The 144,179-nt window shown below is 45.2% G+C and overlaps 1 protein-coding gene and 1 long non-coding RNA gene across 3 annotated transcripts; one reads left to right on the top strand and one right to left on the bottom strand.

Annotated features, from left to right (window-relative positions):
- Positions 1–64,190: 64,190 nt before the first annotated feature.
- On the bottom strand, positions 64,191–87,192 carry SPTSSB (serine palmitoyltransferase small subunit B). Of its 2 annotated transcripts, none has more exons than XM_073578951.1 (3): positions 87,058–87,192; positions 85,748–85,821; positions 64,191–67,340 (listed from the first exon to the last, which is right to left on the bottom strand). In XM_073578951.1, exons 2-3 carry the CDS (start codon positions 85,762–85,764, stop codon positions 67,070–67,072), a joined length of 288 nt encoding a protein of 95 aa, XP_073435052.1. In that variant the 5' UTR covers positions 85,765–85,821; positions 87,058–87,192; the 3' UTR covers positions 64,191–67,069. The 2 variants fall into 2 exon arrangements, with proteins under 2 accessions (XP_073435052.1, XP_073435053.1); XM_073578952.1 differs by having other exon boundaries at positions 87,007–87,140.
- LOC141092621 (uncharacterized) lies at positions 87,128–139,261 on the top strand. The gene is made up of 3 exons (XR_012232857.1): positions 87,128–87,236; positions 112,798–113,185; positions 138,932–139,261. It is a non-coding gene; the product is annotated as an uncharacterized lncRNA (long non-coding RNA).
- Positions 139,262–144,179: the final 4,918 nt, after the last annotated feature.

Here is a 144,179-nt window from a genome sequence, read left to right as displayed (position 1 = left end):
TGAGGGTTGAGACTTGCCCCTACTCCCTGGCAGTACCTCTGCTGCCCCACTGGAGAAGAAGGGGACGGATGTAAAAAGATGGCAGAGACAGTAGCCCCCGGAGAGCAGCCCTCACACGACTGATCCCAGCTGACTACTTCCCTGGATCGCCAATCTATGACTGGGTTGTGTCTTTTCAACCATGGGAGGCCTAAAACGATGGGTGATGGCATTTCCCCCAAGACATAGCACGACAGGGACTCCTCATGATGAGTCCATATGCGCAGATGTATATCAACCACAACTTGGGTCAACCTCCCCTGGCTAAGTGGGACAGAGTCAATGGCCTGGATGCTTAGGGGTTTTGCTAGCATCCTACACCTCAGGCCATAGGTCTGGACAAAGTGAGCATCCACCAGATTGAAACCTGCTCCACTGTCCACAAGCACCGGTAAACCCTCAGTTACCCCGCCAACCACCACTTCCGCTGACAAGGTACACTGAGGGGGAAAAATGGAGGAAATATACACTCCCTGGTCGCCTCTCTGCACACGACCAGGGGGACGCGGCTTCTTAGATGGTACAGATATTTTGGCGCGAACTGGGCAGACACCGATGAAATGTCTAGTCTGCAAACAGTAAAAACATGCCCCCACACCATGACAAACCGCAGGCAACACCATTTGGAAACTAACTCCTCCTACCTGCATGGGTTCGTCCGTCAGCACTGGTGTGTCCTCCTCCTTTGCAAGGACCACCGGGAGCACATTTGATGTATGCCTCTCCCTGAGGATGGCAAGGGACATGGTGGCCTCTAATGACTTGGGGGCGGTGTACTGCACCAAAGTATCCTGCAACCTAGGGGACAGACCCTGATGAAAGTGGCTCTTAAGGGAAGGGTCATTCCACTGTGTGTCAGTGGCCCACCTCCGGAACTCTGAGCAGTACTCCTCAGCCGGCCAGCCCCCCTGCTTGATTCTATGGAGCTGGGATTCCGCCAGAGACATGCCATCTGGATACCCATATACCAGCGCCAAAGCCGCAAAAGTTTGTCTACTGACAGTAAAGATGGAGAACCGGATCACTCTTAAGAAGGGAAACGATGATTCCCACCTGTTGTTTCTCACTCCCTGATGAATGAGGGTGTAGCCTGAAGTATAGCTTGCAGGCCTCCTCAAAAAACAAAAATGTATCTCTCCCTCCAGAGAACCGGTCATGGAGAGAGATTTTAGGTTCTGGTAGAGCTTGCAACTGAGCTGAGGCCCATATCCCCATCAATTGCTGCAGCTACTGTACCACCTCACCACGCAACACCTTAAGCTCATTGGTGAGGGTCTGGAGCAGTTGAGCAAAGGCCTGCATCTGGGCCATGGCTCACCAGAAAAAATGGTAAGGTCGGTGTTAATGCCACAGAGTGACTGACCAGTGCGACACAACCCAATGATTGGTCGGTCACCAAACAGCAAAACAAACAAGGGGACACAAATATAACAGTGGGACCTGTGATAGGGAACAAAGAAATAGACACCTCCTGCACTCTCCTAAGGATGTGCCATAATCTCCCTGACATCCCTATACAGGTTTTTTCAACCTGTTGCCGAGCAGGATACCTTAGCCCTTGCTTGCCCTGCACCTATCCCTAAGTAGGGAATTGGCAAGTGAGGACACTGGTCCCACCTCTGCACTAATACAACACAAGGTAACGATAGACAGAGAGCAAAAGGAACAGGGTAATAAAAATACAACACTTAGATTTCTGCTGTAATGCACCACGCAGCAGTATCACAACACCAGATACAGCATGAACAGATGAGACACCACTGCTCCCAGCAAGCTCCTTCCTCCAGCAAGGTCGCTGTAGCATGAAGTCTAACACTGACGGTCAGCTGATGCATCAGGTGACCTTTTAAAGGATGGTGGGAGTGGTCACCACCTGCATCAGCAAACTCCACAGAAATGTAATTACACCAGCGGCCACCGGGGTGAAAACCAGACATTAACCCCCGATGACCTGAAAGGAAAAAATTTTATATGTGAGAATCCAGATCTGCTGCAGATCCAAAAATGGATCGTGACATCTAGAGCCACCTATCCTAGGCTTTTATCCTAAGTCATGTAACAAGGCTCGTTAAAGGGTCAACATTGACTTTTAGGATTGCTACTTTCAATAGGTGGCACTAGAGTTGTAGTCCTCTTCCTCTCTGAAGAGACAATTTGCATATTTCCCAGAGGAGCATTGCGGCTTTAAGTCTCCTCATCTCAGCATGCTTAGCATGTGTCACGGGTAGTGTTGAGCATTCCGATACCGCAAGTATCGGGTATCGGCCGATACTTGCTGTATCGGAATTCCGATACCGACTTCCGATATTTTTTCAATATCGGAAGTCGGCATCGGAATCGGAAGTTCAAAGTTGATTGACAGCCGAAATGACGTCATCATGATGCGCGGTGTGTGCGCATCATGATGCGCCATCATTTCGGGCCTTCCGGGGGTCTCTGCCGGCCTGCCGGGGGGCTGTGTGGACTGCCCGGGGTCTGTACCGGCCTGCCGGGGGGCTGTGCCGGCCTGCCGGTGGTCTGTGCACCCTGTGGGGGTCTGTACCGGCCTGCCGGGGGGCTATGCCGGCCTGCCGGTGGTCTGTGCACCCTGTGGGGGTCTGTACCGGCCTGCCGGGGGGCTGTGCTGATGTCCGGGGGTCTGTGCAAGCATCGTCCGATGGGACTATAAGTCCCATCTGGCGATGCCTGCTACCATGACAGTGATTGACACATTAGCCAATGATGGGACAGTAGTAGTCCCATCATCCGGCTAATGTGTTAAATGTTAAAAAAAAAAAAAAAATACTACATACATACTACATACATACTACATGCATGCTACATACATACTACATGCTACATACATACTACATATATACTACATGCATGCTACATACATACTACATGCTACATACATACTACATACATACTACATGCATGCTACATACATACTGCATGCTACATACATACTACATACATACTACATACATACCACATATATACTACATACATACTACATGCATGCTACATACATACTACATACATACTACATACATACTACATACATACTACATACATACCACATATATACTACATACATACTACATGCATGCTACATACATACTACATACATACTACATACATACTACATGCATGCTACATACATAACACATATATACTACATGCATGCTACATACATACTACATGCTACATACATACTACATATATACTACATACATACTACATACATACTACATGCATGCTACATACATACTACATGCTACATACATACTACATATATACTACATGCATGCTACCTACATACTACATGCTACATACATACTACATATATACTACATACATACTACATACATACTACATGCATGCTACATACATACTACATGCTACATACATACTACATATATACTACATGCATGCTACATACATACTACATGCTACATACATACTACATATATACTACATACATACTACATACATGCTACATACATACTGCATGCTACATACATACTACATACATACTACATACATACTACATACATACCACATACATACTACATACATACTACATGCATGCTACATACATACCACATACATACTACATACATACTACATACATACTACATGCATGCTACATACATAACACATATATACTACATGCATGCTACATACATACTACATGCTACATACATACCACATGCATACTACATACATACTACATACATACTACATGCATGCTACATGCATACTACATGCTACATACATACTACATATATACTACATGCATGCTACATGCATATTACATGCTACATACATACTACATATATACTACATACATACTACATACATACTACATGCATGCTACATACATACTACATGCTACATACATACCACATACATACTACATACATACTACATGCTACATACATACTACATATATACTACATGCATGCTACATACATACTGCATGCTACATGCATGCTACATACATACTACATACATACTACATGCTACATACATACCACATATATACTACATACATACTACATACAATACATTCATACAATACATACATAGACATACAGTACATATAACATAGAGTAACATACTTACCAATACTTGTCACATTGTTCCCCAAAGCCATTGTCTTTTACGGAATAAATATTAACATAACAAACCACAAAAATACTCACCCACGATCCGAAGCAGTCCACGAGTGTGTCCCACGACGATCTTGGGTAGAGAACTACAGCATCAGCTGATGCTGCCATTCTCTACGGGCTGCAGGAATCCAATGACGGAAGGTAGGTATCCTTCCGCACTGTATTCCTCCGCCACTTAAAAAAAAAAAAGTCCCTAGTCTCACTTTATGCCATTGCTGCGTGGGAAATTCCCACACAGCTTTTACCATAAAGTGAGACTAGGGACTTTTTTTTTTTTAAGTGGCGGAGGAATACAGTGTGGAAGGATACCTACCTTCCGTCATTGGATTCCTGCAGCCCGTAGAGAACGGCAGCATCAGCTGATGCTGCAGTTCTCTACCCAAGATCGTCGTGGGACACACTCGTGGACTGCTTCGGATCGTGGGTGAGTATTTTTGTGGTTTGTTATGTTAATATTTATTCCGTAAAAGACAATGGCTTCGGGGAACAATGTGACAAGTATTGGTAAGTATGTTACTCTATGTTATATGTACTGTATGTCTATGTATGTATTGTATGAATGTATTGTATGTAGTATGTATGTAGTATATATGTGGTATGTATGTAGCATGTAGTATGTATGTAGTATATATGTGGTATGTATGTAGCATGTAGTATGTATGTAGTATGTATGTAGCATGCATGTAACATGCAGTATGTATGTAGCATGCATGTAGTATATATGTAGTATGTATGTGGTATGTATGTACCATGTAGTATGTATGTAGCATGCATGTAGTATGTATGTAGTATGTATGTAGCATGCATGTAGTATATATGTAGTATGTATGTAGCATGTAGTATGTATGTAGCATGCATGTAGTATATATGTAGTATGTATGTAGCATGTAGTATGTATGTAGCATGCATGTAGTATGTATGTAGTATGTATGTAGTATGTATGTGGTATGTATGTAGCATGTAGTATGTATGTAGCATGCATGTAGTATATATGTGTTATGTATGTAGCATGTAGCATGCATGTAGCATGCATGTAGTATGTATGTAGTATGTATGTAGTATGCATGTGGTATGTATGTAGCATGTAGCATGCATGTAGTATGTATGTAGTATATGTGTGGTATGTATGTAGCATGTAGTATGTATGTAGCATGCAGTATGTATGTAGCATGCATGTAGTATATATGTAGTATGTATGTAGCATATATGTAGTATGTATGTAGCATGTAGTATGTATGTAGCATGCAGTATGTATGTAGCATGCATGTAGTATATATGTAGTATGTATGTAGCATATATGTAGTATGTATGTAGCATGTAGTATATATGTAGTATGCATGTTGCATGCATGTAGTATATATGTAGTATGTATGTTGCATGTAGTATATATGTAGTATGCATGTTGCATGCATGTAGTATATATGTAGTATGTATGTTGCATGTAGTATATATGTAGTATGAATGTAGCATGTATGTAGTATGCATGTTGTATGTATGTAGCATGTATGTAGCATGTAATTTTTTTTTTTTTTTTTTTTACATTCAACACATTAGCCGGATGATGGGACTACTACTGTCCCATCATTGGCTAATGTGTCAATCACTGTCATGGTAGCAGGCATCGCCCGATGGGACTTGTAGTCCCATCGGACGATGCCTGCACAGACCCCCGAAGCCTGCACAGACCACCGGCAGGCCGGCACAGCCCCCCGGCAGGCCGGCACAGCCCACCGGAGCCTGCACAGACCACCGGCAGGCCGGCACAGCCCCCCGGCAGGCCGGCACAGCCCACCGGAGCCTGCACAGGCCACCGGCAGGCCGGCACAGCCCCCCGGCAGGCCGGCACAGACCACCGGAGCCTGCACAGACCACCGGCAGGCCGGCACAGACCACCGGAGCCTGCACAGACCCCCTGGCAGGCCGGCACAGCCCCCCGAAAGGCCCGTACAGACCCCAGAGAGGCTGTACAAGGCAAAAACAGGGTTTTTCTTATTCCGATACCGGAAGTCCCATAGACTTGAATGGGACTTCCGGTATCGGAATTGGCGATACCGATACTTTTTTTTAAGATCGGCCGATCCATTCCGATCCGATACTTTGAAGTATCGGACGGTATCGCTCAACTCTAGTCACGGGGCGACGATCAGTCTGTCACAAAACCAACAATGACAAACAAGGGGACACTGGGGACACAATTACAACGGTGGGCCCTGCAAATAGGGAATGGGGAAATGGACACCTCCTGCACTCTCCTAAGGAAGTGCCCTGAACTCTCCTCACATTCCCTATACAGGTTCTTTCAACCTGTCGCCGACCAGGATACCTCAGTCCCTCACTTGCCTTGCACCTACCCTTATTAGGGAACTGGCTAGTGCAGACACTAGTCCCACCGCTGTACTAATAAAACACCAAGGAAAATAACAGACAGGGAAAAACAAACAACACTTAGCTTCCTCTGCAGTCATGCACTGGACAGCATAGTAAGGCACCTGAACATAGCTTCCAGCAGGAAAACCACTGCTCCAGATCTGCTGCAAACACCACTGCTCAAGATAGCTTGTCTCTTCAGAACGGTTGTTTCCAAATGACCTGTATTACCAACAGAGAGCTGCAGCACCAGGTGGCCTTATAAAGGGAGGTGGGAGGGGCACCCAACCGCATAGATAATTAATACAATGCAGTAACACCAGCGGCCACTGGGCGAAAAACCCACCAGCATACTAACTAAAGTTGTAGTAACACCAGCGGCCATTGGGGGGAAAAGCCCACGAGCAGACTCACTAAACTTGTAGTAACACCAGCGGTCACCGGGGCAAAAACCAATATTAACCCCCGAGGGCCAGAAAGGAAAAAGGTTTATATAAGAGAGTCCAGACTCTAACACAGTTCCAAAAATGGATCGTGACAGTACCCCTCCTTCAATGAGGGGCTTCTGGACCCTCAACACTGCACCTCACCAGAAAAACACCTAAGGTAAGGATGCCTAGATGCACCAGAGTTCACCTCAGCAACCACCTGACTCTCAGGTTCATGGCAAACGTGGACTGGTGGAGGTGACAACGTATGCTCCGGTGGCACCACAAATCTCCAGAGCGCTGACCTGGGGAATGAGTTGTGTATGGGCATTACTGGGGGTAACTCCAGCTGGTAAGTCCCAGACACACGATACGGCCCAATCACCCGAGAACTCCAGACCCCTGCAGCACACTTCCACCGGATGTTTTTGGCGGACACCCATACATACTCGTTCACACACAGGTCCGGACCTGAACGTTTATTGCCATGCACACGTTTGCCACAAGATGATGAACTCTTCCAGGAAATGACAACAGAGGCGTCCCGCTGTGTCACCACACTCACACCCCCACAATTCTCAAAGGGAACCACCACCCTCCTCTGACCCCTCCTCCTACGAGGACTCCGCCTCTCAGGGTTGGCTAATGGCGAGGGTTGAGCCTTGCCCCTACTCCCTGGCAGCACCTCTGCTGCCCTCACTGGAGAAGAATGGGATGGTTGTAGAAAGATGGCAGAGACAGTAGCCCCCAGGCAGCAGCCCTCACACGACTGATTCCAGCTGACTACTTCCCTAGACCGCCAATCTATGACCGGGTTGTATTTTTCCAACCAAGGGAGAACTAAAATGATAGGTGATGGCTAGAGTTGAGCTAAACGGGTCGGTCAAATTCAAAAGTCGCCGACTTTCGCTAAAGTCGGGTTTTGCCGATCGAAACCCGACCATAGCGTGAGGTCGGCCATGAGGTCGCCGACTCGAGCGCCAAAGTCGCATTTCCCATAATGCTTCCAGTGCCTTTTCTCAGCCAATGATCAAGGATGCACACTGTGGGCAACGCGATGACATAGGCAGCGGCCACCACCATCTTTATAGAAGGGCATTGCAGTGATTGGCAGGCTTTGTGTGGCATCACAGTGACTATAAAAGCCCTGAACGCCGACCGCCATCTTACTTCTGCCGATCTTAGCATAGGGAGAGGTTGCTGCTGATCGTTCTCAATAGGTAGAGTGTTTAGGCAGGAAAAAAAAACCTGCTTCTGCTGATTGCGATTTTCACTGTACAACACAACAGTTAATGTGCAGTGACAGGGGAGAATATTTTTGTGTGCATCAGCTCTGGTGGTTATTAGGCTGCCTTATAAGGTTTAATTGCTGTGTGCACACTGCTGTGCAGACTGCTTTTTTCAAAGCAAAAATACTTTTATTCCTTTTTTCTGCACAGTTAGCAAGCGTTCATTTTTTCACACACCGTATAGAGGTGTACGCTCCTCACACACTACCGTGTACCGGCTGGTATCATGGACAAATACATGCTATTTGTGTGTGACTCTGTAAAAGGATAGACGGAGATTTTCATTTTTCCATGCATACACCGTATAGAGCTGTCTACTTATCAGACAGTATTGTAGATCAGCTGTTTGTATTGCGGTCAACTCTATACAGAGACAGCGTGTGTGTGAGACTCCGTAAATACATATACGGAAATTTCAATTTTTCCATACACCGTATAGAGCTGTCCGCTTGTCAAACAGTATTCTACATCTGCTGTTTGAATACGGTCAAATCTATACCGAGACAGCGTGTGTGTGACTCCGATAAAAAATAGACGGAGAATTAAAATTTTCCATACATACACTGTATAGAGCTGTCCGCTTGTCAAGCAGTATCCTATATCTGCTGTTTGATTACGGTCAAATCTATACAGAGACAGCACGTGTGTGAGTCTGTAAATACATAGACGGACATTTCCATTTTTCCATACACCATATAGAGCTGTCCGCTTGTCAAACAGTATCCTATATCTGCTTTTTAATTACGGTCAAATCTATACCGAGACAGCACGTGTATGTGTGAGTCTGTAAATACATAGACGGACATTTCCATTTTTCCATACACCGTATAGAGCTGTCCGCTTGTCAAACAGTATCCTATATCTGCTGTTTGATAATGGTCAAATCTATACAGAGACAGCGTGTGTGTGACTCCATTAAAAAATAGACAGAGAATTAAAATTTTCCATACACACACCGTATAGAGCTGTCTGCCTGTCAAACAGTATCCTATATCTGCTGTTTGACAACGGTCCAATCTATACAGAGACAGCACGTGTGTGTGAGTCCGTAAATACATAGACGGACATTTCCATTTTTCCATACACCGTATAGAGCTGTCCGCTTGTCAAACAGTATCCTATATCTGCTGTTTAATTACGGTCAAATCTATACCGAGACAGCATGTGTGTGAGTCCGTAAATACATAGACGGATATTTCCATTTTTCCATACACCGTATAGAGCTGTCCGCTTGTCAAACAGTATCCTATATCTGCTGTTTGATTACGGTCCAACCTATACAGACACAGCACGTGTGTGTCTGAGTCCGTTAATACATATACAGACATTTCCATTTCTCCATACACCGTATAGAGCTGTCTGCTTCTCTAACAGTATCCTATATCTGCTGTTCACTTTACGGTCACATCTATACAGATTCAACGTGTGTATGTGAGACTCTGTAAATACATATACGGACATTTCCATTTTTCAATACACCGTATAGAGCTGTCCGCTTCTCATACAGAACCATATCTCTGCTGGTATTTTTGGTAGATTTTCCCAAACATGAGGAAGTATAGTGGAAGAGGCCGCATACACGGGCGGGGGGCAGCTGGTACTGATGCTAGTAGTGGTGCATCTGCTGGCTATGGCAAAAACACAATAGCAGCTAAGGCTGGAGGTGTTGAGCCTGCATCATCGTCTGGCACAAAAAGGCCTTTAAGGTTCCCTTTTCTGGGAGTAGGTAAACCGCTTTCAAAGCCAGAGCATCAGGAACAGGTTTTGGCTTACATTGGCGAAACAGCCTTCAGCTCTATTGCCTCCTCTTCTGAAGTTACAAAAACTGCAAGCACAGAGTCATCAGTGCAGGCTTCTGGTCAGGAACAACACCTTTCCTTGTGTCCTTCACCCACACCAAAAGTGAAGGATGCCGCAGCACACACTTCAGATTACTCCATGGAGCTCTTTTCACATACCATGCCAGGGTTATCAAGTCAAATCCTGAATTCCCCAGTCCAAGATGAATCTGACATGGATTGCACTGATGCACAGCCACTGCTAGATGATTCTGCTGGTACATTGACCAGAGCAATACATTTGCCTCGCAGTCTAGTGAGCCTGAATCAGACCCTGATGAAACTCAGGTGCCCCTTCCCGCATACTATACCACCTTATACGGTGACACAGAGGAAGGTGCAGATGAAATTGAAGAGGAGGAGATGGATGACCCAGTTGTTGACCCGGATTGGCATCCATAGGGGGAAGAGGTTGCCGCTGTCAATAGCTCATAAGAGGAGAAGGATCCGCAGCAGGCATCGACATCGCAGCAGTGGTTATCTGGCAGGCCCGTACCTGTACCAAACCTTGTTAAAAAAACAAAAAGAGTTGCAGGACAGCTTGGCCAGACGGTCAAATTTGCACACCGTGCAAGCCCTGAATATTTATACCATAGGAGGAAGGGTGCAGTGTGGCACTTTTTTGACCAAAATCCTAGTGATGAGGCAAAGGTTATCTGTAAGAAGTGTGAAGGACCTTCAGCTGAGGTAAAAATCTCTGAAATTTAAATACCAGTTGCATGCTTAGACATTTAACCACCATGCACTTGCAAGTGTGGACGGACTACAAAACCTCAGGTAGCACATGTGCACCTGCTCCGACTGAAGGTAGCCAGCAGCGCTCCATCGCTTACCCCACTGTAAGCCCACCGGTAAGCACACCACCAGCAAGAAATGTTGAGGTGTTGTTGCAAGGCCAAAGTAGTCAGGGAATCACAATGTTTTTGCAAAAAAAGACTGAATGTAGGCCATCACCAACACCACCATCACCATCACCAACCCCCTCTCAGTCCTTAATGTCCACCGCTAGTTCCCCCCTATGCAGCTTTCAAGTCCAGCTCACCCTACCATACACTCTGAGTAGGACAAGAAAGTACTCATCATCTCATCCGCGTACACTGGCTTTGAACGGCTACATTGCCAAACTGATCTCATTAGAGATGATGCCCTTCTGTTTGGTTGAAAGCGAAGTTTTCCGAGAGCTCATGGCCTACGCTGTCCCATGCTATGACCTACCCAGTCGGCACTTCTTTTCTCAAAAAGCCATCCCTGCCCTCCACCTGCATGTGAAAGACCGTATTGTCCATGCACTCAAACAATAAGTGAATGGAAAGGTGCACCTCACAACAGATGCATGGGCCAGTAGGCATGGCCAGGGCCGTTACGTGTCCATCACTGCGCACTGGGTTAATGTGGTGGATGCAGGGTCCACAGGGGACAGTGGCGGTGGAACAGTGCTGCCTAGCCCACGGTATAGGAAACAGTTGGCTGTAGGCATTCGACCCTCCTTCTCCTCCAGAAGCGAAAGCTTGTCGACAGAGCGCAGTCGCACGAGCACTCCATCCGCAGCTGCCAGTGTTGCACACGAGGTGTCCCACTATTGAACAGCTAGTGGTAAGCGGCAGCAGGCTTTTTTAAAGATGATGTCTTTGGCCGACAAAAGACACACTGCGGAGGTACTGGCCGACTACTTGCATCGACAAACTGAGTCATGGCTGGGCAGTTTACGTCTTGAGCCAGGCAAGGTAGTCAGTGATAACGGACAGAATTTTGTTGCAGCCATAGCCCTTGCAAAACTCAGACACATACCTTGCCTGACTCACACCTTGAACCTGGTGGTGCAGTGCTTCCTAAATCATTATCTGGAGTTAACAACCCTGCTCCATAAGGTGCGAAGACTGTGCTTGCATATCCGTCGCTCGCCCATACACTCCGGTCATATGCAGAAACTGCAGCGATTGCTCCAACTCCCCAAACACCGCCTAATCATAGACATTGCAACAAGGTGCGAACAGAGGCAGGCTGTAATGCATTTGTGGGAGGATACATGGGCAGGCAGTTTGCGGGAAGACATGGAATTGTCGGGTGTGCAATGGTCAAAGCTGAAAGACCTCTGTAAAGTCCTTCAGTGTTTTGCGGAATGCACACGGGTGGTCAGTGCAGACGACGCCATCATGAGCATGAGCATACCACTTATGCATCTGCTCATGCAAACTTTGACGTACATTAAGGATCAGGCGTCTGCAGCAGAGGAGGAGGAAGAGGAGGGAAGCCTTGATGACAGTCAGCCATTGTCAGTGAGGGCAACTGACCTGGACGAGGTGGAGGAAGAAGAGGAGGAGGAGGATGAGGTGGATGATTATTTTGGGGAGGAGGATGCTTCTCACGGGGCAAGAGATAATATTGGCGTGCCAAGGTCAGGTCCAGGGTTTGTGTGTGACTGGAGGGATGTGGATTTCCAAGAAAGTGCTCCTCCACCCACCACTGGCAGTGCATCATTGACACCTGGAACATTGGCCCACATGTGTGATTATGCCTTGCGGATCCTAAAAAGGGACCCCCGCATTACCAAAATGATGGATGATGGCTACTGGTTGGCCAGCATCCTGGATCCACACTATAAAGGCAAATTACAGAATATCATGCCACAGGAGAACCTAGAGATAATATTGGCGAACAAACAAGCAACTCTGGTAAACCGTTTGTTGAAGGCATTCCCACACACAGCAGCGGTGCTGGTTCTCCCACGAGCTGTAGAGGTCAAGATGGAAGAGGTGTTCGTGGTGCACACAGCCGAAGTGGAGTTGGAGACAGGGGTTTCATGACTATGTTGTGGACTGATTTTTTAAGTACCGCTCACACGACTGCTAATACTCAATCGATTGCAAGTGACAGGAGACAGCAGTTGTCAACTGTGGTTACAAACGACTTCTCCTCCCCATATCGACGTTCTCCCTCACAGGTCATTCCCCTTTGACTATTGGGCCTGTAAACTGGACACCTGGCCTGAATTGGCACAATATGTCTTACAGGAGCTCGCTTGCCCTGCTGCTAGTGTGCTATCTGAAAGAGTCTTCAGTGCTGCTGGATCAATCCTGACAGAAAAAAGGACCCGTCGTTGACCCAAAATGTTGATGATCTAACCTTCATTAAAATGAACCATGCATGGGTTTCAAAGGATTTTGTCCCACCTTCCCCTGATGACACATAGGTGGCTTTAAAAATGGCTCGCTTTTGTCCTCCTCTTCCTCGTACTTCTCTACTTCCTCCATTTGCAGCTGCTGAATGTGCAGCCTACACATCAACATATGCCATTTTTTCAACCTCCCTAACTGGGCTGCCCCCCCATGGCCGGGGTCACCACCTGGCGCACCCGGGCAAGTGCCGTTGCCCTGAACAGGTGGGTGGGCCCACTCTTGGGCGACGGCACTGGCACAGGGCCCCTTGTAGTACAATAAGGTGTCTCTGACGGTGGGGTGGCCCACTCGCCATCATACACACCGGCGTACTATGAGGGTCCCTGTGCCAGTACTGCCGCCCACGAGTGTGCCTCCCCTGCTTGCTCAGGGCCCAAGCACTTTCAAGACTTACCTCTCCCTGCTCCACCGCTGTGTAGTCTGGCCAGATAAATCCTTCACAGGGACGGGCACTACAACTTTGCTGAACTGATCGATGATGGTTAAAATGTAGCTGGGCTCTACCTTCAGATGATCAAAGGCTACCATTTGTAATGGACGTCGACTCACAATCGGATGCAGGGGTGCTTTATGATCAGCTTTCACAGTTTTCCTGGTCACAGACATTTGACATTCCTGCCACCATTTTTCAATGTCTCCTCTCATGGCAATCCAATAGAATCGCCTACGGCCTGTGGCTTCTGTCTTTTGCACTCCAAAGTGAACAGACAGATCGTGATAGGCAGTGAGGACCATGTGTACATCTCTCCCTGTGATCACAATTTGATGGAGACGAGTAACGGTGATGGGATCCACGCTACTACTATACAGCAACCCTTTATTCACAAAGAACCGTTTTCACAGTCTCCACAGACAAATTAATTGAGGGTCAGCATCGCCTCTGCGAATCCACCCGGGAGGTTTTCCCATGATTAGTAATTTCAAAAATTTCTGCAGTCACTCGACTTTCCGTCTGGACTTGTATCCATCTAGTTTCCTGTAGCAGAGAGTCTGGACTGGCTTACTGACACTGAAATATATGCGAATATTTAAAAGTACCCCAACACTGTATACTGTTGTACGCTTTGAATACATTTCCCTTTTTCTAATTTTTATATTCTGGTGTAATCCGTACTGAGCCTGTGAGAGTTTGTGTCTGACTCTGCAAAACTATAAGGAAATTTAAAATGACACCAACACTGTATGCAGCTGTACGATTGTAATGTATTAGCCTTTTTGGACTTTTTATTCTCTTGTCTAATCCATACTGAGCCTGTGAGTGTATTTTTCTGACTACGGATATATAGACGGATATTTCCAATTACCCCTGGACTGGATACACCTTGTATCTGCTGATACAGTACCTTTTTTCAACATGTTTGAGTACGGTTACATCTATACTGACTGAGTGAGTGGGTGTGGTTGACTCATGAAATCTGGTGGTTTGAAAAAATAATGGAAACACATGCAAACATCAACAAAAGTTAGGTTAATATGGTGTAGGTCCACCGTTTGCGGCGATTACAGCCTCGATTATCCGAGGTATGGATTTATACAAGGTGTGAATTTTTTCCAAAGGAATTGTAGCCCATTCTTCAGTTCAAACACCCTCCAGTTCTTTGAGCGACAATGGTGGCGAAAATCGATGTCTAACTTGAATCTATAAAATCTGCCATAAATGATCAATAATGTGGAGGTCTGGGGATTGTGGGGGACAAATGAGATGCTCAACTTCATAACAGCGTTACTCGTGCCATGCTTTAACGATTCGAGCTGTATGAATTGGTGCATTATCATCCTGAAAGATGGCGTTCCCCTCCGGGAACAGTGCTTGATCCATAGGATGCATTTGGTTGCCCAAAATGCCTACATAATCACGGCTGTTACTTCTTCAATGAAGGGATATCAGTGGCCCGGCGTATCTCCACGAAATAGCACCCCAGATCATCACAGAACATCCGCCATGTTTTACGGATGGGAGAAGGCAGTCTGGATGGAATGCTTATTTAGGCTGTCTCCAAACGTACACTCAGCTGGAGGTCGGAAATAGGGTAAACGATGATTCGCCTGAGAATATAAAATGTTTTCACAGCTCGAGAGACCTATTCTGGAGGTTTCTACACCTCTCTAAATGCATGGAAACATTTGCAATTGAGAGAAGCGTTTTTACATTTGCAGCTCTTCCGTGGAATCCAGATTTGTGCAGCTTGCGACAAACTTTTTTCGTGGAAACTGTGTTCTGTAGGTGTTCATTGAGCTCTGCATTGATTTTCCCAGCAGTGGTCTTGTGATCCTCTCTCCCAATTTGCTTTACAGTCCGACAGTAACTCTCTCAGTCAACTTCGACTTTCGAACGGACCTGTGCTTTGCTGTGGACGTTTTTCCATTTCTTTTTAAAATGCAGTCATTACTTTGGAGGCAGTACCGCTTGACACACCAAGCATATGGTCACTTTCTGTTACACTAGCGCCTGCCATACCAGCATCAACAATTTGGGCTCTTTGAAAATCAGAGCGGTCTGCCATTGGTATCAGATTTTCCTCAATGTTCTTAGAATTATGCAAAACAAACAGTTAATTTACATACACATATCACATGACACAAATAATCAACTACAAAACATTAACATATGTCACGGTTTGCATGTTTATAACATGTTTGAAGATTATGATGACAACACGTTAGGTGTTTGGTTGCATTATTTTATCCAACCCCTGTATATACAGAGCGTGTATAAAAGCCCTTACCGCCGACCGCCATTTTTCTTCTGCCCGTCTTTACAGTAGGGAGAGGTTGCTGACGCTGTTTATGATTTGGGAGACACTCAGGCCTGTAGACAGAAGTTGTTATGTGCTTGCGCTGAACGCAATTGTTGTGTTCTGTTAGTGTGCAGTGACAGGGGAGGATTTTCTTGTGTGCAGCAGCGCTAGTTATTAGGCTGCCTGCCAGTGACAGGGACGATTTTCTTGTGTGCAGCAGCGCTGATTATTAGCCTGCCTTATAGCAGTATTGCTGTGTGAACACAGCTGTGCAGACTGCTTTTTACACAGCACTCCTACTTTTATTCTGTTTTCCTGCAGTGAACGAACGTTCATTATTTCACACACCGTATAGAGCTGTACGCTCCTCACACACTACCGTGTACCGGATGGTATCACGGAGAAATACATGCTGACTATCTGTATGAGACTACGGAAATATATAGGGAGATTAACATTTTCGATTACACTATATACACCTGGTATTTGATGAAACAGTACCTTAGTTCTAAATTTTTTCTTACGGTATAATCCATACTCAGTGAGCGTGTGTGGTTTACTCAGTCAATATATACGGAGAAAAACATTTTACTCTATACTCTATACACCTCCTATCTTGTGATACAGTACCTTTGTTAGACATTTTGTCTTACGGTCAAATCCATACTGGGTGATTGTCTGAGGGTGACTACGGAAATATATACGGAGATTTAAATTGTACCCTACAGTACATATACTTGCTATCTTGTTATCCAGTACCTTTTTTAAACATTTTGTATTATGGTCAAATCCTGACTGAGTGAGCATCCGAGGGTGACTTAGGAAATATATACAGAGATTTACATTTAGCTAAACACTGTATCCAGCTGCACGCTTTTGATACAGTACGCTTTTTTGCTATTTACATTCTGTTGTAATCCATACTCAGCCTGTGATTGTCTGTCTATTACTCCGTAAATATATTTGGAGATTTCTGATTAACACAACACTGTATACAGCTGTAAGCTTGGGATACATTACCCATTTACTACTGTTTTATTCCGGTCTAATGCATACAGAGCCAGTAAGAGTCTGTTTATGACTATGGAAATATATACGGAGATTTACAATGACCCCTACACTGTATACAGCTCTACGCTTCTGATCCATTACCCTTTTACTGCTTTTTACATTGTGGTGTAATCCTTATTGAGCCTGAGAGTGTCTGTGTCTGCCTCCTGAAATACACTCACTGGCCACTTTATTAGGTACACCTGTCCAACTGTGTGTTAAGACTTAATTTCTAATCAGCCAATCACATGGCGGCAACTCAGTGCATTTAGGCATGTAGACATGGTCAAGACAATCTCCTGCAGTTCAAACCGAGCATCAGTATGGGGAAGAAAGGTGATTTGAGTGCCTTTGAACGTGGCATGATTGTTGGTGCCAGAAGGGCTGGTCTGAGAATTTCAGAAACTGCTGATCTACTGGGATTTTCACGCACAACCATCTCTAGGGTTTACAGAGAATGGTCCGAAAAAGAAAAAAAATCCAGTGAGCGGCAGTTCTGTGGCCGGAAATGCCATGTTGATGCCAGAGGTCAGAGGAGAATGGGCAGACTGGTTCGAGCTGATAGAAAGGCAACAGTGACTCAAATTGCCACCCGTTACAACCAAGGTAGGCAGAAGAGCATCTCTGAACGCACAGTGCGTCGAACTTTGAGGCAGATGGGCTACAGCAGCAGAAGACCACACTGGGTACCACTCCTCTCAGCTAAGAACAGGAAACTGAGGCTACAATTTGCACAAGCTCATCGAAATTGGACAGTAGAAGATTGGAAAAACGTTGCCTGGTCTGATGAGTCTCGATTTCTGCTGCGACATTCGGATGGTAGGGTCAGAATTTGGCGTAAAGAACATGAAAGCATGGATCCATCCTGCCTTGTATCAACGGTTCAGGCTGGTGGTGGTGGTGTCATGGTGTGGGGAATTTTTTCTGGGCACTCTTTGGGCCCCTTGGTACCAATTGAGCATCGTTGCAACGCCACAGCCTACCTGAGTATTGTTGCTGACCATGTCCATCCCTTTATGACCACAATGTACTCAACATCTGATGGCTACTTTCAGCAGGATAATGCGCCATGTCATAAAGCTCGAATCATCTCAGATTGGTTTCTTGAACATGACAATGAGTTTACTGTACTCAAATGGCCTCCTCAGTCACCAGATCTCAATCCAATAGAGCATCTTTGGGATGTGGTGGAACGGGAGATTCGCATCAGGGATGTGCAGCCGACAAATCTGCGCCAACTGTGTGATGCCATCATGTCAATATGGTCCAAAATCTCTGAGGAATGCTTCCAGCACCTTGTTGAATCTCTGCCACGAAGAATTGAGGCAGTTCTGAAGGCAAAAGGGGGTCCAACCCCTTACTAGCATGGTGTACCTAATAAAGTGGCCAGTGAGTGTATATACGTACATTTAGAATGTTGAAACTATACCATATATATGGACAGAGGAAATTGCCCCAAAGAATCAACACAGAGGACCGTGGACAACAAAACAACCTATTTAAGAAAACAGGCCTTCCAAGAGGTTTTATACTTTAAAAATATTTTTTTATTGAACAATGTCATTACACAAGTTAAAAAAGGGATGATGACATACAGAAAAAATAAATGCAAAACTTTGTGCGGAGAGGAAAAGTTTTTTTTGCCCTATATATGCTGATAGATATCAAAATCCAAAAGAATTTTTTGCCAATAAGTATATAATAATGCAAATACAGACATTTGAGGTCTAAAAATTAGCACAAAACCAATCCAAGAGGACACATGGCCAAGGTTCAATATCTATGCAGATTTGCAAAATAAAGATTGCACCAGTCATTATTCATAATTATAGTACACAGCCTATAAGTCCCTTTTTTTTGCACACCATGGTCTAACATGCTTGGAAAATCCATGCAAATGGAACATATAAATAATGCTAAGTGCTAAACACAAGGTAAAGTAGAGGTGCAAATATTTACCAGATGTCCAGAGGCCGCCACAAAGTACCCCATACTGTTGTATGGCTTCTCATGATTCCAATAATCTATATAGATTTGGGTGGTATAATTTTCTCAGAACTAATAAACACAGTTACAGTTGTCATGTTTGACAATATCGGCTGAGCTTGAATCTGAGGAATTAGATTCATCATAATCCGTGTCAGCAGATAGGTCACTTCCCCCACATTCAGGTGACCCCGTACCCTCCATAAATTCCTCCGAATGTACACTATGCAAATCTTCAAGTGAATTGTAGGACTTATATGAGTTATATGAGTGGTCTGATCGGTGTTATTACGCCCTTTAAGATGTTCAAGATTACAGCCTTCTTCTTTCTCCCCTTCCCATAACCTATTATCTTTCTCCCCGGGACAAACACCGGCGCATTGTACATGAGCCTGCCATCAGCAATCAATTTGGGTAAAAGGGATCTGGCAGGGTTTTGCCATACACTAATTGCGTTACGATCATAATGATTTTCCTCTTTAAGCACTGACAAGTCCAATATGTGAGAATTCTCCCCTAAGCCACCAAATCTTGCCCAATATGGAGGAAGCAGTTTCTCCCTCCTCTGATCCACAGTGTTTCCGCCACCTTGTCTAAGCGCTGCCTTCACTCCCTATCTCCACCGCAAACCTCAATCCTCTCCCTGCAGCTGTCAACGATTATTCATGCACCCCTGATGAATTTAACGCCGCTTCTCCTGGATTCCCAGCCGCTCCTGCAGCCGCTGATGAGTCCACCGCCTCCTTTCCTGGGCTCCTGGCAGCTCCTATATCCTCTGAAGAGTTCACCGCTGTGTCTCCCGTTTTCCAGCCTGCACCCGCTGTCACTGGCTTTGGCTTTGAAGTGGATACCGCTGCCTTCCCCGCGCTCCTGCTTGCTTCCTTCACCGCCGCTGCAGATAACATCGATCCTCCTGACCCGTCTGTCGACCCAAAATGTTGACGATCTAACCTTCATTAAAATGAACCATGCATGGGTTTCAAAGGATTTTGTCCCACCTTCCCCTGATGACACATAGGTTGCCAAAAAAATGGCTTTCTTTTGTCCTCCTCTTCCTTGGACTTGTCCAAATCCTCCATTTGCAGATGCTGAATGTTCAGCCTACACATCAACATATGCCATTTTTTCAACCTCCCTAACTGGGCTGCCCCTCCCAAGGGCCAGGGTCACCACCTGGCGCACCCGAGCAAGTGGCCTGAACAGGTGGGTGGGCCCACTCTTGGGCTACGGCTCTGGCACAGGGCCCCTCAAAGTACAATACAGTGTCTCTGATGGTGGGGGGGCCCACTCGCCATCAGACACATCGGCGTACTATGAGGGGCCCTGTGCCAGTACCGTTGCCCACGAGTGTGCCCCCCCTGCTTGCTCAGGGCCACAGCACTTGCAATACTTACCTCTCCCTGCTCCACCGCCGTGACATCTTCCACATTTCCAGACAGTGACATTCAGGTCAGAGAGTGCAATGACATCACGTCTGTTTGCCCTCTGCCTAAACAGTCCAAATGCAGAGAGCTGGAAGATGTTGATGCTGAGGAGTCCAGAGTAGAGCAGTGCCCAGCGAGGAGAGGTATTTAATTTTTTTTAAGGTTGGGAGCAATTTTTAGGGAGCACTATACACTGGAGAATGAGATATGGGGCCCATCATACACTGGAGCATCATCCATTTGGCCCATCATATACTGGAGCATTCAAAATGGGGGACATCAGACACTGGAGCAGCATTTATGGGGCCCATTACACACTGCAGCATTAGAAATGGGGCCCATTATATATGGAGCATTATTTGGGCCCATAAGTCACTGGAGCATCATCCATGGGGCCCATCATATACTGGAGCATTCTAAATGGGGCAGATTATATATGGAGCATTATTTGGGCCCATCATACACTGGAGCATCATCCATGAAGCCCATCATATACTGGAGCATTCCAAATGGGAGACATCAGACACTGGAGCAGCATTTAGGGGACCCATTATACACTGGAGCATTAGAAATGGGGCCCATTATATATGGAGCATTATTTGGGCCCATAAGACAGTGGAGCATCATCCATGGGGCCCAACATATACTGGAGCATTCTAAATGGGGCAGATTATATATGGAGCATTATTTGGGCCCATCAGACACTGGAGCATCATCCTTGAGGCCCTTCATATTCTGGAACATTCCAAATGGGGGACATCAGACACTGGAGCAGCGTTTACGGGGCCCATTATACACTGGAGCATTAGAAATGGGGCCTATTATATATGGAGAATTATTTGGGCCCATAATACAGTGGAGCATCATCCATGGAGATCATGATATACTGTAGCATTATGTGGAGCTCATCATATACTGTATGGAACATTATATGGGACCAATTATTCTGTATAGAGAAATATATGGGGCTCATTATTCTGTATGGCGCACTATGTGTTGGCCATAATACTGTATTGAGTAATATACTGCCCGTTTTTTGAGCTATTGTAGAATTTAAAATAGATATCAGTCATGTCATGTAAGAAGTGAAGTATTTTTCATTGTACTATATCACTATTTCTCTGCCGTATCGGAGCATCATGAATTGTGTTATGTGTTAAAGGGGCCCACTGACACTCTTTGGCCCGGGGCACACGAAAACCTGGAGCCAGCCCTCCCCCCCACAACTTTAGCCAAATAACCCCCAGTTTTCAATGTGTAACTATTATTATAAAGTTAATTAAGGTTGCCAAGCTTAAGTATCAAGAATTGATGTTGTTGGCATTGAAATGGGCACTGTAGGTGTGTTTACTGTCCTCCACTCCCTGACGACTTTGCTTCCCCATTGACTTGCATTGAGTTTCGTGTTTCAGTCGGACCACGACTTTTCCAGCCGATTTCGTTCGACTCGACCTTTGAGAAAGTCGGGTTTCATGAAACCCGACTCGACCCTAAAAATGGCAAAGTCGCTCATCTCTAGTGATGGCATTCCCCCATAGACGTAGCATGACAGAGACTCTACATGATGAGTCCCTATATGCAGATGTATATTTTCCACGACATGGGTCAACCTCAGTGGGACAGAGTAAATGGCCTGGACGCTTAGGGGTTTGGCCAGCGTCCTACACCTCAGGCCATGGGTCTGGGCAAAGTGAGCGTCCACCAGATTGACTCCCGCTCCACTGTCCACAAACACCGGTATGCCCTCAGGTACCCCACTCAGTACACTGAGAGGGCAAAATGGAGGAAATATACACTCCCTGGTCGCCTCCCTCCACACGACCAGGGGGACGCGGCTTCTTAGGTGGTGCAGAAGTTTTGGCGCGAGCCGGGCAGACACTGAAAAAACGGCCAGTCTGTCCACAGCAAAAACATACCCCCAAATCACGACGAACCGCAGGCAACACCATTGGGGAACCAACTCCTCCCACCTGCCTGGGCTCATCAAACCGCACCAGTGAGTCCTCCTCCCTAGCAAGGTCTACAGGGGGCATATTCGCCAAAGCCACAAAAAACTTGTCCACCGACCGTAGAGATGGTGAATCAGCCGACAGGGAGAAGGCCCAGGATTGGGGATCCCCATTAAGGAGGGATATGATGAATCCCACCCACTTTTCCTCACTCCCTAATGAACGAGAAAACCTGTCTGGGAGAGATAACTTGGGTTCTGGTTGAGCGTGCAACTGAGCTGAGGCCCTGAACCCCACCAACTGCTGCAGCTGCTGCTCCATCACACCACACAGCACCACACGCTCCTCAGTGAGGGTCTGCAGCAATTGGAGAAAGGTCTGCATTTGGGCCATGGCTCACCAGAAAAAAAAATGGGTGGTTGGTAATAATGCCACGGGGCGACTGGTCTGACCTTCCTTTTCCTCAGATTGAATTTCATGCACTGGGCTTTCAGCACTAATTCGCTGTCTTATCCGATACAGATTGTTCTCTGACCGGGGTTCCAGTTTATCCTGAGGGCGTTTTTCCTGCACTAGCACACGGTCACCCGTCTGAAGATCTGTTCCCCATGGCAGGACCTGTTCTGCATGCTGCAACTGCTGGAATTTGGCCTGCACTAGACGATGTAAAGTCTGTAACCGATGGCGTGGGTTGTCCTCTTCTGGGTCCAGCTCCAGTTCGGTGATCCTTTTTCCTGCTCCACCAAACAACAAGGTGTAGGGGGTGTACCCAGTGGTTCAGCACACCCGATTATTGTACACCCACACCAATTCCGCAACATACTCCGGCCACTGGGCTTTTTGGTCTTCCTCCAGAGTTCTTAGCATTTGAATTAATGTCCGGTTAAACCATTCGCATGCTCCATTGCCCTGCGGGTGATATGGCGTGGTACGGGATTTCTCGATTTGGTACATTCTACAAATTTCTTTGATTACTTTTTCCTAGGAAACAGGCTTTCTGGTTTTCCTAGGAAACAGGCTTTCTGGCCCGAACGAATATGCTTTGGGCACCCGTAAATCTGCATGAAATGTTTGTAGATGGCATGTGCAGCAGATTCCGCAGTCTGATCTTGAGTATGGGGTCACGATGGTGAACTTCGTGAAGTGGCCCACCATTACTAAACAATGTTCATGCCCCTGATGGGCCGGTTGAATGGTCAAATAACCTATCATTAACAGTTCTAGCAGGGCAGATGACATGATCGTTTGAATCGGAGCTCTCGGTTCTGGTGGTTTTGCTACTTCACAAGTTCTGCAGAGCCGGCAAAACTCTTCCACCACAGCCTTCAGTTTAGTATGGTAAACAAACCTCTGTAACCACTGAAAGGTCTTCTCCAGACCAAAATGTGCTCCCCTTTCATGCACCTCGGTGGCCACCTCGAGTAGTAGTGTTTCTGGGATTATTACCTGCCAGGTGGCTCACAACTCCTTCTGTAAATGGATTTTACGGTACAACAACCCATTCATCATTCAGAGGTGTTCCCACTGTCAAAGAATCCGTAGGGTCTCTGAAGACAGGGCATTTCTTTCCTCTAGACTGGGAAGTTTCTGGGATGTTACCCATTGCCTCACGAGGGCCAACTCCGTATCCTCCTGTTGTAACCGGACCCAAACATCGCATGTACACCCTAAGATGCCTTCCTGTGCCTGAACTTGTGACTGCTACTGCATCGCTGCTATCATCCTGGCAGGGTCCCAGAACTTGGGGATTTCCTCATCTTCCAACTCCTCATCTCTATCTTGACCTGGTTTCATGTGTTTCACCCTAGATAAGGCGTCGGCATGAATATTTTCAACCCCTCTTTTATAAGCGATTTTGTACCCACACTTTGCCATTCTGGCTACCCATTGTTGTTCCAGAGCCCCCAGTTTTGCATTTTCCAGGTGGGCCAGTGGATTGTTATCAGTACACACTAGCACTTTAGAGCCAAGTACTCCACGAACCTCTCCATCATAGCCAACACCATCGCCAGCAGCTCCAACTTGAAGGAATTGTAGTTGTCCAAATTTCGTTTGGAATTGTCAAGGGACCGACTTGCATAAGCGATTACCCTCTCTCTCCCATCCTGTATCTGTGACAACACAGCCTCAAGTCCCTGCATGCTTCTGTCAGTGTGGAGAATGAACATTTGAGAGAAATCCGCATAAGCCAAGACCGGAGCTTCTGTTAGCGCTCTTTTCAGTTCCTGAAAGGCCTTTTCTTGGTGATCTCCCCAACAGATGGTCCTGCTCTTTGTGCCTGAGGGCACTACTTTCAAAAGTTCTAGTAGTGGATTCGCTATGTGAGTAAAATTCTTCACTAAATGCCGGTAGTACCCAGTCAGTCCCAAGAAGGCCCGGACGTCTTTCACCATCTCCGGTATGGCCAGTCCTGTACCACAGCAATTTTCTCTTGGGATGGTCTTACTCCTTCGGCAGAGACAACATAGCCCAAGTACTCAATCTGGGTGTGGAATAAGTGACATTTTTGAGGTTTCAAATTTAGTCCATGCCTCTGAAGGTGGCTCAACACCTGCTCCAGTCTGGGTAAATGGTCTTCAAAGGAAGCGGCGTATACTATAATGTCGACAAGATGAATAAGCGTGGCCTCAAATTTTAGGTCACTTACGCCCCTCTCCATAAGCCGCTGAAATGTTCCAGGGGCAGTGGCTAATCTAAACGGCATTTGATTAAATTCAAACAGGCCCATCGGGAGTATAAAGGCCGTTTTGGGCTGATCTTGTTCCAAAATTGGTAATTGCCAGTATCCACTGGCGATGTTCAAGGTTGAAAAGAATTTGGCTTTCCCCAATGCCGATAAGGACTCTTCAATTCTGGGTAGCGGGTACGCATCTTTCACAGTACAGGCATTGAGCTTCCGATAGTCCTTGCAAAAACATAGTGTGCCATCCTTCTTCCGCACTAGTACTATAGGGGCAGCCCACGGACTTTTACTCTCCTGTATGACGCCCGTCTGCAGCATTAAGCTAAGCATACTTTTCACCTCTTGGTACAGCTGTGGAGGAATTTGTCGATACCGCTCTCGTATGGGCGCAGTGTTTCACGTTGGTATTTCATGGGTTATGGCAGTAGTGCATCCAAAGTCATCCTCATAACAAGCAAATACTTACAGATATCGCCACAGTAGAGCCTGCTGTACCTGTGACGGGGAAAGTTCGGACAGATCAGCTCCATCGGTTCCAGTATCTGTCGTCCTTCCTGAATATGCTGAGGCTCTGGTGCTGGAGAAACATCCACCGTCATGTGGTCCAAGGGTCTCCCTGAGCTACCGTTAGTTGCACAGCCTGAGGTGGTATCACTTCTTCGGGCATGCACACGATCTGGGCTACTTCACTTCTGGAGTAGATCGCGATGTTTTGTTTTGCAACATACGGGAAACATTCCATCATGGAAAGTGGCTAATGAACAGGCCACCAGGATCCCCTGAGGAGGTCGTTCCGAACCCGACAGTTCAATTTGGACCTCTACTCCTTCAAGCGGTGTGCAAGCCCGAACGGGCAGGGCGAGTACAGTCTGTCCTGGTGTCAAGACAAGCTTGGCTGAGGTTGGCACAATCACTTTCCCCAATGTCCCCCCGGCACTGGAGGACTCTTGGGCATGCGCCCTGCAGATCAGCTGTTGGAACACTCTTCTCTGGAGAGTCTGCGGGCTCCACTGTTTCAGAACCCCTCCCGAGGCTTCATTAATGAGGAGGCTTCCAAACTCCTTGAGGACATTTGTTTCCAGAGTGATGGCATGTCCGCTACTCACTTCTCCATGGGTCAGCACCACACCCTTTCGTCCCAAGTCCTTACCGAAGATGGTTATCTGCATCCATACCACTCCTGCGACCGGAATGGGCAAGTGATTAGAGACTGTCATCTTTAACAACGGGCCCCATTCGGGCCGCATGTGTTCCGGATACTGCCGATGGAAATAGGCTTCCGGCATTATGGTCACCTGCGGGCTTGTGTCTACCAGACAACGCACTGCTCGACCATCCATTTCGGCTAAGACCAAAGGGCACGTTGAGACTAAATTTGAGGGACTATGACTACTCCCTCGTGACTGTTCAGGCTCCGGGCAGCGTCCCCCAGGCTCGGAGCCTTCTAGTTTAATGGATGGTGTTGTTGAGGCCTCCCCCAACATGGACACTCTCTACCCAACTGTCCAATATCCCCACAATTGAAGAAGGAGGGTGGTCTCTTTCGGCAGAACATTCTTGTTTCTCGTCATGGGTCCAGACCATCTCTGCTCTCCGACGGGTTCGTGGGGTTTCCAGACATCTTTACTTCAGTCAACTACCCTCTTATGTCCTGAAGCTCTTTCCACAGTTCTTCCACCCATTGAGGTTCGGTGATCTTATCTAGGGATACCTCTCCACTCTGGACTTTCCCTACTGGGACTGTCACCCCCTGTTCTTGTTCCCGGGTGCGAGCTTCGCTCCCTATCTCAGAAAAGGTCAGGCGGGGGTTCACCCGCAAGCGCTCCTGTAGGGTCTGTTTTGTCAGAACATCCCGCAAGCCTGTCACCAACTGATCCCGCAGCATTACATCAGTGGAGCCTACACCTATGCCGTCCTTTCTAACAATAGCAGTGTGTAACTCCTGGAGAGCATTCATGTACTGAGTCACCGTCTCCCTCTCCCTCTGCATACAGCTAAAGAGGCGCATCCTCAGTTCCCCTACATCAGTGGGGTCACCATGGGTCTTTTCTAAGATTTGCAGCACCTTACTAAAGGTATCCCGCTCTCTGGGGGTTCATAACATGACTGAGTATCTAGCCTCCCCATCTAATGCCATTATGGCCACTTCGGCCTCCAAAGCAGGGGTCATGGGATGCATCCTCATCATCCCCCTAATGCCTTCAGTCCAGCTCCACAACATGGTATTGTTCCCCTTGAACTTAGGGAGATTGTTCAACATCGCTCCCAGGAAAATGCTGGACCTAGGGCTGACCCCAACTGCTTGATCTGCCGCCTCCATGCCAGTAGACTGCATCCTGCCGACTACGCCAAATGTGAGTAACAAGCAGGAACGTGGGATGCAGTGAAAAGCAGGAGGCAAATCAAGGGTTAATGGATATTTAATACAGTTGTTACTCCATGCAGGGAGATAGATAGGTGAAAGAGGGAGTTTGGGATTCAACACAGGGGTAAATATTCAACAAAAAGGTCAACTTAGCAGTCTGTTTTCAGAAGGTGGAGGCTTGAAGATCCCACGGTGGCATCGCAGATGTCACGTGAAGTCTCTTGCCTGGTCCTGGAAAAACGAGAGGCACTGTCTCCTGACAGCCACAATGTGACCTGACTCTCCTGCACGTGGCTTTGCAGTCCCTGAACAAGGTGTCGATGGAGAAGTAGCCTGCGGGGCTTCTTTGGATGGACAAAGTTCAACGGTGGAGATCGGGAGTACACTGTCCGACCCCGTGTGATCCCCCTGGTCGAGCCGGCAGCCCACTCCGTATACAGTCAGCGGTGTGGTATGTGATGTCACCTCGGTCTCGGAGGTGAGCAAGCCCACAATCTTAGGCTGCTCGCAGTCTGTCAGTGTCCAGGAAGGCAGTAAGCAAAATGGCCTGGCCTTCTGGTATGGTGCTGCGGGGAGTGAGCAAACCTTCCCCTGTTGCGCACGCTGCCTTCCCGCTGAAAACCCTTTCTTCCAGCACTCAGAGCTTTTTATCCTTGACCCGCCCCCTGCAGTCAGGTGTCTAGTCCTGTCCCGGTCATAAAATCTCCCTCCTGGCAATAAGGGCGATAGCCCCAGTAGTTCCGGCCCCGAAACGAAAGAAGCACTGTGGATGTATTACCAGAGAGGTTGCTGAGAGAAGCACTGCCAGATGTATTGCTGGGGATGTTACTGACCCAGTCCATCTCCCTACAGATGCGCCAATTCTAGCGCTTGCCCTGTAGCAGTGGCAAGTGGGGTAATATTTGTGAGGTTGATGCCACCTTTGTATTGTCAGGTGACATCAAGCCCACGGATTAGTAATGAAGAGGCATCTATAAGACACCTATCCATTACTAATCCTATAGTTGTATGTTAAATAAGCACACAGCCAGAATAAAGTCCTTTATTTGAAATAAGACTAAATACAGTTTTCCATTTTTATTTAAACGCCTAATTCCAGCGAAGCCCTCCTTCTCCTGTAATAAAAGTAAAATAAAAAAACAATATACCATACCTGTCCATCGTTCTGTCCCACGCCGCAATCCATGTCTGGGGGATAAACAGTTTTCAACCTGGACGGTGCCAAGATGCGACCGTCCAGGCTGAGAACCACTGGTGACCTGTTGTGATGTCATTGAGGTCTCTCACCCCAGCAGCACAAGCGTCCAGCCACAGGCCAAGCACCCACCTGTGGACATTCATACCTGTCACAAACAATACAGGATAGTTTCCTGAATATATTACAGTGCAAATTTCTGGACACCCATACCATTTATTGGTTATACCGGTCCCTGCATAAACTTAAGGTGTCAATCCCGTGGATCTTGTGATTTCCTACATGAATGGTGTCCCTTCATCCTCAGTAGCTGCTGCCTCTCAGACGTCTGTTTCTCCACATTATTAACGAATATACCCAGTACTGAATAGTGCCTACTTACGGCAGCGGTTCTTTAATAATAATATATGGAATTTTCCATTACAGCTCCTCTCAGTTAAAACCAACTGTGAAAAAAATTCTGTTTCTGATGAAGGTCAATTGTATGACCAAAAACGTTTAAAGGAATGTACTCAACTGGATGCCTTTCACAATAAAGGAACCGTCAAATCAATTTTTCTTTTTGAGTGCCAAGTTTTTGTACTACATTGTTAGGTGGCTGGATACCCGACTTGTGCACCTCTCTCCTCATTGAGTGCCGTGTTTTTCTATTTTGTCATTGAGGTTACATCCGATCACTGAGGCTCTGTTCCCAGCCGAGCTGAACTGCGGTGACTTCGGTGACAGTGGTTCTCAGCCTGGACGGTCGCATCTTGGCACCGTCGAGGTCTTTGCTGGAATTAGGCATTTAAATAAAAATGGAAAACTGTATTTAGTCTTATTTCAAATGACATCAGTGACCGAAGTAAGTTTTATACCTCCGATCACAGCTGAGTGCTCCCGCTGTCTTTTGACAGCGTGGGAATCGCGGCACTCTGACTAGTGGGGATGATTTCCCGCCAATCAGAAGCGGCATTTGCAGCGCTGCCATGCACATGACAGCGCAACAAACACCCGGTGTTCAGGCAGCTGAACCTGAACAGTAACACAGACTTCCTGCTGAAGTCCGTGTTCGGTGTCCGTGCCCAAACAGTGGGTGTTTGGTATGGACGCCAAACTTTACTGTTCGGGTTCACCCATCTCTACTAATTATTGATCTCTCTAAAATAAGCTGTCAATCACCCGATGCATGAGCAAAACATTCATTCATTTGTTGGTTGAAATGAATTTTAAGTTTACTGAAAGGGAGTCTGTCACCCCAAATCAGACTGCCTAAAGATTTACATAGGGGACGTATCCCCTGCGGAAATAATACCAGGCATAAACAGTTTTGCGTAATATTTGATGAAAAAGCGACATTTATTTTATATGCACACGAAAACACTCTTGAGCACACTTGGAGTGGCCTAAGCCTTGGTGCACCATTGTGACTGAACATTTGAAAATTAAAGTGAACCTGTCACCAGGTTTTCCCCATATAAAGTGCGGTAAGTAGAGATGAGCGAATTTGTTCAGATTCGGTTCCAAATACGAATGGAATCGAATATTGTTTTTACAATACTCGTCGAACACAGCCAAACGTCATTAGAGTCAATAGGAGAAGAAATTACCGAATATGTTCGGAACCGATCATAAGACGTACATTCGGCACGAATATTGTTCGAATATGGCTCGAATGGCTCGAATATATCAAAATCAGATTCGGGGACAAAATCTGAACAAATTCGCACATCTCTACCTTTAAACCTCTTTTACAGCATTCTGAAAACTGTATATATGTCACAAATCACCTATACAAGGCACAATAAAGAGCTTTTATTGTATCCACAGATGGCGCAGTCTGGTCTGCTGGGTATCTGTGGTCTTGATCCAACACCGCCTCTCCTCTTACAATCATCGTCCTTCTTCCCTGCTTCATGTGGATGACTTGTTCAAATCATCATCATGATGTCCCCCATTTGCGCTCCCGCACAGGTGCACTTCTCTCTGACATACCAAAGGACGGGGTGAATCCGCACAGTTCAGTGAACACATGCGGATTTGTGGCACCCCAGGAGTCTGGATGCCACAGAGGTATTGCCTCACTCACAGGGGAGTGATGACATGCCTAGAAGCAAGGAGGGGTTCCCTGACCAGATAACACTTACATCCAACACTTTTCCTGACTCCAGACCAGAAGGAGGAGCTCTAAACCCAGTTTCAGGGGAGCTTCTCTATTAGTTCTGGCCTGGAGGAGGGGTCAGGCAGTCAGTGTCTGGGACTGAGAGAAACAGAGTCTGAGTGAAGAGAGGAGTGAGAAGAAGTGAAAGAGAACCTGGGGAGTGGAGCTGTGACCAAACTCACCTCAGAGTACTGCACTAGAAGCCGGACGCCAGAGTCCGTGGTTGACGGATACAATAGTCCCAGCAGCTAAATCCTGAGGGCAGGGGATTGCAGGTCTCCTGGCCCAGCAAACACCCGAAGGCACAGCAGCAGACCAGAGCCTGGAGCCACCATGAAGGAGTAGCCCCTGCAATAGGCTCAAGCTGCCTGCCATATGGACAAGTACTTCAGAACAATAAGGAACAGAGGACTGAGCACAGCTTTAGGCAGCAAGGATCTCAGTGGACGGTGCAGTAAGGAGGTCTCAAAACCCATCTGGCTTAGTGGATCCTAAGTTGCTTCCAGGCTCCCTGGACCTCCATTGTCATCTGTAACCAGTGCCCTGGCCTGCACTTCAAACCGTGAGAAAAAGTGTGGAAACTGCACCCTGTTGTGTCCTTGGAGTTATTTACTGCGCCATCCACCCTGCACTACATCCATCATCACTAGCTGTAACAATATAATTGCCCTGGGACTAAGCTCTACCTGTGGAGACCTTTATCAACTCTGCTGCATCACCATCAGCCCCAGCGGTCTCTTTAAGCAGCGTCGGCCATCCTTAGCCGAGTACCACAGGTGGCGTCACGAATCAATTCTTGTAAACTTTATTCCCCTTTTATCATCATTTTTCATTGGCCGTCCAGGGCTACGGACCGTGTCACTGCTGCTGTGACACATCCCCTTAAGAACCGACCCGGTACCGAGTATCCCCACGGCCCTGGCGGGCGCTCCAGATTCACCTGCATTCAATAGTCATCAGCGCTTTGGACGCAGCGGACGCGCTGCCAATTCCTGATCATGTGCACATGTAAGCAGGTGATGAGATGCAGTATGCAGGGATTGCAGAGCAATGTGGTGTAACAATGTTATTTAATTTAACAGTAAAGATGAAAGTAATCTCCTCGCAGGGAGTTAATAAACAGTAAACAAGGATTAAAGGAATAGTAAGAATTGATGCGATAGTCTGAGGTTTAAACAACACTTATCGTGACTCCCGCTAGTCCTCTATGATATACAGTCCGATGGGAGCTGTAGTGCCAGCAACGGCCGGCGTAGTGTCTTCAGTTGGGGTCCTCTGACAACAGTCCAACTTCTGGCGGCAGCAGGCAGTCTCTGGTTTTACCCGCTGAGCCCCTAGCCCATAAGCCTGAGCAAACAAAGCTGCAGGAGTCCCTGTAACAAGCGTTGACTGATGGGCACTGGTCGGCAGAGGGAACCACACCTCGGTGCCCTGTAGCTGGCCCACACTTCTCCGTACGAGCACTGTCCGACGTTTATCCGGGTGCACGGCTCTCTCCTTAGTGACAATTCCGCTAGAGCGTGCGGGTAAGCCTGATCGTGGCATGTCTCGGCTCCACTGCGCTGGATGTGGAGTGCGCTGCTCACCCTGCTGCACTATCCCTGATGGCGGGAAACGCTCTCCCATTTCACATGCTTTCAGCTCTCCTTCTGGCTTACACAAGCCATATCTTCCCAGGTCATGGGACCTGTCCAGTCCCCTATTCCTTCCCCCAGGCATCATGGGATGCAGTCTCGACAGTTCCGGACCCGGCTCAATGCAGGTACCCGCAGCCCGGTCTTCCTCCTTACACTCATACCCGAAGAGAGGAGGAGCCAGATCAAGACCAGAGACACCCATCAGACCGGACTGTGCCTTTTGTGGGTGTAATAATGGTTAGTTTGTGTGCCTTGCATAGAAGATTGGGAGCATACAGACACCAGACCAGAATGCCGTAGCAGAGGCTTATAGGTGCTGGCTGTATTTTATAGGGGGATTATCTGGTGACATGTTCACTTTAAAGCCAATCCCTTTACTTAATAGTGATCTGTTCGTAAGAGCGAGCACAGTTTAACATCAGCTCACCTGCCTGCGCTTGCGCTCCCACACTGGAGGAGCACAGCAGCACACTCCACGTTTCATTGTGTGTGCACGGTATGTTTAAAATAATATGCTAAGTTAAAACTCTGTATGCCTGAAATATGCCCTCTATATACAGTCATGGCCAAAAGTATTGACACCCCTGCAATGCTGTCAGATAATACTCAGTTTCTTCCTGAAAATGATTGCAAACACAAATTCTTTGGTATTATTATCTTCATTTAATTTGTCTTAAATGAAAAAACACAAAAAGAATTGTCCTAAAGCCAAATTGGATATAATTCCACACCAAACATAACAAAGAGGGTGGACAAAAGTATTGGCACTGTTCGAAAAATCTTGTGATGCTTCTCTAATTTGTGTAATTAACAGCACCTATAACTTACCTCACACTTGCAGCCAGTTGACATAGATTAAAGTTGACTCAACCTCTGTCTTGTGTCCTTGTGTGTACCACATTGAGCATGGAGAAAAGAAAGAAGACCAAAGAACTGTCTGAGGACTTGAGAAACCAAATTGTGAGGAAGCATGAGCAATCTTAAGGCTACAAGTCCATCTCCAAAGACCTGAATGTTCCTGTGTCTAACGTGCGCAGGGCATCAAGAAGTTTAAAGCCCATGGCACTGTGGCTAACCTCCCTAGATGTGGCCGGAAAAGAAAAATTGACAAGAGATTTCAACGCAAGATTGTGCGGATGTTGGATAAAGAACCTCCACTAACATCCAAACAAGTTCAAGCTGCCCTGCAGCCTAAAACATTTTGGAAGAATGTTCTTTGGTCAGATGAGACAAAAGAAGAGCTTTTAGGGCAAAAGCATCAACATAGAGTTTACAGGAGAAAAAAGAGGCATTCAAAGAAAAGTACATGGTCCCTACAGTCAAACATGGCGGAGGTTCCCTGATGTTTTGGGGTTGCTTTGCTGCCTCTGGCACTGGACTGCTTGACCGTGTGCATGGCATTATGAAGTCAGAAGACTACCAACAAATTTTGCAGCATAATTTAGGGCCCAGTGTGAGAAAGCTGGGTCTACCTCAGAGGTCATGGGTCTTCCAGCAGGACAATAACCCAAAACACACTTCAAAAAGCACTAGAAAATGGTTTGAGAGAAAGCACTGGAGACTTCTAAGGTGGCCAGCAATGAGTCCAGTCCTGAATCCCATAGAACACCTGTGGAGAGATCTAAAAATGGCAGTTTGGAGAAGGTACCCTTCAAATATCAGGGACCTGGAGTAGTTTGCCAAAGAAGAATGGTCTAAAATTCCAGCAGAGCATTGTAAGAAACTCATTGATGGTTACCGGAAGTGGTTGGTCGCAGTTATTTTGGCTAAAGGTTGTGCAGCCAAGTATTAGGCTGAGGGTGCCAATACTTTTGTCCGGCCCATTTTTGGAGTTTTGTGTGAAATGATCAATGCTTTGCTTTTTGCTTCATTCTCTTTTGCGTTTTTTCATTTAAGACAAATTAAATGAAGATAATAATACCAAAGAATTTGTGTTTGCAATCATTTTCAGGAAGAAGCTGAATATTATCTGACAGAATTGCAGGGGTGTCAATACTTTTGGCCATGACTGTAGAGGTGTATACAGATTAATTGGAATTTTGGGGGTGAAAGACTCCTTTTATACAGTATATCATCGTTCTCAGAAACATATTGTGCTCAGCAGCACATGCATACACAGGACAATGCTTTTCTACGAGCACAATACAATCATGTTAATGATCGTTCTGTGCAAATTAAAGAGAGGCCACATCCTGTCTAAACAGGTTATTAAGCAACTAATGATCTGCCACATATATCAACTCAGCGGTTGTTTAGGCCAGGTGCACACGATCCAGAACTAGCAGCCCTTTGGACACAGTGCTTGTTGGCTGCGTCCAAAGCGCTGCCATCTATTGAACGCAGGTGAATCCTCATGTGAAATTGACATGCTGGGTTCTGGAGAGATGAGCCGCATGTCTGTCTCTTCGGGTGATCCACAGGCATCGGTGAACGCATAGTGGGCATGGTATTTCTTGAAATCCCATCCACTACGGTAACAGCTGGCCACTGCGGGTTTGATGCTGCAAAGGTATGCAGTGTTTAGTGATAGCGTGTACATACCCTTAAAGGCTGCAACTGATCAATATAAATGCACCTTAGATCCAAGTACCTGACTCCATGACTTATCACAGCCACAGCTCGTCTCTGCAGGTTTACATCTTCTCTGGTCTTCTGCAGCACATCCCGAAACGGTGCCCATAAAAATAACTGTCTTTATAATGTTCCTGAATAAGAATAACCACCCTATATATACACCCTATGCTGTGCCCCTAAATAAACTTTTGCACCTCACTGTGCTCTCTACAAAAATTACCCCACACTGTCTCACTTATGCTACAAGGTCTCAAACTAATCTCTCCTGTAGAATATTCCCAACACACTGTCTGCCCTTGTGAAATATGGCAGTCATAGCACCCGTTAAATGAAAACTACCACATTCTCATCTCCATTCTCCACACAGAGCCCGCCAGTCCAATGAGATCCAAACAGAGCCAACCTTTCCAGGTACTCCATACAGCTTCCTCCCTCCCCAGGCCCTCGATATAGCGCTTTTTATCTCCATACTGTTGTTCACGCCTCCACGTTCTCCAGTGTGCACATACCCTAAACGACACAAATGCAAATGAATTCGGCGTCACCCTCTCTCCTCCAGAAAGATTCCGGTTTTCTTAAAGAGCCTAGAGGGGGGAGGGAGGGAGATTTCATTTTTTATTTTTTTAAATTTCAACCTAGGCGCTATCCCCTGCAAGCCGCCGCCCTAGGCATCAGAAATCTAAACAGAAATCTGCAGCAATAAGTCATGCATGTAAGAAGGGTTCTTGAGAGAGTGGGCCAAATGGAGAAGATGAGGAAAAGAAAGGTCAAGAACTGGCTGGAAGAATATTTGTGGAATGCATTCAGACTTGTGTCTTATTATGCTCTTGTAGGGAAGGTGACCTGATGGACGGACTTGTCAGCAAGTAGGAAGGAGGGTTTGCACATTTTAGGCAGATAGCAGTTATGACAGTGGGGAAACAGCTAGGAAAGTGTAGGTGACGTGCAGTAACTTGGGGTGACCACTAGATGGCAGGGAGGAGTGTAAGGTCAGGACTTAACAGCAGCTTAGGGCTTTAGAAACCGTTGGTCATGGGGGCGGAGTTACTGGGAACAGGGAAAGTTATAAATTTGACAGGAGGGTTCCAGAAAGTTCCAGTCCCCGGGAGGTGCTCAAGAGACAAGGAGTCTGTGACAGTTTGTGTGATGTAAGGAGAGCCAAACCAGGGGACTGAGGAGAGAGAAAGTCAGGGGGTGGTCCTGACATGAATTACCACAGCACAGACGAGGCCCTGGGGAAAAGCATACCGCATTGAAGATGAAAACTGACCAGTAAAAGTGCTGATGTTGTACTGGCCTAAGGTGGCCACAGTGACTGTGCTGACAGGATCGTCGCTCAGTGAAAAAGGGATGGTACTTGTGTTTACATCCCTGGTGGAAAAGTACGGTGTGGGTAGCGAGGCCTGGAAATGGAGGCCCATGGAGGTATTACGTGTACTGCTGAGGCCGTCAGTCAGATGGTAAGGAATAAACTTGGACCTGTTGTACCCGAAACCTGCCTCCATCTTTTGTCTGTGACGTCTCTGCGCGGTATACAGAGGGACCACTCCCCAGCCCGGCCCACGACCCTACACTCTGGTGTAGGGGAAGAAAAAAATAGGACTAATGATTTCCACACACAAAAGAAAAAGATTCTCAAGACTCCAATATGTATTAGACTAAAGTTGGCAGAGACCACCAATATTGGTGGGATTGGTCTGCAGTAGAGTTGAGCGAAACGGGTCGGCCAAATTCTGAATTCGCAGATTTTGGCTAAAGTCGGGTTTCGCCAATCGAAACCCGACCATAGCGTGAGGTCGGCCATGAGTTCGCCGACTTGAGCGCCAAAGTTACATTTCCCACAATGCTTCCTGCGCCTTTTCTCAGCCAATCATCAAGGACGCACACTGTGGGCAATGCAATTACAAAGGCAGCGGCCCCCACCATCTTAGAGAAGGGCATCCAAGTGATTGGCTGGCTTTGTGTGGCATCACAGTGGCTATAAAAGGCTGTGCCCGCCAACCGCCATCTTACTTCTGCCGATCTTAGCATAGGGAGAGGTTGCTGCTGCTCGTTCTCAATAGGGAGAGAGTTTAGGCAGGAAAAGAAAAAAAAAGTGCTTCTGCTGATTTTCACTGTACAACACAACAGTATGGTGTGCAGTGACAGGGGAGGCTATATTTGTGTGCAGCAGGTCTGTTGGTGATTAGGCTGCATTATAAGGCTCCCTGATAGCTGCATTGCTGTTTGCACACTGCTGTGCAGAGTGCTTTTTTAAAAGCAAAAAAACTTTTATTCCTTTTCTCTGCACAGTTACCAAGCGTTATTTTTTTCACACTTTTGTGTGCTGCAGCGCTGGTGGTTATTAGGCTGCCTTATAAGGCTACCTGATAGCTCCACTGCTGTGTGCACACTGCTGTGCAGACTGCTTTTTTCAAAGCAAAAATACTTTTATTTCTTTTTTTCTGCACAGTAGTTACTGAGCGTAAATTTTTGCAAACACCGTGTAACGGGGTCTACCAAGCTGGAGTACCTCTTTCAGTACCACCCCATGTTTTCGGAGTTCCGCTCTGCGTTGGCTGGAGTCTGAATGAATGACGCTGGCTGGAATTCCTTGGTTACATGGGCTCATATAAAAGATCACTGCTTCTCCACGTATTTCCAGTCTGACAACACTTTACTCACAGGACACAGAATATATCACACAGATACAGAGTTTAGGCCAATAGAAAAGCGGCAGGCCAGACATGCATTACAAAAGCCGCAGGTGGCCGGAGCCTGCCAATGTTTACTGTGGGAATTACAAAGGTGGGGGGAGGGAAGACAAAAGGAGAATATCGTGTCCCCTCTGCCCAGGGATGCAGCATGTGGGCTGATGCATTAGGGACATGCATCTCACATAGAACCTATTATACATACCGTATATACTCGAGTATAAGTCGATCCGAGTATAAGTCGACCCCCCTAATTTTGCCACAAAAAACTGGGAGAACTTATTGACTCGAGTATAAGTCTAGGGTGGGAAATGCTCCATAGATTATTCCCCCATATGGTGTCCTCAGAAGAAGCTCCATAGATTATTCCCCCATATGCTGCCCCCATAAGAAGCTCCATAGATTGTTCCCTCATATGCTGCCCCCAAAAGAAGCTCCATAGATTGTTCCCTCATATGCTGCCCCCATAAGAAGCTCCATAGATTGTTCCCCCATATGCTGCCCCCATGCTGCTGCTGCATGTAAAAATAAAAAAATGACATACTCACCTCTCCGTCGCTGGGTGTCAGATTCTCACCTGTCCTGCGTCCATGGCTGCTCACCGCTATCTGCCATGTCATCAGTCAGTGACGTTCAGACTGCAGGGGGCGCAGCGCGCACTAACCACGTCACCGCGCCCTCTGCTGTCTGAAGTCACTGACCGATGACAGACAGCAGCAAGCAGCCATGGACGCAGGACAGGTGAGTATCGCTATACTTACCCGTCCTGACGCTGTGTCTTGAGCCCCCAGCTTCTCCGCGCTCTCTCTTCCTGCCTTCAGCGGTCATGTGGTACCGCTCATTAAAACTCATGAATATGTGCATATTCATAAGTTTTAATGAGCGGCACCACTTGACCGCTGAAGGCAGGAAGAGAGAGCGTGGAGAAGCTGGGGGCTCAAGACACAGCGTCAGGACGGGTAAGTATGACCTGACTCGTCCGCCCCCTCCGACCCCCTTTGTATATGACTCGAATATAAGACGAGAGGGGGACTTTCAGCCCAATTTTTTGGGCTGAAAATCTCGACTTATATTCGAGTATATACGGTACATATAACTGCACAACATATTCTGGGTGCTGAGTGGTTCTGTAACACGTAACACACCGTATAGAGGTGTACGCTCCTCACACACTACCGTGTACCGGCTGGTATCACTGACAAATACATGCTATATGTGTGTGACTCCGTAAAAAAATACACGTAGATTAACATTTTTCCATACATACACCATATAGAGGTGTCCGATTCTCAAACAGTATCGGATATCTGTTGTTCTTATTATGGTCACATCTACACAGAGTCAGCGTGTGTCTGTGAGACTCTGTAAATACATATACGGACATTTCCATTTCTCCATACACCGTATTGAGCTGTCCGATTCTCAAACAGTATTGTATATCTGCTGTTCTTATTACGGTCACATCTACACAGAGTCAGCGTGTGTCTGTGAGACTCTGTAAATACATATACGGACATTTCCATTTCTCCATACACCGTATTGAGCTGTCCGATTCTCAAACAGTATCGGATATCTGCTGTTCGTTTTACGGTCACATGTACACAGAGTCAGCATGTGTGTGTGAGACTCCGTAAATACATATACGGACATTTCAAGCTCTCCATACACCGTATTGAGCTGTCCGATTCTCAAACAGTATCGGACATCTGGTGTTCTTATTACGGTCACATCTACACAAAGTCAGCGTATGTGTGTGACATTCCGTACATACATATACAGACATTTCCATTTCTCCATACACCGTATTGAGCTGTCCGATTCTCAAACAGTATCAGATATCTGCTGTTCTTATTACGGTCACATCTATACAGAGTCAGCGTGTGGGTGACACTCTGTAAATACATATACGGACATTTCCATTTCTCCATACACCGTATTGAGCTGTCCGATTCTCAAACAGTATCAGATATCTGCTGTTCTTATTACGGTCACATCTATACAGAGTCAGTGTGTGGGTGACACTCCGTAAATACATATACAGAGATTGACAGTTTCACAAACAACTATACAGCTGTACACTTCTGATACAGTGCCGTATATCTGCTTGTTGGATTACGGTGAAATACATACTGGGTGAGTGTCTGTGACTCACAAAAAATATACGGCGATTTCACTTTTTACATACACAGCTGTACGCTCCTCATACAGTACCATTTCTCTGCTGGTATTTTTGGTACATTTTCCCAAACATGAGGAAGTATGGTGGAAGAGGCCGCAGACAAAGGCGGTGGGGCGCAGCTGGTACTGATGGTGGTGGTGGGGCATCGGCTGGTTCTGGCAAAAGCACAATAGCAGCTAAGGCAGGAGGAGTTGAGCCTGCGTCATCGTCTGGCACAAGAAGACCTTTAACCCCTTCCCAACCTGTGACACAGCGTATGCGTCATGAAAGTCGGTGCCAATCCGACCCATGATGCATACCCTGTGTCATGACTTCAAAGCCCCCTGCGGGTCGGGTGACCGGGGTCAATGAAAGGTCACCTGACCCGCAAATACAGGGGGCTTTGTAATTCTCCACAGGGGGTGTGGCATCACCCCCACATGGCTACGATCGCTCTGATTGGCTGTTAAAAGTCAAACAGCCAATCAGAGCGATAGTAATATTTCATCAAAGAAAATTGATGAAATATTACAATCCAGCCATGGCCGATGCTGCAGTAGCATCGGACATGGCTGGTGACACTGATCCGACCCCCCCACCGGCGTTCACCCCACCGGCGATCACCCCCCCGCCACTGAATGACAGCGACGATCTGCCGCCGCTGTCATCATCTGACCCCCTCCCCTTCCCTCCACTCCCCGCCAGCTTCCGACCCCCCCTCACCCCCGGTACCTTCTGAGTCCCCCTGTCACTCCCGGTGTCCCGCGGGTCCGAATCATGGGCGCCGCCATCTTGGAAAATGGCGGGCGCATGCGCAGTGCGGCCGCCCGAATCTGCCGGCTGCAGATTCCATTCTTTCATTTTGATCACTCTCACAGTGATCAAAATGAAATAAAAAGTAAATAACCCCCCCGATTTTCACTTCACCCCCATAGGTAGGCACAACTGACAAAATAAAGAAAATATTTTAATTTTTTTTTTTCCATTAGGGTTAGGGTTAGAATTAGGGTTAGGGTTGGAATTAGGGTTAGGATTAGCGTTGGAATTAGGGTTAGGGTTGGAATTAGGATTAGGGTGGAATTAGGGTTAGGGTTGCAATTAGGATTAGGGTGGAATTAGGGTTAGGGTTGCAATTAGGGTTAGGGCTAGGGTGGAATTAGGGTTAGGGTTGCAATTAGGGTTAGGGTTAGGTGAAATTAGGGTTAGGGTTAGAATTAGGGTTAGGGTTGTAATTAGGGTTAAGATTAGGGTTAGGGGTGTGTTAGGGTTAGGTTTGGGATTAGGGTTAGGCTTGTGGTTAGGGTTGAAATTAGGGTTAGGGGTGTGTTGGGGTTAGGGTTATGGCTAGGGTTGGGATTAGGGTTAGAGATGTGTTGGGGTTAGGGTTGTGGTTAGGGGTGTGTTGGGGTTAGGGTTGGAGATAGAATTGAGGGGTTTCCACTGTTTTGGCACATCAGGGGGTCTCCAAACGCGACATTGTGCCACCATTGATTCCAGCCAATTTTGCGTTCAAAAAGTCATACGGTGCTCTCTCCCTTCCAAGCCCCGACATGTGCCCAAACAGAGGTTTACCCCAACATATGGGGTATCAGCGTACTCAGGAAAAATTGCACAACAACTTTTGGGGACTAATTTATCCTGTTACCCTTGGGAAAATAAAAAATTGGGGGCTAAAAAAGTATTTTTGTGGAAAAAAATGATTTTTTCATTTTCACGTCTCTGCATTATAAAATTCTGTGAAGCACTTGGGGGTTCAAAGTGTTCACAACACATCTAGATAAGTTCCTTGGAAGGTGTAGGTTCCAAAATGGGGTCACTTGTGGGGGGTTTCCACTGTTTAGGCACATCAGGGGCTCTGCAAACGCAACGACAGCAGCAGACTATTCCATCAAAGTCTGCATTTCAAAACGTCACTACTTCCATTCCGAGCCCTGACGTGTGCCCAAACAATGGTTCCCCCCCACATATGGGGTACCAGCGTACTCAGGACAAACTGGACAACAACTTTTGGGGTCCAATTTCTCCTTTTACCCTTGTGAAAATAAAAAATTGCTTGCTAAAAAATAATTTTTTGAGACAAAAAATGATTTTTTATTTTCATGGCACTGCGTTATAATCTTCTGTGAAGCACTTGGGGGTTCAAGGTGCTCACCATACATCTAGGCAAGTTCTTTATGGGGTCTAGTTTCCAAAATGGGGTCACTTGTGGGGGTTTCCATAGTTTAGGTACATCAAGGGCTCTGCAAATGTAACATGATGCCCGCAGACCATGCCATCAAAGTCAGCATTTCAAAATATCACTACTTCCCTTCTGAGCCCCAAAGTGTGCCCAAACAGTGGTTCCCCCCCACATATGGGGTACCAGCGTACTCAGCACAAACTGGACAACAACTTTTGTGGTTCAATTTCTCCTGTTAGTCATGTGAAAATAAAAAATAGCGTGCTAAAAAATCATTTTTGAGGGAAAAAAAATGATTATTTATTTTCACTGCTCTACGTTATAAACTTTTGTGAAGCACTTGGGGGTTCAAAGTGCTCACTACACATCTAGTTAAGTTCCTTAAGGGGTCTAGTTTCCAAAATGGTGTCACTTGTAGGGGGTTTTCACTGTTTAGGCACACAAGGGCTCTCCAAACGCGACTTGGTGTCCGATAACGATTGGAGCTAATTTTTCATTCAAAAAGTTAAATGGCGCTCCTTCCCTTCCAGGCCATGCCGTGCACCCAAACAGTGGTTTATGACCACATATGAGGTATCAGTGTACTCAGGAGAAATTGCCCAACAAATTTTAGGATCCATTTTATCCTGTTGCCCATGTGAAAATGAAAAACCTGAGGCTAAAAGATAATTTTTGTGAAAAAAAAGTACTTTTGTTTTACGGATCAATTTGTGAAGCACCTGGGGGTTCAAAGTGATCACTATGCATCTAGATAAGTTCCTTGGGGGGTCTAGTTTCCAAAATGGGGTCACTTGTGGGGAAGCTCCAGTGTTTAGGCACACAGCAACTCTCCAAACGCGACATGGCAAGCGCTAAATATTCCAGCATATTTTCCATTCAAAAAGTCAAATGGTGCTCGTTCCCTTCTGAGCCCTGCCGTGCGCCTAAACAGTGGTTTATGACCACATATGAGGTATCGGTGTACTCAGGAGAAACTGCCCAACAAATTTTAGGATCTATTTTATCCTGTTGCCCATGTGAAAATGAAAAAAATGATGCTAAAAGAAAATTTGTGATGGGAAAATTAAAATGTCCATTTTTTCCTTCCACGTTGCTTTAGTTCTTGTGAAGCACCTGAAGGGTTAATAATCTTCTAGAATGTATTTTTGAGTAGCTTGAGGGGTGCATTTTTTAGAATAGTGTCACTTTTGGGTATTTTCGGCCATATAGACCCCTCAAGGTGACTTCAAATGTGAGGTGGTCCCTAAAAAAAAAAGGTTTTGTAAATTTTGTTGTGGAAATGAGAAATCGCTGGTCAACTTTTAACCCTTATAACTTCCTAACAAAAAAAAATTTGTTTCCAAAATTGTGCTAATGTAAAGTAGACATGTGGCAAATGTTATTTAGTAACTATTTTGTGTCACATAACTCTCTGGCTTAACAGAATAAAAATTCAAAATTTGAAAATTACGACATTTTCAAAATTTTCACCAAGCTTCTGATTTTTTCACAAATAAACGCAAAAATTATCGACCTAAATTTACCACTACCATGAAGCCCAATATGTCACGAAAGAACACTCTCAGAATCGCTAGGATGCGTTGACGTGTTCCAGAGTTATTACCTCATAAACAGACACTGGCCAGAATTGCAAAAAATGGCCAGGTCATTAAGGTCAAAATAGGCTGGGTCATAAAGGGGTTAAGGTTCCCTTTTCTGGGAGTAGGTAAACCGCTTTTAAAGCCGGAGCATCAGGAACAGGTTTTGGCTTACATTGCCGAAACAACCTCCAGTTCTATTGCCTCCTCTTCTGAAGTTACAAAGACTGCAAGCACAGAGTCGTCAGTGCAGGCTTCTGGTCAGGAACAACACCTTTCCTTGTGTTCTTCACCCACACCAAAAGTGAAGGATGCCGCAGCAGACACTTCAGATTACTCTATGGAGCTCTTTTCACATACCATGCCAGGGTTATCAAGTCAAATCCTGAATTCCCCAGTCCAAGATGAATCTGACATGGAGTGCACTGACGCACAGCCACTGCTAGATGATTCCGCTGGAACATTCACCCACAGCACTACATTTCCCTCACAGTCTACTGAGCCCGAATCAGACCCTGTTTAAACTCAGGTGCCCCTTCCCGCATACTATACTACCTTACACGGTGACACAGAGGAAGGTACAGAGGAAGGTGCAGATGACATTGAAGATGAGGTCATGGATGACCCAGTTGTTGACCCGGATTGGCATCCATTGGGGGAAGAGGGTGCCGGTGACAATAGGTCAGACTCAGAACAGGAGAAGGATCCGCAGCAGGCATCGTCATCGCAGCAGCGGATATCCAGCAGGTCCGTAGCTGTCAAAAAACTTGGCAAGAAGACTAAAAGAGTTGCAGGACAGCTTGGCAAGACGGTCAAATTAGCACAGCGTGCAAGCCCTGAAAATTTGTATCATAGTAGGAAGAGTGCAGTGTGGCACTTTTTTGAACAAAATCCTACTGATGACGCAAAGGTTATCTGTAAGAAGTGCCGAAGGACCTTTAGTAGAGGGAAAAATCTACGAAATTTGAATACCAGTTGCATGCTTAGACATTTAACCAACATGCACTTGCAAGTGTGGACGGACTACAAAACCTCAGGTAGCACATGTGCACCTGCTCCGACTGAAGTTAGCCGACAATGCTCCATCGCTTTCCCCACTGTAAGGCCACTGCTAAGCACACCACCATCAAGAAATGTTGAGGTGTCGTCGGTGAGGGAACCACAATATTTTTGCGAGGAGACACTGAATCTAGGCCATCAACACCCTCACCATCACCAACCCCTTTTCAGTCCATCAGGTCCAACACTAGTTCCCCCATATGCAGCTCTCAAGTCCAGCTCACCCTACCAGACACTCTCAATAGGGCAAGAAAGTACTCATCCTCTCATTCGCGTACACTGGCTTTGAACGCTTACATTTCCAAACTGATCTCATTAGAGATGATGCCCTTCGTTTGGTTGAAGGCGAAGCTTTCCGAGAGCTCATGGCCTACGCTGTCCCACGCTATGACCTACCCAGTCGGCACTTCTTTTCTCAAAAAGCCATCCCTGCCCTCCTCCGGCAGGTGATAGACTGCATTGTCCATGCACTAAAACAATCAGTGAGTGGAAAGGTGCACCTCACACAGATGCATGGGCCAGTAGGCATGGCCAGGGCCATTATGTGTCCATCACTGCGCGCTGGGTTAATGTGGTGGATGCAGGCTCCACAGGGGACAGCGGCGGTGGAACAGTGCTGCCTAGCCCACGGTATAGGAAACAGTTGGCTGTTGGCGTTCGACCCTCCTCCTCCTCCTCCAGAAGCGAAAGGTTGTCGACAGAGCGCAGTCGCACGAGCACTCCATCCACATCTGTCAGTGTTGCACACTAGGTGTCCCACTATCGAACAGCTAGTGGTAAGCGTCAGCAGGCTGTTTTAAAAATGATGTCTTTGGGCGACAGCAGACACACCGCGGAGGTACTGGCCGACTACTTGCATCGACAAACTGAGTCATGGCTGGGCAGTCTACATCTTGAGCCAGTCAGTGATAATGGGCGGAATTTTGTGGCAGCCATAGCCCTTGCCAAAGTCACACACATACCTTGCCTGGTTCACACCTTGAACCTGGTGGTGCAGTGCATCCTAAATAATTATCCGGAGTTAACAGCCCTTCTCCATAGGGTGCGAAGACTGTGCTCGCACATCCATCGCTCGACCGTCCACTCCAGTCGTATGCAGAAGCTACAGCGATCACTGTTGTGAGCTCATTTTCTCATTCACCTTTGATGTCCGATTAACTCCCTCTGCTGGTGAAAGGAGGTGGTGAAACTGATTTGGATGGGAGAAACCTGTCACCTGAACAGGTGGATTGCGATTGGACATCCGGAATCTCTGAGTGGATATAAGGCAGCCGACGCCCTGTAGGGTTGCTGGTGATTTCTCTGCTCTGAGCTCTGGCCTCCAGTTCAGTTCCTGTCTTCTAAAGCTAAGTTTTGCTCTGTTATTGTTCCAAGAGATTTTGTCTGATTTGCTTAGTTTTGTGTTCTGCCAGCCCCGGCTGGGGCTCTGCTGATTTTCCATTTTTGTCCCTGATCGGTTAAATTTCTTTTGCTCTGTCTTCAGAATATATCGGAGTGCTGATATAGGGATTTTGAAGTCTAGTGACTTCAGGGCCGTTTTTCCTTTCGGACGTGTTGGGACATTTTTGGTAGGGTTTTTGCAGATTGCAGCCAGCATCTTTTCTGTCCTTTCCTATCTAGTTAGATGGGCCCCATCGTTTGCTCTGCCTGTCTTTCTGTCTGTGTTTTCATCTGTTTTCACCGACAATACATGTTGGGGGCTGTCTATTGCTTTGGGGTCTGCTCTGGGGCAGTTTAGATTTCCCCTTTCTTTCTTTAGGATTATTTAGTTCTCCGGCTGTGAAGAGGCGTCTAGGACCACCGTAGGAACGCTCCACGGCTACTGTTAGTTGTTGTGAATAGGATCAGGGGTCTGCAATCCGCTAGCTACCAACCTCTCTGTTTTTCTGGACTTAGCTTGCATTTTTGTTTTTTCCTCCTCCGGTGACTCATTCATAACAGATCACTCCACCTCGCCAAGCACCACCTAATCATAGATGTTGCTACAAGATGGAGCTCCACCATGCACATGGTTGAGAGGCTGTGCGAACAGAGGCAGGCTGAAATGCATTTGTGGGAGGATACACTGGCAGGCAGTTTGAAGGCAGACATGGAGCTGTCTGGTGCGCAGTGGTCAAAGCTGAAAGACCTCTGTAAAGTCCTTCAGTGTTTTCATGAATGCACATGGCTGGTAAGTGCAGACAACGCCATCATAAGCATGAGTATACCACTTATGCATCTGCTCATGCAAACTTTGACGCACATTAAGGATCTGGCGTCTGCAGCTGAGGAGCAACAGGAGGAGGCGGAGGAGGAGGGAAACCTTGATGACAGTCAGCCATTGTCTGGTCAGGGACCTGTCGTGGACGAGGTGGAGGAAGAAGTGGAAGATGAGGAGGAGGATGAGGGAGATGATTATTTTGGGGAGGAGGATGCTTCTCAGGGGGCAAGAGAAAATGTGGGCATGCCAAGGTCAGGTACAGGGTTTGTGCATGACTGGAGGGATGTGGATTTGCCAGAAAGTGCTCCTCCACCCACCACTGGCAGTGCAGCATTGACACCTGTAACATTGGCCCACATGTGTGATTATGCCTTGCGGATCCTAAAAAGGGACCCCCACATTGCCATAATGATGAGGGATGACGACTACTGGGTGGCCAGTATCCTCGATCCACGGTATAAAGGCAAATTACACAACATCATGCCACAGGAGAACCTAGAGCTAATATTGGCTAACAAACAAGCAACTCTGGTAAACTATTTGTTTGAGGCATTCCCAGCACACATCAGTGGAGCTGGTTCTCCCATGAGCCGTAGTGGACAAAATGGAAGAGGTGTTCATGGTGCACACAGCTGAACTGTTGTTGGAGACAGGGGTTTCCTGACCATGTTGTGGTCTGATTTCTCAAGCACCGTGCTCACGACAGCTAATACAGAATCGATTGCAAGTGACAGTAGACAGCCATTGTCAACTATGGTTACAAACTACTTCTCCCATATCGAGGTTCTCCCTCACAGGTCATTCCCCTTTGATTATTGGGCCTCAAAACTGGACACATGGCCTGAATTGGCACAATATGCCTTACAGGAGCTCGCTTGCCCTGCTTGTTGTGTGCTATCTGAAAGAGTCTTCAGTGCTGCTGGATCAATACTGACAGAAAAAAGGGAAATTGCGAATTCGCCCGGGAGGTTCTCCCGTGATTAGTAATTCCAACATTTCTGAAATCACTCGACTTTCCGTCTCTACTTTTATCCATCTAGCTTCCTCTAGCGGAGAGTCTGGCCTGGCTTGCTGACACTGAAATATATACGAAGATTTCAAAATACTCGAACACTGTATACTGGTGTACGTTTCGAATACATTTCCCTTTTTCTCATTTTTATATTCTGGTGTAAGCCATACTGAGTCTGTGAGAGTTTGTGTCTTACTCTGGTAAAATATAAGGAGATTTAAAATGACACCAACACTGTATGCAGCTGAACGCTTGTAAAACATTACCCTTTTTCAAGTTTTTATATTCTTGGGTAATCCATACTGAGCCTGTGATTGTCTTTGTCTGAATCCTGAAATATAGATGGATATTTACAATTACCCCTAGACTGGAAACACCTGGGATCTGCTGATACAGTACTTTTTTCCAACATTTTTTATTACGGTTAAATCCATACTGACTAATAGATCGACCAAGTAATAGAAGACAGAGATGCCCGTATGAAAGGTTCTGCAGCCCTGAGACCACCTTCCAAAGCCCGGCTGGACTCAAAGAAACCCTCTTCTTCCGCACATCCGGGGACAATTACCGAAAATGCTACCACTGTAAACGAGATCAAGAATCAGCAATGGAATTCCTAATACCTGCCACCTGAGAAGCCGTCCCATGAGCATTAAGCGATAAACAAGTCAAAATTAACTGCCGCAGGACTCGAATCACTGGAGGAGAGGACGCCGTCAAGCTGTTAATGGAACACACAACTCCCATGTTGTCACAATTAAAACGGATCCTTCTGTCCCGAAACTCCTCCTTCCATAGGTTCACAGCCACCAGTATAGGCAAAATATCCAACCAAGCAATATTCCTAACAAGGCCCAGCTGAAACCACTCCTCAGGCCACGCAGTCGTGCACCACAGGCCCCTAAAATATGACCCAAAACACACTCCATCACACGCATCTATGAACAACTCCAAGTCATCATTTACAACTGCCTCCTCCATGAGCAAAAAACATCCGTTGTATTGCTCCAAAAAATAGTCCCACAATTCCAAATCAGCCTTATGTTCACTGTAAAGCCGAACAAAATGATGCGGAGCCCGCACTCCCCCTGTAGCGCTCGCCAACCGCCGAGAAAAGACCCGACCCATTGTAATAATGCGACAAGCAAAAGTCAAATTCACAAGTAGTGACTGCACCTATGTCAACGACAATTTCTTCAACCGTTTTGCCCGAGACACCTCATCCCGCAACGTCTTTACCTTATTCTCCGTCAAATGGAACTCACATTTTAACGAATCAATCACGATTCACAAAAACGATTGGCATGTACAAGACCCCTCTGTTTTACCAGGAGCAAGCAGTACAACAAAACACTCCGCCACCCATTCCACCGCTCTAAGTAACCTCTCCCAACAACCAGAATTAGCCCGACAGATACACAAACAATCATCCAGGTAATGAATCAAGGAATCAAAAGCCGACACTTCACGGACTACCCATTGGAGAAAAGAACTGAATGCCTCAAAAAACGCACAAGACACCGATCAACCCATTGTCAAACACCTATCAACCCAAAAAACACCCCCCCAGTTACACACCAACAACTTAACACTATCCGGATGAACAGGGATCAACATAAACGCCGAATCAATATCCATTTTAGGCAAAAGTGCCCCCTTCCAACATTTCCGGACAAACTTTGCCGCCTCCTCAAATGACTTATAAAACAAAGAGCACAGCTCCGGGTCAATTCCATCAGTCACCGACCTACCAGAGGGAAAGACAGATGATGAATGAGCCTGAACTTATGCTGCTGTTTCTTAGGCACTACACCCAGGGGCGAGACCACCAAATCCTCAAACGGAGGATCCCTAAACGGCACAGACATCCTTCCCAACTTAACCTCCTTCCCCAACTGTTATGACACCACCTCAGCATATTGGTCAGCTGACCTCAGATTGTTAATCACCCGTGGTATCTCAAAAGGAGGGGCGGGAATTTTAAACCCGTCACTGAAAACGGACAACAACAGTTCCGACTTAACCCCATCCGGAAACTTACTTACATAAGGGACCATCGCGGCCAGTTTCAATGGCGTCTACCCCTTTTGAATTAGCACTCTCACTCTGCTCCTTTCTGCTTCCTAAAGCATCTGGAAGCACCATGCAAGGTTCCTTTGCAATGGGATCAAAGGTGATTGAATTTGCAGCAATGTAGCCCCAAATTTACACTGGCCATCATTCAATTGCCAGCAGAGACCCTGCTTCTGGCTGACCGATTGCCCCGACTGACCCCCTTGCCCCTTGTCCACTACTTTGTGCATTTGACGAACCGGCACCCACAGGAAAGGAATGGATGAACTTAGTCAGTGTCATAACCTTCAACCACAGACGTATGTCTTTCTTTTCCCACCGAATTGCCGGACGAACTGCCTTCCTATGCCTAAACTGTTTGTCGTAACAGAGCCAAGCCTGAACCCCCTACACCCTATAAGCCTCCCCAATTGAATTCAAAAAACAAAAAAGAGGAAGACAATTCTCAGGCGCCTTCTCTCCAACCACGCTAGCCAAAATATTGAATGCCTGTAGCCAATTAGATAATCTGTGCGGAATCAATCGCCATCTCCGTTTTTCCTCCTCCTCTTTTTGGCTATCATCCTTCTTCCCTTTGTCCAAGTTCAGCTTTGCCAAAGGAAGCAGTGACAAAATCGCGACATATTCGTCCTTCTATATCTTTTCCCTCACCTCCTTCTTACGATGACCGCCCAGTGGGCCCTCAAAGCATACATATACCTCCCCATGCGCCCTGTCATCTACATTGATCCGACATTCCTTTTCCTTCTCAGTCTGAACTGAAACAGACACAGGGTCAGCTCGACCAACTGACACCCCGGTAATCGCCCCCGACAAACTGGTCCCTCGCTCCTGCGACCCCACCCAAGTGGCTAAATGTGACGGGGGCGCTCCAAATCCCTCCATCCGCGACAACAAATCCCATATGGAAGTCAACATCTCCCCCAGCCCCCAAATCCATGAAGGAACTTGGTCCACAACTCCCTGACCTAATGCCACCGGCCGGCCCCCCCAACCCACTCCCGACCGCAGGGGACCTCACTAGAGATGAGGACAAACAAGACATGGAGCCATACTCACTGCGATGACGCTGTGACTCCTTCAGCCGCCAATCCTGTATTCTGCTGTGCGTCAACTCCGGAGCTTCCCCTCAGACCCTCTGTCCCCAGAGGTCCGCCACCTTGTGAAACAGGCTTTCTCGACGCCGACGCCCTCACGGGGAACTTCGTTCATGGCTGTTTGCTCCTCCAGCCCCCGCTGAGGCAAGTGGGCTGCACAGCCACGGGGGCTTCCACCAGCGGACACCCACCACCCAAGCCCCCACCGACTCCCTGATGCACCGTCCATGCTCATCCACCTCCGTTGTTGCAGTCAGGGTGTCCGAGGTAATGGGCATAGCTGACAGCCTCAGGCGACGAGGGCTGCTGCCCGACGACCCCCCCTCCGGGTAACTCCCACCGCCGCCCCAAGAAGAGGAGGCAGACTGCCTGGCTCCATGGCGGCCTGCCGTGATATCATTGTTCATCGCCGACCAGGTGAGTGCAGGCCCCGCCTCCCGCTCTGCTCGAGGAGAAGGACTTGCAACCACCACTGGACCCAGCCCGGCTCATGGATTCCTCTCAGCCCAGGGCCTGCCCGCACGCTTACCAGCAGGCACCCGACCCAGAGGGTCCCTGGAAGGGGCTCCGTCGCCAGCGCTGGGTCCTGGGATCTGCGTTGAGGGATAAACGCTCCGTGGCCCTTGACCGCCGCCTCGCACGTGAAGAGACACCAGAGGCCGACCCGCTGCTTCCACCGATGATCCCCGCGACCTGCTCCTCGATCCACCTGGCAGTATGCAACTCCGCTGCAGCGCGCAGCCTCTCCAATCCAGCTGATATGGACTCCATGCTGTCTGGGCGTGGGACAGTCTCTGCGGCTCCGTAGCGGGAACTGAGGTAACCTCCCCATATGCCCACTTCAAATACCCCCCCTTATTTCCATACTCCACCCCCCAGGGACAGTTAGCCCCCTCCCTCCAACCCACTGTCATGTGGGCCTCCACTTATGCCTCTGGGGAGGGGGGGTTTGGCTCCCTCTCGCCCCTGTCTTTAGGGAAACACTTAGGCCTGTAAACAGAAGTTCTTATGTGCTTGTGTTGAACGCAATTGTTGGGTACAGTTAGTGTGCAGTCACAGGGGAGAATTTTCTTGTGTGCAGCAGCGCCGATTATTAGCCTGCCTTATAGCAGTATTGCTGTGTGTACACTGCTGTGCAGACAGCTTTTTACACAGCACTAATACTTTTATTCTTTTTTTCTGCACAGTGAATGAACGTTCATTATTTCCCACACCGTATACAGCTGTATGCTCCTCACACAGTACCGTGTCCCGGCTGGTATCACAGAGAAATACATGCTGACTATCTGTATGTGACTCCGGAAATATATAGGGCGATTTACATTTTCACTTATACTATATACACCAGGTATTTGATGATACAGTACCTTTGTTCTAAATTTTTTAGTACGGTATAATCCATATAAATGACACCGCAAGAAACGACCTGGAAACCATCTGCAGAGACTTTGAAGACTTAGGCAAGAAAGTGAAAGAACTGGGAGCGCAGGTGGTCTTCTCTTCCATCCTCCCAGTGGATGGCCATGGAACAAGGAGGTGGAATAAGATTCTGCAGGTGAACAACTGGCTACGTCGATGGTGCCGTCAGCAACGATTTGGATTTCTGGATCACGGAGTGAACTACTTATACGATGGACTACTTGCTAGAGATGGGGTGCACCTTACGAAGACTGGAAAGCAGGTATTTGGAAGTCGCCTTGCTACACTTGTAAGGAGAGCTTTAAACTAGAACAACATGGGAAGGGAAGCAAAAGACCAGAAAAAGCCATACACCTGACAAATGCTACTGAGAACTCTGCTATTAGAAGTGGAAAGGAAGAACAAAGACGAAAGAATCTAATTAAAAAAAATATTGGAGAAAGAGAAACCAATCACAAACTAAAATGTTTCTATACTAATGCACAAAGCATGGGCAACAAACAAGGAGAATTGGAACTACTAACACAGGAAAAGAAATATGATGTCATTGGAATCACTGAAACTTGGTGGGACAATACACATGATTGGAATACAAGACTAGAAGGATACAACTTATTTGCAAGAAACAGACTTGATAAACGAGGAGGAGGTGTCGCATTGTATGTTAGAAACGCGTATATCTGCACAGAGATTGAAGCTTCAGAGACTGGGAGTTCTGTGGAAACTGTTTGGGTAAGAATACAAGGACAGAACAATGGAAAGGACACCATTGTAGGCATTTACTACAGGCCGCCTGTGCAAGCTGAAGATATGGATGAACTCTTTATGCATCAAATGGCCAAGTTCTCCAAAAAATATGACATAGTTGTCATGGGAGATTTCAACTATCCAGACATTTGTTGGGAATCTCTCTCAGGCAAAACTAACAGGTCAAGGAAATTCTTATCCTCTCTTGCTGACAACTTTATCTTCCAAAAGGTAAAGGAGAAAACAAGGGGAACTGCTACCTTGGATCTAATCCTTATAAACAGGGAGGAAATGGTTGAGGAGGTAAAAGTGGCTGGGACCCTAGGAGGTAGCGACCATGCTATTTTAGAATTTTGGATAACTAGAGGCGGAAGACCTGTGAAGACTCAGACGTCAAGGTTAGATTTCAGAAAGGCAGATTTTAAGGGATTCAGAAAGAGAATTGGAGGGATCCAATGGCTGGATATCCTTAAAGACAAAAATGTCCAGGAAGGATGGGAAATCTTGAAAAATGAAATTCTCAAAGCACAGTTGTTAACAATTCCGAAAAGAGGGAAGAATAGGAAGCATTTAAGGAAACCAGGATGGATGAACACAGAACTTAAGCACATGCTAAAAAGGAAGCAAAAAATGTTTATAAAATGGAAAGAAGGAGGCATATCTAAAGAAGAATATAATGCTGTCTGCAGAACCTTCAAGGCACAAATCAGATTATCTAAAGCTGAAAATGAATTGAGGCTTGCAAGAGATGTCAAAATCAATAATAAAGGATTTTGGGGATATGTCAAAAGTAAAAGAAAAGTCAAAGATGCTATAGGATTTTTACAGGATGAAAATGATGAAATGGTAAGACAGGATGTTGAGAAGGCTGAACTTTTAAATTCCTATTTTGCATCTGTTTTCTCTCAGAAAGGAAACGTAACATCAACTGTTATTCACTGTCCTATTAAGGGAATAGAAGAATCCAGGATATTTATAAACAGAAAGATAGTGAGGAAACACTTAGCTAACCTAAATGTATTCAAGTCTCCAGGTCCAGATGAATTACACCCCAGAGTACTGAAGGAGATAGCAGAAGAAATTTTTGAACCCCTCTCCATAATCTTTGAAAATTCTTGGAGAACAGGAGAAGTGCCAGAAGACTGGAGAAGAGCAAATGTTGTTCCTATCTTCAAAAAGGGGAAGAAGGTGGACCCAGGCAACTATAGGCCGGTGAGTCTGACTTCTATACCAGGAAAGATCTTTGAACAAATTATTAAACAACATGTATGTCAATACCTGGATAAGAATGAAGTGATTAAACAGAGTCAGCATGGGTTTGTAACTAATAAGTCATGTCAGACTAATTTAATTTCCTTCTATGATGGTATTACTGATTGGGTGGATCAAGGAAATGCTGTAGATATAGTATATCTTGACTTCAGCAAAGCATTTGACAAAGTCTCTCATACAATCCTTATTGAAAAAATGACTAAGTATGGAATGGACAAGGCAACTGTTAGGTGGATTCATAACTGGCTTAGTGATCGGACCCAAAGAGTGGTCGTAAATGGCTGCACATCCAGTTGGAAGAATGTCTCAAGTGGGGTACCACAGGGCTCTGTCCTGGGCCCTGTATTGTTCAACATCTTTATCAATGATTTAGATGAAGGAATTGAGGGTAAACTGATTAAATTTGCTGATGACACAAAGCTAGGAGGGATAGCTAATACTAGAGAAGAGAGAGAGAGGATTCAAAAAGATTTAAATAAACTGGAGAAGTGGGCAGCAACTAACAGAATGGTTTTTAACAGGGAGAAATGCAAAGTACTACATCTGGGCAATAAAAATGAAAAAAGCATATATAGAATGGGAGGAATAGGGCTAAGTGACAGCACATGTGAAAAAGACTTGGGTATACTAATAGATCACAGACTGAATATGAGTCAACAGTGTGATGCAGCAGCAAAAAAGGCAAATGCAATTCTAGGATGTATTAACAGAAGCATACAGTCTAGATCACGTGAAGTAATTATTTCCCTCTACTCCTCTTTGGTCAGACCTCATCTGGAATATTGTGTCCAATTTTGGGCCCCACATTTTAAAAAAGACATTAACAAACTGGAGCAAGTTCAGAAAAGAGCGACCAGAATGGTGACCGGTCTGCAAACCCTGTCTTATGAGGAAAGGTTGCAGGATTTGGGAATGTTTAGTTTGCGAAAGAGAAGACTGAGAGGAGACTTAATAGCTGTCTACAAATATCTAAAGGGCTGTCACATTGTAGAAGGATCAACTTTATTCTCATTTGCACAAGGAAAGACTAGAAGCAATGGGATGAAGCTGAATGGGAGGAGACACAGATTAGATATTAGAAAAAACTTTTTGACAGTTAGAGTGATCAATGAGTGGAACAGGCTGCCACGAGAAGTGGTGAGTTCTCCTTCAATGGAAGTCTTCAAACAGAGGCTGGACAGACATCTAACTGGGATGATTTAGCGAATCCTGCTTTGAGCAGGGGGTTGGACCAGATGGCCCAGGAGGTCCCTTCCAACTCTACGATTCTATGATTCTATGATTCTATGATAGTGAGTGAACGTGTGTGGTTTAGTCCTTCAATATATATGTAGATAAAAAGTTTATCCTATACTATATACACCTCCTATCTTGTGATACAGTACCTTTGATCGACATTTTGTATTACGGTCAAATCCATAGTGAGTGAGCGTCTGAGGGTGACTACGGAAATATATACGCAGATTTAAATTGTACCCTATAATATATACACTTGCTATCTGCTTATCCTGTACCTTTTTTCAACATTTTGTATTATGCTCAATTCCAAACTGAGTGAGTGTGTGAGGGTGACTCCGGAAATAGATCCCAAGATGTAAAATTTGCCCAACACTGGAAAAAGCTGTATGCTAATGATACAGTACCCTTTTTTGCTATTTAGATTCTGGTGTAATCCATACTGAGCCTGTGAACGTCTGTCTGTAACTCCAGAAATATATTTGTAGATTTAAGATTACCCCAACACTGTATACAGCTGTACGCTTGTGATACCTTACCCATTTACTGCTTTTTATATAGTGGTCTAATCCATACTGAGCCAGTGAGAGTCTGTTTCTGACTCTGGAAATATATACTGAGATTTACAATGACCCCTACACTGTATACAGCTGTACGCTTCTGATCCATTACCCTTTTACTGCTTTTTATATTGTGTAATCCATACTGACCCTGAGAGCGTCTGTGTCTGCCTCCTGAAATAAATAAGGAGATTTATAATGTTTAAACAATACTATATCTACCTTGTATCTGGTGATACAGTAACCTTTTTATACTTTTTATATTCTTGGCTAATGCATACTGGGACTGAGAGCTTCTGTGTCTGCCTCCTGAAATGTCTATGGAAATTTAGAATGTTTAAACTATACTATATATTCCTTGTATCTGATGATACTGTTCCCTTTTTCAACTTTTTAGATTAATGTCTAATCCATACTGAGCCTGTGAGCATATGTGTCTGCCTCCTGAAATACATACGGAGATTTTTTCTATTTTAAGTATACTATATATACCTTGTATCTGTTGATCCTCCACCCACCACTCAAAGTGCATCATTGACACCTGGAACATTGGCCCACATGTGTGATTATTTCTTGCGGATCTTCTTTTATATTCTTATATTATGGTGTGATCCATACTGAGCCTGTGAGAGGCTGTGTGTTACTCTTGAAATATATATGTAGATCGCCAAATGACCCCAACACTGTATACAGCAGTACGCTTGGGATCCATTCCCCTTTTACTGCTTTTTATATTGTTGTGTAATCCATACTGGGCCTCAGAGCATCTGTCTGCCTCCTGAAATAAATACGGAGATTTTGAATGTTGAAACTATACTATATATACCTTGTATCTGGTGATACTGTACCCTTTTTCTACTTTTTAGATTGTTGTCGAATCCATACTGTGTCTGCCTCCTCAAATATATACATAGATTTATAATGTTGAAACTATACAATATATCCCTGTTATCTGGTGTTAAAATGAAATACGACGCAGGGCTGGGGGTTACTCAGTACCGGGCTTTTCAGGCTCTTTTAAGGGGGAAGTATGTCACGGTGGTGATTGGGACCCGGTCCGTGGCCCTAGGTGTCCAATAAAGAAGATGATAGTTCAGATGAGGGGGGAAGATGGTATGATAATTAATTTGGAAAAGGGGGATCGTGACGCCACCCGTGGTACTCGGCTAGGGTAGCCGACACTGCAATGCAGATCCTCTGGGCCGGTGTTAAAGCAGCTAAGATGATGAAGCTCTCCATGGGCAGAGCTGTATCCCAGGGCAGTTGAGATGGTGCTTGTGAGCCGGTGATGGTGAGTGTAGCATGTGTAGCAGGTGAGTTGTAAAAGACACCAAGGACACAGTTGGGTGCAGTTTCTGAGTTTTTCCTCAAAAGTTTTGCGCACAAGATGACCCGTTTGGTACTGTCTCATCCGAGGGAGGGGGTCCGGCAAAATCCAAGGTAGATCAGGAACACCTGTTCAAGACTCCTCCTTGTGTATCCTTTCTAGGCCATGTCTCTGCGCTGATCTCTCCCTTACTTCCTGCTGTGCGCCTTCGCAAAGTGTCCCAAGCCAGCAGCCACAGATATACCTTGTATCTAGTGATACTGTACCCTTTTGCAAATTTTTACATTGTTGTCTAATCCATACTGAGCCTGTGACCATCTGTGTCTGACTCTTGAAATATTTATGGAGATTTACAATTATCCCTAGACTGTATAGAGCTGTCCACTTCTGAAACAGTACCATATATCTGCTGGTATTTTGAGGCCATTTTAACAAAAATTATTAAGTACGGTGGAAGAGGCCATGGACATGGGTGTGGGGGGCCAGCTGGTACTGATGGTGGTGCACAATAGCACCTAAGGCAGGAGGTGTTGAGCCTGCATCATCGTTTGGCACAAGAAGGCCTTTAACCCCTTCACCCCCAAGGGTGGTTTGCACGTTCATGACCGGGCCAATTTTTACAATTCTGACCACTGTACCTTTATGAGGTCATAACTCTGGAACGCTTCTATGGATCCTGGTGATTCTGATAATGTTTTCTCGTGACATATTGTACTTCATGTTAGTGGTAAAATTTCATTCAAATAACTTGCGTTTATTTGTGAAAAAAACGGAAATTTGGCAAAAATTTTTAAAATTTCGCAATTTTCCAACTTTGAATTTTTATGCCCTTAAATCACAGAGATAAGGCACACAAAAAACTTGATAACTAACATTTCCCACATGTTTGCTTTACATCAGCACAATTTTGGAACCAAAATTTTTTTTTGTTAGGAAGTTATAAGGGTTAAAAGTTGACCAGCGATTTCTCATCTTTACAACACCATTTTATTTTTAGGACCACATCACATTTGAAGCCACTTTGAGGGGTCTATAGGATAGAAAATACCCAAAAGCGACACCATTCTAAAAACTGCACCCCTTAAGGTGCTCAAAACCACATTCAAGAAGTTTATTAACCCTTTAGGTGCGTCACAGGAATTTTTTTTAATATTTAAAAAAAAAAATGATCATCTAACTTTTTTTCACAAAAAAAATACTTCAGGTTCAATTTTTTTTATTTTACCAAGGGTAACAGGAGAAATTGGACTGCAAAAGTTATTGTGCAATTTGTCCTGAGTACGCTGATACCTGATTTGTGGGGGGGGAACGACTGTTTCGGCGCATGGCAGAGCTCAGAATGGAAGGAGCGCCGTTTGACTTTTTCAATGCAAAATTGGCTGGAATTCAGATCGGACGCCATGTCACGTTTGGAGAGTCCCTGATGTACCTAAACAGTGGAAACCCCCTACAAGTGACCCCATTTTGGAAACTAGACCCCCCAAGGAACTTATCTAGATATGTGGTGAGAACTTTGAACCCACAAGGGCTTTACAGAAGTTTATAACGTACAGCGGTACAATTAAAAAATCATATTTTTTCCACAAAAATGATCTTTTCACCCCAATTTTTATTTTCCCAAGGGTAACAGGACCCTAAAAGTTATTGTGCAATTTGTCCTGAGTATGCTGATACCCCACATGTGGGGGTAAACCACTATTTGGGCGCATGGCAGAGCTCGGAAGGGAAGCAGCGCCATTTGACGTTTTTGTCTGGAATTGAGATCGGACACCATGTCGCGATTGGAAAACCCCTGATGTACCTAAACAGTGGAAACCCCCCACAAATCACACCATTTTGGAAACTAGACCTCCCAAGGAACTTATCTAGATGTGTGGTGAGCACTTTGAACCCCCCAGTGCTTCACAGAAGTTTATAACGCCCGGGCGTGAAAATAAATTTTTTTTTCCACAAACATGATCTTTTAGTCACCATTTTTTTATTTTCCCAAGGGTAACAGGATAAATTGGACCCCAAAAGTTGTTGTCCAATTTGTCCTGAGTATGCTGATACCCCATATGTGGGAGAAAACTACTGTATGGGAACACGTCAGGGATCGGAAGGGAAGTAGTGACGTTTTGGAATGCAGACATTGATGGAATGGTCTGCGGGTGTCATGTTGCCTTTGGAGAGCCCCTAATGTACCTAAACAGTGGAAACTCCCCACAAATGACCCCATTTTGAAAACTAGACCCCCTAAGGATCTTATCTAGATGTGAGGTGAGCACTTTGAACCCCCAAGGGCTTCACAGAAGTTTATAATGCCAGGGCATGAAAATAAAAAAATCGTATTTTTTCCACAAACATGATCAATTAGTCCCCAATTTTTTCATTTTCCCAAGGGTAACAGGAGAAGTTGGACCGCAAAAGTTGTTGTCCAATTTGTCCTGAGTACGCTGACACCCCATATGTGGGAGAAAACTACTGTATGGACACACGTCGGGGCTCGGAAGGGAAGCAGTGCCATTTTGGAATGCAGACTTTGATGGAATGGTCTGCGGGTGTCATGTGCGTTTGGAGAGTCCCTGATGTACCTAAACTATTGAAACTCCTAACAAGTGACCCCATTTTGGACACTTGACCCCCCCACGGAACTTATCTAGATGTGTGGTGAGCACTTTGAACCCCCAAGTGCTTCACAGAAGTTTATAGCGCTCGGACGTGAAAATAAAAAAAATCATTTTTTTCCACAAAAATGATATTTTTGCCCCCAATTTTTTATTTTCCTAAGGGTAACAGGAGAAATTGGACCCCAAAAATTGTTTTGCAATTTGTCCTGAATAGGCTGATACCCTACATGTGGGGGTAAAACACTGTTTGGGCGCATGGCAGAGCTTGGAAGGGAAGGAGCACCATTTGACTTTTTCAACTCAGAATTGGCTGGAATTGAGATCAGACGCAATGTTGCATTTGGAGAGCCCCTGATGTGCCCAAACAGTGGAAACCCCCAATTCTAACTCCAACCTGAACCCCAACACACCCCTAACCCTAATCTCAGCCCTAACCCTAGCCCTAATGGAAAAATGGAAATAAATACATTTTTTTAATTTTATTATTTTTCCCTAACTAAGGGGGTGATAACGGGGGGTTTGATTTACTATTTATGGCGGTTTTTATTTTTGGCAGCTGTCGCACGCTAAAAGACGCTTTTTATTGTAAAAATAGTTTTTGCATCACCACATATTGAGAGCTATAATTTTTCCGTATTTTGACCCACCGAGTCATGTGAGGTCTTACTTTTTGCGGGACGAGTTGACGTTTTTTATTGGTACCATTTTCGGGCACATGACATTTTTTGATCGCTTTTTATTCCGATTTTTGGGACGCAGAATGAACAAAAACCAGCGTTTCATGAATTTCTTTTGGGGGAGTGCGTTTACACCGTTACGCGTGCGGTAAAATTAATAAAGCGGTTTTATTCTTCGGGTCAGTACGGTTACAGCGATACCTCATTTAGGTCTTTTTTTATGTTATGTCGGTTTTATGCAATGAAAACTATTTTATATAAAAAATAATTATTTTTGCATCGCTTTATTCTGTGAGCTATAACTTTATTTTTTCGCTGATGATTCTGTGTGGTGGCTCGTTTTTTGCGTGACAAGATGACGTTTTCAGCAGTACCATGGATATTTATATGCGTCTTTTTGATCGCGCGTTATTACACTTTTTGTTTGGCGGTATGATAATAAATCATTATTTTTAGCTTTGTTTTTTATTTTTATTTTTTAAGGGGTTCGCTAAAGGGGTTAACTAATGGGACAGTTTTATAGGGCAGGTCATTACGGACGTGGCGATACCTAATATGTGTACTTTTATTGTTTTGTTTTTTTTTTATTTTCAAAAAATGAATTTATTGGGGAATTTTTTTTTTTTTTTTTACTAATTTGGCGATTTTTTAAAAATTTTTACACTTTTTTTGAATTTTTTTTTAACTTTATTACATAGTCCCAGGTGGGACATCACTGTCCTGTGACAGATCGCTGATCTGTCACATCACAGATCACTGTGACAGATCAGCAATCTGTCACAGGCAGTGCACAAGGCTTCCTCATGCCTGCGCTTTGCAGGCACTGAGGAAGCCAGCTTCCTCCAGGCCCCCGAAGGCCCCCCGTCGCCATCTTGGATCCGGGGGCCTGGAGGAAAGGAGTCCCCCGCAGCAGCGCTGCACATTGCGCTGCCGTGGGGGGCTCAGGGAAGCACGGAGGGAGCCCCCTCCCTGCCGATGCTTCCCTTTAACTCCTGGTACACCAAGATCATGTTTGATCGCGGTGTGCAAGGGGTTAACGTGTCGGGGGCGGTCCGTGACCGCCCCTGACACATAGTGCCGGGTGTCAGCTGTGATAATCAGCTGACACCCGGCCGCGATCAGCGGCGCTCACCACGTGGGCGCCGCTGATCGCGCTAGACGTACTATCCCGTCCATGGGCATAGGGGCCCGGGTCCCATGGACGGGATAGTACGTCTGATGTCAGGAAGGGGTTAAGGCTCCCTTTTCTGGGAGTAGGTAAACTGCTTTTAAAGCCGGAGCATCAGGAACTGGTTTTGCCTTACATTGCCGAAAAAGCCTCCAGCTCTATCGCCTCCTCTTCTCAAGTTTAAAAAATACAAGCACTGAGTCGTCAGTGCAGGCTTTTGGTCAGGAACCACCCCTTTCCTTGTCTCCTTCACCCCCACTAAAAGTGAAGGATGTGGCAGCCCACACTTCAGATTACTCCATGGAGCTCTTTTCATATGCCATGCCTGTGTTATCAAGTGAAATTCTGAATTCCGCAGTCCAACATGAATCGGAGATGGAGTGCACTGATGGACAACCACTGCTAGATGATTCTGCTGGTACATTGACCCACAGCACTACATTCCCCTCGCACTCTACAGAGCCAGAATGTGACACTGATGAAACTCAGGTGACCCTTCCTGCATACTGCACCACCTTACATGGTGACACAGAGGAAGGTGCAGATGAAAGTGCCGGTTCCCTGAGCAGGTGGGGGGGGTCCTACTCGTGGGTGACGGCAGTGGCATAGGGCCCCTCATAGTACGCAAAAGTGTCTCTGCCGGTGGGAGGGCCCACTCGCCGTCAGACACCGTCGTACTATGAGGGGCCCTGTGCTAGTGCCGTCGCCCACGAGTGGGCCCCCCACGCTTGCTCGGGGCCACAGCACTTGCAATACTTACCTCTCCCTGCTCCACCGCGGTGACGTCTTCCGCCTTTCTTGACAGTGACATTCCAGTTAGAGAGCGCGATGACATCACGTCTGTATGCCCTCTACCGAAACAGTACAAGTGCAGAAAGCTAGAAGATGGCAATGCTGAGGAGTCCATAGTAGAGCAGTGCCCAGCGAGTAGAGGTATTTAATTTTTTTTTAAATGTTGGGAACATTTTTTGGGGAGAAATATACACTGGAGAATGATATATGGGGCACATCATACACTGGAGCATCATCCATTTGGCCCATCTTATACTGGAGCATTCTAAATGGGGAACATCAGACAATGGAGAAGCATTTAAGGGGCCCATTATACACTGGAGCATTAGAAATGTGGCCCATTATATATGGAGCATTATTTGGGCCCATAACACACTGGAGCATCGTCCATGTGGACCAACATATACTGGAGCATTCCAAATGGGGGACATCAGACAATGGAGCAGCATTTACGGGGCCCATTATACACTGGAGCATTAGAAATTGGGCCATTATATATGGAGCATTATTTGGGCCAAAAAGACAATGGCGCATCATCCATGGGCACCAACATATACTAGAGCATTATGTGGAGATCATATACTGTATTGAACATTATATGGGACTAATTATTCTGTATGGAGAAATATATGGGGCTCATTATTCTGTATGGCGCACTAGGTGGTGGCCATAATACTGTATGGAGTAATATACTGTCCGTTTTTTGAGCTATTGTAGAATTTAAAATAGATATCAATCATGTAAGCAGTGAAGTATTTTTCATTGTACTATACCTATATTTCTGTGTCGTATCGGAGCATTATAAATTGTGGTATGTCTTAAAAGAGTGCACTGACATTCTTTGGCCCAGGGCACACGAAAACCTGGCGCCAGCCCTACCCCCCCACAACTTTAGCCAAATAACCCCCAGTTTTCAATGCGTAACTATTAGTATAAAGTAAATTAAGGTTGACAAGTTTAAGTAATAAGAATTGATGTCGTTGGCAGTGAAATGGGCACTATAGGTGTGTTTACTGTCCTTCACTCCCTGCCGACTTTGCTTCCCCATTGACTTGCATTGGGTTTCGTGTTTCAGTCAAACCCGACTTTTCCTTATAGTCGGCCAATTTCGTTCGGCCCGACTTTTAAGAAAGTCTGGTTTCATGAAACCCGACTCGACCCGAAAAAAGGCAAAGTCGCTCCTCTCTAGTCTGCAGTAATGTAGCATTGTCAACCAATTACATTTAAATTTTCAATTTCCTGGATGTAATATTTGTTTAGACAAAATGTGAAATATTGAAAAAAAATAGTAAATAAATTACAATACCAGATTGTGTAGCTTTTATTTAAGTATTCAAAAACTTAGTTCTCTTATATACATTTTATATCCATGATACAATAATGTAGAAATAAGTTAAATAACACAAAAACAGAACACAAGTTATTTAGTCTAATGACCTGCTATTCTGTGCATTAGACCAAGTATTTCCCCCAAATCCAGCTCTCAAGGCTCACCAAGAGATGGTTTCAGGATTTCCTTACTGTTGCACAGGTGATTGAATTATATCAACTATACAATGCTAAAGGGGTTGTCCACTAGTAAGACAACTCCTTCCTGAACTAAATGTTTGGCCACGATAAAATAAAAATAAAATTAAAAACTGTACTCCCCTCCTGTGCGGGTGCCATTTCAGCAGTGTCAAAACTTGCAGTCTCAGAGCTCAGGTGCAGTGGAATGACAGGTGGTGCTTGGTGCCCAATCAGCACTGGTGTCACTGTCTCCACCTCTGTATGGATTGAACATGAAGAGAAAGACAGGGATGTAGCTGTTCTTTGACTTCCTCTTCGTGATCGATCAGTACGTAGGCGGAAGCAGCGACACCTGCGCTGATTGGGCGCCACGTATTATTCCACTGCACCATAGCTCTGGAACTGTGAGTGCCGACATCACTGATCGGTGCCAGCACAGGAGGAGTTTTTTGTTTCTTTTGCAGATGGTTGTCCTAGTAGGTGACAACCCCTTTAAAAAGAACCTGTCAGCATGATTTTGTAGTGTAAAGTCATGTCTGTAATACTTATTACAGTATATTGATTTCTTCACCAAAAGGTATCTGTTTTGTTGTTCTGTAATCAGTATTTGAAGTTTTTTTTTTACTTAATAGATCTTTTCCTCCTTGTCTAATTCCCCCGCCCCTCCGGATTGTGAATGACAGGTCACTGCTGAGATTTAAAATAGAGGAGGCCGGTCATTTGCAGACCGGAGTCTGGGCAGAAGGTACGGAGAAGCAGACGGGGAGGAGAAGACTCAGTGCACAGTCCAGCCTCTGAGCACCGAAATCTTCACATCGTGATTGAAGAACAACAGGAAAGCGGATTTCTTCAAAAGTATCAATGTAATCTGTATTACAGTGCCATTACATTCATATCACAAAATTGTGCCGACAGGTTCTCTAAGGAAATCCTGAAGACATTATCTGTCGGTGGGCCTTCAGACCTGGAGCTGGGGGTAACAGTGCATTACACTATTGAGAACACATAACCAACTTCCATTAGATTTTTCAAAAAGCTTAGTTCTTAATATTTGAGGATAGCTCATCAACAGAACACACATGGATAAAGAATCTGATTTCACCAGGTCCTTTTCCTCAATTTCATTCTGTGAAGAGTTCTACTGCATTAACAAAGAAAGCCACAAACATATGTTACAGTACAATAGCTTTGTCATCAGGTATGATTAGGCACACAAGTCTCCTCATATGGATAAATAAGGATTGAGGTCATAAATCACCACCTATAAATTAGTGGATACATGTGTATTCTGCTCCATTCATTTTTTATCAAGGTTGGACCTTTGAGTGAACTACCTAAAAAAAAAACAAACAAAAACAAACTGGAACTAAAAACCTAATTGCCAAATGATGCAAGTCTGTCTGTTGAAGAGCAGTGACTTGACAACCACATTCATCATTGTTTTATCATGGTGGAACCACATTACTGCCAAAACTGCAGGCTTTTATTTCATTGTCTGGTATTGGCCTGCTATAAATAATCATGATTATTCATCATTCTAGAGAGCAATTCATCAGTATAAGGCACATTGCAAACTGTAAATGACAATGAACCAGATCTCCAAAATTTGATTTTCTAAAAGTGGCAAGCTTGCATTGGGTTGTTCCTCCAGAGAGCCCTTGCATTACCTTCAATTGAAGAAGCCGTAGCTCATGCAGGTCATTGTTTGACAAAGACCTATTAAAGTGGAATCAATGTACCATTTGGTAAATAAACTACACCCCCTAATTTGATACTTGGGTGAGCTAGTTTCTTCTTCTATTGATGATACATTGGGACCTTTAGGATGAGGTCCAACACTGCGAGCAACCACCTACTATATTGATGAGGAGCTGATCGCAAGAACCCAATTGATTTGCTGCCAGTTTGGAGTTTAGCCAATTTTTTACCATGAAGAACTAGTTTGTAGCAAAATAACTTCTCCTATCCAGAGACCAAACACAGCATTATAAGGCTAGTTCATATAGATAAAAAAAATTTGTGATATATTAGTCAATAACAGCATAGTAGAGACCAATCATGAAAGCATATAAACTATATACTCTAATTACAGTACACTATAGTTTGTGTAGAAGATACTATAGGTTACACATGTACACTCCCTAAGGCACAATTCAGACATCTGTGTTTCACAGTTCAAATACGGATCCTGGTGAATGGACTATCCGGTATCCTGAGCCAGGCTTGATCGCCTCATACATAGGCCTACATGAGGCTGTTGAGTTTGAGTTGTGAAACCCAAGGCCAGTCAAGGCATTATGGTCTGTGCTCCGACCGTCACACTTAGATGTCTGAATTCCATCTGGCTTTTGTCATCATGGAAATTATAGCTATTGTTCATTTTTACACTGTAGTTGTATACTATAATATTTTAACAAAGTCTTAAGAAGTGAATATAAAGCTAGGATATATTACACTATGTACAAAGTGAACATGTCATTCTTTCAACATTCAGAATACATTTTCAGAGATCAATGAATTAGAAAAACAGGAAAAAATTAATTTCTTCCATTTAGGAATCTATGCACAGCACAAATATTACGTAAACCTCTGCAGTTCCAGCCACTGTAAAGCTGTTAGTCCAACGAGCAATCAAATAGATCCATTGAAGAGCTCGAGCAGATCATGTCAGCTCATTGGGGTCATAGTACTTTCATGCTGCCCTCCACAGATTCCAGAGAAAAACTCCACTGCCAGACGAACATGAATGGGTATGAAGACGTAAGAACTATAAATCACCATTGCAATTGCCGTCAATAGCACAGTGTTAAAAATGGACTGCTCCCAGGGCTCCAGTACGTAGCTGCATGTTATGAGGAGATATTGGTAGTACAGCCAAGCAAGGTAATCTTTAATATGTTTTACATCCATCTTTAGCAGTATGGCAGTAATGCCAAACCTAGAAAAGAGAAAGAAACCAGTTTATAAGAATATACATAAATCTAAGGAAGAAAGCCAAGACTCAGTTTAGTAGCAGCACTCCCATGGGTGTAGGTGAAAATTTGTGAACCTTATTCACCCAGATACAGAGAATATTTATTTATATAGTGCCATTAATTTCACAGCGCTTTACAGACATTATTGGCACTGTCCTTGATGGGGCTCACAATCTAAATTCCCTATCAGTATGTCCTTGGCATATGGGAGGAAACCGGAGTACCCGGAGGAAACCCACGCAAACATGGGGAGAACATACACAACTCCTTGCAGATGTTGTCATTGGTGGGATTTGAACCCAGGACCTCAGCTTTGCGAGGCTGCAGTGCTTATTTCTGTTAATGTTGATGATTATGGCTTACAGGCAATGAAAACCCAAAAGTCATTGTCTCAGTAAAATAGAATACTTTATACCACCACCTTGAAAAATGATTTTAAAATCCGAAGTGTTGATCTACTGAAATGTATGTTCAGTAAATGCACTCAATAACTGGTTAGGGCTCCTTTTGCATCAATTACTGCATCAATGCGGCGTGGCATGGAGTCGATCAGCCTGTGGCACTACTGAGGTGTTATGGAAGCCCAGGTTGCTTTGATAGCAGCCTTCAGCTTGTCTGCATTGTTGGGTCTGGTGTCTCATCTTCCTCTTGACAATACCCCATAGATTCTCTTTGGGGTTAAGGTCAGGCGAGTATGCTGGGCAATCAAGCACAGTGATACTGTTTTTAAACCAGGTATTGGTACACCTGCAAAAGCTTCTTAAGAGTTTAAAAAGGTCTCAGTCTGTTTCAGTAGGCTCCACAATCCTGTAGAAAACTGATGACTTGACAGATGTCCAGAAGGCAGTCATTGACACACTCCACAAGGAGGGTAAGCCACAAAAGGTCATTGCTAAAGAAGCTGGCTGTTCACAGAGTGCTGTATCCAAGCATATTAATGGGAAATTTACTGAGATAATGACTTGGGTTTCCTTTGGCTGTAAGCCATAATCAAACATTAACAGAAATAAACTCTTGAAATAGACCACTCTGTTTGTAATGACTCTATATAGTATGAGATTCACTTTTTGTATTGAAGAACTGAAATAAATTAACATTTTGAGGATATTCTAATTTTGTGAGAAGCACCTCTATATGCCTTGGGTCAATAGAGTTGACATATCAATTGGATTGCTGCTTCTACTCTGTTTTAGGTACACACGTTTGAATGTTTCTGACTGGTTACCTACGAGAGAATTGCACCCACTACTGAAGGATGGTGCTACTAGCTTTCCCTTTGGCCAAAAAAAAAAAGTATGATAGGAACGGTGCTCACCAACATCTTCAGCCAGCATTACATTATACATACCATCCTGACGAGGAGTCAATCGATACATGTACAGCCACCCTAAGTAAAGTACTTGCTCTCATGCAGAGGAATTTGTAGCTCCTGGGCACTAAAGCAAAATCTGTTACCAGGTCCTACACTTAGCTCTTATAATACTGATGTATTCTTATAAAGCAGAAGGACCTATAAATCCACCTTTAGTCAACAGGGTCTGGGTATCACTACTACGTTTGCACACCCCAATTTAATATTAGACTAATATATACAAATTAGTTATTTGCGCTAGCAGGTAAAATACTAAACAAAACATAAAAAATAAATATGTAAACTAGGCATAAAGTGAGACTAGGGACTTTTTTTTTTTTTTTAAGTGGCGGAGGAATACAGTGCGGAAGGATACCTACCTTCCGTCATTGGATTCCTGCAGCCCGTAGAGAACGGCAGCATCATCTGATGCTGCAGTTCTCTACCCAAGATCGTCGTGGGACACACTCGTGGACTGCTTCGGATCGTGGGTGAGTATTTTTGTGGTTTGTTATGTTAATATTTATTCCGGAAAAGACAATGGCTTCGGGGAACAATGTGACAAGTATTGGTAAGTATGTTACTCTATGTTATATGTACTGTATGTCTATGTATGTATTGTATGAATGTATTGTATGTATGTAGTATATATGTGGTATGTATGTAGCATGTAGTATGTATGTAGTATGTATGTAGCATGCATGTAGTATATATGTAGTATGTATGTAGCATGCATGTAGTATATATGTAGCATGTATGTAGTATGTATGTGGTATATATGTAGCATCTATGTAGTATGTATGTAGCATGTAGTATGTATGTAGTATGTATGTAGTATGTATGTGGTATGTATGTAGCATGTAGTATGTATGTAGCATGCATGTAGTATATATGTAGTATGTATGTAGCATGTAGTATGTATGTAGTATGTATGTAGTATGTATGTAGTATGTATGTGGTATGTAGTATGTATGTAGCATGCATGTAGTATATATGTAGTATGTAGTATGTATGTAGTATGTATGTGGTATGTATGTAGCATGTAGTATGCATGTAGCATGCATGTAGTATGTATGTAGCATGCATGTAGTATGTATGTAGCATGCATGTAGTATGTACGTAGTATGTATGTAGTATGTATGTAGCATGCAGTATGTATGTAGCATGTATGTAGCATGTATGTAGTATATATGTAGTATGTATGTAGCATGTAGTATGTATGTAGCATGCATGTAGTATATATGTAGCATGTATGTAGCATGCATGTAGTATGTATGTAGTATGTATGTAGTATGTATGTAGCATGCAGTATGTATGTAGCATGTATGTAGTATATATGTAGTATGTATGTAGCATGTAGTATGTATGTAGCATGCATGTAGTATGTATGTAGCATGTATGTAGTATGTATGTAGTATATATGTAGTATGTATGTAGCATGCAGTATGTATGTAGCATGCATGTAGTATGTATGTAGTATTTTTTTTTTTTTTTAACATTTAACACATTAGCCGGATGATGGGACTACTACTGTCCCATCATTGACTAATGTGTCAATCACTGTCATGGTAGCAGGCATCGCCCGATGGGACTTGTAGTCCCATCGGACGATGCTTGCACAGACCCCCGGACATCAGCACAGCCCCCCGGCAGGACGGCACAGCCCCCCGGCAGGCCGGCACAGCCCCCCACAGGGTGCACAGACCACCGGCAGGCCGGCACAGCCCCCCGGCAGGCCGGTACAGACCCCGGGCAGTCCACACAGCCCCCCGGCAGGCCGGCACAGCCCCCCGGCAGGCCGGCAGAGACCCCCGGAAGGCCCGAAATGACGGCGCATCATGATGCGCACACACCGCGCATCATGATGACGTCAGGCCGTCAATCAACTGAACTTCCGATTCCGATGCCGAATTCCGATATTGAAAAAATATCGGAAGTCGGTATCGGAATTCCGATACTTGCGGTATCGGAATGCTCAACACTAGTGAGGACTCTTCTGTTTTTGATAACCAGCCTTGCTGAAGCTGACAGCTGAGGATTGCAGCCCATAGTTGTCAGTTTTGCCTGGCTGGTCATCAAAAATACAGGGAACCCACTCTGTTTTATTTATTTATAGTGCAGGTGATGAATTCTCCCATCAGCCGCTGTCTTATCTCGCTGTTATCAGTTGAATACAACTCTCAACATTCTCCAATGCTAGCGCTGATTGCAGCGTGAGCAGGGGAGAATGACGAGAGCGGTCTTCAGCACCTGGCTCTGGGGAACAGCGCGAACAGTACTGCTGATTCCCAGTATGTATCACACTGATGTCATCTGTGTGTCATCAATGTACATGTGTGCAGGACTTTTTGTGGCCCGTGCTGCTGTTAAAGCACAGATATGTCAGTATATTTTGCATACGGCCACACGGTCCATGGAGACACACATGCGCACACACCCATTCACATGAATGGGTCTACATGTATAAGTGTCTCTTGTATGTGTGAAAACTGTCACCACATGTACTGGACCTATTGACATCTGAAAGAGCCCTTATATGGCTGATATACAGCTGAGAATATAGCCATGTTGACTTCTCATGGACACACTGCTCCACACCAGCTCTCCTTCCATTCATTCATGTCTCTGGAACCAATTCTATACTTGGCCAATGCTGGGCCACAACAAGCCTTCTAGGAGGTTTATGTGGGAAACTGGGAGATTTACCAAAACTGTCAAGAAATCTCCACTATTTCTGAGATAATTGGCAAGTATATTAGTAGTAAAAAAACATATGCAGATATAAAAATTATTTTGTATGAAGCCATCGGACTGTGCACATACTGCTCACCATCTTTATTAAAATGTGCCTATCATTTTAGGTACTTCTCAGAATAGGCTGTCATGTGTGTGTTCATGACAAATTATACTTTCTGGCCATTGTAAAATAAGACGTGAATCGACTAATTAGCTAGCTGTGAGGACAAAAAACATGACTACATTAACAGCTTTGAGAGATTAGGCACCAATATAACCAAACTGAATAAGTGCTTTGTTAAATACGAATATCACCCTACAACTACATTTTCAGGACCTCTTCTGGGTGGAGCATGCACAAAAATAGAATTAGTCTAACCAGTAATTCGGTTTCTAGGAACCTTCCATGACAGCAGTTATCGGAGGATGTCTCCCCGCCCTAATAGGGGACAGGAAATGCACAAGAGGTCAAATAACCCTCCCTTCCTATTACCTCCAGTGTTTTTTCTGTACACACTAGCATGTATAGTTACCACCAAAGGTGCAGGAATCTTCCGGTAGAGCATCAGGTAGGGAGGGAAATTAGTGCCGTCGTGGAAGGTTCCTAGAAACCGAATTACCGGTAAGACATTCTATTTTCTCTAGTCACCTTCCACGACAGCAGTTATCGGAGAAATACCAACAACTAGTTTCTTAGGAAAGGACGACAGCCTGCAGAACACGTCTGCCAAACGTTAGATCCCTGTTGAAATTTAATTTATAGTGTCTGGTGAATGTGTGGACAGACGACCAGGTAGCGGCTCTGCATATCTGCTCCATAGATGCATCCCCTCTTCCTGCCCACGATGTTGCTACGGAATGAGTAGAGTGGGCTTTTAACGATGTAGGAGGGGAAACGTTCTGTGACGAGTAGGCGAGGCTGATCGTTCGCTTGATCCAATTGGTGATTGAATTTTTGCTGCCTTTTTCCCTCTATTACAGCCTGAAATCTGAATGAATAGGTTCTGAGTGATCCTCCAACTTTCCGTCTGCTGGAGGTAGAAGAGGACTACTCTGCGGACGTCGAGGGCATGGAACCCTTCTTCTTTCGCTTTGGAGGGATTTGGACAGAAGGAAGGTAATACGATGTCCTGGTACCTATGAAAGTTTGTGACTACTTTAGGCATAAAGGAGGGATCTAATCTCAGGATGATGCAATCTTCCATGATGGTTAAATATGGCTCCTGTATTGAAAGGGCCTGCAATTCACCTATGCACCTTGCGGTAGTGATTGCTACCAGGAATACGGTTTTTAGTGTCAAGTTTTTCAAAGTTATGGAAGCCAGAGGTTCAAATGGTTCGGCCGTCAAGCTCTTGAGAACCAGGTTCAAGTCCCAGGGGGAATCTGGCTACAGAGTCTGGGACGGATCCTAGACACTGAGGTCATGAACCGTTTAATCCATCGATGGCTCGCCAAGTCCTGATCGTAGACCGAACTAAGGACTGCCACTTGTACCTTTAAAGGTACTGGGTGTGAGACCCAGATCTAGGCTGTCTTGGTAGAACTCTAAGATCTGTGTAATCCTAGGACAGAAGGGATCTGGAGAATTTGGGGAGCACCAAGATGAATACTTCTTCCAGACTTTCCCGTAAATGGCTTTTTTTTCACTGGTTTCCTACTTTTTTGTAGGGTTTGGATTACCCTGTCGGATAGGCCTTTAGCTTTTAGAATTCTGGCTGCCAGGTAGCCAGGCCGCTAGGTTAAGCTTGCGCGGGTCTGGGTGCAGTAGAGGGCCCTGGCGAAGGAGATCGTCCGTCTGAGGCAGGAGTGTTGGACCATCCTGAGCCATGTTTTGCAGGGCTCCGTACCAGCTCCTTCCTGGCCACAAGGGAGCTATCAATATTGTCGTAACTCGCTCTGCCCGTACCTTCTGTAGTGTTATTGCTATCATAGGGATTGGAGGGAAGGCTAGATTGAAGTGCCACGGGTGGAAGAAGGCGTCTAGTTTCCACGCTCCATTGGTGGGGCTGAGGGAGAAATATGTTTCCACCTTTGCATTCTGACCGCTGGAGAATAGATCCACCTCGGGATATCCCCATCTTGAGACCAGCGACAAAAATACTGACTGGTCCAGGCTCCAGTCCCCGGGATGAACGTCCTTCCTGCTGAGGAAGTCCACTTCCACATTTTCCACTGCCCTCAGATGTACTGCTAATATGGACAGTAGATGCTTCTCTGCTCAGGAGAAGATTCTTGCCGCCACCCACTTTAGGTTGAAGAATTTCGTGCCTCTGTGGGAGAGAGGGTCCCCGTCGAGTGTCTGGGTCGGCGGTTGGTGCACTAGGGATGGAGATTGTCAGGGACAGAAGGGTAATAGCTGGGAAAGATAGACAAGAGGATGCAGTACCTAGAAATAACCACAAGATGGCAGGGGGGAGTAGTTCAGGACTCAACAGCAACTTAGAGATAGGAACCCAGAAGGGGAATTCCCGGGACAATGAGTCAGCAGACAGACACGGAGGCAGCTGGAGACGGTGGGAGCGACTGTTAGCAAGTGTAGCTTACCAGGGCGAGACGAGACGCTTACCGAGGACTTCAGGGGGACGGCACCAAGACAAGCAGCCGAGACCTGTTGCCCCGCTCCAGCCCATGGCCGCTGCCACCTCCACACTTCAGCCAGCGGCTGCAGCCTATCCGTGGTCGCCCGCGGCCGCTGCCTCCACACTCCAGCCCGAGACTGCTGCCGCCTCCACACTTCAGCCAGCGGCAGCAGCCTATACCCGGTCACCCGCGGCCGCTGCCTCCACACCCCAGCCCGCGGCAGCTGGTACAGTGCTGTTGGCGGCCACTGCCCCGCCCCTGTCCACACCAGGGGTCGGTCCTCTGCTGGTCGCGAACCCCCCGTCGCAGCCGTTAGCTGCGCAGGTGGCCTGCCATTTGCCACCCCTCACCGCCGCTGCTTGCCCCAGTCTGGGGACTGCGGCCTATCCAGCCAAGGACTCCGCCGAGGCCTGCGGGGCCCCCCTGTCATCAGCGCGCCGGAACACGCAAAGCTTTCGTCAACACTTCAACAACTGGGCCCAGCAACTCTTCCGTCGAAAGGTCAGCAGCCAGAACGGCGAGGGACGTCGGGACAGCTAAGTAGACTTTAAACTTAAGGACCCGTAGTCGGCCACACCGCAGCCCTATAGTGACCGGCCGTTGCCGGGAGTAGTCCTATTCTACATTACCGTGTTTGCTTGTTTAGAGCCCCTGCGTGGGCAACCTGTGTTATCCCTGTTTTGGTGATCAGGCTGTGACTGAGGGAAGTCCCCTCAAGTCCCATAAACGAATCTTTAAAAAGCACCGTAGTTGTCTCGTGACTCGACGCTGCATCCACCGTACCTGCTAGCACCACACCTCTCTAGTGACGGATGTAGGACACCATAGTCATATTGTCTGAGTAGACGCGTACGTGATGGTTTTGGATGAGGGTTGCTGCTGCCTTGAGTGCTTCTTCTACCGCTATTTGCTCTCTCGAGTTTGAGGAGCTGGATCTGACGTCTGGGCCCCATAACCCTTGGAAGTGCGATTTCTCCACTGTAGCGCCCCATCCTCTCTGACTGGCACCCGTGGTGATAATCTTTAGAGGAAGCCGATCCCAGCTGACCCCCTGCTGAAGATTCTGGTGGTTCAGCCACCATAGAAGAGAGGCTTTCACATGACCGGGAAGCGGGGTTCTCCTGGTCAATAGGTTCTGGTGTTTTCTTGAACCCCGAAGGACTGCAGGGTCCGAGTATGGGCTTGGGCCCAGGAGACCGCTTGGATACATGCTGTAAGTGATCCCAGCATGGACATCGAGTCTCTCAGGGTTGGTGCTCTTTGGTCCCTGAACCTGGAGACCCTCTAAGCCAGGTCGAGCTGCTGATCCCTGGGTAAAAAGGAAGTTCGCTTTCCCCGAGTCCAGGAGAATCCCTAGGAATTTTTTCCTTGTTGAGGGATGAAGGTTTGACTTCTCTAGGTTGGGGATCCAACCCAAGGATTTCAGAATCACTAGAGATTTGTCTACATCCTGGTTCAGGCGAGATGTAGACGGAGCTATTATTAGAAGATCGTCCAGACAATGCAGTTCCCCTGTTGGCGAATGAAGATCATTGCCTCCGCCATCACCTTGGTAAATACTTGGGGGGCTGATGATACCCCAAATGGCAGGACGTTGAATTGGTAGTGTTTGACTTGGGACCCCTGAGATATCGCAAACCTGAGGAATCTTCTGTGGTCTGGATGGATCGGGACGTGGTAATAAGCGTCCCTTAGATCTATTGTAGCCATCACCCAATTCTGTCTTATAAGGGGGGATTGCAGTCTTGACCGACTCCATCTTGAACCGCCTGTATTTTACCGCTTTGTTTAAAGGTTTCAAGTTTATAATGACCCTGTGTTTCCCTGAGGGTTTTACCACTACGAAGAGGCGAGAGTAGTGCCCTTTGCCTATTTCCCGTTGGGAACCAGGGAGATTGCTCTTGCTTGCAGCAATGTTCTTATGTCCGCCAGCAAGGAAACCTGGAGGTGCTTCTCAGGCATCGAGGGGGAGGACTCTCAAATTCTAATCGCCTTCTAGGTTTCCGCTGTTCTGGGAGTGCCTTCTTTTTATCTGTGGCCTTCTCCAGGATGTCATCCAGGGCTGGGCCAAATATGTACTTCCCCTGGAAGGGAATCGCACAGAGTTTCGACTTTGACGTGATTTCTCCCCCCCCACGATTTCAGCCACAGCATTCTTCTGGCTGAGTTGGAGAGGACTGCCGACTTTGCTGCTACCCCAATGGATTCTGCAAAGGCATTGGCTAGGAACCCTGTTGCTTTTTGTAGTAGAGGAAGAGAATCGAGGATCTCTTCTCTGGGGGTTCCTTGAGAGAGGTGATCCTCCAGTGTATGCAGCCAGCGAAATAAGGACCTAGCTACACACGTAGGGGCTATATTAGCCTTGAGCAGGGTTGTGGAGGCATCCCAGGATTTCCTAAGCAGGCTCTCCGTTTTACAATCCATGGGATCCTTGAGCTGAGACGAGTCCTCGAACGGAAGAGCCGTCCTTTTAGTTACTCTGGACACCTGCACATCTACTTTAGGGATCTCCCATAGGGAGAAATCGCCCTCCAAAGGAAACCTATTCCTTAGGTCTGATGGGGTAGTGAGTCTCTTCTCGGGGAAGGCCCATTCTTGCATAACCAGATTCCGGATGTTTTCATGGATGGGGAACCCCTTTTGGTCTTTGGGCCTCAGGCCCCCAAACATTTCGTCCTGAACAGAGTATTCCACCTCCGTCTCCTTTAATCCCATGGTGCCTCTTACCATGCTAACTAAGTCCCCCATGTCTTCCGATGAAAAGTAGTATTTTTGTTATCGGGCCTGGGGGCGGAAGTGGAACTCTCATTTTCCCACGCATCCTCTGAGGCAGAGGCATCAATTTCGCCCGAGTCCGACTCCGCAGGGGGCGCTTTCCTTTTCCTAGCCGGAGGGGGTTGCGGTGCCGGGGTCTGGGCACTAGTCATCATAGAAGATTGCATTTCTTGCTTAATGAGGGTTTTTATACCGTCCAGAAGGGAGGATTTTTCTGCACGGATTACGTCATCCGTGCAGGGCTGACATAGTTTCTTCCTGTATGTTGAGGAGAGTTTGGTACCACACACGCACTTGCGGCTCGGTTTCTTTATGGGGTCAGGGGCCTTGTCTCCCTAAAACAGAGAGAGAAGGCATACTAAGTCACCTCGGACCCTCTGGACAGAATATAGGGGGACCCACCTGCTACTTACAGTAGAAGGGTGAACGCTGGGCTCCGCAGAAGCAGAATGCGAGGGCTTCTCACCGTCCATGGTCAGTCTGTCACAGTCACCAGTGCAGAAATGGCCTTACCTGGACGCCCTCTGACCAGCGTGCTCTGTGCTCCTCCTCCCCTGGTCCATAGGTGGGGTAATCACAATCACCCCTCCTTACGGCTACTTCCAGCGGTCTCCTGGGATGCTGCTCCGCCCCCTCAATCCCCCAGCCACCGATCCCCGATGCCGCCCCGCACTCTGGGCATCTGCTGATCGCGGCGGGCGGGGGAGTGTGACGGCACTCCCGATGCTCACGAGGCGCCGCCCGCTTCTATCGGCGGCCGCCATGATGGCTGCCCGAGCGTTCCCCCAGGGAACGCCGAAAATGAGTAACCAGAAGTATGGCACCGCGTCACTTCTGGTGCGCGTGCGCCGTCATGGGGAGGAGGACGCCGGGGAGCTCCATTTGCTTTACCCCACGGAGGGGGCGCAGGAAAGGTGGATGAGGGGTCGCGAGTCACACTGCAGCGGAGACGGGAGCGGCCTAAAGCACGGAGGAGAGCGGAGCCCCCGACCTTCGGTCGCCTAGTTTGAGGTAAGGGATGTAGTGCCTCCAGTCGCTGGCCACGGTAGCACTATCGGACCTCTCATGCCTCCATAAGGGACAGGAAAAACACTGGAGGTAGCAGGAAGGGGAGGGTTATTTAACCTCTTGTGCATTTCCTGTCCCCAATAGGGCGGGGAGACATCCTGCGATAATTGCTGTCGTGGAAGGTGACTAGAGAAAGTATTCATATGGCGCACAGACGAGAGAAAAAGAAATGGAGCACTCACCCAGTGCTTGATGTTAAATTTCTTTAATCCATATTATAACGGCATCCACATCTTAATAAAGTGCAATGTGTGGAGCATGAACAGCGTGAAATGACCATAGTCCGTCAGGCTTACTTCCCTGCCACCTGCACACCGCAGTTTATTAAGATGTGGATACCATTCTAATATGGATTAAAAAAATTTAACATCAAGGACCGGGTGAGTGCTCCATTTCTTTTTCTCTCGTCTGTGTACTATAAGTATATTAAACCTTTTCAGCTCACACTATTAAATTATGGAGAGGGTGCGGATATATGTAACCGGATCAGGAACTAAGCTTGCACTGCTTAAAGCAGATACAGGATGTATTATGCAGCCAACAACTGTCTGTAACAGCAGCAAGTGTACCTAGCTCTGATCGATGCCGTTTACACCTAAAATTGAGTTGTCAAACAATTTAAACCATGGGATCTTGCCCAAGCTTTGGATCCTAGCATCTATTGCTCGCTGGTGACATGATTACAGGATGCCGATGAGTACTCATGGCAGCTGTGGCCTGCTGAAGTCCCCAGTCACTACTATGTTGGTACTCCTGTGAAGCCCATAGGAGATTATATAGTCCTATTCACAATAATAAATAATAATCTTTGTTTTTATACAGCTCTAACATATTCCGCAACGCTTTACAGTTTGCAAAGGAAACTAATCTAACTCCGATTTGTCCCTACCCAACCACAGAGGTTGGCACCTAAAGTATACCCAATGTCGGCACCACTGAACATTAACTTGCCCCGAATGTCTTTAGATGTATGCTCTCGATAACCAATAACTACAAAGTGAAATTCACAAATATGAGGAAAAGGCACAAACCTATGAACATGTTCACACAGACACACAGGAAAAATCGGAAGAACCAACCACATAAACTGAATGAGTGAAAAACTTCCCAGATCACAAATGTAAAGGAAAGGGTACAGGGAGGCAAGACACAAACAAACCTTTGGAAAAGCAGCAGAGATTACCCAGGTAAGAATCCAAGGAAAGGAGCTGATCTCCAACACCATTTGTCTTGAAATATAGCCAGTAGTGATGAGCGAGTATACTCGTTGCTCGGGTCTCCCTGAGCATGCTCGGGTGTTCTCTGAGTATTTTGACATGCTTGGAGATTTAGTTTTCGTCACCTCAGCTGCATGATTTCCGACTGATAGACAGCTTGAATACATGTGTGGAATGCCTGTTTGTTAGGGAATTTCCAAATGTATTCAGCCTTTCTACAAGTCACAAATCATGCAGCTGAGACGCTGACAACTAAATCTCCGAGCACGCCCATATACTCGGAGAGACACGAGGAGTGATGCTACTCACCCATCACTAATAGCCAGCAAAGATACAGATGCAAGGTGAGTATAAATAGCCCTTCTCAAGAAATAATATGACAGAACTGAATTGGTATGTGAGAGATACCTGAATAGAAGCAAACCAAGGAAAGGAAAGAAAATACAAAAAAAAAAAAACACATCATAAGTTGGACAGAAACCAAACAGGCTGTGGCTCAGCATAAAGGGAAACCGGCCTCACAACAAGACAACTGCATTTTGTCGCTATCGCTGACCCCCAGTCGACCCTGGATAAACACCCCCACCTTCATATTGTCAGACCTTTATCATATACCATTACCAGCTAGCTAATAAGATTACTATTTTGTGCAATTTGCTCTCCTTGTAAAATTGGTCAAGGATTACAGGCCACATTCCCTTAACATCACTGTGCAGAGCCTCTGGCTGAAACGTTCGAAGCATAGAGCGGAAAATCAGATGGTTACAGAAAGATGGAGATGGAGGTCACGTCAACACATGCAGCAGCTCAGGAACAGTGCAGAATCTTAACAGCAAGTAAACTGAAGTTACTTCATTTCTGATTTACTATGCTTCATCTGTGTGCCAGGAAAACCACTTTAACATTTACATGGGTCTACATGCTCCACCTAGGGAATGTTTCTTTTCCGAGAATTGACTGCTCAACATAACACAATGTTGTAATTTGGTACTTTAACATGTGGTTGTATGAAAAGAAAAAAAAAAAAAAAAAAATCACTATGATACTGTGTTGTCAAAGGACACTAGGTCTGACTTGGCATTGTTCTAACACCAAGGATATTTGCAAATGATTATTATTCTGCTTTGCTTAGATAGCACCTTCCTCACTGGGGTTGAATCTAAATTCCCCATCAGCATGTGTTTAGAGTGTGAGGAAACCGGAGGACACCAATGTAAAACATGGGGAGAGCATACAAACTCCTTGCAGATGTTGTCCTTGGTTGGATCTAAATGCAGAATGTTGGTGCTGCAAAGTAACAGTTTCAAAGTAACAGCAACTTTCAGGCAAAAGGTGCCTAGATAACTTAAAAATAAATAAATGGAGGAGAGAAGAATTTACTGTTCAGACAGCTCACTGGCGTGCTAATGAAGCAGTGGCTACAGGGGAAAAAAATTAACTTATTCTTCCTGCAGCCTCTCACTTGCAGTCATCCGTATGTTGATGGCACATTGATTGACAGCTTGCTGAGCAGCGTGTGTGCGCAGTGTAGGCAGTTATTGTGCCGCAGGAAGGGCAACAGGGAGAATAAAACTTTTCCCTGTAGCTGCTGCTTCAGTAGGGCAGCCAGCCATGATTTAAATGCCATTTACCTGTATATTACCACTATATTCGCAACTAAATAGTTTATTTTCTTAATAAAATTGGCACATTTGTGAAGAGGGCATAAAAAAAAAAAAACAAAAAAACAAAAAAAAAACAAACCAACAACTTGTTCTAATCAGAGAAAAACTGAGCAATTGAACAGCCTCAATCTACATTGTAGCATACATTTACCAACAAGTACTATACAGTAAAAGTAACTATTGTAAAAGAGTTTAGATGTAATTTTTTTGGCAATCTATGGCCACCTTTCTAAATGAAAGCATCATTACATAATCTTCAAATTCTGGACAACCCCTTTAAATAGAGATTGTGAGACAGGTCAGACAATAACGTAAAAGACAGCAAGCCGAATTACCTACGGAGAACTAAAAGGGACCACAGCATTCCAGATTGAGAACCAACCCTTCCTGCTCTGATCAGAGATCTCCATTTCTAGGTAGATTTCTTACATTTCACTAGTTTGGACATGGAATTTTCTAACATCAAGCAAAATCCCTTTAAACCCCACTGCATGTGTGCTACAGTTAGATACAGAGGACCGTAGCAGAGATGTTCATCTGGTATAACACATCGTTCTATCACAACAAATTAGCAATAATTTTATACACGGCTGCAAGATACATCATCTACTTTATAATCTTAATTAAAAATTTTGGCCACAATTATAATGGAATTGTATGCTCATTCCAATGTTATTGCCACTATACATTATAGCTCTCACTTGTTTTGTGGGAAAACAGCTGTGAGGGACTTTATTTTCCCCAGTGGAGTTTTTCCACTATGTGAGAGTTCATACAGTGTATTTTGCAGACATGTGCTGTCCAAGTAAATACTGGACAGCACGCTGACCGTTGTAATTCAATAGGGTTGCTCAGATGTTTTTTTCTCTCCAGAAGGATAAAAAAAATAAATAAAATAAAAAAAATTGCAGTCTGCGCTATTCTCTTCCAGATTTTGACTCGCCCATTCAAAAAGATAAAGATCGTATTCCGTATGGATATCTGTATTGCATCTGATTTTTACTGAGGTATAAATATGGACGTTGTATGAACCTAAAATATAGACAAACAGATTTTAAAAAAAATTCATACTCTCGTTTGACCCTGGTCTAAAGCCTGTAAGTTGTACCATTGTAGGGAAACATTGTGGGTAAAAGGAAAAATGTGAATGTATCGACCTGAGACAGGAATGTGTAATGAATGTTTTCTCGAAGGCTGTATTTGATCTATAAAACCGGAAACGCTAGTTTCAGAACAAACGGCTGCATTACTGAGCAGGTTTACCCAAGTTCCTACATATCTTTGCTTGTGGCTTAGTCGTCTGACCAGTTACAAGGCACGTATACAAGTCACCTAAGCTCATAAATAAAATCATAAACATTGTAAATCCATTTCACCCATGTTGTACAGGATGTGTGGATTGTCACTTTTTGTCCGGTAACATTTTATAACCAGCGTAAAAAACAACCATCTGTTGCAATGGCATATAAACCACTTTAAGGCTGTGTGCACACGCTGCGGATTTTGCTGCGGTTCCGCAGCGGTTTTGGCCGCTGCGGACCCGCAGCAGTTTTTGCTGCGGTGTACAGTACCATGATTCCCTATGGGAATCAAAAACCGCAGTGCAGACGGTGCGGAATTTTCCGCGCGGATTATCTGCGGTTTTCAATCCGCAGAAAGAATTGACATGTCAATTCTTTCTGCGGATTCTCCTGCGGTTTGCCATCTCCTCCATTGAGGAGATGAAAAACCGCAGGGCAAAACCGCAGAGCAATCCGCAGGTAAAACCGCAGGTCTTTTGACCTGCGGTTTCACCTGCGGATTTTACAAAATCCGCGCGGATGAATCCGCACATAATCCGCAGCGTGTGCACACAGCCTAATACAAGACCAGTGTATAGCAGTTTTCTACATGCAAATTATAGAGGTGTAACTGTTTCAAGACCAATCTGGCTTGCTGATAGGCCAGGTATATAATCACAAGCCACCTCTAATGGCTTTGGCTTCACTAGCGCATGCGCTGGAAATTATGGCTTGGGACGTTAAATATGTCAGAAGGAGGATGACCACCATAATCGAGCAGAGAAGCTGTTGTACCCCTTTCACCTACTACAGGTCATTTATATGCAGTGCAGTGAATTAATATAGCTCTTTTCCTACATTATGTTGAATATATAATTATCGAGCGGTTACCATTCTGGATAGAAGCTTGGTGGAAATCTGGGGGCCTAAATTCTCATGACTGGTGTGTCTTTAAAAGGGCTGTCCAATGAAAAACATTTTTCACGTATCCAAGCCAAATGCTTCCTCTGTCAATCACAGACTTTGAATGAATCTACAACATGCACACAGACTATGGTCACATAATTTGAAGAAACGGGATCTCAGATACCCGTTCTAGTGGTTGGTGGATGTCCAAGTGGCAGGACTACCAGTTCTATACATCTATAATATTATGAAAAAAAAAAAATTGATTGATTGAGATATATATATATATATATATCTATCTCTCAATCTACCCTGGTGTGGCATCTAGACTTCCAAACGCTTGCGATTTGCGGGAAAATGCATGCGTTTTACCTGTGGTGGGGAGTTGGGGAAATGCCGCGGATATTTCCTCAGCATTTCTGCAACGTGGGCACATAGCCTTAGCGCTGTTTAAAGCTAGGTTCACATTAGCGTTTGAGTCTGCAGCGTATCATCCGCATGCAAAAACACGTTTAGGCAGCGTTTTATGCACATCATCTTACACATGACGGAAAAAAAAACGCTGCATGTGCATGCGTTTGATATGACATCAGACAAAAATGGGCGTTTCATGGGATTTCTGTATTTATTTTGAATAATGCATGCGTATCGAACACATGCGTATGCATGCATTCCCATAGACAGTAATGAGTTTTTTTTGCGCACTCATCCGCATTTTTGATGGATTTTTGACGCCAAGAAAAGTTGCATTTGCCGGACACCGCCGCAGACCGTAAAACAACGCATGCGTTCACAGACGCATGTCTCTGCATACACCATGTTAAATATATGCACGCATGTGGATCTATGTCGAACAAACGCTGCGCGCACAGACGAAAATGTGAAACCAGTCTAACGCAAGCAAGTTTGTACACATGCACAACATGGAAGCAATACGGATATTATTCCGTCAGTGAACATAAAATGAGATATGAATGATGTATAGATCACATGCATCATCAGTATGTTCAACATTCTCCATAGACTTCAATAGGGTTTTCTGCATAGAAGTCGTGTATGCTGCATTTTTTAAAGAAGCATTTAATTTAAACCTTATTTCACACAGCACTGATTTGTTAATGGACTATTTGTCATCAGTGTGTTGAATCTATATCTGGTTCATGGCAAAGAAAAAAGTTTTTCTTAGTTTTTCCCGGCAACCAGCCAGTAAATAACAGACAGCCCATGTATGCAACTCAGATGACATTCATGTGCTGTATTTGGACCATTGGTCAGCCAAAAAAAAAAAAATCCACACCAAAAAAACCAAAAGGAATAAATAATGATATGTAACTAGTCCCATAGAATACAATGTAAGGCCAGAGTCACTACTGTACAATACGGCCGAGTGCAATGCGATAAACGAGGCAATCCAGATCAGCGTTTTTGCTCTCAGGCATACTTGTCGTGCATGTAAAACTGCAGTAGGCCGTGATTGTAAGCGTATATCATCCGAGACTTGCCAATGCAAGCCTATGGGTGCGATAAAAACTCGGACGCCACATGGACCAGCCGTATAGCGTGCAACAATACGCGCACAATTTCCTGAAGCCAGGAAAGTACATCAGCCAAGAACAGGAAGCTTGGTGTGCAGATTGTCCTGACCTATAATAAAGCCAGGAACATGCCTCCATGGATCAATCACTAGGTAAGTCTCCCCAAAACGTTGAGACAAGACCCAATGTAATAGAACCCGCTCAGTTGTTTTAAGGTTAGGCTCTCACTCGTGTTTTTCACAAACCAGGAAAAACATGACACCATCAGGACTTCTAGTTGAAAGATTTGAGAAGGTGACTTCTTGTGGAGCCAATGTATGACCTCCTTGATTAGGTTTTTATTCATTTCAGAACATTGAGACAGTTAATTTAATGGGATGGTACATAGGGAAAATCAGTGAAAAATATAAAGCCATACGTATCTCATACGAATAACTGGACGAGACAAAATCGCATGTCATCACATTGGAAACGCATTACCATACGGAGAGTACTCCTGTGACTCTCGGCAGTGAGAATCGGACTGATATGTTATACGCTTAGTGTGAATCCAGCCAAACACTGAAGAAACCATGAGCTAGTGTCAGAAATGGACTGTAGTTAGACTGGCACACATTTCTTTTTAGCATTCTGCTGAAAAGGAACAAGGTGGATTATATTTCTTAAACTCCAGTCCTCACGGCCCCCCATGTGTCATGTTTTCAGGATTTTCACAGGTGAGAGAATTCCTGATGTTTTGGAGGTCTTCCACCAATTGTTCAACACTAAGAAAATCCTGAGATCATGATCTGTTGGCGGCCGTGAGTACTGGAGTTTGGGAAATGCTGCTTTTGAGTAACAAGTCCCAATACAGCTCTATGTAGGCCACAATGACTTAAATCCACTCCTGATCTTGGTATAAGGATATGAAAACCAATGAAGCCCTGAAGTGTGAATGAGCCTCTCTCAAAGTATCAGGCCACAGACAAAGCAGTTCTGCTGGTAATATTCCTTCCTATTTGCCAATTATGCCCAAGATCTTGTACTTTTCCGATTGATTTATACCAATTCTAAAGGAAATGTGCTTTTATTCCAAAATGCTGAGCAGATATTGAATATTCAACAGAACTTGAAAAAAAACAAAATTCAAGATGGATGCCAGTCGCCAATGACATCACCTGATGACCTAGAAGTTAATAACTGACTATTGTGATCGACCGTGGTCTATAAATTACAAGGTGATTCCCTCACAAAACCTTATGGTGTAAAAGTACTCACCCTTCAAAAAAAAGCATGAAATTTTCCTCAGACTCTGAAGAGTAGAGCAAATCAACAGGTTTTTGTATTAGGACCTAGAAGGCAAGAACATTGGGAAAGAAAATGTCAAAGACTGAATTATTAAATGCTGAACATCCTCCCGTTGTCAAATTTGTGTTACTTCACTCAAAACACAACATGAATACGATACCAAAGTTGTAATTTAAGCCTAAGAGGATAACTATAGGGATTGCCATAGTTACACATTCCCAAACACATCCAGGGGCTTTTGGTCACCACACGCTAAACTGGTCACCGACAGGGACTGTCAGATACACAAAGGCTAGGACAACAAGCGGACTACCAACGTCTGCCGATTCAGTCTCCGGATACAACCAGTACCACACATAATGGACTGAAATGACCTATACAACATGACAAACAAACGCTACCTTCTATAAAAACAAAGCCTTATCAGTCCCCAAGAGTAGGTAAATAGGTGGGTCGCTATTGTGAAAAGATGTCATACCAGAAAACTCGAAAGACAAGTTATTCAATTAATAATCTGGGAGATCTGGTTCTGTGTGTTACATCGGTGTCTGAACAAAACAAACTGTCTTATAAACAGATTGTACAAAGTACAAATAAATAAGATTACTTTTACTATCCCAAGGCCACTTTCACACGGTAATATATGTAAGCCAAACCTATGAGTAAAAACTACACATAGAAAAAGTGTAATACAGAGTTGAGTAGTGTCCTGTCCGGGTATCAGACACACGGCCGATTTAAGTCTCTAAACAATGATGTGTTGTGAAAGCATCACCCATCTATGATAATATATGGTGCTATATAAGGGAGGAACGTAAATAAATGATAAATCTGCCATTCTTCAGTCCCTCCATAGGGATGAATTGCATGAAATATAGTAATAAGTTATAATAAGGTAGTGACGTGGAAAATAACCACATTGATTCTGCTACATCTGTAGTTCTTGTGCTCTTTAAACATCATGCAACTGTCAAAAAGGTCAGATGACATTGTGTGTGCCGACAGTGGTGTCCCCATCTATCACATTACTGACAGCGACATTTACACTATTAAAACTACCAAGACACATTTCCAATCAATATGCTGTGAAAGCGACATGCATTATAGAAATGCCTTGTAGATGGGTATAACACAGGCACTGATTTTCTGAGTGTCCCTTTAAATAAAGTTAAAACACTTCAATTGATCCAAATCCTTTATCCACGTAGAACAGATTTTTTTTTACTTACATTAACCTCCAATATTGCCTCCCAGTAAGAAACAATCTGTGAGATCCTCACCTCTGACCTGCCAGCAGGTAAGCGCAGAACTGGTGCTGAGGATGACTGCAGGTGCGGCTATAGTCAGAGAGTGAAAAGTCACTGGGATTGAGTTGTGCTGCTCAGGTGTGTGTGCCCCTCCCAAGGTCCTGTTACTACTGCAAAAAGAAAAAAAACCCTCCCATGTAGAAAACTTGAAGGTGATGATTAATAACTGACTGGTGCTTATCATGCATGTATGATATGTTCATACTGTACAGGGTAATGCAGGCGGTGTGTGGTTACTGGGTGCCTTACCAGCACTGTCTCTGTGGGAGGCTGTGCAGGAATGCTATGTCTCACACTGGCATTGTCCTAGTGCTGTGCTGTATACTGCAGCGTCTCTCCCATATAATAACTGTAAAGCAGTCACTGCAGATAAAGCGCCAGTGCATCATCATTGGCTCTCCATCTGGGCCCTTCCAGTTCATATGAAAAGGTGCGCCTGCTCCCCTTATGAAATATTCACATATGACTCCAAGATCAGGAGGAAGGTGAATTCCATAAATTGTCTCCCTCTCCATCTCATAAATCTGTACTATTCTCATCCAAAAAAAGTAGGATGATTTTTTCCTCACTTGTCATCTGTGTGAAATTTGTTTTTTTACTCTGCAGCTATTTACAGTTTCCCATCTTACAAAATGTATTTATTTTACTCACTTATATAGCACCATTAATAACAGAGCACTTTACAGACATCATCACTGTCCCCATTGGGGCTCACAATCTAGATTCCCTATCAGTATGTCTTTGGAGTTTGCGAGGAAACTGCAGAACCTGGAGGAAACCCACGCAAACATTGGAGAACATACAAACTCCTTGCAGATGTAGTCCTTAGGCCTCATACTCATTGGCGATTAAAAAAACGGTCCGATTTCTGGACTGGAAAAAAGGGTGGAGTGTTATGCGAGTGTCATGCGATTTCTATGCGATTTTTAATCTTTCCATCCGTTTTCTATCCGTTTTCTATCCGTTTTACATCCGTTTGCAATCCGTTTTTTTTCCCCAGCAAATCTTTTTCTACAGTTATTTACAGGACCATTTACAGTGTTCTATACCACAGAATGGTAATGTATCCGTTTAAAACGGATGGAAAATGGATGGTCCGTTTTTGGTCCGTTTTTTTAATCGCACCCATTGACTTGTATTGGCGAAAATCGCTGCAAATCGCAGCATGCTGCGATGTTTTTTCTCATACCGATTTTGGCTGAGAAAAAAATTGCAAGTGAGATGTCACCCATTGACTAACATTGGTTAGAGTGCAATCGTCCGATTTTATTGCCAGTGAGTATGAGGCCTTAGGCCGGGATCACACATGCGGAATACGGCCGAGTCACTCATGTTAATACACGGCACTGCCGCTGGCACTCGGATCGGAGTGTATGGCTGCATAGCAATGCATGGAGCCGCAGGCCCCGCTCCTGAGTGCCGGCGGCAGTGCCGGGTATTAACATGCGAGACTCGGCTGTGTTTCTCGCATGTGTGATCCCGGCCTTAGTGGAATACAAATCCAGGACCCCAGCGCTGCTAACCACTGAGCCACTGTGCTGCCCACATTGCAATGTATCCATAAAAATCAGATGCATCCCATTTTTTTCTCGCACTAAACTGATTTTGGAGGTCAAATCGCAGCATGCTGCAGTTCTTTTCTTGTGCCGAATACAGCTGAGAAAAGAAATGCATATCTGCACTACCTCATTGAATAACATTGGTCCAAGTACAATCCCTTTTTAAATCAGATGGCACTAGTCCGAGTCATACGCTTGTGTGAGCGAGCCCTAAGAAACAAGTACTTTAAGGTCACATTCACTATTTGGTCACTTTGTTACCTCAGTATTTGTAAGCCAAAATAAGGAGTGGAATGATCAGAGGAAAAGCATAAGGGCTCATACTCACTTGTGAGACTCGCATGATTCTCGAGTCTCTCGCATGAAAACCTGGCACAGCTGCCGTCACTCGGACCCAGTGCTGGCGGCAGTGATCACGGTACACGGTATTGTACAAAAGTGTACAGAACGACACCTGAGCATTTATCTACCAATAGGTCTGTAATGGTCAGGACTGCGTGTGAGCTGCCGGATAGCGACTGGGGCGGTGACCGGGGACTGCTTCTGAAACCCTCGGTATATAATCGTCGAGTCTCACTGAACTTTGTCAAGACCGTGGCTTTTATTTTGTTGGCCACAGGAGTCTCTGTACTGAGGGCCCCACAGGACACTTCAAAGACTCATCGTTGTCAGCCGGGAATGGATCATCACCTACTTCAGGACCCCACTGGATCTACGTAGCACCATCGGCTGTTGGCGGCATCATCAACTTTCTGACCTTTTCTGACAAGATAACATCTGATTGATAAGTGACTAATTTGGGAATTCCCTCACTAGTTATTTCCCCCTACAAAAAAACCCCGTATTTCCTGGACTGTCTATTAGAGATGAGCGACTTTGCCTTTTTTTCGGGTCGAGTCGGGTTTCATGAAACCCGACTTTCGCAAAAGTCGGGTCGAACGAAATCGGCTGATTATAGGGAAAAGTCGCAGGCCGACTGAAACACGAAACCCAATGCAAGTCAATAGGGAAGCAAAGTCTGCAGGGAGTGGAAGACAGTAAACACACCTACAGTGCCCATTTCAATGCCAAAAACAATCTATTCTTATACCTGAAGCTTGTTAACCTTAATTTACTTCCTAATAATAGTTACGCATTGAAAACTGGGGGTTATTTGGCTAAAGTTGTGGGGGGGGGTTGGGCTGGCTCCAGGTTTTCGTGTGCCCTGGGCGAAAGAGTGTCAGTGCGCCCCTTTAACACATACCACAACTCATGATGCTCCGATACGCCACAGAAATATAGGTATAGTACAATGACACATACTTCACTGCTTACATGACATGACTGATCTATTTTAAATTGTACAATAGCTCAAACACAGGACAGTATATTACTCCATACAGTGTTATGGTCACCACATTGTGTGCCATACAGAATAATGAGCCCCATATATTTCTCCATACCAAATAATTAGTCACATATAATGTTCGATACAGTATCTGAAGAGCTCCACATAATGCTCCATATATAATGGGCCCCATTTGTAATGCTCCAGTGTATAATGTGCCCCTTAGATGCTGCTCCAGTGTCTGATCGGCCCCATTTAGAATGCTCCAGTACATGATGGGCCTCATGGATGATGCTCCAGTGTATCATGGGCCCTAATAATGCTCCATATATAATGGGCCCCTTTTGTAATGCTCCAGTGTATAATGGGCCCCTTAGATGCTGCTCCAGTGTCTGATCTGCCCCATTTACATTGCTCCAGTACATGATGGGCCCTATTTTTAATTAACCCAGGCATGGTATGTGAAAGGAGCTCCATGGAGTAATCTGAGGTGTGTGCTTCCACATCCTTCACTTTTGGTGTGGGTGAAGGACACAAGGAAAGGGGTTGTCTCATCTGACCAGAGAACATTCTTCCAAAACGCTTTAGGTTTTTTCAGGTATGTTTTGGCAAACTCCAGCCTGGCTTCTCGGGGTAAGAAGTGGGGTCTTTCTGGGTCTCCTACCATACAGTCCCTTTTCATTCAGACGCCAACGGATAGTACGGGTTGACACTGTTGTACCCTCGGACTGCAGGGCAGCTTGAACTTGTTTGGATGTTAGTCGAGGTTCTTTATCCAACATCCGCACAATCTTGCGTTGAAATCTCTTGTCAATTTTTCTTTTCCGTCCACATCTAGGGAGGTTAGCCACAGTGCCATGGGCTTTAAACTTCTTGATGACACTGCGCACGGTAGACACAGGAACATTCAGGTCTTTGGAGATGGACTTGTAGCCTTGAGATTGCTCATGCTTCCTCACAATTTGGTTTCTCAAGTCCTCAGACAGTTCTTTGGTCTTCTTTCTTTTCTCCATTGTCAATGTGGTACACACAAGGACACAGGACAGAGGTTGAGTCAACTTTAATACATGTCAACTGGCTGCAAGTGTGATTTAGTTATTGCCAACACCTGTTAGGTGCCACAGGTAAGTTACAGGTGCTGTTAATTACACAAATTAGAGAAGCATCACATGATTTTTCGAACAGTGCCAATACTTTTGTCCACCCTCTTTTTATGTTTGGTGTGGAATTATATCGAATTTGACTTTAGGACAATTCTTTTTGTGTTTTCTCATTTAAGACAAATTAAATGAAGATAATAATACCAAAGAATTTGTGTTTGCAATCATTTTCAGGAAGAAACTGAGTATTATCTGACAGAATTGCAGGGGTGTCAATACTTTTGGCCACAGCTGTATTTCAATCTCAGTAAGCCAGTCAAGAATCTCGCTAATGTAAACTACATGAATACAAGTATAGACGCAAAGTCAAGTGTTAGCAGAAATTTTGGAATTACTCATCGCGGGAAAACCTCCCGGTAGATGTTGCAGAGGCGATGCAGACCCTCAATTACTGTGTCTGTGGAGAAAGCGAAAAAGGTTCTTTGTGAACCTTGTGATCCTCCCACAAATGCATTACAACCTGCCTCTGTTCGCACAGCCTCTCAACCATGTCCAGGGTGGAGTTCCACCTTGTTGCAACGTCTATGATTAGGCAGTGCTTGGGGAGGTGGATCAATCGCTCAGCTTCTGCATATGACTGAAGTGAACGGCCGAGCGACGGATGTGCGAGCACAGTCTTCGCACCTTATGGAGCAGGGATGTTAACTCCGGATAATTATTAAGGAAGCACTGCACCACCAGGTTCAAAGTGTGAGCCAGGCAAGGTATCTGTGTGAGTTTTGCATGGGCTATGGCTGCCACAAAATTACGGCTGTTATCACTGACTACCTTGCCTGCCTCAAGATGTAGATTGCCCAGCCATGACTCTGTTTGTCGCTGCAAGTAGTCAGCCAGTACCTCCGCGGTGTGTCTGTTGTCGCCCAAAGACATCATCTTTAGCACAGCCTGCTGACGCTTACCACTAGCTGTTCGATAGTGGGACACCTTGTGTGCAACACTGCCAGCTGCGGATGTAGTGCTCGTGCGACTGCGCTCTGTGGACGAGCTTTCGCTGATAGACGAGGAGGAGGAGGAGCGAAAGCCTACAGCCAACTGTTTCCTATACCGTGGGCTAGGCAGCAATGTTCCACCGCCACTGTCCCCAGTGGAGCCTGCATCCACCACATTAACCCAGTGCGCAGTGATAGACACTTAACGGCCCTGGCCATGCCTACTGGTCCATGCATCCGTTGTGAGGTGCACCTTTCCACTCACTGACTGTTTTAGTGCATGGACAATGTGGTCTTTCACATGCCGGTGGAGGGAAGGGATGGCTTTTCGAGAAAAGAAGTGCTGACTAGGTTGGTCATAGCGTGGGACAGTGTAGGCCATGAGGTCTTGGAAAGCTTTGCTTTCAACCAAACGGTCGGGCATCATCTCTAATGAGATTAGTTTGGCAATGTAGGCATTCAAACAGTGTACGCTGATGAGAGGATGAGTACTTTCTTGTCCTACTCAGAATGTCTGGTAGGGTGAGCTGGACTGGAGAGCTGCATATGGGGGAAGTAGCGGTGGACTGGATGGAGTGAGAGGGGGTTGGTGATGGTATTGGTGGTGATGGCCTCGATTCAGTGTTGTGTTGCAAAACCATTGTGATTCCCTGAGTGCTTCGGCCTTGCGACGACACGTGTACATTTAGTGCTGGTGGTGTGCTTAATGGTGGCGGTGGTCTTACAGTGGGGGTAGCGATGGAGCGTTGTTGGCTACCTTCATTCGGAGCAGGTGCACATGTGCTACCTGAGGTATTGTAGTCCGTCCACGATTGCAAGTGCATGTTGATTAAATGTCTAAGCATGCAACTGGTATTCAAATTTCTGAGTTGTTTACCTCGCCTAAAGGTCCTTCCGCACTTCTTACAGGTAAGCTTTGCCTTATCAGTAGGATTTTGGACAAAGAAGTGCCACACTGCACTCTTCCTACTATGGTAAACATTTTCTGGCCTTGCACGCTGTGCTAAGTTGACCGTCTGGTCAAGCTGTCCTGCAACTCTTTTAGTTTTTGTTCCACGTTTTAGGACAGCTACGGGCCTGCTAGATAACCGCTTCTGCGATGTCAATGCCTGCTGCAGATCCTTCTCCTTATCTGAACTATTGCCAGCACCACCCTCCTCCCCCAATGGATGCCAATCTGGGTCAACAGCTGGGTCATCCATGACCTCATCTTCAAAGTCATCTGCACCTTCCTCTTTACCACCGTGTAATGTGGTATAGTATGCGGGAAGGGGCACCTGGGTTTCATCAGGGTCAGATTCTGGCTCAATAGACAGCGAGGGCAATGTAGTGCTCTGGGTCAATGTACCAGCAGAATCATCTAGCAGTGGCTGTGCATCAGTGCACTCCATGTAAGATTCATCTTGGACTGGCGAATTCAGGATTTGACTGGATAACCCAGGCATGGTATGTGAAAAGAGCTCCATGGAGTAATCTGAAGTGTGGGCTGCCGCATCCTTAACTTTTGGTGGGGGTGAAGGACACAAGGAAAGGGTTTTTTTATGACCAGAACCCTGCACTGACGACTCCTTGCTTGCAGGTTTTGACCGTTCAGAAGAGGAGGCAACAGAGCTGGTGGCTGTTTCAGCAATGTACGCCAAAACCTGTTCCTGATGCTCTGGCTTTAAAAGCGGTTTACCTACTCCTAGAAAAGGCAACCTTACAGGCCTTCTTGGGCCAGAGGATGACGCAGGCTCAACACCTCCTGCCTTAGCTGCTATTGTGCTTTTGCCAGAACCAGCCGATGCACCACCACCATCAGTACCAGCTGCGCCCCCCTGCCCACGTCCGCGGCCTCTTCCACCATACTTCCTCATGTTTGGGAAAATGTACCAAAAATACCAGCAGAGAGATATGTAAGGTGTATTAAACAAATTAAATCAAAGTATATATTGTGTTAGTCACAGACACTCTCACAGTATGTATTGGACCGTAATCCAACAAGCAGATATACAGAACTGTATCAGAAGTGTACAGCTGTATACGTTTTTTGTGCAACTAACAATCTCTGTATTTGAATTTATGGAGTGTCACACACACACATGCTGACTAGGTATAAAAGTGACTGTAATGCGAACAGTAGATATACAATACTGTTGGAGAATCGGACAGCTCTATACGATGTGTGTAAGGAAAATTGTCAAGCTCCGTGTATTTGTATACGGACTGACACCCGCTGTCTCTGTCTAGTTTTGACTGTGATCAAACAGCAGATATACGAAACTGTTTGAAAAACGGACATGACTTTAAGGTGTAGGTCTGGAAAAATGGAAAAACTCTGTGGCTTTTTTTTCCAGAGTCACACACAGGTAGCATCTATTTGTCCATGCTTGAAGGCAGTACACGGTAGTGTGTGAGGAGCGTACACCGCTGTACGGTGTGTGTGTATGTTAAATTGTCAAGCTCCGTGTATTTGTATACTGTGGTGTAATGACCACTGTGTCCGCTAGGGGGCGCTGTGTGGAGGTCCCAAGGGAGAGGATGAGTGGCAGAATATGGAAGGACCGTTATGTATCTCAAGGTGGATGGCCTTGCGATGGAGACTGATGCGTGTGTTGAGCAGCAGTGATACTGTGAGGTGCTGTGTCAATGTGTCAGGGAGAAGTCTCCAGGTAACTAGGGAGACAGGCGGCCTAGTTACCTACAAACCCACCCAGGGTTTGAAGGACCTGTGATGAGGTCATAGCCATGTGATCCGGTGGGCGTGGCTACGGACCATATATGGTGACCAGGGTAGGTCACATGTGATGAATGCAAGGACCTGGTTGGTCCAGAGCGGAAGGTCCCATGAGGAGAGTTGTCTCCTGGCTCACAGCATGAGAGGTGGCTGTGAGCAATGGCGTTGTGTGCCTGAGAGTTCCCTGGAGGGAACGAATGTGTGCGATGGTGAAGCCGCATGAGGAACCCTGACGGGTGAGATAACGCTGAGGATGAAGAGCCTGCGCCATGGACATGTGCATAACCTGTGTGAGTACAGGATAACCAGAGTGAAGCTCTGTAGTGGACGCTAAGCTGTTGTATATTGCTGCTGTGGGTTTATGATGGAGGAATAAACCGCATGGTCTATGTCATGGCTTTAAGAAAACCTGTGCCGGATGTGATTATTGGGCTGCCAAGCGAGTAATCCCCTGCCGGAATGACAGCGCTACCTCACAATTGGTGGAGAATTGCTATGGGCAGTGTTGTTGCCTTGTTGCTAGGGGCAATGAAAGAGGACTGTGGATTGTGATAGGGTGCCTCTGCGGATAAGTGGCCGACACAGGTAACGGACTGGTGTTCGCACTGACCTGGGTCATTGAGTAAGATGGTGTACCTGGAGGGTTCAGTGAGGAAAGGTCCTGGAGGGTCAGCCCTGGGAGAAGAGTCAGATCCCAGGAGCATGTGGTGTGACCTTGGACCTGGTGAGGCGCGAGTGTTGGGCAGTCTCAGGCGGAGACAGATCTCCTGAAGAGCACCCGCCGAGCCCCTGGACCTGGTGAGGCCGGTGTGTGGGGAGACCCTGGGAGGAGGGTCACTCCCTGAATCGCACCCGGTGCGCCCTGTGTGTTGGACGGTCTCAGGTTGAGACAGGAGCGTCCTGAATAACACACAGTCAGGACACGTGAGTTTTTGTGTGGTGTTTTTTTTTCTTTTCTCAACTCAGCCTGCGGTGGCTCAGTGGAAGTCAAGAAGGTGACAAGCGGCTTGCTGTAACTCTGCGGGGTTACGTAGGGGACAAGCGGCTTCCTGTAACTTGGCTGGGTTACGATGGGGACAAGCGGCTTCTGGTAACTCGGCAGGGTTACGAAGAGGACACCAGCAGTGGTGTGTGAACAGCAGCCGGTGGTGTCGGTGGTCGATGACAGCAGGAGCTGTGGTGGTGCCAGCAAGGACTGTGGTATTGTAAGAGATACAAACTGTGTGGTGTGAACTGTTGTCTGAGAAGACCGGTATAATGGACATGGGGAGATCCCAAAAGGGGGGTGACCCAAATCGGGGTGGTAGCTCAAAAGGGGGTGGAGTCCCAAATTGGGGTGGTAACCCAAAAAGACGTGGGGGGCGGTGACCCAAATTGGGGTGGTGGTCCAGAAAGGGGCCGAGTTTGAAGAATTGGCAGCACTGGTTGGCTCAGTGGGTATGTCTGGGAAACTGCAGTGTTCATGTATGTCATTTCCAGAATGTGGGATATTCTTTCCGGGTGATGACTGGCCGCAAGTGTGTACCGTGATGCTACACCAGGAAGGGATCTCGGGACGGTTGGACTCAAAGTCAGGTGACTCCGGTAGGAACTCCTCTCACTTTCTGTCTGACCGAGAAAATGGTCCAGGTTCGCTGTAAACATGGGGTCACGGTGAACTATGCGGTAGACAGAATAATGTTTGAGGGGCTCGGAAGCAGTGAGTGCCAAGGTGGCAGTATACCATCAGACTTAGTGTATGCCTTGGAGTGGGGCCAGGACTTTGTCAGGTTTGATGATATATGCCAGGAGGGTAGAGACGTTCCTACTGTTGGGCTAACCAATACGAAGATGGTGACGGCTCCTGACGTGGAGAGGTCAGAGGTGGAAGTAACCGGGAAAAGGGGTACGTCAGCCCAACGGACGGACCGGACATCTCATGACAAAAACTGACGCTGACATGGTGGATAAGATGGCTGAAGTAGTCACACGGTTAGTGAGTAACTGGAGGGATGACTCGGCAGGTGGGGGTGACATAATCGCTGGGGGTGACTGTGGCTCTGAGAAAGAAAGGGAGCACAGAGTAGAAGGGCTAGAGAAAGAAGTTTCTGAGCTCAAAGGTCACATGGTAACGTGGCAAGGACTGAATAAGGCCCTCAGAGAAGAGGTTGATGAACATGTCAAATGAGAAAGAATCCTGAGACAAACGGCCGAGCACAGGGTCGAGGAGCACGAGAATGAAGTCTTGGAGCTCAGAGGTCACCTGTCCACCTGGCAAAGTGTGAACAAGAGCCTTAAGGAAGAGATTGAAGAACTCAGAGGAGTAGTAAAAGGTCTTCTGCGGGAGAAGAAGTTGGATGAAGACTTACCGCGGGTGAGCGCAAGTGATAACAAGACGGAACTACCAGTATCCATCGTGGCAAAGGGTCATGAAGAGACCAAATCGTGTGAAGTTTGTGAGTTAAGAACTGAAGAAGACAGTCACCCGGTTGGGTCAACTGTAGTGAGGGAAGTGTCCGCGGTAACGCCAGAGCCTTCGGTCCAGGAAGAGTGCAAGACCACGACCTTTCAGTCCGTGATTGATGTACCAGAAGATATGCAAGATGCCTGTGCTGAGGAAGGTATGCATGAGGCTTTCAAAGAGGCGGTCAAAGCGTGTAAGGTGCACTGGGAACCTGAGACTCGGCAGTTGGTGATAGTATCAGCCAGAGAAGATACATCAAACGGAGTAGCTGTCCTGAAAGAGATGCATTTACAATGTCTCCACGCCAAACAGCTGGTCAGGCGGAGTAATATGAAGGCTACTCGATGCCTAGAGTTAGCGAAGGAGGTTATGGATCGGCTGGGTTTGCGGAAAGATGTGTCTCCGGTACCCAAAGCTCTGATTGGAAGAATCATTGGAAGATCCGGGAAGGTAATGCAAGACCTCGTGAATATCTCCGGTGTGGTGAGAGTGAGGATCCCTCCTGATGATGAAGACCAGGTATCCAGTGAAGTGGGTAGGATGCCCATCATGGTGGTTGGCTCCGTGGAGAGCCTGAGAGACTTTCGGATGCTCATAGAGTATCGAGTGGGGTACCTGCAAGAGATTGAGCAGTTGAGGCTGGACCGTTGGCGAATTAATTAAGAGGTACGGAATACCAGGTGGTGGCTGCCTTCAACCCAAAATGTAAGGACCTGAAGGGTCCCTCCAAGTAGAGACATGGCAGGTGGCCTAAGATTGTCAGCAAGTGGCAGTTCGACGGGCCGTGCAAGGCTGAGAGACATTAGTTCCTGTGAGACGCTGAATGGGTCAGACTCAGGCCAGACAGTAGGCCCGATTAAGACTGATGACCGTACCAACCGGGAGAGCCGGTCAGTGGGAGAAGGTTCAGGTGATGAAGTGCACTATAGGAGGGTGGTGACTAATCAGTGTCTGATGACGCAGACAGACTGTGACTGGAGGGCCAAGGATCAAGGCCAATATGCTGACCGCTGGGGGCGGGGGAGGCCTAACGCAGAGAAGAGGCCATATGACAGATGGAGACGGTTCTCTCGACCTAGGGGGCAAGGTGTAATGAGTGCCCGGTCTCGAGTCCTGGGGTGATGCTGTGTGTTCAACCCCACAGGTTTGAACAGAGGGGGAGGTATGTGGTGTAATGACCACTGTGTCTGCTGGGGGGCGCTGTGTGGATGTCCCAAGAGAGAGGATGAGTGGCAGAATATGGAAGGACTGTTATGTCTCTCAAGGTGGGTGACCTTGAGATGGAGACTGATGCGTGTGTTGAGCAGCAGTGATACTGCGAGGTGCTGTGTCAATGTGTCAGGGAGAAGTCTCCAGGTAACTAGGGAGACGGGTGGGCGTAGTTACCTACAAACCCACCCAGGAGTTTTTTTAGATCACGATTGCAGAGTGTGAATGAGTGTGTGAAGGACCTGTGATGAGGTCATAGCCATGTGATCCGGTGAGCGTGGCTATGGACCATATATGGTGGCCAGGGTAGGTCACATGTGATGAATGCAGGGACCTGGTTGGTCCAGAGTGGAAGGTCCCATGAGGAGAGTTGTCTCCTGGCTCACAGCATGAGAGGTGGCTGTGAGCAATGGCGATGTGTGCCTGAGAGTTCCCTGGAGGGAACGAACATGTGCGATGGTGAAGCCACATGAGGAACCCTGACGGGTGAGATAACGCTGAGGCTGAAGAGCCTGTGCCATGGACATGTGCATAACCTGTGTGAGTACAGGATAACCAGAGTGAAGCTCTGTAATGGACGCTAAGCTGTTGTATATTGCTGCTGTGGGTTTATGATGGAGGAATAAACCGCATGGTCTATGTTATGGTTTTATGAAAACCTGTGCCGGATGTGATTATTGGGCTGCCAAGCGAGTGATCCCCTGCCGGAATGACAGCGCTACACAATACGGACTGACACACACTGTCTCTGTCTAGTTTTGACCATGATCAAACAGCAGATATACGAAAGTGTTTGAAAAACGCACACGACTCTAAGGTTTAGGTCTGGAAAAACGGAAAAACTCCTCGGCTTTTTCTTCCAGAGTCACACCCAGATAGCTTCTATTTGTCTGTGATACCAGCCGGAATACACGGTAGTGTGTGAGGAGCGTACACCGCTAGACGGTGTCTGTATGGAAAATTGTCAAGCTCTGTGTAGTTGTATTTGGACTGACACACGCTGTCTCTGTCTAGTTTTGACTGTAATCAAACAGCAGATATACAAAACTGTTTGAAAAACGGACACGACTCTAAGGTGCAGGTCTGGAAAAATGGACAAACTCCTCAGCTTTTTCTTCCAGAGTCACACCCAGATAGCTTCTATTTGTTCGCGATACCAGTCGGTACACGGTAGTGAGTGAGGAGCGTACACTGCTAGACGGTGTGTGAAAAAATGAACGCTCAGTAACTCACCAGGACAAAATAATAAAATTTGGTGTGCTTTGAAAAAAGCAGTTTGAACAGCAGTGTGCACACAGCAATGCAGCTAGCAGGTAGCCTTAAAAGGCAGCCTTATCACTACCAGCGCTGCTGCACACAGCAAAAATCCTCCCCTTTCACTGCACACTAACTGTACAGTGAAAAGCGCTATCAGCAGAAGCAGTTTTTTTTTTTCTTCTTCCCTGCCTAAAGCTCTCCCTGTTCAGAATCAGCAGCAGCACCTCTCCCTATTGTAAGATCGGCAGAAGTAAGATGGCGGTCGGCGTTCACAGCCTTTTATACCCACTGTGACGCCACACAAAGCCAGCCAATCACTTCAATGCCCTTCTCTAAGATGGTGCTGGCCGCTGCGCATGTCATCGCGTTGCCCACAGTGTGCGTCCTCCATCATTGGGTGAGAAAAGGCGCTGAAAGCATCATTTGAAACGCGACTTTGGTGCGCTGATCGGCGACCTCATGGCCGACCTCACTTTAGGGTCAGGTTTCGATCGGCGAAACCCGACTTTAGCAAGAGTCTGTGATTTTTTAATCTGACCGACCTGTTTTGCTCAACTCTGCTGTCTATTAATTATCTCAAGTTTAACGTTAATTCCCCCAATTGAGCCCCTGTATTATGTTGCCCTATTTTACCCTATGTTATTCCTATCTCCCTACGTGGAGTAAGCCCCTGTTTAGTAAAGAGTTGCTAACCCTTGATCTGTCTCCTGACTGTCACTGCATCACAACCTGCTCACAATGAGAGTATGAGTCCTGTGAGCTGCCGCCTGCTCTCACTCTTATCATTTGAATACAACTCTCAACTTTCTCCTCTGCCTGCACTGATTTCATTGCGAGCAGGGACAATGATGAGAGCTGTCTTCCGCACCCGGCGCCAGGGAACAGCGTGAACAGTACTGTCACACTGATGACACACGGATATCATCCAGGTGCACATGTGCAGGACATTTTGCGGTCGTGCTGCCCCCCCGGAAAAACTGACGTCTGAAAGAGCCCTTCGTGAACTCGGACCCACTAATCTTGACATTACAACAAAATTCACTCAGATCCTGATATCACCCACTCCTTGATGGGCATGATTATAGTGGGGAAAGTTAAATAGGTGTCATCAGTGTCAAACAGGTTTTGCAGCTCGTGCTGCTGTTAAAAAAACTGACATACAGTTAGGTCCATAAATATTTGGACAGGGAGAACATTTTTCTAATTTTGGTTTTAGACATTACCACAATGAATTTTAAACAAAACAATTCAGATGCAGCTGAAGTTCAGACTTTCAGCTTTCATTTGAGGGTATCCACATTCAAATTGGATGAAGGGTTTAGGAGTTTCAGCTCCTTAACATGTGCCACCGTTTTTAAAGGGACCAAAAGTAATTGGACAAATGACTCCAAGGCTATTTCATGGACTGGTGTGGGCAATCCTTTCGATATGTCATTCTCAATTAAGCAGATAAAAGGCCTGGAGTTGATTTGAGGTGTGGTGCTTGCATTTGGAAGGTTTTGCTGTGAAGGAAACAATCGGTCAAAGGAGCTCTCCATGCAGGTGAAACAAGCCATCCTTAAGCTGCAAAAACAGAAAAAACCCATCCGAGGAATTGCTACAACATTAGGAGTGGCAAAATCTACAGTTTGGTACATCCTGAGAAAGAAAGAAAGCACTGGTGAACTCATCAATGCAAAAAGACCTGCGCACCCACGGAAGACAACAGTGGTGGATGATCGCAGAATAGTCTCCATAGTGAAGAGAAACCCCTCCAAAACAGCCAACCAAGTGAACAACACTCTCCAGGAGGTAGGCTTATCAATATCCAAATCTACCATAAAGAGAAGACTGCATGAAAGTAAATACAGAGGGTTCACTGCACGGTGCAAGCCACTCATAAGCATCAAGAATAAAAAGGCTAGACTGGACTTTGCTAAAAAACATCTAAAAAAGCCAGCACAGTTCTGGAAGAACATTCTTTGGACAGATGAAACCAAGATCAAACTCTACCCGAATGATGGAAAGAGAAAAGTATGGCGAAGGCGTGGTACAGCTCATGATTCAAAGCATACCACATACCACATCATCTGTAAAACACGGTGGAGGCAGTGTGATGGCTTGGGCATGCATGGCTGCCAGTGGCACTGGGTCACTAGTGTTTATTGATGATGTGACACAGGACAGAAGCAGCCGAATGAATTCTGAGGTATTCAGAGCCATACTGTGTCCTCAGATCCAGCCAAATGCAGTCAAACTGAATGGTTGTTGTTTCATACTACAGATGGACAATGACCCAAAACATAAAGTCAAAGCAACCCACGAGTTTATTAATGCAAAGAAGCGTAATATTCTTGAATGGCCAAGTCAGTCACCTGATCTCAACCCAATTGAGCATTCATTTCACTTGTTAAAGACTAAACTTCAGACAGAAAGGCCCACAAACAAACAGCAACTGAAAACCACCGCCGTGAAGGCCTGGCAGAGCATCAAAAAGGAGGAAACACAGCGTCTGGTGATGTCCATGAGTTCAATACTTCAGGCAGTCATTGCCAACAAAGGGTTTTCAATCAAGTACTAGAAATGAACAATTTATTTACAATTATTTAATCTTTCCAATTACTTTTGGTCCCTTTAAAAACATGGTGGCACATGTTAAGGAGCTGAAACTCCTAAACCCTTCATCCAATTTTAATGTGGATACCCTCAAATGAAAGCTGAAAGTCTGAACTTCAAGTGAATCTGAATTGTTTTGTTTAAAATTCATGGTGGTAATGTCTAAAACCAAAATTAGAAAAATGTTGTCTCTGTCCAAATATATATGGACCTAACTGTATCAGCATGTTTTGCCCACGGACACACCGTCCACGGAAACACACTGGCATGTGCACAGACCTATTCACTTGAATGGATCTACGTGTGTATGTGTCTCCGGTACTTGTGAAAACTGTCACCACACGTATCGGACAGACTGACATCTAAAAGAGCCCTTATAAAGCATAAGCGGACAATTAATTTCTTGAGGGGCTACATAACAGACTGTGACTTTTTTGGAGAGTCAAACCAATAGGCTGAAATTAATTCTGCTCAATATTAAATCAAACCTGTCACCTGGATTGTGCTCGGTAAACTACAGACACTGTCTGGTTGGCAACATTATACTGATGAAAATCATACCTTGGTTGATGAAATCCGTCTTGTGGTTGGTTGTGTAATCTTTATTTGTATTTTTTAACTAATGAGATTCTCATGCTTTGGAGTGGCCTGAAAGGGGGTCTGCATGTGGTGCTCTGCTTACATATTCATCCTCATGCCTATATTTTTCTCACTTCATTTCACCAACTTAGACTATTTAGTGCTGATGCATCACACAACAAAAAAAAATTAAACACAGGTTGTAAAGTAACAAAATTAAAAAGCCCAATGGGTGAATACTTTCGCAGGCAACTTTAGCTCCCCACAGTACATATTTAGCAGAATTCTACAGAAAAGTACTTTGGTGGTTAGCCATTGCAAGTTCTTCCTTAGTCCATTTTGGTTACATTCAGATGTCGTGAAATTGTGTTTTTTTTTCCCCACATTTTTTGCAAAACTGCAGCAATTTTGCCAAAAATAGCAGCAAACAACTATACGATTTTATAGCGCTGGGGTCCTGGGTTTAAATCCCTCCAAGGACAACATCTGCCAGGAGTTTGTATGTATGTTCTCCCTGTGTTTGCATGGGTTTCCTCCAGGTTCCCCAGTTTCCTCCCACATTCCAAAGACATACTGATAGGGAATCTAGATTGTGAGCCCCATCGGGGACAGTGATGATAATGTCTGTAAAGCGCTGTGGCATTAATGGCGCTATATAAATGAGTAAAATAATTAAATAAATAATGATTTTACAGTATTGAACACAGCCTTTAAAGGAAGAGTTTTTAGTTAGGGGCCTAGGAAGAAAAGAGGGATTTTGGTGGCTCATGTGGTTTAGTGTAGTTTTTGGATGAACAGAGATGGAGTATCTCGTTAAGCTGTCCTTGAATAAAGAAGGATCTGCTCACCAAGTAAATGCTTAATATGCTCAACAACTGAGAATTAGCCATTTATTTGCTGTATCATCTTTTGTTGGCAAACATTACTAACGTACATAGAAACAAGAATTGTAGAATGCATAGTATTATTTACAAGAAGACTGTAATGTAACTTGAACTTAACGTCCATGGAAGAGGGGCCGTTAAACCTTCTCAGACACCTGCATCAGGTGTGATTGCGACCTCTGCATCTCTAATAGCTACAACCCTGCCTGAAACCTCATATGAAGAAACATTAAAAAGACTTGTTTCTGTTAATTTTAAACTTTAAATTGAATCTGAAGGCAACATGATATAGGGGCAGAGACCCTGATTTCCATTGATGTATCAGTTACTGGTTTGCTTTCTGTAGTTTTGGTATTGGGAGATGGGGGCTCCACTACCAGAATTCCCCCCTTCCCCGATCAGCAATCTAGAGGAGGGGAGACCCTACGCACTTGTAACTATTAGGCTATGTGCCCACGGTGCGTGTTAAAATGCACACCAAAAACCGGACTCCTTCCCAGAAATCGCGCGTTTTTTTCCTCGCGATTTCACCGCGATTTTACCGCGATTATGATCGCGATTTTGCCGCGATTTTCGTGTACGATATTCAAGCACTTTCCAAGCGATTTGAAGCATCGCTTGGAAAATGATTGACAGGTTGGTCACACTCGTCAAATAATAATAATAATAATAAATTTTATTTTTATAGCGCCGACATATTCCGCAGCACTTTATATTTCAGAGGGGATTTGTACAGACAATAGACATTACAGCATAACAATAATCACATAGATTATAACAGATACCAAGAGGAATGAGGGCCCTGCTCGCAAGCTTACAGTCTAAGAGGAAAGAGGTAGACACGAAAGGTGGGTGGTAACAGTTGCCCTGATTGTATGCACCAGCCATAATGTTAAGTGTGTAACAGTACAGACACAGAGGGCTAATGGATGCATAAAGCATGTGGGAACATGATGCAGGGAACCTGGTTATGGTAAAGCTTTTGGCTGTGCCACACAGGGATAGATTAGGTTAATGTGTCGAGGCCATAGGCCAGTCTGAATAAATGAGTTTTCAGGGCACACTTAAAATTGTAGGGATTGGGGACTATCAAACATAGTGTTTGACAAGTGTGACCAGGTTTTTACTATTGAGGCCGCCTATGCGGCCTCAATAGTAAAAGATAGAATGTTAAAATGCTAAAAAAAATAAAAAAATCGGGGTATATTTACCTTCCGGCGTCCCGCGCTGCATTCCCGGGCCACAGCGTTCCCAGTAATTCCTTGCGAGACCTGTGATGACGTAGTCTCGCGTTGCTATAGCGATCTCGCGAGACCACTAGAGTCACGCGAGACTACGTCATCACTGGACCGTGCCGCAAGGCATTACTGGGAACGCTTAGGCTGGGAATGCAGCGCGGGACGCCGGAAGGTAAATATACCCCGATTTTTTATTTTTTATTCCTCTCCTCCACACCGTGGGTACCAACCGCACATGAGACGCTTAACTTCCCGCATGGTGGGCATAGCCACATGCGGGAAGTAAGCGATTCTCATGCATTCCTATGGGTGCGGAATCACGGCAATTCTTTGCGATTCCGCACAAAAGAATGAGCATGCTGCGATTTTTTCCGCGATGCGATTCCGCTGCGGAAAAAAGCGCAGCATTAGCACAGCATGTGCGGAATGCCATAGGAATGCATGGGGTGCGTTCTGTACACGATTTTTAAACGTTTTCGCTGCGTTTTCGCGCTGAAAATCGCTGCAAAAACGCTTAAAAATCGCTACGTGGGCACACAGCCTAAAAGACAATGTCTCTGATTCATCAAGGTGTTTATGTGTAAAACTAGATGGTGGCTCGATACTAACACATCGGGTATTCTAGAATATGTATGTAGATTATTTATGAAGTTTTAATAATAATGCACCCCCCAATCCTGATATGCATGGTCCTCTCACCCCCCAATCCTGATATGCATGATCCCCTCATCCCCCAATCCTGGTATGCATGGTCCCCTCACCCCCCAATGCTGATATGCATGATCCCCTCATCCCCCAATCCTGATATGCATGGTCCCCTCACCCTCCAATCCTGGAATGCATGGTCCTCTCACCCTCCAATCCTAGTATGCATGGTCCTCTCACCCCTCTTTCCTGGTAAGCATGGTCCCCTCACCCCCCTTTCCTGGTATGCATTGTCCCCCTCACCCCCCTTTCCTGGTATGCATGATCCCCTCACCCCCCTTTCCTGGTATGCATGGTCCTCTCACCGCCAATCCTGGTATGCATGGTCCTCTCACCCCTCTTTCCTGGTAAGCATGGTCCCCTCACGCCCCAATCCTGAGAAGCATGGTCCCCTCACCCCCAATCCTGATATGCATGGTCCTCTCACCCCCCAATCCTGATATGCATGGTACCTCTCACCCCCCAATCCTGGTAAACATGGTCCTCTCACCTCCCCTATCCTGGTATGCATGGTCCCCTCACCCTCCAATCTTGGAATGCATGGTGCTCTCACCCCCCAATCATGGTATGCATGGTCCTCTCACCCCTCTTTCCTGGTAAGCATGGTCCCCTCACCCCCCTTTCATGGTATGCATGGCCCCCCTCACCCCCCTTTCCTGGTATGCATGGTCCCCCTCATCCCCGTTTCCTGGTATGCATGGTCCCGTCACCCCCATTTCCTGGTATGCATGGTCCCCTCACCTCCCTTTCCTGGTAAGCATGGTGCCTTTACCCCCCTTTCCTGGTAAGCATGGTCCCCCTCACCCCCCTTTCCTGGTATGCATATTCCCCCTCACCCTCCTTTCCTGGTATGCATGGTCACCCTCACCCCCCTATCCTGGTATGCATGGTCACCCTCACCCCCCTATCCTGGTATGCATGGTCACCCTCACCCCCCTATCCTGGTATGCATGGTCACCCTCACCCCTCTTTGCTGGTATGTATGGTCCCCCTCCCCCCCATTGCTGGTATGCATGGTCCCCCTCACCCCTCTTTGCTGGTATGTATGGTCGCCCTCACCCCCCTTTCCTGAAATGCGTGGTCCCCCTCACCCCCCCTTTCCTGGTATACATGGTCACACTCACCCCCCCATTGCTGGTATGCATGGTCCCCCTCCCCCCATTGCTGGTATGCATGGTCCCTCTCACCCCCCTTTGCTGGTATGTGTGGTCACCCTCCCCTCCCTTTCCTGGTATGCGTGGTCCCCCTCACCCCCCCCCTTTCCTGGTGTGCATGGTCCTGTCACCCCCCCTTTCCTGCTATGCATGGTCTCTGTTAAAATAAAAAATAGTAAAAAATAGTTATTTACTGACCTTCCGACGGCTTCCGATCTCCACTCCACGCACCCGGCCTCGCGGTCCCAGTAATGCTTTGCACGAAACACCACTGATGACGTCGTGCTCTGGCGAGAGTGATGTCATCTCCGGTCTAAGGCGCAAGGCATTACTGGGACTGCGAGGCCAGGCGCGTGGAAAGGAGATCGGACGCCATCAGAAGGTGAGTATAACCTTTTTTAATTTTAATTCTATTTTTTACAGATGCGCTGCACCCGATTGAGCCCTGCGCCCGACTGCGCCTGCCGCTGATTGGTTACGGCCTGGCGGCCGCGACCAGTCGGCGGCGGGCGCAGCTTACCGTTACAAAGAGCTGCACCTGTCGCTGATTGGTCTCGTCCTGGTGGCCATGACCATTCAGAGCCGCGGGATTTCGGTTACAGACAGACAGACATGATAAGACGATTATATATATAGATATTTTCAAATGTTGCAGAATTTTTGCACAAAACAAAGTTGCTCAAAACTCTTTTGCCATTTTTACACCAGTTTTGGCCAGCTTAGCCAAAATAGACAGAGCTGGGGCGAGATGAAGTATAATAGTGCCCATCCAACAAATTCATGTAAAGTTGCGCCATACAGAATCTTACGCCAGAAATTTTCTTTCAGTCATTGACTGGAGTAACATTTCTGAAGAAGAGAAGAGAAGCGCACATGAGTTATAAGAAGGTTCCAAATTCATTAAGAGGCATCTTAATGAATTTGGGGCATCTTATGCCTGTACGCCCATCATTAAGATAAAATACAAAACATAAGTCTTAGGCCACTTTCACATGTCAGTGTCTCTGGTATGTGTGCTAACAGTTTCCACATGTATCGGAGACACCTAAATAGACTTATTCAAATCTATGGGTTTGCGCACCTCAGTTTGTTTCCATGGACCATGTGTCCATGCCCAAAACACAGTGACAGTCTTCAATACGTCCCGCACACGTTCACACTGATGACAAACATGTGTCATCAATGTGATATATGCCGTCGCCTGTGAAAAGCAGTACAGTTAGCGCTGTTCTCAGGCGCTGGATGCTGAATGCAGCTCTCTTCATTGTCGCCTTGTCTCCCTGCAATCAGAGAGACGCGTGTATTGCGTGTAATAAATAAGTATTTAAATTAAAAAGGTGTGGGGTCCCCTTTAATTTTTCTAATTAGCTGATGGAAAGTCAACAGCTGGGACTGGTGTTAATATTTTGGGAAGGGGCCAATAGCCATAAACGTCCCCAGCATATAAATAACATCTCACAGCTGTTCTTTTAACCTTTACTTGTTATTATAGGGGGGAGTCCCAAAAAATGATGTTGGGACCCGCCCTATATTTACTAACCAGCAAAGGCTAAACAGACAACTGCAGGCTGATATTAAAAGGAGGGGATGGGGCCATGGATATTGGCACCCTCCAAGATGAAGAACATGAGCCCTCAGCTGCCCCAGAAGTGGCGCATTCACTAGATGCACCAATTCTGGAGTTAGCTTCAGCTTTTCCCACTTGCCCTGGTATGGTGGGATTTGGAGTAAAAGTTTTTGGGGTGATGGCAGCTGTTTTATGTCCCCTGACATCAAGTCCAGAGGTTAGTAACGGAGTGGTGTCTATCAGACATCCCCATTACTAACCCCATAGTGAAATTTAATAAAGTCACAGAGTAAAGTTCTTTAATTGAAATAAACACTACTTGACCCTCTTTGCCCATTAATTAGCCAAAACATAAAAATAAAAAATCCGCACTTTTCTGCCAATAATCCATACTGCTCATGTCCCAAATGATCCCCCACTTGGCTACATCCAGATGGTGTAGTGAGCGGTAACATCATTGATACTACCGCTCACCATGCTGGCTGGAACACACTGAGCTAAGCGTGAAAATTGGATGCATGTGACCGGTGGTGCCATCTTTAAGGTTACCGCTGGTCACAAGCAGTTCTCATGCTCAGCTTGCTCCTTTTTTAAAATGTATTTATATATTTATTACATGTTATACACAGAAAGCCGGTGCAGACTACAAGTCTCATCAGCATCACCTGGTCTCGCTGATTGCAGGGAGATCAGGCAACAATGGTGCCTGAGAACAGCACTGACTGTACTACTTTTTCCCAGGCATGATACATGTCTCACTGATGCTGCATACGGATGCCACACGTATGTTACGCACAGGCATACAGACACGGAGAGCACCGGTTCTGGTTTTTCCAGTACTGGAAAAATCAGGACGTGTAAAGGAGGCCTTATTGATTCAGTGCCTACGGGTGTTGTAGTAGCTGGCCACATTTCACAATTTCCTTAAAGTAGAATAATGAGAGCTGTGTGAATAGCCAGCCATATGTGTCTTTCTGGAGTGCTAACCATGGCTCAACAAATCCACTTAGTCTCTTGCTATATGGGGACCCAGTTATGGTTACACAGCGCTTAATTCCTGTTTGCACATCCCATCGTATTAGCATGTGTTTCTCTACTTTCTTCTAAGAGTACGTTTCCACGATGAGTATTTGGGGTCTTTTTGATGTTTCTGATTTTCTTCAGCATTCCAGCACCTATTTGGTTCATTAGATTTCTTGTATTGTTTTCATTTTATTTTTGAGTGGCCTTAGATCATGCGTTTTTATGGCGCTTTTGGCTCTGAGTTTTTTGTCTTTTGTAGGTATGAAATTTCTATAAATCCCATCCACTCTGTTCGAACTGTAAGACCATGTTCACATGTACAGTATTTGGTCAGTATTTTACAGTATTACAGTATTTTATCAGTATTTATAAGCAAAAATCAGCTGCGGAACAATCAGAGGAAAACTATAATAGAAACTTGTCACCTTTTCTGGATTTATCACCCACTCCTGGTTATGGTTTACAAATACGGATGTAAAATACTGACCAAATACGGAACGTGTGTACGTGGCCTAAGACTGATATTTTTTTTTTGCGCTGCAAATATACGCAGTGTCAAAAACTCTTCAAAAGCTCATCATGGGAACTTAACCTAAAATGGAAACTACTGTGCGCAGAAGGTTGGCGCCACACAAAATGGCAAAGCAGGCTACATATGGCTTCAACATATTTTAGTAATTTTTATTTTCCTGAAAAACTTTGTGTGATATCATCATCTTACAATGAAACCTCAGAACCCAAAAAAAGTCTTCTAAAACTCTCTTGCAATTGAAGATTTTAATTGACTGTAGATCATGGTGCCTGCTTCAAATTTCTTTTGATATTACAAAAGTAAAGATTGCCCTTAGTGACTCAGACAGATAATTTGCCATCTGCTCCCTCTTATCACGGTGAAGCGAAGGTAAAGCTAGCAAAGATGATAGCTTCATGACCCTCTCATGCTATATAAAATTAATAAGCACATCGTATAGGAAATTCTTTTTGTTCTTTCTTGTACTACTATAAAATTCGAGTGGACAGGTGCATTTAATATTTAACTAAAATTAGATTAACAAATTCGGAAAAGGGCACCGCTGCCCAAATAGGACATGAATCACAGAACTGGATGCAATATTAAACAGTACCTACAGTAAAATCCTCTGCTAATTCCCCAACAATTAGCAAAAATGGAAGACTTGGTATATAACTATTTTGCTTAAAGCAAAACTTCATTTTAAGCAAAGTTTACAGTACCTGCTCCAGAGCATAATTTCAGTATGGCCACAGCCATGTATCTAAATTAATTAATTGGCTTAATAGCGCCCCCTCTGACATGTCATACTCAGGTCACGTGCCCCATCAACCTTCATAGCATTTAAGGGAAACCTGTCACCTCCAGAACTGTTATTTACTGTGACGTCCGTCTGCGTGTCTGGGCTGCAGTAAGACAGCACCCCGAGCAACCCCGATACTCTTTACCCCTATACAGGGATCTGGATTTACAGCAGAGCCCAGGAGGTAGCTGGGTCAAATCCAGGCCAAGGTCAGAGTCATAAACTGGGAGGGAGGCAGAGGTACAAAATCGTCAGGCAAGAGCAGAGTCAGAAATCCAGGCAAAGGTCAGAATCAAAGATAGCAAATAACAAACTAGCACACTGGGGAAATCAAGACTATATCTGTCGGCCTGCAAAACAGGCCCCAAAGTATTTGAAGGATCTGGCTATCCCTCACAGGTTCACAGTCTGATGATGTGATAACTCTCTTCTTGACCCTCTCCAATCCAGTTTCCGCTCTTTACATTCTACTGAAACTGCCCTCACTAAAGTCTCTAATGATCTACTAACAGCTAAATCAAATGGTCATTACTCCATGCTAATTCTCTTGGATCTCTCTGCAGCATTCGACACTGTGGATCATCAGCTCCTCCTCACTATGCTCCGTTCCATTGGCCTAAAGGACACCGTTCTCTCCTGGTTCTCCTCCTATCTCTCTGACTGCTCCTTTACCGGTTCCTCCTCCTCTCACCTTCCCCTCACTGTTGGGGTTCCTCAATGATCGGTTCTAGGCCCCCTCCTCTTCTCCTTGTACACTGCCCCTATTGGTCAAACAATCAGTAGATTTGATTTCCTGTACCATCTCTATGCTGATGACACCCAATTATACGCTTCTTCTCCTGACATCACGCCAGCCTTTCTAGAAAACACCGGCGATTGTCTAAACGCTGTGTCTAACATCATGTCTTCACTATATCTGAAACTGAACCTGTCAAAGACTGAACTCCTTTTGTTTCCTCCCTAATGTACCTATACTCGACATTGCCATTTCTGTGTGTGGTTCCACTATTACTCCGCAGCTACATGCCCGCTGTCTTAGGGTCATACTTGACTCCGAGCATTCCTTTGCCCCCCACATTCGATCACTGGCTCGCTCTTGTCATCTGCACCTAAAAAACATTGCTAGAATTCGACCTTTTCTTACTTTTGACTCTGCAAAAACTCTTACTGTTTCTCTTATTCATTCTCGTCTCGACTATTGTAACTCTCTTCTAATCGGGCTCCCTCTTACCAAACTCTCCCCTCTCCAATCTGTCTTGAATGCTGCAGCCAGGATCATATTCCTCACCAATCGTTACACCGATGCCTCTACCTTGTGCCAGCAATTACACTGGCTACCCATCCACTCCAGAATTCAGTATAAACTTATTTTCCTCACCCACAAAGCCCTCCATGGCTCAGCACCACCCTACATCTCCTCCCTTGTTTCAGTATACCACCCTGCCCGCGCCCTCCGTTCTGCTGATGACCTGAGGTTAGAATCCTCAATAATCAGAACCTCCCACTCCCATCTCCAAGACTTTACACATGCTGTGCCAATTCTTTGGAATGCACTTCCTAGGTCAATACGATTAGTCCCCAATCACCACAATTTTAAACGTGCCCTGAAAACGCATTTATTCAGACTGGACTATCGCCTCAACACATTAACCTAATCTATCCCTGTGTGGCACAGTCAAAAGTTTTACCATAACCAAGTTCCCCGCATCATGTTCCCACATGCTTTATGCATCCATTAGCCCTCTGTGTCTGTACTGTTACACACTTAACATTATTGCTGGTCCATACAATCAGGGCAACTGTTACCACCCACCTTTCGTGTCTACCTCTTTCCTCATAGACTGTAAGCTTGCGAGCAGGGCCCTCATTCCTCTTGGTATTTGTTATAATTTATGTGATTATTGTTATGCTGTAATGTCTATTGTCTGTACAAATCCCCTCTGAAATGTAAAGTGCTGCGAATATGTCGGCGCTATAGAAATAAAATTTATTATTATTATTATTATTATTATTATTATTATTATTATTATTATTATGTCATTTGGACCGCCCCAGGACCAGGCCAGATGGTGATGCACCAACCCTTTCATGACTGACAGAGGAACGGAGCCTGCGCCCACCAGACGCCTGCGCAGGAGCCCCTTCTCTGTCACCACCACCCACGGGGAAACCACGGCGCCTCCTAGTGGCCGAGGCAGGAACAGCCGTCCCCGAGTCTGACAGCGCCGTGACCGCCCGGCGCCTCCCAGTGGTTGAGACCGGAACAGCAGTCCCTGTATCTGATGGCGACGTGACAGTCCAGCGCCTCCCAGTGGCCGAGGCAGGAACAGTAGTCCCTGTATCTGACGGCGACATGACAGTCCGGCGCCTCCCAGTGGCCGAGGCGGGAACAGCAGTCCCTGTGTCTGACGGCGACGTGACATTTACCTTCAGACATATATAGGTAATCTTCAAATAGATAGCGTTTAAATCATTCATAGAGGTTCAGTGGAGAAGTGGCTACAAGGAGAAAGAAAGTCATTGGGGCAGTGCATGCGGCTGTAACATTTTAACATCAGAAGTTAGAAGGTGTAGAATAAGTCGTAAATATCAGATGGGTGGAAGTCTGACTACCATCACCTCCAGCAATCTGCTGTTATTTTTCTGGAATAGGGGCTACTCTGAAGTACATGGCATTGGCTACTATGTTAGTGCTAAGGACGTTCATATTGTTTACATCTGATAGCTGCCTGAGCAAACAAGAATTGATCGGTGGGGGTATCAAACCCATATCAATCTGATGTTGGTGACCAAACCCACGAATGACTCATTAATATTTTGTGTTCGAACAACCCCTTTAAAGTGAACCTGTCAGCAGGATTTTGCTAAGTAAACTACAGGCATTGTCAGGTTGGTGCTGTTTCCCTGATTAAAATGATACCTGGTCTGTAGGCAGCTTCTTATCTTGGTGCTCTAAGCCAGACAAACCAAGGATAGACATGCCTACAGGCAGCCCTGAAGCACAGGCATGTTCCTCATCACAGACACAGATAGAGAAAGACTGTTTGTGCTTCAGGGTGGCCTGTGGGCAAGCCTATCCTCGGTTTCTCTGGCCTAGGTCACCAAGTAAAGACCTGCCTACAGTTCCGCTCCAGAGCATGAACATCTCATTAACTGAAAATTGCAAATACAGACTAAACAAGAACCACAAGATGGATTTCTTCACCCCAGGTATCATTTTAATCAGTGAACCAACGCCAACATAACAATTCCTGTAGTTTACTTAGCAAAATCCTGCTGACAGGTTCGTTTTAAGTTGTGGCTTTCCTTGTGTCATCTCAAAAGCAACATGGTTTTACTGCTATGTAATTATATAGCATTTAAAGTACATTTAGATATAATCATAAGGCTTAAGATGAATATACACATCAGAATATTGTCAAACTAACCCTAAAATTTTGGCAAGATGGATCAACCTTTATATTTGGAAGATTTCCAACTCTCACCTGATACATAATGTCTGGGAAAAGAAGGATCAGGCACTTTGATTTTCAATGCTGCATACTTTTCTTCCCAGTGGAGATCAGCAGAAATCAGAGGTGTCTAGCATCAGATTACTCCCCCTTCTCCATTGAGAACATATGCATATACTGTACACCCAACAGCTACTTGATGTGTATGGGCAGTATAGAGCCTTAGGCATTGCAAATTTTTTATCTCTATACTGTTAGGTCCATATATATTTGGACAGAGACAACATTTTTCTAATTTTGGTTGTACACATTACCACAATGAATTTTAAACAAAACAATTCAGATGCAGTTTAAGTTCAGACTTTCTGCTTTCATTTGAGGGTATCCACATTAAAATTGGAAGAAGGGTTTAGGAGTTTCAGCTCCTTAACATGTGCCACCCTGTTTTAACGGGACCAAAAGTAATTGGACAGATTAAATAATTGTAAATAAAATGTTCATTTCTAGTACTTGGTTGAAAATCCTTTGTTGGCAATGACTGCCTGAAGTCTTGAAATCATGGACATCACCAGACACTGTGTTTCCTCCTTTTTGATGCTCTGCCAAGCCTTCACTGCGGTGGTTTTCAGTTGCTGTTTGTTTGTGGGCCTTTTCGGTCTGAAGTTTAGTCTTTAACAAGTGAAATGAATGCTCAATTGGGTTGAGATCAGGTGACTGACTTGGCCATTCAAGAATATTCCACTTCTTTACTTTAATAAACTCCGGGGCTGCTTTGGCTTTATGTTTTGGGTCATTGTCCATCTGTAGTATGAAACGATGACCAATCAGTGTGGCTGCATTTGGCTGGATCCGAGCACACAGTATGGCTCTGAATACCTCAGAATTCATTCGGCTGCTTCTGTCCTGTGTCACATCATCAATAAACACTAGTGACCCAGTGCCACTGGCAGCCATGCATGCACAAGCCATCACACTGCCTCCGCCATGTTTTACAGATGATGTGGTATGCTTTGAATCATGAGCTGTACCACGCCTTCGCCATACTTTTCTCTTTCCATCATTCTGGTAGAGGTTGATCTTGGTTTCATCTGTCCAAAGAATGTTCTTCCAGAACTGTGCTGGCTTTTTTAGATGTTTTTTTTAGCAAAGTCCAGTCTAGCCTTTTTATTCTTGATGCTTATGAGTGGCTTGCACCATGCAATGAACCCTTTGTATTTCCTTTCATGCAGTCTTCTCTTTATGGTAGATTTGGATATTGATACGCCTACCTCCTGGAGAGTGTTGTTCACTTGGTTGGCTGTTGTGAAGGGGTTTCTCTTCACCATGGAGCTTATTCTGCGATCATCCACCACTGTTTTCTTCCGTGGGCGCCCAGGTCTTTTTGCATTGATGAGTTCACCAGTGCTTGCTTTCTTTCTCAGGATGTACCAAACTGTAGATTTTGCCACTCCTAATGTTGTAGCAATTTCTCAGTTGGGTTTTTTCTGTTTTTGCAGCTTAAGGATGGCTTGTTTTACCTGCATGAAAAGCTCCTTTGACCGCTTGTTTCCTTCACAGCAAAACCTTCCAAATGCAAGCACCACACCTCAAATCAACTCCAGGCCTTTTATCTGCTTAATTGAGAATGATATAATGAAGGGATTGCCCACACCTGTCCATGAAATAGCCTTGGAGTCAATTGTCCAATTACTTTTGGTCCCTTTAAAAACAGGGTGGCACATGTTAAGGAGCTGAAAGTCCTAAACCCTTCATCCAATTTTGATGTGGATACCCTCAAATGAAAGCTGAAAGTCTGAACTTCAACTGCATCTGAAATGTTTTGTTTAAAATTCATTGTGGTAATGTCTAGAACCAAAATTAGAAAAATGTTGTCTCTGTCCAAATATATATGGACCTAACTGTATATAATTGCCTTAAATTGTCTGCCATCCACTTCCGTCTGGATGTCCTCGAATCCCACAATCCACCGCGCCGCACCGGAAGTACGCTGACCGCCATTTTGGGACACCCAGGTGATGCCGCTCGGATCCAGGATGCTGCTGCGATCTTGATCCAGTCCGCCGCTGCGATCCTGAACGCTGCTGCGATCTCGACCGCCGCTGGGATCTCAGCTGCCGCTTGGATCCAGGCCACCGCTGCGATCCCAACCACCACTGGGATCCCAGCTGCCAGTCGGGTCCAGGCTGCCGCTGCAATCCCGAACGCTGCTGCAATCCCGACCACCGCTGGGATTCTGGCCGCTGCTTGGATCCCAGCTATCGCTCGGATTCCAGTTGCCGCTTGGATCCAGGCTGCCGCTGCGATCACAAGGCTGTGAAAGGGGTGTAAAGAGGGGGTATAACGAGAGGGGTGTAATGAAGGGGGTGTAATGAGGGGGTGTATTGAGAGGGATACCCCCGCCAGGACCCACCGCCTGACTACACACGCCGGATCCTGCCGCTGCCTGCCCACCCACCTCCGTGCAGGCTTGAGGCCTGTGCTGGATATTGGGTGCCACCACCCTCTGGTGGCGCCGTACACCATCTCCAGCACAGGCCGCAAAACACCGTCTTTCCTGCCAGATGTGACTGCACGGAAGTGGGTGGGCAGCCACCCCCAGCGCCACAAAGCTGCCTCCATCGTAATGTTACTGCCCTCCCGATGCGATAGCATTGGGCACGCATCTAGTGTAAGATATAACCACGATGACAAATGAGAAGTGTTGGAGCGTACCATGATGGTTTTTTTGCGTATTCTGATGAAAACTTTTAGAATAACTTCACTAAAGAGGTACAAGGACAGAATATAGATTCATACAACATGGATCAGTTATCTGACCTTGTGTACAGGCCTTCAGTGACTATTTTCAAGCATAATGAATCAATATTTTCTGAATTCTGTTTCTCTGACTAATAGATTTGTAAGAAGTTTAACCACTTGGTGAAAACTTGTATTGATATTTGGCCTAATCTAAAAATGCACAAAGAGGAAATCGATTGAAGATATCAATTTTTCATCAGTATGAATGTACTTTAAATATTGAATGTGAATATTTTTATCCGACCCCTGGAGAATACATTTTGGGAAATTTCTGTACAACAATATCTGCACAGTTTTTACAATGGTTTGGAACATAATGCAGCAAATAAACCTGCAAAAAAGCCTGTGTTAAAGTTCCCAACACAACATATTTTGCAGTTCTAATGTGAATGATGCCTTCTGTCAGTATACAGACAATTGCAGCCATCAGACATGAGGTGTAGGTATTATAAACTGTGCAGTACAATATGAGTTGTAAGAATCCTGGAAAACATTTATTAGTAAGTATGATAGAAGTATGTGTTTTGGACTTCACAGCTTATTGTACAGTGTTCAGGGTGGTTGTCCAGCTGATTTTTTATGAAGGACTCAAACTGGTTAAAAACAAACAAACAAAATTGTACTTACCTTCATCCATAACTCTCAGCTCCTGTTCTGATGCTTACCTTTCCCCACTCTTAATCATGCCTGTCAAAGAGTGGGTGATACTAGGCAAGTAGGAGGATCTGAGCAAATTTTGTTGTGATGGCTAGATGAGTGGGTCAGAACATATCCAATATGGTAGATCCTGAAGGCAGTTTCTAGTACTTACTAGGAGGGATTCAGGGATGGGTAATCAATAAATCAATGTCAGGGTCATGGACACACAGGGTTCATTGATGCGTTTGGTCCTATTCCACCAAAGTGATTCTGTAACCCATATGTGCTCTATTAATCTCTCAGGTTCTGTGCCAGTTATTAGTTTAGTCTACCTGGTTCTGTCCTCTGTAGTGTCATTTTACATGATTCTGACTTCTGATTTGGCTTGTTATTTTACCCTGCTTTCTGGCTCACCATGTGCTTTGATATTGATCTGCCTTACTTCTCTATATGATCTATCTCCATCTTTATGGGTTAAACTTCCAGCAGGCAATTATTCTAGTTTTTGTGACCTAGAGATTACCTGCTGTAAGTCTACATTCCTGTATAGATGTTAAAGGCTACGGTCACATGAGTGTAGATTCTCTTTTACACGAGAGAATCAGAACGACTAGGCTAATGACACTCTGAACAAACTCTGATTCAAGTTTTATCTGACTGGCAGCATAGTATGATCTGATTCTCCCAGATGCGAGAATGTGAGCACACTGCGACGAGGAGATGGAGCAAAAAAGTTATCCATTTTCTCTATTTTGTGAGTTTACGGAAATCGGACTACACTCACATGTAAACTGAGTGCAGTGCGATGATTTCCAGGCACCCATAGCCTTGAGTGTGTACTTCCACTCTGATTTGCGTGGAAGAAAATCAGGCATCAGCACTGCCCCATTGAATAACATGGGTCTGAGTGCTATCCGATAAAACAATGGATAGCACTTGTTCAATGTATACTCTCGTGTGCGAGCCCAAAGGGTGAAATACAGGATCCCTTAGACCCAAAACCCTCACCATACTGACTGCAGGTGTCTTCGCTTTGCTGGTAATCATAACTATAATCCATACCCCTTGCATACATGGTTGTTGTATTTCTGACATCTTAGCTGCTTTGTGTTAGACTGTATTATATCTGTTAGAGGATAAGATACATACCAGCTAAAAGTAGTGATCCAGACTCCATAAGATTATAATTTATTAATGAGCATTTTGATTTTAATAACAAGCATGGTGAAACACAATTGTTGTCTCTCTTGGTGTGTGACTTACAGCACCTGAGCCCTAATGTTCCCTGCATATCATATACAAGTCACAATACTGAATTTTGCATCTCTGTGTCTATCTCTAGGCACTTCCAGAACCCATGAATTACATATTGTTCCCAATGTCTTCTGGATTAGCTACTTCTCATTGTCTGAAACGAGATTCTGCAATTAAGGGTCTGGAGAAACAAAAACACAGTCAGTAGAAACTCATATCATCCAGGATGGTCATTTCTAAATGTCTGGCACAACTAACAGTAATTGGGTAATGTTGTGGTCGTTACTGATCTCTAGTTGTTATAAAGAGCAAACAGCTCTTGTTCATACAGAACAGCGAGATCTCATGATAACTTACAACATCTCTGAATCTGACTGTAAATATAGAAAGAGAGTTGTGAAAGTTCAGATCTGACATTGGCTAGGACATTGAATCATTTAGAGGCAATTTAGAGACAGTTTTCATAATTATTGTTAATTAGGGTTATTTAGAAAAGTCTTTAGCACATGGCTGCATATTTAATTCTCTTAAAGCACCACTCCAGTGATTTATATTTTCACTTTTGTTAGATATCATGTGTTCAAGGGTAAGCTCACATCTGCATATATACTGTTAGGCCCATATATATTTGGACAGAGACAACATTTTTCTAATTTTGGTTCTAGACATTACCACAAAGAATTTTAAACAAAACAATTCAGATGCAGTTGAAGTTCAGACTTTCAGCTTTCATCTGAGGGTATCCACATTAAAATTGGATGAAGGGTTTAGGAGTTTCAGCTCCTTAACATGTGCCACCCTGTTTTTGAAGGGACCAAAAGTAATTGGACAGATTAAATAATTGTAAATAAAATGTTCATTTCTAGTAGTTGGTTGAAAACCCTTTGTTGGCAATGACTGCCTGAAGTCTTGAACTCATGGACATCGCCAGACGCTGTGTTTCCTCCTTTTTGATGCTCTGCCAGGCTTTCACTGCGGTGGTTTTCAGTTGCTGTTTGTTTGTGGGCCTTTCTGTCTGAAGTATAGTCTTTAACAAGTGAAATGAATGCTCAATTGGGTTGAGATCAGGTGACTGACTTGGCCATTCAAGAATATTCCGCTTCTTTGCTTTAATAAACTCCTGGGTTGCTTTGGCTTTACGTTTTGGGTCATTGTCCATCTGTAGCATGAAACGACGACCAATCAGTGTAGCTGCATTTGGCTGGATCTGAGCACTCAGTATGGCTCTGAATACCTCAGAATTCATTCGGCTGCTTCTGTCCTGTGTCACATCATCAATAAACACAAGTGACCTAGTGCCACTGGCAGCCATGCATGTCCAAGCCATCACACTGCCTCCGCCGTGTTTTACAGATGATGTGGTATGCTTTGGATCATGAGCTGTACCACGCCTTTGCCATACTTTTCTCTTTCCATCATTCTGGTAGAGGTTGATCTTGGTTTCATCTGTCCAAAGAATGTTCTTCCAGAACTGTGCTGGCTTTTTTAGATTTTTTTTTAGCAAAGTCTAGTCTAGCCTTTTTATTCTTGATGCATATGAGTGACTTGCACCGTGCAGTGAACCCTCTGTATTTACTTTCATGCAGTCTTCCTTTTATGGTAGATTTGGATATTGATATGCCTACCTCCTGGAGAGTGTTGTTCACTTGGTTGGCTGTTGTGAAGGGGTTTCTCTTCACCATGGAGATTATTCTGCGATCATCCACCACTGTTGTCTTTCGTGGGCGCCCAGGTCTTTTTGCATTGATGAGTTCACCAGTGCTTTCTTTCTTTCTCAGGATGTACCAAACTGTAGATTTTGCCACTTCTAATGTTGTAGCAATTTCTCGGATGGGTTTTTTCTGTTTTTGCAGCTTAAGGATGGCTTGTTTCACCTGCATGAAGAGCTCCTTTGACCGCTTGTTTCCTTCACAGCAAAACCATCCAAATGCAAGCACCACACCTCAAATCAACACCAGGCCTTTTATCTGCTTAATTGAGAATGACATAATGCAGGGATTGCCCACACCTGTCCATGAAATAGCCTTGGAGCCAATTGTCCAATTACTTTTGGTCCCTTTAAAAACAGGGTGGCACATGTTAAGGAGCTGAAACTCCTAAACCCTTCATCCAATTTGAATGTGGATACCCTCAAAATGAAAGCTGAAAGTCTGAACTTCAACTGCATCTGAATTGTTTTGTTTAAAATTCATTGTGGTAATGTCTAGAACCAAAATTAGAAAAATGTTGTCTCTGTCCAAATATATATGGACCTAACTGTATAAAGTTGCTGAGATTCTCAGCCAGAAAAGTTGGAGAGATGAGTCAAACGAGTGTCATGTGTTTTTTTTCTCAGCATCCGTATTCCATTTTCCTCACTTTGAATATGACATGGGTATGCCATCCGTATGCAATGTGATTTTAACATTAGCTTTTACATACAGTAATTCTCTGTCATTTTAAGCTAATTTTCTAACTAATAAAACAATATTAGATATAGATAGATGATTGTTACATACAGTGGGCATGGAAAGTATTTAGACTCCATTACATTTTTTAGTCTTTGTTTCATTGCAACCATTTGGTAAATTCAAAAAAGTTCATTTTTTTGTCATTATTGTACACTCTGTACCCCATCTTGACTGAAAAAAAAATCTAAATGTAGAAATTTTTGCAAATTTATTAAAAAAGAAAAACTGAAATATTACATTGTCATAAGTATTCAGACCCTTTGCTCAGACACTCCTATTTAAGTCGCATGCTGCCCATTTCCTTGTGATCCTCCTTGAGATTGTTCTACTCCTTCATTGGAATCCAGCTGTGCTTAATTAAACTGATAGTACTTGATTTGTAAAGGCACACACCTGTCTATATAAGACCACAGAACTCACAGTGCATGTCAGATCAAATGAGAATCATGAGGTCAAAGTAACTGGCCAAGGAGCTCAGAGACAGAATTGTGGCAAGGCACAGATCTGGCCAAGGTTAAAAAGAATGTCTGCAGTATTCAAGGTTCCTAAAAGCACATTCCTTAAATGGCAGAAGTGTGGGACCACAAGAAGTCTTCCTAGATCTGGCTTTGCAGCCAAATTGAGCAATCGTGGGAGAAGAGCCTTGGTGAGAGAAGTAAAGGAGAACCCGAAGATCACTGTGGCTGAGCTCCACAGATGCAGTAGGGAGATGGGAGAAAATTCCACAAAGTCAATTATCACTACAGCCCTCCACCAGTCAGGCCTTTATGGCAGAGTGGCCCGATGGAAGCCTCTCCTCAGTGCAAGACATATGAAAACCCGCATAGAGTTTGCTAAAAAAACACATGCGGGACTCCCAGACTATGAGAAAAGAAGATTCTCTGGTCTGATGAGACGAAGATAGAACTTTTTGGGATAATTTTAAGTGGTATGCGTGGAGAAAACCAGGCGCTGCTCAACACCTGCCTAATACAATCCCAACAGTGAAACATGGTGGTGGCAGCATCATGCTATTATAACGACTCCTGGAGTGGACCCTCTGGGTCATGGTACCAACCCACCCTGGGCGAGCTGACCTAGTGAGGACCACCCTTTATACAGGGAGCATCAGGGGCAGACCCAAGGGGATAAAGTACCACGACTGCTGGAACCAGGTGGCCGGCTCCAAGGAGGTGCGAGAGACCGTGTCTAGCAGGGTGAAGACAGGGGCATGCAGGGTACAGGAGTGCGTAGAGCGGGAGCATGCAGGGTACAGGATAGTGTGGAGCATGCTCTGGGAAGCACGCCTGGGTACAAGGTATTGCAGAGCGCGTACTAGGAAGCACACCAGAGTACAAGGTAATGGCAGAGCACGTACTAGGAAGCACGCCAGAGTACAGGGTAATGCAGAGCACGTACTAGGAAGCACGCCAGAGAGCAAGGTAGTGGACCTAAGAACAGAGAGCGACCATGCAGGGACCAAGCAGGCCTAGCAAGGAGGCAAAACGATAATCAGGTGCCACCTACAGGAAGAGGCCGCCTGATATAAGGAATGCACACCGGGACTTACGGGTCAGGTCATCCAGAACCATAGAGACACAGGGTTAGTGCAGGCTGTGACGGAGTCAGCTTACGCTGAGTCATTTTCTTTAGAGTGGACCCTCTGGGTCGTGGCACCCACCTACCTAGGGCGAGCTAACCTTGTGAGGAACCACCCCCTATACAGGGAGTGTCAGGGGCAAGACCAAGGGGGTGAGCCACTACGACTGCTGGAACCAGACGGCCGGCTCAGGTAGACACTAAGTACGAGTGTCTGATGACAAAGGATGTGCAGGAAACAAGACAAGATGTGAATTCAAGGTATCTTCATTAAGGCAAACTCAGGGTTACTTCAGGTGCAAGACGTGATAACAGGCAAAACACAGCAAGGTGTGTGCAAGGGCACGCCGAGGTCAATAGCATGGTACGTGCCAGGTGGCACGCCTGGGTACAGGCAAGGGCTCAATGGCATCGGACTCCGGACAGCTGGCAACGATCGACATGATCAGGGCATCAGAATGCGGACATCAGCTCCGGACATCAGCCGCAGTCGTCAGGCTAACGATCTCTGGCAGCGATCGGCAGGTTCCAGGCATCCGGCAGGCAAACCAGGGTTCAGGCAAGGAGGCACGACAAATCTCCAGACATAGTGCGTGCTAGGGAACACGCCGAGGTCCAAGGCAAGGTTCCAGGCAGGGTGCATGCTAGGGGCACACCAGGGTCCAGGGCAAGGTGCAAGGCAAGGTGCATGTGTAGGGGACACGCCAGGTTCAAACTACAAGACATGGTGCATGTGTAGGGGACACGCCAGGGTTCAAAGTTCAAAGTACAAGATATGGTGCGTGTGTAGGGACACGCCAGGGTTCAAGGTCCAAGGCAAGTTCCTGCGTGTGCCGAGGAACACGCCAGGGTCAGGGTTTGAGGCAAGGTCCTGTGCGTGCCGAGGGACACACCAGGGTCAGGGTTCAAGGCAAGGTCCTGCGCGTGCCGAGGGACATGCCAGGGTCAGGGTTCAAGGCAAGGCCTGTGCGTGCAAGAGGGCACAACAGGGTACAGGCTAGGGCCTGTGCATGCAAGAGGGCATGACAGGATACAGGCTAGGGCCTGTGCATGCAAGAGGGCACGACAGGGTACATGGCAAGACCTGCGCATACTTTTACAGAAGCACGGGGAGGTATGCCAAGGAGCAGGCTAGGGCCTGCGCGTGCTATTAGAGAAGCATGCAAAGCACAGTGCAGAGACAGCGTGGGTGCAAGGAAGCACAGAGAGCACGGCTGGGGCACTGGCTAGCTGGTTGGGCTGAGGCACAGACAGGCGGGCAAGACTCCGGCGAACCCGGCTGGGGCATAACAGGCGATACAGCTGTCACTGGCCGACGAGCACGGCTGAGGCACAAGCAGGTGGGCACGTCTAGGGCGGGCACGGCTAGGGCGGGCACTGCTGAGGCACAGACAGGAGGCTAGGAAGGCCAGGCGCATGCAAAGGGCACACGAAGAAACAAGGCAAGGCAAGAAACAAGGCAAAGCTAGACAAGGTACGGAACAAGGAGCGGAACATAGGCAGAAGCACAGAGCGGGGTCAGAGAGAGTAAAGGACTAGCAGTGGAGCATAGGCCGAAGCCCAGAGCCGGGTCAAGGGAGAACCTTGAGACTAGCCATGAAATGTGCAAGAGAGCACCATAAGACAGAGTCTAGCAGCGGAGCGCAGGCCGAAGCCAAGAGCCGGGTCAAGGCAGAACCTTGAGACTAGACATGGAATGTGCCAGAGAGCGCACCATAAGACAGAGTACGGAAAATCAGGCAGAGACAGAGAACGTGGAAGTACTACAAGGCTCAGAATAGCAAAGGCCAGACATGGCGAAACAGGCAAGACAGAGAACATAGGAAGTACTACAAGGCAAAGCATAGCAAGGATAAGACATGGCGAAAACAGGCAAAGGCAGAGAACATAGGAAGTACTACAAGTTCAAGGATAGCAGAGACAAAACATGGCACAAAAGACAACACAAGACATGGCACGAGACAAGAGGCAGAATACAAGCAGAGAGCGTGTGCAGAGAAGCACTACAGGGCAGAATGCAGGGGCACAGAATACAGAGATTGACCAAGCAGACCAAGCAGCCATGCAGGGAAGCAACACGATACTCAGGCCCTGACCATAGGAAGGGGCGGTCTGATATAGCACTATAGCACCTGCACTTCCGGGTCAGGACCAGGGAAGGACTTCCAGTTCAATCCTCCAGGATCATAGAGAGCATTGCTAGATCAAACTGGGCTGGACCATAGAGAAGGTCACATGATCAGGGGCTCCAGAAACACCGAGAGGTTAGCTGAGTCAGACAGTGCTGGAACATAGGAAAGGTCACATGATCAGGGAGCCTAGGACCATAGGAAGGATTGCTGGAGGCAGAGCAGAGATGGCTGGTCACACAGCAACGGCATGTAGCCATGAGGTAAAACACACCTGCGCACTGGCAATGGCAGGCAGCCATGAGATGAGGCGCGCGTGCACACTGCTCCAGGCATCTTGCAGCACAACAGTCACGAGGTGCGTGTGCACACTGCTTCCAGGGATCTTGCAGCATAAGACATAACGGGCATGATATTTCAGTGCACGTGCACACTGCTCCAGGGTTCATGCGGCATAACAGACATGGCGGGCATGATAGTTCGGTGCGCATGCACACTGCTCCAGGGTTCATGTGGCATAACAGACATGGCGGGCATGACAGTGGCGCAGTCAGAGCTGCGATTGTGCGCAAGCATGCCCGATGGGACCGAAGCCAGGCGCGCAGTCGCAGAGTCAAGAGCGCGTGGTATGTGCACGCACCCTACGAGACCCCAGCGCCGGCCGTGAGACCGGATGTGAAGATGTCGGGCAGCGTGCACCAGCTTCGGAGGTGCGTGGTGAGAGTGGCATAACAGCTATGGGGTGTTTTTCAGCTGCAAGGACAGGACGACTGGTTGCAATTGAAGGAAACATGAATGCGGCCAAGTACAGATATATTCTGGATGAAAACCTCTTCCAGAGTGCTCTGGACTAATGATGAGCGAGCTTGCTCACCACTACTCTGTACTTGCCCGAGCTCCTCACTGCTTGAGATGCTCGGAGCTCGCCAAGTATTTCCAAGATTGCTCGGCGGGAGCTCGGGTCTCCACCCTGCATGTTTGGTGCTCTTTAGAGAGCCAATAAACATTCAGGGATTGTCTGCCACACACTGTAATGCCGCAGCCATGTTGTTTATGACATTACAGTGATTGGCTGGCCGCACAGCATCATCAGGTCAGGCCAGCTCGTCAGTCTACTCTGGAATCAGGCAGTGTAGGGAGAGTTGCTGCTGAGCTAGGGAGAGATTTGCTTGTGTCTTATTTAGTGTAGGTATACCACAATATATTAGACATATATCCATCTCAACTAACAGTCCTTCTGAGGACTAATCCCGCTGCATAGATATCAGTGCTAGGCAGTCAGGCAGTGTATGTGGCAGACTGCAGTGCATGTAGCAAGAGGGTCTGTATCAGTTCTGTCTGCTGCTGCTTTGACAGATATTTCTAGACATAGCCCCAGGTATCAAGGGCCAGGAAAATTTTTTTTTATCTTAATCCTGATTATTTGATTAAAAAGCAATCCAGAGAGCATAGTTTTTCTGCTCCACTTGCTTGTTGGCACTGTAGAATACAGCCAGATCCTTTCCATATTACAGCGCTAAAAATCCATCTATTTAAAGCTGTTTGTCCATCATCACACAGATCACATATAATTGCCTTCAAAATTCTGCCATTTCTGGCCTCCATTTAAATTTTGTTGCAGTGTGTTAGCAAAGTTTTTGACACCAGTTTGCTGGTAAAGATAGTTACCTACAGGCCAGCTATTTAAAACTGTGGTTTTCCGTCACACAGATCACAAACAAGTTCGCTCCAAATTCAGCCATTTGTAGTGAACGTGGGAAATATTGTCCTCCATTTAAAATGGGCAAGGCACGTGGCAAGGGACATGTAACAGGATGTGATGGTGCATGCAGGGGCTGATGCCAAGCTGAAATTGTGCCACAGCAAACACCCACATCTTGTCGCCCGACCTTCCTGTCCCAATTACTAGGGGACTGCAGTACACCTCTATTGTACCCAAAGCAGTGTCAAAAGGTTGTTGTTTGGATAGAGGATAATGCTTCCAGTTACTTTGCCACCACCACCACACTGTTTTCCACACGGTCAAGTCTCAGTAGCCATGAGTCTGGACCGCATATTACTCACTCTGATCCTCCTTCCTCCCACCATGCCTAGTGCCCAGAGATAACTGATCCCACACTTGGACACTTCGAAGAGCTGTTCACTTTTCCATTTATAGATTCGGGCCTCTTGCCCTGTCCACTTGAAGCGAGGCAAGAGGAGATCGCATGTAGCGATGCCCAAATATTTGAGCAGCCACGGTCTCAAGAGCAGGACGATGATGAGACACAATTGCAAGAAATTCAGGAGGAGGACCAGGGTGCAGAAGTGGAAGACAAGGTGGTTTATGATATATTAACTGACCCAACCTGGCAGGAGGACATGCAGAGCGAGGACAGCAGCCTGACCACCACCAGCATGATCATAGTAACATAGTAACATAGTTATTAAGGTTGAAGGAAGACTTTAAGTCCATCTAGTTCAACCCATATCCTATCCTAACTTGCCCCAACATGTTGATCCAGAGGAAGGCAAAAAAACCCAATGTGGCAAACAGTAAGTTTCACATTGGGGAAAAAAATTCCTTCCTGACTCCACATACGGCAATCAGACTAGCTCCCTGGATCAACGCAATAATAAGGAAACTAGGCACATGGCATCAAAGCACACAACTTTGTGGGCTGTTAGCAGCGGATTAATCAGCGTAACATCCAGAGTCAGCAAAACAGAATGTAGATTTATTCATATCCAGGTTGAACAGCTTACAGCATGAAATGTGATCAGTCTGGTATCTGCTGTGGCTTGCAGCATGGGAGTATTACAACAACAAGAAGGGAAGAGAAGGAGGGGGCATTCTGTCTGTTTTTTTTTTCATTGAACTTTGTTAACAATCTCACAATATTCACAATATATAAAACAGTACAATAGTAGTTGTTGCAATACATACAGATCAATATGCATTATTCCAACACACCCACTCAACAACTACTTATCCTCTCAGTCCCAGTGTGGTTCTCAATTCTTGGAACCTGGCTCGTGGGAATGGCTTTGTCATAATGTCAGCTGCCATCTTATCAGTTTCACAATAAACGAACTGAATTATGCCACGATCTATCAAATCACGTAAATGATGATGTCTGACGTCAATGTGCTTGGTTCTAGCAGTATTCTTTTCACTGCGTGCAAGTTTAATGCATCCTTGGTTGTCCTCATAAATCACCGTCGGCTGAGTTGACGGTGTGCCAAGATCATTCATCAATTGTCTTAGCCAAATGACCTCCTGGCTCGCATAGGCTGCGGACACATACTCCGCTTCTGTAGATGACAAGGCAACAGACACTTGTTTCCTACTAGACCAGGAGATTAAACTTTCTCCAACTTTAAACAAGTATCCGCTTGTGGATTTACGATCATGCGAATCACCAGCCCAATCTGCATCTACATAGCCGGTGAGTTCTAGATCTCCCATTGCAGACAGCTTTAAATTTACATCTTGGGTTTCTTTTAAATATCAGAGAAGTCTCTTAACAGCATTCCAGTCTCTTTGGCGTGGTTTTTCCACATATCTGCAAAGGATTCCAACTGTTGTTGTGATATCCGGTCGAGTTATAGTTGATATGTATAGAAGTGCCCCCACTGCCTGACAATATTTCTCATTGTTTGGCAACAGGTCATCTTCTCCTTCCAGCTTCAGGTAGGATGGTTCCATTGGGGTTGATATACCTTTGGCTTCTGACATTCCAAACTGATTCAGAATTGACTTAATTTTTGCACTTTGGTTTAGAAGAAAACTTCCATCTTCCTCTCTCTGGATTTGGATTCCTAAATAATATGTCACATTTCCAAGGTCTTTCGTTTCAAAATGCTGGTTCAGAATTTCAGCCATTTTTCCAATTTCTGCGTCTTCCTGATGAACTACAATCACATCGTCCACATATAAGAGAATATACATCCACTTTCCATCTGTATATTTTGTGTATAAGCATAGATCCACTTGACCTCTTTTAAAACCTTCTTCCAACAAGACCTTATCCATCTTGTTATTCCATGCTCTTGCTGATTGCTTAAGACCATAAAGGGATTTTTGTAGTTTGCAAACAAGATTCTCTTCACCCCCTTTTACCTAACCTTGAGGTTGAGTCATGTATAAGTCCTCCTCAATGTCACCATTTAAAAAGGCAGTTTTTATATCCAAATGTCTGACATTCATCTTTTGTACAACAGCTACAGCTAACAAAGCTCTGAACGTGGTCTGTTTAGCGACTGGAGCAAACGTAGCATCTTAATCTTCGCCATACTTTTGAGAATATCCTTTTGCCACCAACCTTGCTTTAAATCTGTGGACTTTACCTTCAGAAACATATTTGGTTTTGAAGACCCACTTGCACTTGATTGCTTTTTTGCCCTGTGGCAGCTTGGTGAGTTTCCAAGTTAGAAGTTGATGAAGCGATTTGATTTCCTCATTAGCAGCATTGATCCACTTTGTTCTTTCATGGACAGATAGTTCTTGCATTTTATCCCATGACTGCGGCTCTGATTCAGGTAGTGTCTTGACTATGTAGGATAGACGTTTAGCTGGTACGCCTCTGTTTGATCTTGAAGATCTCCTGATTTCAGATTCACCTGATTTTTCTGTTGTTCCTTCAGTGGTTGAAGAATCCAGCCAGACCTCTACATCCTCCTTGTTATTGTCTTGTAATTGTGACTTCAGCTGGACTACTGGCGTGATGTCACAAAACTTGGGGGACACAAAGTTCTCATCAATCACTACATCTCTACTTATTGTGACCTTGTTTCTGGGTGTAGAATCCTATAACCTTTCTGGGTTTCACTGTAGCCTACCAGGATCCCTTCCTTAGCGTGAGATTCCCACTTAGTTCGCCTTTCTTTGGGAACATGTACAAGAGCTTTACTTCCAAATATTCTTATATGATGTAGTTTTGGCTTTCTGCTGTTCCATTGCTCAAACGGAGTTTTCTCTGTAGCTTTACCTGGTAGTCTGTTCTGAAGATAGCAAGCTGTCATAATTGCTTCACCCCAATATGCTGTGGTCAGATTTGCATCAAACAACATACTTCTTCCACTTTCACAGAGTGTTCGGTTCCTTCTTTCCGCGACACCATTTTGCTCAGGATTGTATGGTACAGTGGTCTGTAATAGGATTCCATTTTTCTTTAAAATGCTCTGTGTCTCATTACTTGTGTATTCAGTCCCATTATCTGCACGTAGAATCTTTGGCATTCTCCCAAATTTATTATATACCTCAGCTAGATATACTTCAAGTTTCTCTGGAACTTCTTTCTTGCTGTGAAGCAGATGCACAACTGTATATCTTGAATGATCATCAATAAATGTGAGAAAATATCTCTTCTTCCCAGGAGTCTGAGTGCTCATTGGACCACAGACATCTGTATGTATTAAATCTAGTGTCTGTTCTATTCTTGTAGTACTTCTCTTAGGAAAAGCTTTTCTAGACATTTTCCCTTTGATGCAGCTATTACATGTGATATATATGTGATATGTATGGTGTATGTATGAAGAAGATAGGTGCTCAGGTGATCATGGGTCTTATTGTTCCTTTTTGCAGTAATTCAGCACAAGTTTAGAAGAACTGAACTTGACCGATACATGACCTGTTAAGAGATATGATGAGAACACGGTAGGTTGAGTGATAAATAACCGCAATGCTCCTGCGTAACACGAGCTGGCCACGAGCTCAAGGATTAACCACGCAGGCGCCAAGCGTGAACATGTTATATAAGCATTGCTTGCAGAAAGTGTACTGCGCATGGTTGAACTGATATCTGATTATAAACAATATAAAACAAAGGGGACTTTCACTGGGGGGGAAGGGACGTTTCCAGAAGGCTTTATGGACGCATAACTTCTGTGATGTTGTGTTAACTGGATGTTTCCTTCTTACCCGTCGAGTCCCCCGAGGGAGAAGTGATGCTACAATATCCGGTAAACGTATTGATGCTTACTTTTCTCTATTTTATAGATGATGATAATGATCAATGTAATGTTAGACTAGTGCTGCTATAATTCATGTGCCTATAACACACACATATCAAAGTGTTACCTAAGGCCTCTTTCACACATCAGGTTTTCGCCGTCAGGCGCGATCCGGCGCTTTTGACAGAAACCGGATCCGGCGAAATGCAATGCCGGATCCGGTTTCCCCCCCATTGACTTGCATTTGCGCCGGATCGCGCCGGATGGCCATGCGTTTCATCCGGTTATCGCCGGATCCGGCAATGTGTCGCAATGTGTCGCGATCCGGCGTCTGGAAAAAACGTCTACTGTAACGTTTTTTTGTCTCCGGCGAAAAAGCCGGACACGCCGGATCCGGCGCGTCCGGCTTTTTCACACAATGAAAGCCTATGAGCGCCGCAATGCGCCGGATCCGGCGAAAGCCTGATCCGGCGGCCGGATCCGGTTTTTTGGTCTGAGCATGCTCAGTAGCTCTGCCCACAAGACATATATAAAAGCAAGACAGTGGGACCCACAGCCACACCCAACATGCCACCCAAGACAGCAACCAGGCGCAGGAGAAGGCAGGAGACCACTGCAGCACCATCCGCACCACCACCACCCCAAATGGAGCAGCAAATAGAACATGCTGAGGAGGGGAGGCCAGCAGCAGATGAGAGACGGTAATTATCAAATAACCCATTCCTCCAAACTAGGGCTATTGAATATCAAGATATTCATTGGCCCTTTGTTTCTCTTTATTCAACAGCCGCCCAATAGATGCAGCAGCAGCAGCAGCAATGGCAGCAGCTGCAACACCACCCACAGGCATGGAGTATGGCCACCAGGAAGACAGCACATCATCTTCTGGGAGCCCTCCCTCGCATCGTCAGCGTTTGACGGTAAGTTTTTATTTCCAAAATCCATCTTCTCTGTAATATATGTCTATTCATGGCCTTTTATTTCAAAACAGGAATCACAAGATGAAGAGGAGCTCCCAGAAGAAGAAGGAAGGGGTGGACAGACACCTGGAGTGGGCTCACAATTGGTAAGTTTTTTGCATCAAACGCAGAAACACAACATCACACTACACACAACACATAGAAAACAATGTTCTGCAGACCACACACAGCAAACAAATGCCTACATCCAAAGACATAACTTTTTATGTTTTCTTCTCTAGTCTTCCCAATCTGGTGCTTGGCCAAGAGGTGCTCGCAGTGCCTCCCAGGGTCGTCGGCGACAGCAACGCGGCGGTCACCAGCGTGTAAGTATAAATATTTTTGCTTTGTTTTTTTGCACTTTTTATTTCATTTCTTTTGTGGAGGCTAATTATGTTATTTTTGTCTTTTTCTTTAACAGCCTTCACAGCGTGCTCCCGACTCTGACGTTGAGGATGGAGGGATTGATATGGACCGCCTCATCGATCTTGTCAGAGAAAGGGAGCCGCTCTGGAATATGGCTGACCGCCGCCACGCTGACCTGATCGTTACCCGATGACTCTGGGAGGAAATCTGTTCGCTCCTTGTGGGCCGCTGGGAGGACCTCGATGTTCGGGCCCAGATTACAGAGCGTAAGTATATACAGTACCGGTTGCTTGATGTAAACCAGTGTTTCCCGAACTCCAGTCCTCGTGGTCCCCACGGATCATGTGTTCAGGATTTCTATTTACTATGGAAATCCTGAAAACATGACCCCTGGGGACCATGAGGACTGGAGTTTGGGAAACACTGATGTTGTATACTAACCACTCCTTTCTCGTTTCAGGGAACAGAATTGTGAATCGGTGGCGGTCTGTGAGGGATCGTTTCAAGAAGGAGTTCAATAAAGAGATGCGGGCCCCGAGTGGATCTGGAGGACGCAGGAGCAAGTACAAGTACGCAGAAGCCCTGTCGTTCCTCCGGGAAACAATGGTCACCAGAAGGTAAATATTACACACCACATGTGAAAAAAAATGTTAGATGTAAATTTTTTTTTCAGCCAGGGCCATACCATGTCAGTATTTTAATTGTTTTTTTTTCTCTTTATTCCACAGCACGGTGAGCAGCACTCGGGAGCCTGCACGATTGGACCCTTCTGAGGCGATCCCTGAGGAGACCGGCACCGAGGGACACTTCGACCGCCCCGGTACATCTGCACCTTCCCAGCCTTCCCACACATTCGACCCATCTGTCCCATCCACCAGCACAGGAGCATCGTGGCCGCCTACATTACATGAAGCTGCTGGTGAGGAGATCGCTTTCCCTTTACCCCACCCTTCTGCCCCTGCCACCTCTAGTACACCTGCGGGTACTGGGCGGCAGCGGCAGAGGGGTCAGGAAAAGACTTATGCGCCAGAGTTCTTGCATCTGAATGTATCTTTCCAGAACTGTCTAAAAGTCTTGTCAGAGCAAATCTCCGCAGGCTATCAGCAGATCAACTCCAGCATTCTGGAGGTGAAGACACTTCTGCAAACCATGCATTCAGAAGCAAGATCTTCGCCAAACCACACCTTTTTCAGGTCTGTTGTGGAGCGCATGGAAACGCTCTCTCCTGCCCAGCAGATGCATGTAATGCATTCATGCCACGCTGCTCTCCAGCAAGTTACCTCCCAACCTCCTCCTCCTCCCACCACAGTAGTTCCTCCACCTGCACCCCCTCCAGCCACTTTCCATCCTCCCCCTCCTATTACATCTACACCCCCTCCAGCCACTTTCCATCCTCCCCCTCCTATTACATCTACACCCCCTCCAGCCACTTTCCATCCTCCCCCTCCTATTACATACCATCCACCTCCAGCCACTTTCCATCCTCCCCCTCCTATTACATACCATCCACCTCCCCAGCACCATCCACCTCCCCAGCACCATCCACCTCCCCAGCACCAGCCACCTCCCCAGCACCAGCCAACTCCCCAGCACCAGCCACCTCCCCAGCACCAGCCACCTCCCCAGCACCAGCAACCTCACCAGTACCAGCAACCTCCACAGTACCTGCAAACTCCCCAGTACCAGCAACCTCCCCAGTACCAGACATCTCCCCACTTCCAGCAACCTGCCCCGTACCAGACATCTCCCCACTTCCAGCAACCTGCCCCGTACCAGACATCTCCCCACTTCCAGCAACCTGCCTCGTACCAGACATCTCCCCACTTCCAGCAACCTGCCCCGTACCAGACATCTCCCCACTTCCAGCAACCTGCCCCGTACCAAACTCCTTCCCCATACAACTTGCCATCAACATCATCTGCTCCTACAGTCCCTGCCCAACCCTCCACTCCACCACCCACCACCTCTTCTGCTTCCCACATGTCCACCCATTCTGTAGTTTTTTCCACACCTTCACCTCTAACTGTTCCTTCCCCACAACGATCCCAGTCCTCTCTCCACACTCCCAGTGTCAAAGTGTCCCGCAGCCCCTACAGCAGTATTTCCACCACACACTACACAGAATTATAATGTGTGTTTTTAAATAAAAATGACCAGTTTTATGGTTTCAGTTTTATAGTTTCAAATTTTTATTAAACATGTTTATTAAAATTTTAAAAAAGTTTACTAAAAAAAACATTTTTCAATAAAAGTTAAATTATTTTACACTGGTTGTCTGTCATTTCTTTCTGCGGCGAAAAAGGTTAAATACAGGGTATTTAAAAGGTGAAATGGTATTCAAAACTAGGTATATAACTGTGGGTAAATTTTAGCTTTTTGCCACAGTTGTGTTCCTGGTTGTGTTTGAAGCAAAGTATTTCACCTAAAAAGTTGTGTTTATTGTTGGTGATTTCCTAACAATGTACACAACTTTTGTTAAAAGGTGAAATACTTTGCATAAAACACAACCAGGTACACACCTGTGGCCTAAAGCTAAAAATAGAGACCATGACAAGATAGCCAACTTTGGTTGGCAAAGGTATATACTGTTGGTACAGAAGGTACACAAGTTTGGGGCACAAATCTTTCACACTCTGTCATCCTGCCAGTGTACTCTGCCTTGAGGTGACATAAAGTATAGTGCAAAATTGTCCCTCATTACTGAAACCGTCACAGAACTTCTAGTGGTAATGTCATGGTAATCTTGCAAGGTGGTTTCTTCAGAGATGTCCTCAATGGAAATGGGTTCCTTGCATATAACAAAATTGTGGAGTACCACGCACGCTTTGATCACCTCGTCCACAGTTTCTGTCTTGAGGTTGATCGCAGTCAATAGGACCCGCCATTTGGCTGTCAGAATACCAAAGGTACATTCAACCATTCTTCTTGCTCTTGTGAGGCGGTAATTAAAAATGCGTTTTGGTCTTGTCAATCCTCTGCTAGAGTACGGTTTCAAAAGGTGTTCTGACAGCTGGAAGGCTTCATCCCCTACACAGACAAATGGCATAGGTGGACCAGATGTTTGCGGCAGCGGTCTAGGTGGTGGGAACTGGAAGGTGTTTCCATACAGTTTACGCCCCATGGCAGACAGTTTGAAAACTTGAGAGTCATTGGAGCGGCCATAGGCCCCAATATCAACCGCAATAAATTTGTATTCCGCGTCAGCGATGGCCATGAGGACAATTGAAAAATATTTCTTGTAATTGAAATATTCCGATCCAGATCCAGCTGGCTTTACAATGCGGATATGTTTCCCGTCCACAGCGCCCAAGCAGTTTGGAAACTGACATATCTGTTGAAACTTGTCAGCAATTTCAATCCACCTCTCTGTTGTGGGCTCTGGTAAAAACTCTTCAGCTAAGGAGTCCCACAGTGCACGGCATGTGTACTTCACAATTCCAGATATGGTGGAAATCCCGAGTCTGTACTGGAAATGCAGTGACGAAAGTGATTCTCCAGTTGCAAGAAATCTGTGGGGAATTAACAAACAATAAATTAGTTTTAAATCACAGCATTACATACCAAAACTGACCTAACACTTGGAGATACAAATTACCACCAACAAGATTGCAGTGAAAGTGTGCTCTGATGCGATCATATCCAATAAATGTGGCTTACCTTAAAGTCACCATCAGACGCTCTGCGGGTGAAACGGAGAAGCGGCAATAGGTGTCCGCTTTTCTTATGAGGTGTGCAATGCGCTCCACCAAGTAATCAAAATTCTCCATTTTCATCCTAACATATCCAAAAAATTTATCCGGGTTTCGTCGAAGGTCCATGCATAGTGTAGTATAGACCCCACGCGTCATTCTCTTGGCTGTGTTGGGGTGGATCCACAAACGTCGTCTACGATGCCTGATGCGCTGCTGTCTCGCTCTCTCCTTCTCCAGAACAATCACCCTCAAACGATTTGCCTCCGCTGTAAAATCCGCCAAATTCTTCAAAATATTTCCAATGACAACATCCATCTTCGCCAGTAAACTTGCTCTTCTCTCCAACCTGCACTTTCTCCTCTACAACCTGTCAAAGAAGGGCTGTAGGAACATGCTATATATAGTTTTCCAGTAGCCAATCCCGTTCGGAAGGCCACAAGGGTCAATTTTAAAAACCGGATCCGGCGTAATCCGTCGAAAAACGGATAGAAAAACGGATGAACCGGATGAGACGGATCCGGTTTTGTCTGTCAAGAAAAAGACGGATCCGGCAGAAAACTGGATCCGTCACATCCGGTTTTACTAAACATTTGCCGGATCCGGCGTTCCGGCACGACGCCGGATCGCGCCTGACGCCGAAAACCTGATGTGTGAAAGTAGCCTTAGTCATTCTGTTATCTTATTATTAATAAAATATAAATTGTTTTACCGAAATAAAGACCTAGTAGTCTTTTTGCCTAATTAGTATATTAGTGAGCGATGTAAGTAAGGGGCTTGCCCCTTTCAAAGTGAAAATTCGGTAAGACAGTACATTTCATTATCTGGTTACATAGATCAATTGTAATGTCCTCAGCTAGTTGCTTTTGAACTAACTTCCTTATTACTTCTGGGTCTCTGTGTGCTAGGCACCTATGCCATACATGAATGCAGTTATTGTGCCTTTCTTCCTGAGCAGTGTACATACACTCTTTGCATTTAAGCTGGTAAAGTTCATTTGTGATTTTTCCTTCTGCTAGTGTGTGGCCCTCTTTTGAGATGATGCAGCTATCATGCTTAAATGTAACTTCATTTCCTTGGTTTGTGAGTTTCTTCACAGATAGTAAATTACTCTCAAGACTAGGCACATAGAGCACATCTTTTACTGGGATCTTCTTGCTTTGTGTTGGTGAGATTTGACAATCAATATAACCATCTCCTATACCTTGTGAAGTCATGTACTGACCATTAGCCATAATCACTTTCTCTGACTTACTTTGGTTAAGCTTAGAAAAGAAGTCCCTGTTATTAGTCATGTGACTAGTTGCTCCAGAGTCTATACACCATGCATGCTTTGATGTATTTACACTGACAGTAAATGCAGTTTCAGTATTCACAGAATCATTTTCTGCAGACACAGCACTTTTAACCCTTTGAAGACTGCTTTGCTTTTTCAGCTGATTCATTCTAGCTTTCCAGACTCTGCAGTCGGCTTTCAAATGTCCTGATTTCTTGCAAACAAAACATTCACGTGTTTCTTTTAGGTGCTTTCTGTTATCATTTAGATTTTGTGTCTGTAAAGCAGATTCTGCATCGCATGTCCTGCTGTTTACACCTTCCGCTTTCCGCTTATATTCATCTATGAGCTTCCCTCTGACATACTCCAATGTAAGCTCATCATCTGGGCGCGCATCTAGTGCGGTTACAAGCATGTCATAGTTTTCTGGAAGACCACTAAGCAGTAATGCGGCTACATGAAAGTCCTTCAAATCTTCCCCAATGCCTCTCAGGCGTTCTACAATCTCTAGAATGCTTGTTATGTAGTCCTGCATATCCTGGCCATTCTGTAGTTTAGACTGGTACAATTTTCTCATGAGATAAAGTTTATTGCTTAAATTTATCCTCTCAAGCACCTTTTGCAGCTGCTCAAACATTTCTCTTGCAGTTTCTCTTTTACACACATGCACAAACTGAGCATCATCTATACTGAGTGATAGGGTACTTTGTGCTTTCTGATCCATCTCTATCCACTCATGTGATACTGGGTCAGGTTTAGGCTCCTGTGTGTATTTCCACGTACCCTCTCTTATCAGCAGCATTTTCACTTTGAATTTCTAGGATTGATAATTCTGGTTAGTGAGACTTGGTACTGTAAACTTCATGGAGTTGCTGCTGCTGGTGGCCATCTTTGCTGTCTTCCTTTCTTTTCTTTGTGCTCTGGGGATCTGGGACTCTAGGACTCTGGGCCCATAACCTGTTAGCAGCGGATTAATCAGCGTAACATCCAGAGTCAGCAACACAGAATGTAGATTTATTCATATCCAGGTTGAACAGCTTACAGCATGAAATGTGATCAGTCTGGTATCTGCTGTGGCTTGCAGCATGGGAGCATTACATTAAGAAGGGAGGAGAAGGAGGGGGCATCCTGTCTGTTTTTTTTCACTGAACTTTGTTAACAATCTCACAATATGCACAATATATAAAACAGTACAGTAGTAGTTGTTGCAATACATACAGATCAATATGCATTATTCCAACATGGGCTGACCCCCAGGATCCAGGAACAGTGTCTGCGGGTGACACCACTGCATCTTCCACTGTTGTGCATGCAAGCCAGTCAACTGTCCATGGTGAATGCAAAGATGCCTTCAGACCTGCACCTGATTGTAAAGGAGAAAGTTTATGGATTAAACGTGCGCTGCTCGACAGATCACTCCTTCCAGAATATGTTAATTGTACTTTTATTTCCCAACGCGTTTCGAAGTTTACACTTCTTCTTCAGGGGATGACATGTACAGACAGGCAAGGCTATCACCGGTTTTATACATAGACAATTCAAAATTTGGCGCCAAAGGTCACACGTTACAGGGAAAAAAATGTCAAAGTTCATTAGCATATAAATGTAAAAAATGGAAAAAAATGTATTGCTAAAAGACAATTAATTCTTTTTATTCTTTTCAGACAATTTAAAAACAGAAAAAAACATGAATTCCAAGAAAAAAAGAAAAAAAGAAAAAAGGAGAAAAAATCTGTATCGAATCGAAAAAAAAGGGAGAGAAAGGGAGGTGGAGCAGGAGACCAGAGCTCAAACCACCACACCAAACGAGCAGGTTGCAAAGAAAAAAAGAAGAAAAGAAAAAGAAAAGGAGAAAAAAAGGAGGCACGAAGGCTTCCTTATGTAGAAACACGATAAAATACTTCTTATAAAACTTTTTATGAATACTTTTTATAAATATATAATTTTGATAAAATATGAAACCTTATACGTGTGTTGAATAAAAATGTATAAAAATGATATAAAATTAATAGAGAACATGTCATCGATACTTGGGAATGAAATAAAATCTATGGGCATGTGAAAAAATACATAAAAAAATATATATGTGCATATATAAAACATAAAAAAACAGGTAGTATACATTAAAAATATATATATACATAAATACACACATACTTGGAAAAAGTGCATGATATAAGGGTGAGGCAAAAGAAGGACTCCCCAGGGATGTAGGAGCCTGATCAGAGGGCAAAAACGATCGGTGGCTCTCAAGGAAAGAAAGTGAAACGTCCAAGAGACACAGGGACTCTGGATCACATCCGAAGAGAAGGGCACGGTGAAACCACACATGTCCTCATCGTGGGACAAGAAAAAGACCAAGGAGGTGCAGGGCAATCCACATATCAGCACACAAAAAAAACTTTTTTAGAGCAATGGGTACTGCAACAATTGAAATACATGAAAGACAAAGGTATATAAAACAAAACACACAACGACCAAAATTAATAAATCGCATTAGTGAAAAAACAATAGAAATTGATAATTGATAGAAGCTCGTCCTATTACAAGGGATAAAGGTCCACAGAAATTATTATAAACGAAAAATGCAACCTTAATATGTCTTTACAGAAAAACTTCCGTTATTTCGTTAAGACCGTTTGGTCTTAGGGTATTTAACCTGTAAATCCAGAAGACTTCCTTCCTATTCAATAGCCCTATTCTATCAGGGGTATTATCCGGTATATGTTCAATAGGGCTGATTTTTAGACCATTTGGATTTCTATTATGTTCTACCGTGCAGTGTCTAGAGAGACCATGTTGCAAAAAACCTCGTTTAATATTATATCTGTGGGAATTAATTCTCAGATGTAGTGGTTGAACTGTCCTGCCCACATATTGTTTTCCGCATTCAAATTCAATCAGATAGATCACGAAATCAGTGGTACAGTTTAGAAATTCCTTAATAGGAAAGCATTCATAAGTGCTAGTGGATTTGAAACATTTATCCTTATGTGCAATACACGTACAACATAGGCAATTCTTCGTGCCACATTTGTAGATGCCCCTAAGAGGGATTTTATCTATAGTCGTACTTTTATTATTAGCATTTATATTTTTTAGGCGGCTTGGAGCCACCACACTTTTGATAGTGGGAGCCCTTCTAAACGTGACACCAGGGCTGCTAGGAAGAAATTTCTGTAGGATGGGATCATTTAGTAAAATATGCCAGTTATTGTTCAGAATCCTTCTGATTTTAATATGTTCAGCACAGAATTGCGTAATGAAATTAGTCGTGAACTTTATGCTTTCGGGTTTTGTTGTTCTAGTTCCATTAATTAGACACTCTTGAGATAAATTAGTGCATTTATTGAAAGCATTCTTGAGTAGATTGTCAGGATATTTTTTCTCAATAAACCTGTTTTTTTAATATTTCTGCTTGAACCTTAAAAACCTTCGTATCAGTACAATTTTTTCTAATCCTTCTGAATTGGTTTTCATGGATGTTCCTCAGCCATTTCCCAAAATGACCACTGCTGAAGAGTATATAGCTGTTTATATCTACATTTTTGAAGAATGTTTTAGTTAAAATTCTGTTATCCTCAATATAAATAGTTATGTCTAAAAAATTGATAAAATTCTTGTCATAAGTTGTTGAAAAAGATAGACCCCAAATATTATTATTAATATCTGCAATAAAATTATCAATATTGTTTCCAGAGTTATCCCATATACAGAACAGGTCGTCTATATACCTTTTATACAAAATACAATTGTTGCACCATCTTGAATTAAAAATATAAAATTCCTCAAAGACCCCCATGAATATATTAGCGTAGGTTGGTGCGACTTTCGAGCCCATCGCAGTCCCGAGTCGCTGATGGTATAGGATTCCATTAAAAGTAAAATAATTATTAGTCAAAATAAAATTCATGCCTTTCAATAGAAAATTTTTTTGCTCCTTACTCAATCTATTATCTTTTAATAAAATCTTATTGAAACAGGCCAGGCCCAGGTTATGTGGAATATTTGAATATAAAGAGGATACATCCATGGTTACAAGTATGTAATGCGGTTTCCATTCAAACTGTTGTAGGAATTGGATTAATTGGGTAGAATCTTTGATGAAACTCTTTAATAAAGGGACATGTGACACCATTATTCTGTCAATAAAATGTGATAAGTTACTGGTCAAAGAATCAATGCCTGAAATAATTGGTCTCCCAGGCGGATTTACAAGACTTTTGTGAATTTTAGGCAAATAATAAAAGAAAGGGGTCCGTGGATTCATAATATTAAGAAACTTCAATTCATTTTTATCAAAAATATTATTGTTTTTACCTTCCAGAATTAAATGATCATAAATCACTTTGGCCCTAGCCAGGGTATCAAATGGAATTTTTTTGTAGTATTTTTCATCTGATAGTATTTTAAGTGCTTCATCACAATAATCTTTTCTATTCTGAATTACTATCCCACCACCTTTATCTGCTGGACGTATCACAATATCGGTATTGGATTTTAGTGATTTCAAGGCTATTTTTTCGTCCTTTGTTAAATTATATTTGTAACCACAAGAATCTTTAGTTGTGAAAATCTCTTTGAAATTTTTTTGAACTACATCACTAAAAACATTTAGATGGTGACCTTTGTCTTCAACCGGATAGAATTTAGATTTAGTTGGTACATCCAAATGAAATTCAGATGTACTGATGTTTTCACTGAATTTCTGTATACAATTGTTTGCATCGTTATATATAGTTTTATTCCTCTCTTTTAGTAAAAAGTGCCTTTTTAATGTTAGCTTCCTAATAAATGTCTGAAGGTCCAAAAAAAGATCAAAATCGTTCGTTTTGTGATTGGGACAGAAGGTTAATCCCTTGGAGAGGACTTTGGTTTCATCACTAGTAAGCACATATGAAGATAAATTGAAAATATTGTTTCCAACAGTAGAACATTTGTTTTTATTTTTATTTATATTATATTTGTTTTCCCTTTCTTTTTTTCTGCCCCCTCTGCATCCTCTATAATGCCTTTTCTTTTTCCAGTTCTCGGTGAAAAAAAGTTTTTTATCTGTGATTTTTTTAGTGCTTGCGGTAAAAAAGGGACAGTGGCTGTGTTGTCAATACTAGAATTGTCGATTAAAATCATATTGCCACTGGGTGTATTAGGAATATTATCCTCGAGAATAGAATCTCCTTTGGACATACTCAAACAGTTATCCTCATATATAGAAAGGTCAAGAAGTGAGTTCGGTATACAATCAGGAAATTCTATGAGTGCAGGTGAAAGGATTTCAACCGGGGTAGGTGTAATGATTTTATCCTGATCCACACTTGGATTTACAGTATCAATTAAATTTTTCTTAATATCATCATCATTAAGGTGCTTCATTTGTTCTTTAATACTTTCCAAATGTTTCATGGCTTCAATTAACGGTGCAGTAACTTTAGTGCTCTTAATAACTGGAGGTTTAGAAAAAATATTATTAGTTTCAATTGTCGACCCTTTAAATTTTGATAGAGGCATTCTATTCAAAGTTTTTACTGGAGATGCAGGGTTTGGACTGGGGATGACTTTAACAATGGCATTTGTTTTTTCTGGTTCTACCCCTATAGCTGTTTTAACCGTTTTATTACAAATATCAGTGGTGATAGTACCATTATTATTTGCACCGGAGCTTTTGTCATTTTTATCGTACTTTTTTTCTATAGTCCTCTCTATCCCTTTGTAGCTTTTTAGATTTTTTTAAAATAGTTTCATGCTCCACTTGCATGACATGCGTTATAATATTGGAATTAATCTTTTTGTATTCCGGATGTTTTTGAAACGGAATAAGCTGCTTTGACAAATTTGTTACTTTAATTGCTGCTAGTTCTGCCAAATTAGACCTTTTCTTATATAATAAAAGAATCATTTTATGCATACAATTGTTCAAATTGTTATCCCAATCCTGGGTAAAGTTCAAGTCATTCATAAAAGGGGAATCAAAAACCAACCTCAGTCCACGTGGACAAATGTTCTCTTCCAGATAAATCGATAAAAAACGAGCGTCCAAGCTGTAGTGGAGTTCCTCCTTAATAGCTTCTTTGAAGCTGTAGAAAGTCTTTCTGAGTGTCTTAGTTTCATCCTCACTGAAAGGATTAGTTGTTTCTTCCTCACATGTGGAGAATCCCATGTTTCCAATGGTCTGTAAGATCAGACGCTCCCTTGAAGATAGTCTATTCTGAAAGTATTCCATCCTTGTACAGAGTAACGGACCCTATGCTGCTCCAATATCCCAGACACCGACAGTGTTTTCCAGGCACTGTCTGACTATTCAGACCTGCACCTGTCATTTCACACACTCAACTAGCACCATCAGCAAGCATGTCCATGTCCTTGTCCCAGAGCAGCGTTCAGTTGTCCATTCCTCAGTCCTTGGAACGCAAGTGCAAATACGCAGTCAATGTCCCACAGGCTACATTACTAAATTCCCACTTTTCGCGACTGCTTGTGCTTGAAATGGTGCCTTTTAGGCTCATGGAGATGGAAGCTTTCTGCAACCTGATGGCAGCGGTCGTCCCTTGGTACTCGGTCCCCAGCTGCCACTATTTCTCCCGGTGTGCCGTCCCTGCGTTACACAAGTACGTGTCCCACAACATTAGCTGTGCCCTCAACAATGCAGTTACTGGGAAAGTCCACCTAACCACGGACACGTGGACAAGTGCATGTGGGCAGGGATGGTGCATGTGGGCAGGGATGGTACATCTCGCTGACGGCACACTGGGTTAACATAGTGAAAGCCGGGACCCAGTCGGACTTTGGGATGTAACACGCCCTCCCGATGCCGAGGATTGTGGGCCCTAGGTCTGTCAGGGTTGCCTCCCACAGTCTACAGCTCCTGCACCTCATCCACATCCTCCTCCATCTCCGAAATGACCACATCAGTCA

This window comes from Dendrobates tinctorius, unplaced genomic scaffold, assembly GCF_039654945.1.
Source record: "Dendrobates tinctorius isolate UK_male_01 unplaced genomic scaffold, ASM3965494v1 ptg000060l, whole genome shotgun sequence".
Taxonomy (NCBI): Eukaryota; Metazoa; Chordata; class Amphibia; order Anura; family Dendrobatidae; genus Dendrobates; species Dendrobates tinctorius.
This window is presented reverse-complemented; position numbering and strand designations above follow the sequence as displayed.